Below are 144,179 nucleotides of genomic sequence, written 5' to 3' on the forward strand. Positions count from 1 at the left end.
ATACGTTGGAATTATGGAATTCATAAATGGCTCATTATAACCATATTCACTTTATACTCCCTTTATGCCAGCAAAAAGATGATGGGTAAATTCCCCTACACGCTGAGCTCTTATGTCAAATGTGATATCATTATACTACTAAATGAAAAAAAATGAATCAAGCAAATTTGATAACAACACCAAATAATGTACCAAGTTTGGTGGAAAAAATAAGCATCAAATTTGCATCGGTTACGGAAGAAACCTAAATATAATTTTGATCATCAACAAAATATATGATGTCAATGTGGCAAGGGCGAAATAAAAAGTATGATGTGTGTAACGAAGAAAAAAAGAGAAAATGGGAGTGAGCGAATCAAGCGAGTAAACGCACTTTTCATGATCTTTTATTTACATAATTCTGTGAATGTCATGCATTTTCCGTAATGCTTTTTTTATTCTTCCTCATTTGTTTTATTAGCGAGAAATAATTTATATCAATCAATGCATAATTTCTTCCGATGTTCCGCTTTCTTTTGTTTCTCCCTTTTTGCCAGCAAAACGATGATGGGTAAATTCCCCTACACGCTGAGCTCATATGTCAAATCTGATATCATATACTACTAAATGAAAAAAAAAAATGGATCAAGAAAATTTGATAACAACACCAAATTACGTACCAATTTTGGTGGAAAAAATAAGCATCAAATTTGCATCAGTTACGGTAAGAAACCTAAATATTATTTTGATATTCAACAAAATATATGATGTCAATGTGGCAAGGGCGAAATAAAAAGTATGATGTGTGTAAGGAAGAAAAACAAGAGAAAATGGGAGTGAGCGAATCAAGCGAGTAAACGCACTTTTCATGATCTTTTCACTTTTCATAATTCTGTGAATGTAAATTCTGTGAATTCTGTGAATGTCATGCATTTTCCGTAATGCTTTTTTTATTCTTCCTCATTTGTTTTATTAGCGAGAAATAATTTATATCAATCAATGCATAATTTCTTCCGATGTTCCGCTTTCTTTTGTTTCTCCCTTTTTGCCAGCAAAAAGATAATGGGTATATTCCCCTACACGCTGAGCTCATATGGCAAATCTGGAAGCATAAACTGGATTACTACTAAATGGAAAAAAAATATATATCAAGCAAATTTAATAATTGGAAATGTAAATTGTACTAACATATCGAGTATGTTGATTGTGCATAAGTCCTACTGCATGAATATTGACAATGCACGGTATAAAGAAATTTAGTGGTGTCACTTATATATCATTTGAACAGCAAATAATGTCCATTTAATTTATTATTTCAGGGAAGGGGAAGTAAAAATAATCCTTACTAGATTGATATTTTAATGACGGGGTAATTATAAATATCACAAATAAAGAGGTGTAGAAAATATAATTTCTGATATTGTCGAAAGCAATATCTTACTTTTCTGATAGATGATCAATTACAAACATATTATTTGAATAAACAATCGTAAGGTTCAACAATTTATAAAGATCTAAATTTCTACAAATTGTTAGTAATTTCTACCTTCACACCCCATTGCTTCGTTATTTATGTTCCCTCTTTTATCTTTCAATTTCCTGTATTTTTGATTTGTCAAGGATTATATAGCCTATACATTTCTTCAATCTTAAATCTTATCTTTATCCTTTATTTCTAAATTTGCAAAATAGGCTTCAGCTACAAGTTAATTAAATTATTTTAAACTATTTGTTTTTCTTTATGCTTTTGATAAGTGGAAGTAACAATGCCAGTGTTTGTGCTGGTGGTCGTGGTGGTGAAGGTGTGCTGTTTCCCCGTGATTTCATTCTCGACATTATCCATGCCATCTTTACCATCATCACTATCATCATCATCATCATCATTTAGATTACAGGAAATTTGATGCATATTGTCGATGCTAAATGTCTTAAAGTCGAAACAGTGTTGGGGAAAGAGACAGAGGAATCTTAATCTTGATCTCAACGGAGAGAAAAGCTATTGTGCGTATCGGAACCTTTGAAAGTATTCAATTGTCAAATCAAAAGACGCGCGCGTGGCACGATTTCTATGAACATCCTGTGCTAAATTGCTCTCCTCGATAATAGGTCAGGAGGGAGTGCGGATTAGACATTCCTCATGAAAGAGAGTCTGGGGATCTATTGTTCATGACTTGGTGGAATGAACAATAAAAATGCAGTCGCTATCAGACAGGTGGCTACTTTGCTCGCTTGCGGAATGAATGAAGCCTAAAGTTTGAAAATAATCAATTATTCAAAGACATAATATGCAATGGGGCCCTTTTTTTGTCTAAAATTTCCATTATATTTTCATATTCATATTGCATTATATTATCCACACGAAAAAGAATATCCGGCATGTATTGTCCATTCCTTGGCATGTACGAGATGCATAGTTGGCCCAGATTACAGTCTGTAAATTGTCAGAATACCAGTATTATAATGACTGTAATCACAAAATTCTAATTGCGTAATTATTCATTATGTTTATCTTAATTTTGGTTACCCTGTAAGCCGCGGGGGGGGGGGGGGGGGGTCTCTTACTTCAAAACGGCTCAACATTAACATTTTTTGACAGTTTAAAAATGAGTGTTCACAAATATCAACGTTCATAATATTTTAATACTTTGCCAAAAACGCCCATATTATTTTGTGGGATTTTACACCCCAAACCTGTTAGTATTGAATCTGTCCGATCCCTCTTTATCTATATTTCAATATATCATCTTTAGTTTTCTATATTTTGTCTCCTTCTGACTGGCAATAACTTTGTTACAGTCGAAAGCCCGTATAGTATGTACGACGAATCGACCCTGACAAAATATGGCCAAACTTTTCACTGATTCATGCTTTAGAACGATAGTTGAGTGGGTCGCAAATGTTTGTTGCCGACACTGGATAGAAATCGCCTACATTATCCAAAACAGTATATAGTTGAGTGCATCGCACACCACAACTCGTATCCAGGTTACGATTTTTCTAAAACATGTTTTGCATTACGACAATATTGACAAGAATTGAAATGACATAAAATTTACACTGCGCTAATAATTTTGTTTCCCCAATAGCGGTAGTTTCGGAATACCGCGCATTCTGAAAAATTACAGGGTCTTGTTTTGAAGACTACACGAATGTAAGGGTACGGTTGGCTGCACTGTGAAGATACATGGCTCCAATATATTATTGTGTGTGTTTGCGTGGGGATCGCAGCTGTGCTGTGATTGGTCACTTGATCGACGACAATGCCCTTTTTTGGAAAGGTCGGTTTCAATTTCGTGTGTATAAACCCTCTCACATTTCAGAGGAAATAACTTGAATAGCAAAATAGTATTTCATTAAAAAGAGCATTATTTTTCATATTTCTGTTTGTTCAATTTCATCAATAGATACGTCATTTGAAAGGGTAAACATTGAACTTTCATTTTATCCTCTTAATTTGTTGGTATCTCTATAATTACTGAGGTTATTTACTCTTTGAAATGTTCATGAAATCATAATTTTCTATGTTTTACTTATTGAAAAAAAACGATGTAAAATATTTCATCTTTTCTCAATTTTTCCGATTGCAAATATGAAAGGTCATAACATGATCATAAAGTTCATGAACCATGCATCATTTCATATGTAGAAGGTTTCATTATACAACGTACGGGTAAAGAGATATTACCGTTTTAAAATCGGTCTCTGCTTACGTTTCGGTCAATTTAGGATTCCCTCGAATATCCCTGGCACTAGAGGGGTATTGGGCATGGCATAGTAAGAGTTAATCAAATAAAATTTCTAAATTGTTTTTCCTGTTTGTAGACAAGTGTTTTGATGATATTAAACATTATTATTTATTACAATACCCAGCATTTATCACCAAGGGCTGGTATCCTCCAGCTGCTCCGTTCACTAACAATTTCAGGGATAAACATGGTCAGCACATTACTCACAGGGGCTATAGCATTTACAGACACCAGACTTGTAAATTATGATCATCAACATCGCCATTATCATTACCACTACCATAATCATCATTCACCATTAAACCACCATGACCTTCTTTGCTATTATTACCTAATCTCTTTCACTGTTTTTTTTCAGGCTTATGGTGTGGTTATTACTTTAAGTACAATGATAAGAGGAAATAATTTCAAAATTTAAGGAAAAATTGAATTTACTGCATCACACTAAAAGATTATTTGTACAATCAAAAGCCATAAAAGATAATGACAGATTTCTGAACATAAAAAAGAAAATATAAATACAATAACAATGATCAACAAATAATTCATAATAATCAAATTAAAAGGTTCACAGCATTTTAACTGTTACCCAAAGCCCTGAAGGCTTGGGCTTACATTGTTATTACAATATCATAGGGATCCTAAATACATACACAGACTACATACATAAAGTTTCATTCATATAATGTATTATTGCAAAATACTGCATCTAAACAGAAAAGTGATGCTTAGTTTAACAATTCACTGGGAAGAGGGGGGGGGGCCTGGTGGAGGTAGACCATTTTTGTTGTTTGATATTTTTTGCAAAAAGTCCATTAAGCGAAAAGCAAAAATTCATTACAGATGCATACACAATCAAAGTTACAAGATGATCTACAAAATTGTAAAAGTAAAAATGAGTATTTTTATCTATTTTTTTTTTAATTTTGTGAACTTGACCTCTGACCTCATGACCTTTAAACTGATGAGATCTTCTTCACCGCCATTCCATACAGGATTCAAGTTTCAAGTGAATCCATGAAACTGTTTTTGAGTTGTAGCAAGAACAGAGTATTTATTATGTACTTGCTTGAACTTTCTGACCTTGACCTTGATCTGTTAACCCTAAATAATGAGATCATGTACCAACAGAATATGAATATTAATTTTTTTCTAACGATACATACATGCATACGCATGTGTGAAATCATTTTGAGCACCTAATGCATATATGATCCAAGTTGAAGTTGATCTGTGAAATGGTTTTTGAGTTACTGCGAGAACAAAAATGGAATGAACAGACAGATGAACGGATGGACGAACAGATGGATAATCCAAAACATAATGCCACCGGCAACCACTTTTGATGAGCAGAGGAATAAAAATTCTTTAGCTTGCTTTAGACAATGTCAGTTACTGATGTATAAAGAGAAACTAAAATAATAACTTTCCTTTATGAATAGTGGGATGTTTTACCATTCACGCAGGTCAATTGGTAATGAAGATCTCTTTAAATATAACTGGCTTAATTTTTTGTGGTGTTAAATCAACTGTGAAAACTGACAATGTTGAGAACTCATCAACACAGTGGTTCAACACAATTTACATACAAGCTTTGCATTGTTCCATATCAAATTCATATATGTGGTTCTCAAGTTATGCAATATTATGTAAATGACTGTCAGGCTTTAAAATGCTGTAATGATCAAAACAAATCAAATAAACTTTTCTCCCAAAATTCATAAATGTGTCATTATTTCTACTTTTACTCAGTCAAAACAATCTATGTTTTTTGGTGATTAAAATGATGTTGCCACAATTCTCATTGAAAACTAGATAAATCTCGACTGTGCACGGTCAAAATGTATGCCTCCGCCACTGCCCGACCAGAAAAATATTTCTTACTTTCTATTTCCATGAACAAAAAAACACTATAGACCTTCAATCTTCACACTTTGAAATCTAGTCAGGTAACTGTTTCTCCAAAAGGCAGACATATGAACTGAAATCTAAAATGGATGCAAATTTTCTTTTTTACATTCAATCACCATTTCACAAAAGAATCACAACAGCAAAACTGAATTTCCAATTATCTGAATACATTGGTAATCACAAAACACTCAAGTGCAGTGACAAATAAAACAGTAGTAAATGGATAATATAAAACAATAGAAAAATGTAACATAAGTAACCAATTTAAGACACTTTCCTTAAAGGAGTAGTCCACCCCCAACAAAAATTGATTTGAACCAAAAGAGGACAATCTAGGAAACATTATGTCACACACTTAATACAAATTGCATGGAAAATAAGAAAGTAATGTAATTTTAAAATATTGGTTATCTTATACAAAACAGTTATAACCAAATCGTGGTCATGTCCAAATCAATGAGTTGATGATGTCACATACTCACTACTTCTTTTGCATTTTATTACATAAATCATACAAAATTTCATGTTTTTGAAAATATGATAACACAGATACACTTAATTTCTTCACAACAGGTTTTATCAATGGTTTATGAAGAATGTGAGAAAAGAATCAAACTTGGTTTGTTTCCTAAGGAGGAAAAAATGAAATATTTCATATTTTATCTAATAAAAATACAAAAGAAATAGTGACTTGATGTCATCACTTTCTAAATTGCATACAAAGCATGATGTGTATATAACTGTTTTGCTGAATACAGAAAAACTTTGAACTGACATAACATTCAATTTTGATGAAATTTTCAGCATAAATCATGTTCGTTTGATTTTTCCCTTTTCGTCCAAATCCATTTGTTCTTGGGGTGGACATGGCTTTTATAAGTCTTGAATCATTGATTTACTTTTGATTTCTTTTTGTATTGCACATCTCAGTTGGGGTTTACATATGAAGCAGATTGTGAACTATAATTTAAAAAAACTGTTGAAAATCAAAATAAACAAAAATTCTGCAATGATAAGAAAGCTGAAATTGTTCAGATGATAATAAACAAATTTATACAAAGTGACCCATCACAGAGTCCAGTTACATTTTAGACGAGCCAATGTCCTCTAAGTGGTCTTTTCTTTGACAATTTCAAGGACCTGTAGCATTTGTGGGCAGGCGATTTGTCTGGTAGCCAATGAGACTGACAGATTATGGTTGATAAACGTTTTTCTTTGAAATAAGTGCGCAAGTAGTGAGGAGTTAGTCAATCCTTGTCTTGAAGGTGTGTTCTTCATTAAAGTCTTTTGTTTAGAGTAATGATAAACTGGACGACAAATGATTAACTGGACGACAAACACTAAATATGGGTGAGAGGGGATTACATATCTGTGACACATTTTCAATTATCTAAATTTCATAAGTTATCATCATCAAATCTTGTCAATAAAACAAATTTCTAAATTGTTTTTCCTGTTTGTAGACAATTGTTTTGATGATATTAAACATTATTATTCACCACAATACCCAGCATTTATCACCAAGGGCTGGGATCCTCCAGCTGCTCCGTTCACTAACAATTTCAGGGATAAACCTGGTCAGCACATTACTCACAGGAGCATTTACAGACACCAGGCTTGTATGGCACCGATTGGGATTGGATATAAATTTCATCAATACAAACCAATGGAGTGAAACTGCATAAATGAATGGCTTTGTACACTATGCACACTCCTACATGGTCCCAAATCATTAGATGAAAAGCGGTCTAATAACCGCAAGTCAGGCAGTAATCCCCAAGAGGAGTTATCACATTGTTGGTGTTTGGGTTCTTGTTGGTACCTGTACTTAATAGTAACATTGAGAGAACAACATTATTACACAGTGTATTACAGAAACTGCAAATGGTATGTAAAGAAAATTAAGAACTATTACACAATACACTTATATATCTTTGTCCCATAACCCCCTCCCCCTTGGACTACCTTTTTTCTGAGTCGATGTATACCATGTAGTCATTATAAATTACAAGATTTTTGTATTCATTGAAAATAAAAGCACATTCTTAGTAGAAAGTTTTCATTTCTTTCACTTCCAAACTAGATTCAAATTCTGTTTCATTTCTTTTTGATAATTGCTGTTGCAATAATAAACTGATGCTTCTTATGACACCATGTATTGTAAAATAAAATATCTTTGCAGTAGTAATTGCATTTTGAAACCAGACGAATCTTTGACTGCGCACGGTCGAAATGTACGCCTCCGCCACTGCCAGACGAGAAATATATATCCTAGTTTCTCTTTCCATAAAGTATAAAATAGTAGACCTTTGATCTTGCGACTGGAGAATCTAGTCAGATAACATATAAACTTCACTGAATCCTGTGACCTTGAGACCAAAAATCTGAACAGATCACTGTCACTTGTATATGCACACATGAAAGAAGTTGGAAGTTGATCCTTCAAGGGGTTTAAAAGTTATCATTAGAACAATCTATTTCTTATGCATTTTATTGAATTTTATGACCTTCACCTTTCACCTTGAGACCCAAAATCTACTCAGATCATTGTCAGCTGTATATGCACACATGAGCCAGTTTTGAAGTTGATCTGTTAAAGGGTTTTGGAGTTATCATGAGATCGGTCTATTTTTGATGTATTTTATTGAATTTTATGACCTTGACCTTTGACCTTGACATTCAAAAAATTTAATCAGCTCATCGTCTATTGTATATGTACACATGAGCCAAGTTTAAAGTTGATCTGTCAAAAGGTTTAAGAGTTATTACAAGAATAGTCTATTTTTTATGTATTTTATTGAATGTTATGACCTTGACCTTTGACCTTGAGACCCCAAAACTTATCAGCTCATTGTCACTTGTATATGCACACATGAGCCAAGTTTGAAATTGATCTGTCAAAGGGTTTTTGATTTTTTGTGAGAAAGGTCTATTTCTTATGTATTTTATTGAATTCTATGACCTTTGACCTTTGACCTTTGGACCCAAAAACTACTCAGCTCATCGTCACCCAGATAGGTGTCCTCGAGCCGAGTATGAAGTTGATTAGTTGACTGGTTTTTAAGTTATCGCGAGAACGAAAGTGGGACGGACGGACGGACAACCCGAAAACATAATGTCTCTGGCAGCACCTTTGGTGGGTGGAGGCATTGTCATAATGTCCTTTACATGAAATGTAATGTTTTGAACTTGATTTAAATATACTTGGTTGAATATCCTTTTTTTTTAATTAATGTATTCATAAATGCAGAGCTCTTTTGAAAATTGCCTTTATTCATAATCTATGCAGACTTTCATTTATCAAAATATGTTAAATTTTTCATTTTGCAATCATAACTATTTGATCAATACAAAATTAAATCTACACTTACCCTTTATTCTTTCCTTCTTGCTTTTCTAAGATATCAGATAAACATTCTCCTCCCTTTTGACATCTGTATCGTACGATAAATAACAGTCAATATATTTTAATACATTAACAAACTGCATTCACAATCATATTACACTCAATATGATTTTTTTTTACATGCCTCAAAATTAATGCTTCTTGATTTAGGATGTTACTATAATGTATCTTAAGTAAACACTTCCAAAATTCAATAGAAAACGGGTACATGAGTATTTTTATTTCATTTCACGTCAACTAAAATATTACTTGAATTGCTTCATGATAACTATAATACACAGGAATGACTTCAGCTTCTAATGAGTCTAATCCCTTACTGTAAACATGATCTATTAATGTTCCACTCTCTGTTGTAGGATTCATAACATGCTGTTTGTAACCATTCATAGACATTAACTGATGTATCTTTGATGATCCTTTCATCAAATTTTCATTAAAATCACCTGTTATAATACATCTTGTGCATCTTTTATTCAGTTCATTTATCAAATCAGTCAAATTTTGACAAAAATGATTAATATCATAAGAAGGAGGTCGATATACGACTGAAACAACAAGAGAAGGAGATCTACTAATAAGAACTGCAATAAACTCCAAATTATCCACATTTATGTTTAATCTGCTCGTGTCAATTTTCTTCACATACATTCCAACGCCGCCGTGTGTTAAGTCTTTAAATTTGCCTGAATTTCCAGATTCATTGTATGAAAGACTACGTGGCTGATGGTAGAATTTATGTTCATCCATAAAAATATTTAAAATGTTGTCATCATTAATCCATGTCTCAGTCAAACAAATTATGTTTGCATTCATAAATTGTTGTTGGGAACGAAGATCTAAAAAATGTTGTCTTAATCCTTGTATATTGTGCAAAATTAAAGTGAACTTATCACTATCACTCTTTTCAGCTTCCAAATTTTCAATAAATGGTTTCATGTTATCCAATCTTTCTTTGATTTCAGGATTACAATGTATGCTTTTAGATTCAAAATTTTCTATAGTAAGGCCAGATAATGAAGAAACACGACTAAGCCCAACATATGCTTGACCAGACTCAAATGTCCTTTTCAATGATACCACAGCTTTGTCTAAGGTCAAACCTTGTACTTTATGTATTGTACATCCATAAGCAAGTTTCAATGGAAACTGTCTCCTTGAATACTTCTTACCCAGAAATTCGTTACATTTTTCAATGGAATGCATACCAACATTTTCCTTGTCAAATTTTACTCTGATGCAAACATATTTAGAATTTGTTTGGTCCATAATTATTTCACAAACATTTCCAAAGCATCCATTTGTAAGGCCTTTGCTAACATCAATGTTCTTGACCAACATGACTCTTGCATCGATGGCAATCCATAAATAACTGGGTAATTGGCTTCTACAACGTGTGACAGGTTTTTCGCGAACTGTACTTCCCTTCTTCGAGTCTCTTTCTGTGTCTTCGGCTTTCAAGCATATCACATTGGAACATTTCTTATGCAACAATTTCCTGTTCCATTCATCTACTTCCTTATTACATGAATAAATATGAAGAGCGTCTTCATTTTCTTCACCAGTTTCACAGGATTTTAGCACTGCAAGGTCTTCATCAGAAAGAATATCATCTCGTTTTTTTACTCTTAATCTGTTCAGTAAAAGAGCAAATTTTGCATCGTCTTTTTGTCTCATAATTTCTTGAAGTTCTACTTTTTTAAAATTGTCATTCCATAACACTCCTTCAAGTGTATCTTTATATAAAGGGCTTCCAAAGACAGGAGGTAATTGATACATATCTCCAACAGCAATAACGGAAACACCAGCAAAAGCAGTCTGATCTCGTGATTGTTTTATTTGCCGTAGACGACTATGGACATAAAACATCAATTTTTGATTTACCATGGACACTTCATCAATGATTAGAATTTGCAACTGAATTAGCTTGTTGCAAAGAATGCTTATTTTTTCTTCACTTAATGGCTGGTATTAAGGCATCTGTGCATTAGCTGGAATAGACAAAATACTGTGAATAGTATGACCATCTATATTATAAGCTGCTACTCCAGTGGGAGCCATTTTCAACACTGAGACATCATCAGGATTATGCATCATTCTGGCTAATATACGTGTTGATTCATAGTATATGCATTTGACTAAATGGCTTTTTCCAGTGCCAGCTCCACCTGTGATAAATACATGAAAGGGTTCAACTTGTTTTCCATTTATTTTATCGAGACACCACTGCCGTATCTTATAAAACACAATTTTCTGCTTCTCATTCAATGACCTAATGATACAATGCCTATCTTCTTTAGAAATTTTATGAGTCCTAATTTCCACTGCAAAGTTTTCTTTATTTTTGGATTCTTTAAGATCAGGCATAGCAAGTTCTTCATCCTGGTCTTCGGCATCAACATACACGTTTGGATGTTCAAGTCTCTGTACTTCACTTTCAGGACATAATAGGCCCCATGCATCTTCTGGTACACCAAAACGATCTAAATGCTCTTGTGCCAGTTCGATAGAATCTGCATTGATTTCAAATTTTTTCATGTTATTACTGATAACTGAGCTAACCCTTTGCAAGTCATTTCCAGATAATTTTACACAACCTGTCTCATAGAACTCTTCATAACTTTTGAACCCAGGAGGCTTCAACTGCTCATCGATATAATGTGGCAAAAAAAGTTGCAATATACTCATGAAATACGTTTCAGGTGATCTGGTGGACGAGAATCGTGGATATCTTACGACTGCATCTTTGGAACGAGTTCGTCTTTGAATGTATCCCAAATTATTTCTGAGTTTAAAGATGTTTTTGTGCACTTTGCTTTTCATAAGGCAAGCGGTCAATATCCTATATTGAGAACAAAAAGTTGCAAGACACATCTTTTTGAACATTGCATCTTTAGGTCGAGCTTTGTATCTCTCAATTTTGCTAGGAAACCAAATATTTTCTTCATCATCATCACAATCAGGTCTGTTTCTTATGACATTTAACGGTAAACTCATTCTTATGGGATCAGGACCAACAGATATAAATTCAACTTTCCTAGAACATTCTTTCAGTCTTAGACTGCAAACACGGAATACACTTTCTTGAGCGGATACTTCGCGGTTTTGCAAGTACACTTGCCCGACTGATTTCATACTTTCTTTAGCATCTTTATTTCCATCTTTCATCTCAGAAACTGTTTGCTCTAAAAGCATTCCCATTTCTCTTTCTGCCTTTGACATGTAGGACACAATGTAAATAACACAGGCATAGGCATTTGTCACATATTGTAAGTCCATGTTAGCATTCCAACACCTCAATAAGTTAGGGTTATACTGATTTATCCATACATCGCCAGGCTTTCTTCTGATTACCACACTTTCCTGTGATGCAATCTCGTGATGTGCCTCTTCAAACTGGCTTTGTGTAATTTCAAGTTTATCAAAAAGTTCTTTAGTACTATTATATTCAGTTCCATCCGACAAGGCATTTTTAACAGAATTCAACAATTCTTTTGCATTTTCTGTAGCCTTTTTCTCAGCATCTTCATTATTTTCACCCTTTTTCTTTTTGTTTGTTTTTCTATCATCTTCTCCATTTTCACCCTTTTTCTTTTTGTTTGTTTTTCTATCTTTAACTTTAATGATAAACGTCTTTTCTGAAGGTGGTCTCGGGAAATTAAATCTACAAGTCGTTCCTTTTTTTCTGCACGATTTAGAATGCGTTTTACTGTGTTGCTGTACAGAACGAACAATTTCATGCAATTCTGGATCGTCTTCCTTATCAGGCGTCACACAAGAAATATACTTATTTATAAATTGTACAACATCTTCATCTTTGTCTTTTCCTAATTGTGGGGCGTCAACCCAGAACAAAATATGGCAATGTGGACTTCCTCTTTGTTGAAACTCATATCTGTATGCAAAGTCTTGGATGTTCCCAATAGGAGCAGATGGTGATAAAATGACTTTATAAAGAAAAGTATGAAATCTTTTCTCAAACATCCTTGCTAATGTTACTGGATTTGAGTTCATCAGCTTGCATTTTTGTGCCCAATCTAAGGTACTTGACTTTCTGCTATCTCCTTGCTGTTTTAGTAATGTGTTCATAATCTCTGGCCATCTCATATCAGCACAAGAAAATGAAGCAAACCAGGTTGGTTTTCCAAGCTGTCGAACCATTGCTAGAATATCTTTTTGTGTTTTCTGCCAGTAAGGAGGTGTCCCTCGAATCTGCTTAAGAAATTTATATCCTTTGTCTGATTTTAAAACATTTTTAATTTTTTCAGGACATCTCAAATCTGAGGCAGTAATTGGTGAGGAATCATCTTTTTTGTTGCAACTTTGTCTCAATGCAATAGACACTTGTGACAAAACTTGTTGAATTTCATAGATATACTGAGCATAAAAAATAAAATCTGTATTTTGAGCAAACCTGTTGTCAACATGCATCAATCGGTTCAGCAGATAACGTCCTAATGTTATCCTCTCTTCCCTTCTATCATGGTACGTCGGCTGACCTTTGGGAAACAATATAGGAAAACATTTAGCTTCATTAGTTTCATCTTGCAGAACGGATACAGGATTTTTTCCTTCACAAGGGGCACAGCATATTATTTCATCAAAATATTGATCAAGAATTTCCTGTCCAATATCAACTGGTTGAAGACATGAATCTAGATGCAAACCATGGAAACGGTCTTCCTCGTCAGTGATGTCTTTTTTTTCATCATTGATGTCATTTTTGTTTGATTTTGTATTTGGCACGTTGGCACTCTGTCTGAAGTTTTCATCATTTTTCTTGTCCTTAGACAAAATACTGTCAATATCTTCATTCCATTTTTTCCAATAATTTTTCCAATAATTTCTTAATTGAGTCTCAGCACTCATTTCGCTTTCCTGTTCTTCTTCAGTTTCATCATCATTTTCATTTCGTTCCATTGAATTTTTCCATCCCTCATTCACAGTGATATTTGAATAATATTTGTTATTTAGTTTTAGATAATGCAAAGCACAAAGCAGTTTTTCTTTATTTACAAATTTATACTCGTAATGACCTTTGTAAGACAATTTTCTTTTCAGTTTAACACGAATCAACTGATCTTCTGATTGTGCTCTTGGTAAAATATCTACAGTTTCATAAGAATTTGAAGGGACACACACGACTGGACCATGAACTCCGTTTTGACCACCTTTAGGCAATGCCATCAATTTCATGAAGGGAATATTTAGTGCTATTAAATGCTGTTCCAATGTGTTTAAGTTCGCAAGTTCTTTTGGAATTTCATGTAATTGCAAGTTATTTAGGTTTGCTTCTACAGGTACTCTGTCAGATTTCAACTTTCTATGGCAAGTAAAGCATATCCATAAAGATGATCTAGCTGAGGTTTTTACTGGACAATCTCCTCTACATTCTGAATTACAAACATGCAAATACTTTGTACTAATACAGATCTGAAACTTATAATCATCAATTACACATTTCTTGACTTGATTTTCAAAAAGAAGTTTAAAGCATACAGCACATACATATTCTGGACCATGAGATACAATTTCTCTAAATTCTTTGATTACATTGTTAAATTTACACAATTTTTCCTTTTTAGCAATAGTTCTTTTAGTATTTCGTTTTATTACACTTTCTCTAAACTTTTTGATTTTTCTATATTTCTCTTTTGACATTGCCAATTTCCTTTGTCTATATTGTCTATTTTTATATCTCCTTAAAGACATGAATTTCATGGTATTCCTTTTATTTTGTCTGAACTGCGCATCTTTTGCATACTTTTCTTTAAGCATGTGTTTCATGGTATTCTTTTGTTTTTGTCTGAACTGCTCATCTTTTGCATACTTTTCTTTAAGCATGTGTCTCATGATATTCTTTTGTTTTTGTCTGAACTGCTCATCTTTTGCATACTTTTCTTTAAGCATGTGTCTCATGATATTCTTTTGTTTTTGTCTGAACTGCTCATATTTTGCATACTTTTCTTTAAGCATGTGTCTCATGATATTCTTTTGTTTTTGTTTGTACATTTCTTCATTCTGGTATCTATTTCTCATGATATTCTTTTGTTTATATCTGAACTTCAAATCTTTTGCATACTTTTCTTTAATCATGTGTCTCATGGTATTTTTCTTTTTCTGCTTGTAATTTTCTTCATTCTGATATCTGGTTTTCATAGTCTCTTTCACTTTTTGTTGGAAGTCTTTATCTGTCATATATCTTGTTTTATTTGCATTAAGTCGACGTGTTTTATATTTCAAATTAGATTGATACAGATTTTTCATGGTAGCACATTGTTTTACCTTAAAATCAGAATCAGATGTGTATTTGTAGTTTCCTTTGACCTTGTTAATTTTTTCCATTCTCCAGATAATATCTTCATGATATCTTGATTTTTTGCTCTCTTTTTTTCCTTTCTTAGGTGTATTTGCATCTTTGACACAAGCCTCTACTTTGTTTTCATATACCCTACCACGAATTTTTCTCATAAACTCCTTTTTGTATTTCATTCTTTGTGTACAACTTCTTTTACGTCTTTTCTGCATTTTCGTACTGCTTCTATCACTTTTCATGTCAGTAATATTTCTTTCATTGATATTTTCCGTTCTCTTAGAATTTCCATCTTTAAGGACAGAACTGTCTCTGTTTATGTCCTGCGATCTAAATTTCTTTGTTACTTGGCAAACATCTATGTTAGCTTCTATTTCTTGCTCCAAAGTATCCAGTTTTCGTTTTCTTGTCAGATTACAACTTCCATTTTTTTCTAAATTCTGTGGCTCATTGGCACACCGATTAAAATCATTAGCATCAGTACTTTCCATACTAATGTCTTTGTCTGCAGGGGAGCTTTTCATAGTCCATGTTGTCGATTCTAAAGCTTCTTTTATCATATTGCTTTCATCACAAAAGATTATGTTATCCACTTCATCAACTGGACTTAATAACTCGTCTTCATCAATTAATTTGTCAGAAAAAACACTTTGTTCTATTGTTCCCACATTATCACAGATATCATTCTCTACGTGTATTGCATTGTCACTCGGTAATGGATCTTGGGGCAATGAAATGCCAGGTAACTGAAAGCGACCATTCAATGTCTCATTCTTGCCGGAAATTGTTCTTGCAATAACACCTGTGATTTCATATTGCGTATATTCAGAGCAACCCAACGTCCTTGCCAACCTCATACAATGCTTGTGAACACCTTGCCAGCTTGGACTTTCTAGTACTACACTAAAGCCATCATCTATGAGTAAGCCTCTTGAGTTTCTTGAATGAGAATCAAATACAAAAAAAGATTCAAATGCAGATATGACAACAAAAGTGTTCCCAGAAAATGTTACAAAGCTAGCATTGACATCACTGCATAACTCTTGCTCTAGTGCTTGTTTCAGTGGCAATGAAATTGAGTCCACCAAAGTTGATTCATCTCCTTCTAGCAAACCAGGAATCGATTCACGATATTCAATCTCGAACAATTCATCATAGGCTTCCAAGAGTTTTGGTAGATCAGAAATCAATAAATATTCGTCTTGGCGTGAAACAAACTGCCTTATGTTACGATACAATTCATCCCCGTTGATCAAAATCCTATCCAAATCATCATTATTCCAATCAGCCGCATTTTTCACTTTGCTGTACAACAGAGCTGATAATGAATTAGCAACACATTGCTTTCCAGATGAACAACCAAATCTTTCATGACCTTGATTGAATCTTCCCTGTGCAACTGGTTTGACTCGTGTATCTACTGCTGTACTCACATCTTGTTTTGTTTTTGTGGTCTTTGATGAATCACTACCAAGACTCTTAACAGATTCAACTACATTGAAATGATTATTATCTGTGTATTGTAGAAAAATGCCTCTCTCAGTTGTAATAACATTTATGCTGCCAGGTTTCTTAGCAGAGTACAACTGCCAACACGGTACTTGGTCATTATAAGAATAGATATCAGTATCAATTAAGTTGGCCAATGCACTCATCTCCGTGTCCGTAGCCCAAGTTCCATCTTCCGATATTCTCTTTTCAACAACATATTCTCTGACACTTCTGAACTCACTTCTCAATGTATTCCTGAACATATCGTTAGTTTCTAATAAATGATTAACGGTAAGTCTCCGCAGAATCGCATGATGACGTTCAGTACCGGAAATTCCATACGAAATTGCACGAAAGAAACAGTTGCCATCTCTAATTATAATTTTTATGCACGAAGGAATCCCAATATTCTCGTCTTTATTAAAACTTTCAAGCCAGTTCTTCTGTGCACAATTAATATTCATTTTTTTACAAATCGCTTGTTTCTCATTCATCTCGAGGGGTACAAATTTGAAAGACTTGTCTGGTCTATCACACATTCCAAGATCTGATACAAACTCTACTTCGTCTCCTGATTCATTCGAACAGATTTCAACTTCATTTTCTTCTTCAACAATGTCTGCTTTGATATCAGATTCCAAGGAAATTTGCACATGAGAGTAATCAATACACTCATCTCCCGTATTCAAAATTGCATTGCTTGTATTTTCGTTCAGTCTTGCATCTGGAACAATTTCAATGTGACACGTTTCATCAAGTACATGCTGTGTACCAATACCCTGACATGACTCTTCACTTTTAATTGAACTACAAGGTATAACTGCAACAGTTTCAATGCTGGTGTCTGAATCTGAATCGATGTAATTCCTACGATTACGTTTGATAGGTGTATCAATGTCAATGTCGCTACCGCTTTCCTCATTCTCTTCAATATCATCCTGCAAATCGACTTGCCTTACTCCATTGGTGACATTCATGTTTTCTGCACTACCGATACTTTGTTTTCTAATTTCACCTGTTCCATTCTCATTTAATGGCATGTTTGGAGGATGACCGTCATTACTGCCTCTTGATTCTCCTTTATCTTTGCCTACTGTGATCGATTTATCAGAATTGTTTGATTGATTAGAAACTTTTTCTTTCTCTGAAGAATTTGTCACTTCATTGTGGATCATATCTGTGTTCAACTCTTTTACTTCCTTCTTTGACGATTTTGAAAAAGTGCAATCGACATCATCTACCCTTTTTTTCACTTTGATAAACTGACCTTTCTTGTTCCTTTGTTTGCCTCCTGCATGAACTCTGTACCGTCTCAAATCCTTCATCTTTCCCAGAATATTACACGTTCTTCGGTTGGAGTGCTTAGCAGAATCTGGTTTCGACAATGGAGACAACTTAGTAGTTACATTAGCATAGGATCGATTTTGCATTTTCTCAAATTCCTTACTGGCATCATTACAAAATTTCATGGAAAGCGGAGATTTCACACTGCAAGCATAAATGCTCAATAGAGTTTCTGCATAGGATTGGACACCAACATGTTTTTCTTCATTTTTCATTTTGTGGTTCTCATCATTCTCTTTTTTCTGTACTGTGTTTTTCCTCTTACGACTTCCATAAAATGTCTTGAATGCTGTGCCAATGTACGTTACACCTGGTTCCAACAATACACCATTGACTGATCTTTCCTGCCTTTTGCCCTGATCATTTCTTTGTTCTGAATTTGATTGCAACCTTTCTTCCCTTTTTCTTGCCATTAGTTTTGCTCTCTTGCATTTTACTTTCACCCAGCTATTGTCAAATTCTTCACTGAGCAAGTTTTGAGACAGATTGTCTGTTACACCATTTTCATATCTGCTACATTGATCTGTAAGCACTGTGCTCTTTTTTTCTTTGACATACCTCTTCCTTGCTCCCTTAACTTGCCTTGTCTGCTTGAAGGTTTTGATGTTCTTATTGCTATTGTCATCATCATCATCATCATCATCATCTGCTTCCATTAGAGGCTCATATCTGTTATAATGAGATGGAATACACTCTCTGTCAAATATGCGATCACCAATGTTGCTATAACCACAACATGAACAAATCCATATCAATCTCTGGTCAGCAAATTTGTTATTGTTCACGTATTCCTTACATGTCACATGGAAATCATTGTTGCAAGATTCACACGTTACGTAGGTTTCATATTCATTGATCTTATCCATGCACAGATAACATTCATCAACATCTGTATTGATCATCGATGTATAATTAGAGAGTATGCTCAAAATTTCATGAACAACTGAGCTGAAATGATCGACAGCCATTTTCAATTTCTCTTCTGCAATAGACATAAAATGCTCAATATTATAATTTTACAGTTCAACTAGTTAATTCCAAATGAATGCCTTGATGTGTTTTCAACACGTAAAATACTCGTATCCAATAACTTTTTTTTTTTCAACAAACGTTGGTTTACAACTGGAATATTGGATGAATATACGGGTTTTGGCTATGAAATTATATAAGCCTCCTTGTATTTCACAAAATACTCTTATCCAATATTTTTTTTTTTCTCAACAAACGTTGGTTTCCTATTGGATGAATTTATGGGTTTTGGCTATTAAATTATATAAGCCTTGTTGTATTTCTTGTACCTTGTTCTCTTACTTCAATTTTTCTACTTTTGTTATATATCAAGCTCGCTTTAACAAAAATGGAAAATCTGTGATTTAATTTTTTCCAGCCACTTAAACCAATTTGTTTTACTTAAGCCTTCTTCTTTTACTTCAATTTTTCTTACTCTTTTCGATACTTGATTTATCAAGCTTAGCTCTTTCTCCAAAAATTTGTAAATGATAAAATATCCTCTTTATAACAGTGTATCTTGATCTTATTCTCTTCAATATTTCCTTTTTTTAATGTACAGGTGATTTATCAAGGTCAATTTCCCTTTTCCAAGCTCTGTTAACTTCTGAATTTTATTTTCTTCCTTCAACTTCGCTCACTTTTTATCAATAAACCAAGCTCAATTCTTTTTTAGATAAAAACAAATTCTCTTATCAAATATTCTCTTTCTAATTTGAAAGCCACTAGTACTTCCCAGTCTTGTTATCTCGATTTGAATTTTCTTTTTCTAATTTATCAAGTTCAAGCCTTTTTTGCAATCTAGAAACTTTTTTATGAAATATTTCTTCGAACTACTCAAGCTCACTTGGATATTTAACTTTATCTTATTAATCAATTTTTTAAAACCCTTTTTTGTTTGTTTTTTCTTCAAACCTCTGTATATAACCAAAAACTCTTTTACTTTAATTACTCAAACTATGTTTTTACCCTTTTTTGTTTGTTTTTTCTTCAAACTTCTGTATATAACCAAAAACCCTTTTATTTTAATTACCCAAACAATATTTTCTACCCTTTTTGTTTTTTTCTTCAAACGTCTGTATATAACCAAAAACTCTTTTATTTAATTATTCAAACTATGTTTTTTACCCTTTTTTTTTTTTTTTCAAACCTCTGTATATAACCAAAAACCCTTTTATTTTAATTACTCAAACAATATTTTCTACCTTTTTTGTGTGTTTTTTCTTCAAACGTTTGTATATAACCAAAAACTCTTTTACTTTAATTATTCAAACTATGTTTTTTTACCCTTTTTTGTTTTTGTTATTTCTTCAAACCTCTGTACATAACCAAAAACTCTTTTACTTTAATTACTCAAATAATATTTACCCTTTTTTGTTTCTTTTTTTTCCTTCAAATGTCTGTAAACTCTTTTACTTTAATTATTAAAACTATGTTTTTTACCCTTTGTTTCTTTTTTTTTTCAAACCTCTGTATATAACCAAAAACTCTTTTACTTTGATTACTCAAACTGTTTTTTAACCCTTTTTTGTTTGTTTTTTCTTCAATCCTCTGTATACAACCAAAAACTCTTACTTTAATTACTCAAACTATGTTTTATCTCTCGATTTTATTCTATTCAATTTTCCTTACCTTTTTTCAGTATAGTTCATCAGTCACTTCTTTCTTATGAATCTATGAACTTCTGAGCCTTATTCTTTTATATCAGGTGTGCTTCTTTTCATCAAACTCTGCAAATGATAAAATACCCTCTCTGGAACTACTCGAGCCTACTTGTTTATCTGGATCTCATAAGCTTCAATTATTCTCAATTTACAAACTGTGTTTATAATATATCAAGGCCACTTTTTTTCTTGTTTGCAAAAGTTGTAAACCTCTAGCCTTTTGTCTCTTAGCACAATTTTGATCACTTATTTTCTGATTAACCAGCCTTATTTCTTCCTTAAATAAGAAATATATTTGATCAAATATCCTCTGAAATTATTAAGTCCACTAGTACTTCTCAACCTTGTTTCCTAGACTTCAATTTTATTCACAATACTCTACCTAATCAAGCTCACATCTTTACTTTCAATCTAAACACTTTTTAATCAATATTTTCTTCACAACCACTCAAGCTAACTTGTAATTACAACTTACTCCTATTACTTCAATTCTCCTCACCTTTTTTTCCCTCTAAAAACTCTGTAAATAATCAAATACTCTTTCCTCAACGATTCAAGCCCAGCTGTATCTCTAGACTTAATTGGATATAAATTCTCGTCTCCTTTTTCAGTATATATAATTTATTACTCACTTCTTTCTCTTGATAGTCTCTAAACTTCTGAATGTTATTCTCTTAATTATATATTCCTCACTCTGCTATCCTAAAAGAAAAATAACCTTAGTAAAATAAACTCTTTCAGATTACTCAACACCACTTGTCCTCTTGACTCCAATTTTATTCACTCTCTTTGTAATTTTTCAAACTCATAAGAAAGAAACACTTTACAGTCAAATAATGAAGTACACGTCTTTATTTTCTCTTTTTTCTTCTGTTTTGTTTTTGTTTTTGCTTTGTTTGGGGGGTTTCACCTCATCTCCTTTTCAGGGGTTTCACCTGTTCTCCGCTTTCTTTTTTAATTTTTTTTGTTTTTGTTTTTCTTGTTATTTTATTTGTTTTTATCGTTATTCTTGTTAATCTCGTTATCTCGTTAATCTCGTTATCTCGTTTATCTCGTTAACTAGTTTTTTGCTACCAGTCCTCACAATTCTCTTTGACTCAACCAAGCTTTCGTGCAAGGTGCAAGGTCTACTGTCGTGAATTGTGGGGTAGACTTTCTTGGTTTCAGGGGTTTCACCTGTTCTCCTTTTTTTACTAACTTAACAGGAGTTTCACCTGTGTGCTTGTTGAGGGGTTTCACCTCTTCGCCGGTTTTACAGTGGGTTTCACCTGTGCGCCTGTTCAGGGGTCTCACCTGTTCTCCTTTTTTTTATTTTTTTCGTTTGCTACCCACAATTCTTTTTGACTCAACCAAGCTTTCGTGCAAGGTGCAAGGTCTACTGTCTTGAATTGTGTGATAGACTGATTTGTTTCAGGGGTTTCACCTGATCTCCTGTTCAGGGGTCTCACCTGTTCTCCTTTTTTTATTTTTTTCGTTTGCTACCCACAATTCTTTTTGACTCAACCAAGCTTTCGTGCAAGGTGCAAGGTCTACTGTCTTGAATTGTGTGATAGACTGATTTGTTTCAGGGGTTTCACCTGATCTCCTGTTCAGGGGTTTCACCTGTTCTCCTTTTTTAAATTTTTTAGTTTGCTACCCACAATTCTTTTTTACTCAACCAAGCTTTCGTGCAAGGTGCAAGGTGCAAGGTCTACTGTCTTGAATTGTGTGATAGACTGATTTGTTTCAGGGGTTTCACCTGATCTCCTGTTCAGGGGTCTCACCTGTTCTCCTTTTTTTTATTTTTTCCGTTTGCTACCCACAATTCTTTTTGACTCAACCAAGCTTTCGTGCAAGGTGCAAGGTCTACTGTCTTGAATTGTGTGATAGACTGATTTGTTTCAGGGGTTTCACCTGATCTCCTGTTCAGGGGTTTCACCTGTTCTCCTTTTTAAAATTTTTTAGTTTGCTACCCACAATTCTTTTTTACTCAACCAAGCTTTCGTGCAAGGTGCAAGGTCTACTGTCTTGAATTGTGTGATAGACTGATTTGTTTCAGGGGTTTCACCTGATCTCCTGTTCAGGGGTTTCACCTGTTCTCCTTTTAAAAATTTTTTAGTTTGCTACCCACAATTCTTTTTTACTCAACCAAGCTTTCGTGCAAGGTGCAAGGTCTACTGTCTTGAATTGTGTGATAGACGGATTTGTTTCAGGGGTTTCACCTGATCTCCTGTTCAGGGGTTTCACCTGTTCTCCTTTTTAAAATTTTTTAGTTTGCTACCCACAATTCTTTTTTACTCAACCAAGCTTTCGGGCAAGGTGCAAGGTGCAAGGTCTACTGTCTTGAATTGTGTGATAGACTGATTTGTTTCAGGGGTTTCACTTGATCTCCTGTTCAGGGGTCTCACCCGTTCTCCTTTTCCAGGGGTTTCACCTGATCTCCTGTTCAGGGGTTTCACCTGTTCTCCTTTTTAAAATTTTTTAATTTGCTACCCACAATTCTTTTTGACTCAACCAAGCTTTCGTGCAAGGTGCAAGGTCTACTGTCTTGAATTGTGTGATAGACTGATTTGTTTCAGGGGTTTCACCTGATCTCCTGTTCAGGGGTTTTACCTGTTCTCCCTATCCAGGGGTTTCACCTGCTCTCCTTTTTTTTTTGAACAATTTTTTTTTCTTTTTCACCTGTTTTCTTTTTCCAGGGGTTTCACCTGCTCTCCTTTTTTTAAAATTTTTTTATTATTTTTTTTCAGGGGTTTCACCTGCTCTCCTTTTTTTAAATTTTTTATCTTTTTTTTTTTCCAGGGGTTTCACCTGCTCTCCTTTTTTTTGAACAATTTTTTTTTTTAGGGGTTTCACCTAATCTCCTGTTCAAGGGTTTCACCTGTTCTCCTTTTCCAGGGGTTTCACCTGCTCTCCTTTTCTTAATTTTTTTTTTTTAATTTTTTTTAAATTTTTTTTTTTTAATACCGGGCTTGCACCTGTTCTTCTTTGTTTACGGGAAGCTGTAGAGAGAAGAGAAAGAAACATGAATTTCCCCACCTTCCTGTTTCAAGTGTTGCAACAATGTTTCGCCAGTGCGAGACCAGAAATATATCTCAGCTTCTGTTTCAATTAAAGTAAACAAATACTAAACCTTTGATCTTTTGACTATGAAATCGATAAATAAATAATTATTACTCCAAAAATCAAACATGTATATTGTAAACCTGATCGAATCATGTGACCTTGAGACCAAAAATCTTAATAGATCATTGTCATTTGTATATGCTAAAATGAGCCAAGTTTGAAGTTGATCCATCAAAGGATATTTTAGTTATAACAAGACCGGTCTATTTCTTAGGTATTTTATTGAATTCCATGAGCTTGACTTTTGACCTTGAGACCCCAAATCTAATCAGATCATCGTCACTTGTATATGCATACGTGAGTCAAGTTTAAAGTTAATCTGTCAAAGGGTTTGATACTTATTGCAAGAACAATCTATTTTTTATGTCTTTTATTGAATTGTATGACCTTGATCTTTGACCTTGAAAAAAAAAAAAATCAGTTCATCATTACTTCCATATGCACACATGAGCAAAGTTTGAAGTTGATCGTCAGATTTTTTCGAGTTATAGCGAGAACAGTCTCTTTCTTATGTATTCTATGACCTTGACCCTTTAACCTTGAGATCCCCATAACTAATCAGCTCATCGTCACTTGTATGTGCACACGAGCCAAGTTTGCATATGATCCGGCACAAGAATTCAGACTTATCGCAAAAATGGTCTAGTACTTATGTATTTTAATGAATTTTATGACATTTGACCTTTTACCTTGCAAACCAAAAACTAATCAGTTCAGAGAAGTATCGAGCCAAGTATGAAGTTGATTGGTTGACTGGTTTTTAAGTTAGCGTGAGAACGAAAATGGGAGAGATGGACGGACGGACAACCCGAATACGTAATACTTCCAGCATCCACTTTTAATGGATAGAGGCATTAAAGAGTCCATTCTTATGCATGTCATAGATTTTTTGCTTTGAACCTTTGATCCATCACCCCCATAAGTACAATAGAAACTCGTTAGAAAGAGATCTGATAAAATAATACTCCTGATATAACAAGGTAATATTTTGGACTAAGCTCTTAAATTCTCTTGTTTTTTTAACCCTCATATTATGACATTCCTGCTATAACAAAGAAATTTTGATGTACCCAAGGACCTCGTTATTCTGAATTTCCACTGTAATTACATAATTGTCACTCCCTTATCACATATGATCAAACTTTCAAAAATTGATCAGTAGAATGTTTTTCAAGTAGTGACTTGCCACTCACAATATGAAATGCAAATTCATACCATTTTCAGAAGAGTGTATTGCTTGTTCATTATGAATTAATCTTTTTTATTTAAACTATTATTTCAAAGCTGGTTCGATAGGCTATCTACGTGTATACATTTTAGCCAAGAAAGAAACGAGATACAGAGATAAAGACAAACGGGGAGAAAGAAAAAACATAGCACAAATCTTGTTATATCAGGGTTAAAAAACAAAAGAATATAAAGAGCCGAGACCGAAATATTACCTTGTTTTATCAGGAATATTGTTATATCAGATCTTTTTATGAGTTTCAACTGTACATGCATACTTACTCTAACTTCAAGCAAAATACAGGAACGAACAAGCTATGCTGTAACTTTGGTAATCTACATTGGGAAAAAAAATGAGAGAAAAATAAATTCTTTTATAACACATACATACTCAAACCCACTGCTCTCCTTTTTTTAAAACAATTATTATTTTTCTTTACACAGAGCTAGCACCCGTTCTTGTTTGTTTACGGGTAGCTGTATCGAAAATAAAAAGAAACATAAATTTTTTGTAGTGTTCCAATAATGTTTTATTATTGATGAAGTATTTTTCACAACATGTAACCTTCAGGTCATTGTCACCCTCTAATTAATTTTCAATTAACTTTCAATTAGATGCATGAAAAAGTAAATGTTATTATAAAACCAGTCTATATATAATGTATTATATTGAATTCATGATCATGATCTTTGACCCAATGGCCCTGAAAACTAATTTCATCAATGTCACATCCCAGTGCATATGTAATAAAATTTCCAAATTGATCCTTAAAATTATTTTCAAGTTTTTGCAAAAACAATCTATTTCTTATGTTATCTATTGAATTTGTAAACATAACTTTTTACCCCAAATCAATCAGATCATTGTCATTTTGCAATGAGTATGTGGGCTATTTCAAGAGAAACGAAGACAACGAGTCCAAAATAGGGTCAAAATTCTAACTCATTTTTATTGTATGAAATTATTCTCAATTTAAAGCTTAGATAGTACCTCATTAATTTAGAAAATTTAAAAGTGTGACATTGTCAACAACCTTCATGATTTTCTGATTGAATTAGGAGTGTAAAATCTGCTTTCTGGAGAGGTTCATTTAACACTTAACTACATGTAAGTAAACTTGATACTTTGATATGATAAAAAGAAAAGAGTCATAATACTTCTTATTGAGTTGGGGAGGTCTTACAGTATTGTTTTACACATCAGAAGCCTTAAATACACAGTATCTAATCAACAAAAGACATGTTTGGTGCTTCAAATCCAGATTAATATTGAAAAGGTATATAAAGTACCACATTAAGCTATATTTTTATCATTTAATTGATAAAATATACAGTATTTCATAAGTGATAATTTTTGTGTGCCAGTATTGTACCACACCAGTTGATTGTGCTTATTAAATAATTGAAGCAAATTAAGAAGCCAAGCAATAGTGCTCTAGAAAGGACAATTTTTATAACGAACAGAATAACACATGGTAAGCCTTAAATTTTCGTACTTTTAAAACACTACTATTAGTTATATCAGTGAATGCTAGATATAAGAAAATGTCTAAACATTTCTAATAAACATACACAATATATAATCTACAAAAGACATGTTTGGTACTTCATAGGCAGATAAATGTTGAAAATGTATGTAAACTACCACAATTTAAGCTTTATTTTAATCATTTCAAATGATGAAACATACAGTATTTCATAACCAGTGGCTATTCTTATGTGCAAGAATCGTACCACACCAGTTGCCTGTGCTTATACTTGTAAACATGAATAACTGACACCAATTAAGAAGCCAAGCTCTATTTGCTCTCGATAAGACTTTTTCAAACAAACAGAACACCACTATTAGATTGCACAGTAAATGTAGAATATATAAGAAAATTTGGAAACATCTCTAACATTAAATTTATTTAAATTAAATAAATAAATTGTAATTGAAAAATTGAAATTGAAATTAAAATATCTAATCCACAAAGCACATGTTTGGTGCTTCAAATCCAGTAATATGTTGAAAGTACACATAAAATGCCACACATTATAACCAGTGGCTACTATTATGTGCAAGGATTAAGGTACCACACCAGTTTCTTGTGCTCATTATGGTAAACAAGAATAATTTAAGCCAATTAAGAAGCTAAGCTCTATTTGCTCTAGATAGGACATTTTTTAAGAAACAGAATAACACAAGAGAAACTTTAAATTTTCTACTTTTAAAACACCACTATTAGTTTTAAAAATAAATGTCAAACACATGTATATAAGGAAATATCCAAACATTTTTAACTTCATTAAATTGATAAAAACTGTAAACTATCATAAAATGATGCCCCCTTTGTTAGTTTCCACAAATGATTATGTACAGAGTGTATTCCATTTATTACACAAACTGCTTAAACACAATTATATTTGGCATTGAACGAGTAGACTCTCTCTCTCTCTCTCTCTACCCTCTACACTGCAGTTGCATGCATTAGCTGTGGAGAGGGCAGTGTGAATGGGCAATTCCAAGGTAATGGAATTACAAATCAGCGATTTTTGACCGTTATTTATGCTCACAGCACACAGACATGTTTACATTTTCAAAATTTCTGTACTTCGTATGGCAAACATTACTACATTCTGAAACACACTTTTTTGAAAATCTCTCATCCATTCATATGTAAATGAATAACATGCGCATCTGTTACGGAATTACCAGATAAATTAGTCTTTCAGGAACCTTAAGTTCAGGAACCGTAAGATTTCAGAGAACCTTAAGGTTCTCTGAAATCTAGAACACACCAGCTTAAAGTTAATATTCATTTTGGTTAATTGTCATGTCACCATTATTTTGAAAGCAAATTTTTCACAAGTATCATTAACAATTTTTTATGATTGATCTTTCTTATTCTCAAGTACATGGTAACGGAATTACATGTACATGTAATGGTAACGGAATTACTCTGACATTTATGAATGAAAATAATATTTCAAGAGATTGGTGACTTTAAAAAAACCATTGTTAAGCTACTTGATACATTCTTCTCTTAAACTATACCTAAACTAAGCACCTGAAAGCTGTAAAATGAAATAAAATATAGTATAAAAACATAATAAGTGGCATTACAAACAAATATAATTTTTCAAGAAAAAAAAGGTAAGTGAGAATCAAATCTCAGTTTATTTTTCAACTCCAGGTTTATTTTGACAATTTAACCCATTCACGCCTACTGACCATATTTTGTGGTTCGGCCAAATAACTTTTGATCCAGAGGCTTAAAAATCATGAATTATGCATCAGAAGAAAGACAAAAATATTCTGCACACGTTGAATCCATTTTGAATTCATCTATTCCGTGCATTCGTTGATTAGAATTTTCTTGAAAGAAAAAAATCACTAAAATCTCTAAATTGACAATGCGAGTGAATCTTTAAAATCAGTGTTTTTCACTTACAAATTGACAAAATCTTGACTTGAAAAGATGTTTTCTTTCAATGTCTATTCATAATTAAAACATTAAATCTGAAATTATGAATATAAAAATGAAATAATTGATGTTGCAAATTTGAATAACAAAAGGAGATTTAAAAAAAGGCCAAAAAATACCCTGGTCCTGAATCATTTAACTACTTTTTCTCTCCTCCACTGATGAAAAATAAATGTGCACTTACAAGAATATTTTCAAATACCATGGTAACAGAATAACACTGACTTCAGCTACTCATGCGTGCATCGGTATTAAACAAAAAAGTGAGGGCAGCATATGCATGTTTTGTAAAAACGTATGCAAATGTTAAGCAATTAAAAGCTATTAGAGATACAATTTCACTTATAATTGGCAACAAAATAAAAATACCGAAGCTCAAAACTCTGTTTTAATTAGTGCTGCTATCTAAAACATGTAATGATATTGAGAAACAGTGTTTAAAAAAAACCTTAAGAAATTGTATTAACATTCACATTTTGAAAATAAGGCTCTGGAAAACCCCCAGATGCCTGGTTCTTTGGATTCATTTGATTGCCCTAATTATTATAATCCTCTTGAGCGGTAAGGATTTCCCTTCTAACCATCTGTGGCTCACTGACGACTGAAGACTGTATTTTCCAAATGACACTTTGAGAAACTTTGCAGCGATTTTATCATCTGTTATACATGTACATGTAGTTATGACCTGTTCTTCGATTTTCTTGGCACTTTTTTCCATCGGAATACTTTACTTCAACCCATTTCAAATAAAGTTTAACTTCGAGTTCGTCTTTGATTGCCTTTCAGCGGTTTTGTTGTTGCTCTCTACACAAGACTCGGTACCAGCATCCTCTCCTTCCAGGGCATCTCCCTTCTTTGTACCTTATTCATTTGTAGGGTCATCAAGGTTACTGCACCTATCTCTGAAAGAGTTGTTCATTGATAATGCTGACTTTGCATGTTTCTGGACATTTATTTTGTAGGACAGTAGAACATTAAATCAGTGCATTTGTTTTGTGTTTGGAATTAACATGTATAATGTACCATGATATCTTGAACATCCTTTTCAAAATCCACCGTACTTTTCGAAATGTCATCTGTCTAGCATGTACAGTACATGTAGTATGGTGATATTTGGGCATTTGGCCCAGGCAACATCTACAATTTTTTTTGAGGACCTCACCTCCACTTTTCCATTCATTATTTCTGTGACCACAGATCTCTTTGTTGCTCTGCCTTTGCCATCAATTGGTCCCTTACCTTGGCTTGTTGCAAAGAAGGTACAAATGATATTCCAACCAAGGAGAGACATACTACACAGAAGGGATTGTTGTTTGAATTACGACAATAGAAACAATAGTAACGATAGAAATTTCAAACTAATATCACAGAAAAATAGAATGTCTATTTTTTCATTATATTGTTGCTTTGAAAATATTTATAGCATTTTACTAACATTTACAAAATGTTGACAGGGTAAGAAATATTAGATGAACAAATGTTAAATCAACCTATTTCATCAAGGGTAGAAAAGATTAAATGAAGAATGATGAGTGTTAATAATGCATGACACAGAGACTATTAGAAATTAAATCGAAAATTATTTCTATGGTTCAAACAAAACATTTTCAAATATTGTACATAAAAGGGTAACACAAACGTGTCTTATTTTACATCTCAGGTGAGCGTTTACAACAGGCTTTTCAAGAACTTCTGGTTGATGCTGAACACTGTGCCATTTATATGCTTTGCTCTTTGAACCTTTAAATGAATTGGAATGAACTTAATATTTAGTACATAAAATAAGATACTGTAAAGATTGAAAAAAAAAATAATAATTAGCTTGCCTTAACAATTTATTTAAAAGTCGTATGCAAAAAGATGTCATCTACATGTATCTGGTAGAGATGAGATTTTCTGCAGTGTACAGCAGGTATTGTGAGTCATCAGAATCATAGCCATGCTTAGAGTATTGTATATCCATGGTCTTATCAACTCTCACTCAAAACAATGTTACAAATGATAATCTTTTAGTCCTCCCCAAGGAGTGATTGACCATATAACACCTATACATTTTTACTTGAATAAAGACCAAAATATTAAATTTAAAAAATATTTTTAAATAGCAGGATTTGCAGGAGTGATTCAATTTTCAATATGTTTATCACAAAAGCTAAATTTCAGCTATCCAGTGACCTTTTAACAATAATGTTAAAAATATTTGTCCCATCCAGGAGTACATGTATGTGCTCTATTTGTTTATGACAGTTACATGTATCTGCAATACTGCTGTTAAAATATTATTTTTTTTCCTTTATAAATAATGATCGCAAAGCACTGGAAATCAACTTCAAACACATGCAATATACCAATTGATATGGAGTATTACTGCTGTATAAACTCAACTTCAGCATCCTGCATGAAGGAAACCACTAAAAAACAACAAGTGAGCAGTAATTTATATGAAGTACATCAAAATGCTACATGTAGTTGATGATAAAGTGAATAAAATGATTTACAAATATTACATTTCTTAATGTAATTCAGTTGTTGTTTCCACTTTTAAACATATAGCATACTTTTCTTTTAGAGGACACATGTTAAATAAAATGCATGTTCATGAATACAGAATTGACGCAATGTAATGATTACCGAATGATATACCATTTCAGTAGAAGGAAGGGTGTTTGTGCTGTATCACTGGAACATAAAACGATGACATCCTTATTAGTCCGAAAAATCTCAAGTAATTATTATTCTGGAGAGGACACGATTTTAACACGAAAGTGACATACAACAATTGATTGCACAATTACCTTAAAATGAAGATGTTGTTAAATTAAGTGTTACATGTTATATGTTGGAGATGTCATAAAGATACTATAGGTATAGACAGAGTACACATTCTCCTCTTTTATCAAAACCAAAATAGAGACATATCCTAGAGATGACATAAGAATTTGTTATTAACACAAAATACAGATCTTACAAGAATGTAAGTAACTTTCACAATTTTGCACCGATATTCATCATTCAACTTATGCCATGTTCCACATATTTCTAATTGTTCCTTTGGTAAGAAATTATCAAATTATCTTGCACTATTTTTCTAAAAATTCTTTCAGAATACACACACTAAGAGAAATGAGACTCAAAAAATGTGTTAAACATGATCATTTTGGCAAAATTTTAATATGAAATAAAAACTGAATTCTACAAAAAAGCTTGTGTAGCTTCCACATAATTATGCCCATCACATAAACTCAATTACTTTGTATTACATTGATAATTAAATAAATCAGATATGATAAAAGCTGTATTTTCATATGTCTCATTTATCATGAAATAGCCCACATAATCCAAGTTTCAAATATGAGTAAAATAGTATTCAAGTTATGGTTAAAAAAAAAATAGACGATTCTTCAACCCTGCATGGTCGAAATCCATGCGTCCAGCAGTGAGAGACAAGAAATACATGTATATCCTAGTTCTGTTTCAATAAAAAAAAATAAAAATAAACCTTTGATCTTGTAACTATAAAATTTTTTTCTTCTTTTTTTCATTTATATTTTAATACATGTATATAGAAGTTATTACAAATAATTACATACAACATAAAACAACAATAATAACACACCATTGATACAAACTATACGACAGATGCACATATAAACAATCGCAATATATCTTGGGTCATAAAAAAATGAAAATGAAAACAAACAAACAAATAAAATAACAAAATATTAAAAAACATAAATAAATAAAATAAAAAACAATTAAAAAAATAAAAATAAATAATATATTAAATAAAAAATAATTTTAAAAAAAATTAAAGAAATAAATAATAATTAAAAAAAATATCAACTATGTAACTATGAAATCTAGTCAAATAACTATTGCTCTAAATTCATACATGTAATCTTGATCGCATCGTGTTACCTCGAAACCCAAAATCTTAATAGATCATTGTCATTTGTATATGCTAAAATGAGCCAAGTTTGAAGTTGATCCATCAAAAGATATTGTACTTATTGCAAGTACGGTCTATTTCTTAGGTATTTAATTGAATTCTATGACCTTGACTTATGAACTTGAGACTCCAAAACTAATCAGATCATCATCACTGGTATATGCATACTCGAGTCAAGTATAAAGTTAATCTGTCAAAGGGTTTGAGAGTTACATGTATTTCAAGAACGGTCTATTTTTTAATGTATTTTATTGAATTGTATGACCTCAACCCTTGACCTTGAAAACAAATTATAATCAGTTCATCATCACTTCCATATGCAGACATGAGCCAAATTTGAAGTTGATCGTCAGATTTTTTTGAGTTATCGTGAGAACAGTCTTATGTATTCTATGATCTTGACCATTTAACCTTGAGATCCCTATAACCAATCAGCTCATCATCACTTGTATGTGCACACACAAGCCAAGCTTGCAATTGATCTCTGAAAGGAATTCAGATTTATCGTGAAAATTGTCCATATCTTATGTATTTTAATGAATTCTATGACCTTTGACCTTTTACCTTGCGAACCAAAAACGAATCAGCTCTTTGTCACCAAGATAAATATCGAGCCAAGTATGAAGTTGATCAGTTGACCAATTTTTAAGTTATCGTGAGAGTGAAAATGGGAGAGATGGACGGACGGACAACCCAAATACATAATGCTTCCAGCATCCACTTTTAATGGGTGAAAGCATAAAAAGTCCATTCTTATGCATTTTATAGATTTTTTTACTTTGAACCTTTGACCCATCACTCCCAAAAGTTCAGTAGAAACTTGTTAGAAAGAGATCTGATAAAATAATATTCCTGATATAACAAGGTAATATTTTGGTCTCAACTCTTATTACTCTGTTGTTTTTTTTAATCCTGATATAATGACATTCCCGCTACAACAAGGAAATTTTGATGTACCCAAGGACCTCATTATACCAAATTTCCACTGTAATTACATAATTGACACTCCCTTATCACATATGATCAAACTTTCGAAAATTGATCAGTAGAATGCTTTTCAAGTCGTGACTTGCCACTCACAATATTAAATACAAATTCATACCATTTTCAGAAGAGTGTATTGCTTGTTCATGTATGAATTAATCTCTTTTATTTAAACTATTATTTCAAAGTTGGTTCGATAGGCTATCTACATGTATACATTTTAACCAAGAGAGAAACGAGATAGAGAGATTAAAGAAAAACAGGGGGAGAAAGAGAAATAATAGCACAAGTCTTGTTATATCAGGGTTAAAAAACAAAAGAATATAAAGAGCCAAGACCAAAATATTATCTTCTTTTATCAGGAATATTATTATATCAGATCTTTTTATGAATTTTGACTGTACATGCATACTTACTCTAATGTCCAGCAAAATACAGGAACGAACAGTCTATGCCGTAACTTAGGTAGTCTATAATGGGGAAAAAAAATGAGAGAAAAATAAATGCTTTTATAACACATACATACTCAAACCCACTGCTCTTCTTTTTTTTTTAATTATTTTTTTTTACATAGAGCTTGCACCTGTTCTTGTCTGTTTACGGGTAGCTGTAGAGAAAATAGAAAGAAACATAAATTTCCCAAGCTTCTTGTTTTCGAGTGTTCCAATAATGTTTTATTATTGATAAAGCAATTTTTTCAAACATGTAACCTTCAAGTCATTGTCACCCTCTTATCAATTTTGAATTAACTTTCAATTAGATGCATGAAAAAGTAAATGTAATATTATAAAAACAATCTATTTATTATGTATTATATTGAATTCATAATCATGATCTTTGACCCAATGAACTGAAAACTAATTTTAAAAATGTCATATCCCTGGGCACATGTAATCAAACTTCCAAATTGATCCTTGGAATGATTTTCAGGTTATTGCAAAACAATCTATTTCTCATATTATGTATTGAATTTGTAACCCTAACTTTTTACCCTCAAAATGAATCAGATCATTGTCATTTGGTAACGAGTCCATGATTCAAGTTTCAAATATGAGTAAAATAGTTTCCAAGTTATGGTAAACAAAAAATTGACGAATCTTCAACCGTGTGCGGTCGAAATGCATGCCTCCGCCAGTGCAAGACCAGAAATATATCCTAGTTTCTGTTCAAATAAAGTTTAAAAAAATACTAAACCTTTGATCTTGTGACTATGAAGTCTTGTCAAATAACTATTTCCCCAAAAATCAAACATGTAAAGTTGATCGAACCATGTTACCATGAGACCAAAAATCTTAAGATCATTGTCATTTGTATATGCTAATATGAACCAAGTTTGAAATTAATCTGTCAAAGGGTTTTAAAGTTATTGCAAGAACGGTCTATTTTTGATGTATTCTTTCTAATTGTATGATCTCGACCTTTAACCTTGAAATAAAAAAAATCATCAGCTAATCATCACTTGCATATGTACACATGAGCCAAGTTTGAAGTTGATCAATCAATTTTTTTTAGTTAACGCAAGAGCGGTCTCTTTCTTATGACCTTGACCTTTAACCTTGAGACCCCCAAAACTAATCAGTTCATCACCACTTGTATGTGCCAAATGAGCCAAGTTTGCAATTGATCCATCAAAGAATTATTGATTTATCGCGAAAATGATCTATTTCTTATGTACTTTATTGAATTCTATGACCTTTGACCTTCTACCTTGGGAACAAAAACTAATCAGCTCTTTGTCGCCCAGATAAGTATCATCGAAGGTGTGCAAAATATTTGCTTGGAAAACTCGACATTGGGTTTTTCAGAACAAATATTCTGCACACGCGAAGATCAAGACTAGTACGTGCGATCGTGTGAGATCGGCTTTCTTTGTTGTGCAAAAGGCAGTATTGTGACATCACAAATTAACACATGAAGTCATGGCGATATGTGGGTATCGAAGTGAAAATCACAGCGCTGGGTAAGAATTGTTGCTTTCTTTTCATCTTTTTACCGAATGAATAATGCGATCCACCCTAGCATTTAAAAGCATCGTGATGATGAAATTTTTTATATGATTCTTGAAATGATGATCAAGACCCTTTAACACTTTGGTTAAAATTTCCTGCCCGGGTCATGAATCAAACAACTATTCTTACATTTTGTAAAAAATCTACAAATGTTTTCATGTGTTAATTTGTGCTGTAAAATACTGCAATTTGCACAACAAAGAAAGCCGATCTTACCCGATCACACGCACTAGTCTTGATCTGAAGGTGTGCAAAATATTTGCTTAGAAAACCCCACGTGTAACCATTACGTTTTTCCTAACGAAATATTCTGCACGTGTACGCGAAGATCGAGACTAGTGCATGTGATGGGCGAGATTGGCTTTCTTTGTTGTGCAAATGGCAGTATTGCGACGGCAAGAATTAACACATGAAAACATGGTGACACGTGGATATTGAAGCGAAAACCATAGCACTGAATAAGAATTGTTACTTATTTTTCATCTTTTCACCGAATGAAAAATGTGATCCACCCACGCAAAAAGTGTTCGGAAGTTAAGTAAAATATTTTAACCCCTCTAGTTTTTTGTAAAATGTGTAGATTTTTTATAAAATGTTAGAATAGCCGTTTCTTTACATGAGCCCGCAAGAAATTTTAACCAAGACTTTAAAGTGTCATGAAGACCATATCAAAAATGATATACAAATTTTCTCATCACGACGCTCTTAAAGCTAGATCCACCCACGCAAGAGCTGTTCTGTCATTAGTACAATGTTTTAACCCCTCTATTTTCTTTTGGATAAATGTGTAGAGTACCTCTAGATTTATTACAAAATACTAGTAGAATAGTTGTTTGTTTACATGCCCCAGACAGAAACAGACTAAATAGCATGTAAATAAGACCTGCTGTGAAGTGAAACTTAGCAGTACACAACACAAATTGTAAAAAAAGGTCTTAAAATATTATTATTATAACAAAACTAGTAAAACTAGGCCGATGATGACAGCACACAAGAACAAATAGTAAAAATAATTCTTAAATTAAAATATGATTAGGAGTCTAGACTCTAGTCTAGGCATAGAATCTACTGTACCGTAACAAAAAATATTAAAACAGATGAATGATCCGTCTTCCATTTAGAGACTATCACCAGAGAGAGTAGGGCCCTACTCAAATCTTTAATTTTGAAAATATTTTTTGTGTTTGGCAATGAGTTTTCAATTCTAGGGGGCCTTGCAAATACAGCAAATAACATAGCCTTTTATAGGGCCTAGGCTTGCAAAAATTAGACCGAAAAATCTGTCTATTTTGGTCACGATATGTTCCGCTGAGACTTCGTCTGGCCTCACGGAATCCCTCCCGAGTCCCTACATAGACCGAAGTCTCCAATACGCACCGCTGTAGTGAAGGCCTTAAGCACTGCTATAGGAAAGCGGGTGAGGCGGGGTGAGGTACCTCACCCGACACTGGCATTCAAAATTTAACTCCGCAGAACATAAAAAGAGGATTTGTATATCTAAAATGATATGTAATAATAACAAGGGACTTACCAGATTTTTCATATTTTGAAGATTTCAATGAAATATCGGCCTATAGCCAATGTACTTCTCATCGATGTGCTTCGCAGCGATGTGGGAGCGTCAACCATATACGTGTGCCGAACTTCGAACCCCTGCGCTGCTGCATCAATTTGAAACTTTGAAATGCAGCTTGGATTACAGTACAGGCGCACGCCACAACGCCCAGTTGTGATGATCACGTCTCAAGATGGCGCTATACTACTTATCGCAGGGAAATTGTTCTTCGCTCTTTCAGGAACAAAAATATTATCCCATGTTAATTGTTCTTTGTGAAATGACTGTCTAGCTTTTTTGGAAAAAAAGAGAAAGAAAGGAAAAGGGGGAAAGAGGATTACAATATAATATTAAATAACTGTTATCATCGTCATTAGCATGATCATCATTACAATTTACCAACAGCAATGGGGAACCACCTCGCATGAAATATCAAGTACACTTTAGTGATAAAAAAGAACGAATCCCCAGCCCCCCCCCCAAAAAAAAAAGAAGGAATGAAAGGAAATATAGGAGAGAAACGTTATAAGACAATGCTTTCTCTTTCTTATTTTTGACATCATTTCGACCATCATCGTATTAACTCTCAACTTCCCCTGCCTTTCTTTTCTTTTCTTTTTTGATTTAATAATTTTATCCTTTCATTTTTTCCTTTTATTGAGATAATTATATCTTCGTGATTTTGCTCTCTAAGAGTGCTTACTTTAAATTTATGTGTATTGTTTTTGTGTTTGAAGTCCTACTTTTGGTTTTCATCATTATTATCATTCTTATCATCATCACCATCATCCTCATCACAATCATAATTATCTTCAACATCACCACAACCATCATCGTTATCATCATCTTAATTTTCTTCTAGATCATCATTATAATCATTATCATCTTCATCATCATAATCATCATCACCATCATCATTATCATCACACAATCATCAGTATCATCATTATTATTATCATCTTCATAATTATCTTTATGACCACTATCATCACCCTGTTCATCACCATCACATCATCTTTATAATTATAATTATTATTATCATTATCATCATCACCATCAGCTCTATCATTAAAGGTAGCGTTTAGTTTAGGTAAACTTTCAAAAATTGGATTGTGGGTAATGAACTGAAATAGAGAAAGATACTTTTTCTGACATTTACCAAAACTAAATACTACCTTTAACTTAAACTAGTCTCATCAAAACATCATAATGTCACCATCTCCTATGGTACAGTATTAACAATAAATGCTTTTAAATTTGAGTTAATGTTTCATTTTAATTTATCAATTGTGTGAATCATAAGGAAAAAATAAACTTCCCACAACTTTCTGATAAAATCAAATTCACAGCTAAAAAACATAGTAGATATAGAATGAAGTTTGAAATGCAAAAATTATGCTGATCTATTGCTTTGTGGTATCAGAATTACAATTGTTCTAATAACAAATTATTCTGCAAGAAACAAAAAGATAGGTTGTAAACTTTTTGCTCTAACAAAATCAGTAAATTTCACAATTTTTTATATAAATGCTGCTAATAATTTTAATCAAAGTGTAGTTGTGAAAAGAAATATAAAGAAATATATACAAAATTAATGTCAAATTAAACAAATTTTAGACCAAAAAGTTAAAAGTGCAGAATTAGCAACCTTATTTGTCAAAAATCGTATAATTTTACCATAAAAATCTTATTATATCTATAAAGAAAGTACTTCTCTTTCTCATTGTTAATCAGAAGATATTTTGCTTTTTTTTAAATTGCTGCCAGAAATGAGTAATTGAACGTGTACTACACAATGCTTCCCCACAGAAACACAAATATTGTAGTATGTACATAATCATAATTTCATAATCATGGCCAAATGTCAGGTACCAGCATTCCAAGGACTTCTTTTTATAGAGTTTCCACTGAACAAAGGAACTTAAAACTTTGTATTAGAAAAATAGTTATGACTAAACCTTCTTATATTTGTGCTTTTTACTTTGAGAGTCCACTATAGTACCCTTCTCTCCTCTTTCAGATATTTATTCCCTTCAATATTTAAATAGTAAAGAATTTATTATTCAGTATTGATTTTTAGAGACTATCTCTATCATAGTTTTAGGTTAAAACTTGAATTTATGGGGCTATTATGTTTTTGAGAGGCTACTTTTTCAAATACATCTCAAATTCAAGTGATAAATAATGTAAAAAGAAATTATTGTGAAAATTTGTGAAAACCTTTTGCAGTGTGGCAGAATTTGCAAGCAAATATCTGCCCCAGTGATTAAGCTTTTAAGCCATAACTGTCTGTTGCCCTAGGCTATTTCCTACACATGTATGGAATGTAGGTAAATTATTCAGTATAATGCATACAATGTATATGGCATTCTTTGGTTTTTCAGCCAAGAAACATGATGATATGATACAGTAACAGAGGTTGGCAGAACTGTCATGCAATCTCTTATGTCTTCAGCATTAAAATATGGCATGTCACTATGCTTTAAATAAAAAAATATATATGACCTAGTAAAAATTGTTGAATTATAATTCACATCAACAAGGAAAGTATAGACATAACTTTCTATCAACTATCAGGATGTGCCTATTCATACATGGCCAATTCCATAAAATATGTGAGTCCGATCCCCTATGTTTGCTGCCTTCCTGAAATGATGTCTCCCTATTTTCTAGTTCATATAAAACGTTGCAATGCTCTTGAATAATCATGGCTTGAGCAGTTTATGAAGTAATATTGGAGTTATATGAATTAATATGGGGGTCGGACGTACAAAAAGGTTGAGTATTTTATAGAATAACCCTATAAAAGACTAATTATGCAAGTTGATATCTTGTGTGCAAGTGCAATCTTGTGTGATCATTTAAATATTACAATACTTTTGATGATCATTACTTATGCATTTTTTTTTTCAGAAACTTTATATAGTAACCTTTATTAATTTATGATTCTAAATTTTAAGATTTATTTTCAAAATGAAGAAAAGGACAAAGAGATCATATCAGAATACCCAGTAATAGACCAAACCTTATAGTCTCAGAACTGAATCTTTTATACACCTCGAAAATGCTTTCTAACAGAAAGTCCCAACATACAAATTTTGTAGAAGTAAAACATGTTTTAAAGGAGAACTCAACCCAAAAGAAAAATTGTTTTTAGAAGAAAGAATAATATCAGACATGCAGATAGGTGAAAATTTGAACAAGATTTGACAGAAAATAAAAAACTTTAATATGAATTTTCAAAAGTTGTAAAAAGTTGTTATCACTACACCCATGAGAACTTCAATTTGGCAGCTTTAGTAATTTCACTGTGATGTAGGGTTGGGACTACTCTTCCATATCTTCAAATACACAAAATGGATAAAATTCATTCTTTCCAAAAGTTTTACTTCCAATTATTTGTTTTCTTTTTTTTCTTTTATGAAGAAATAACAAAATATGCCAGCTTTGATCTTGATTACTGTCTCAGGAGAATGGGCACTTGTGAGAAAACCACAAATTCATGATATACAGCTATGACAGCCTATGCAAAAATGGTTGGCCCTATCAATGTCATACATTACTTCCTGAGTTGCCCATTTGAAATTTACATAGTCTCAGTGATCTCATTTTTAAAATAGCCATGAATTTCTTATTTCTGGTCCAAAATTGTTTCTAACTTTCACCTTTCTTTTTTTCTTATTTTTCTTCCTTCTTACAAACCATTCATCGCCATGGTTAGATTCCAATTTAGAAATATAAAAATGCTTTGAACAGCATACATTAAGCTACATGACACATAAAACTATCTTGCTTTGTTACATTCCGAATATTACACAATGTTAAGAGGTTAACTTTCTTTTTACTTTCAGCCTGCAGGGCTTTAGTTTGTTGTAAGTTTGTTTTTTTTTTATAGAAAGAAAAACATCATTTGAAACAAAAACAAATATGGTACATCTAAAACCATCTTCAGGAAATAGCAAAGCATCATTCAACTTACATGTATGCACTATTCAACAATTTTGCACAATTCAACTATTATGTACTTCAAAATGTTGAACAATCAATAGGAAATCACAAAATGTGACATTCGAAACAGTACTTTTAGTTATTACTTAACAGTCCAAAAATATTCTGAAAACATTAATGTTCTGAGGCCTACCAATAATAAAAAGAGCAGTACAGGAAATTGCTTGGTTCATGGTACTGTAGAGGGGAATGAATATTGATCAAAGTATAGAAGACGGATCTCCCTCCCCTCCTCCCTATTACAAATGAAAAATTTCCATGTCACTATCATAGTTTTTTTTAATGTATTACTGCTGTAAATGGCACAGTAAATGATTGATGTAACATATTGGCATTTTCTCATGATTTGATTTCAATATATCCTAAAGAAAGTGTATCTGAACAGATGACAACGATGGAGTACTGAATATTGCCCCCCCCCCCTTCCAAAAAAAAAAAAACGAGAGAAAAGTTGGTGGTAAAACATATCCCCAGTTATTCTTTGACTATTACAATTCGGGAGTTTGCACACTCAGCTAACTTCTTTTCAGTGGAACCTACAAGCGCCCAGTATACTCGCCAGACACACTCGCCAGACATATTTTTGTAACAAATGATCATTGTACTAATAAAATATAATATTCTCCATATGATCATAAAAAACAAAAATGATTTTATAACCTCATTAAAGAATAATATCATACACAAAATATGTCAATTTTCTGATAAAACATCTAATACAGCCAGAGGCGTAAATCCACTTTGGAAAGTACGGGGGGGGGGGATGATCCACTTTTTTTTTTTTTTACTTCTGCCCAAAATACCCGACCAACACAAATTTTCAATATGTGCATTTACATGTATTCAATAATTTTGCAAGCGGCCTTAGCGAACTAGACAAAAAAATGATTTGATTGCTAATAACTTTTGTGAAATAGTGCCTGAAGCTAATAAAAAATCATCAAATTGAAACATGTCAACTCTGAAATAAATCTAGTCCCATATTCAGTCAGTCATACCCATCATTTGTTGATAAATACCTAGCTAGGACTTTAGAACTGTTTCGGACGTTACATAATTTCAACGTTAACATAAACCTGTCAATTTTACCACATTTTTGTCATGTAACTACTCTAAAAGCATTCTATTTGTTAAAAAATGTGAGAATGGAATAGTACATAAAAGCTTTTTGTACGGTACAGAGTTAAGAAAAATCAGAGCCGTAAACAAACAAAAGAAAATACAAACAACTGAATAGACAAAAGAGAGACAAACAAACAAAGCTTTCACTCTTATCTGTCAATAACTTTAAGTATAAAAAAACAAGTCACTAACCTATTGGAAAAGGTAAAACAAAGAAAACTATTGATGAAACATTATCTTTTTTATCTCAAGTATTTTAATACATCTAAAATACTTTTTTTTTCCTTTTTCTCCATCATTTCATTTTTGATATAATTTCTTGACATATTTTCTCATATCTTTTACCGTGACCTCGATTGTCACGTTTTGTGGAAGTTCGGTTGGGTCAACTTCAATTACTGAATCCTCGTCCACACAGATGTCTTCTTCTTTATCATCCACTTCAATGATCAGTTCGTATGGTAACGACAATCTAATAATAAAGAACAACCATTTAAGAGTAATCATCACATAAAGTACTTCAATCTCAATACGATGTGACAATTAATTAAAGCCTTTCAAACAAATTTCACTATGCAATTCAAAAACGACATCATTTGTTATTCATTTAATTCAAACTAAAATAACTTATTCTTAAACATAATCATTTATTGATACATTCTACTCTATTATTTTGAAATGACCATTATTCTACAGTGTTCATTTAAATGTAAATCCAAAATACATGTACTTCAATTTCCAAGGCATTTTAAATTTGGTAACATGATACATCCAAAACTTTATTTCTTCAAAACAAATTATCTTTACCTTTGATCTTTAGACCCCAAATTCTGAAAAGATCATTGTTACTTGTATATGCATACACGAATCAAGTTTGAAATTCATCTATCAAAGGGTTTTTAAATTATCAGAAGAACAATCTATTTTTCAAAATATTTTGTTCAATTTTATGACCATGAACTTTGACCTTCAGATTTCACAACTAATCAACTCATCATCACTTGTACATGCAGACATGTGTCAAGTTTGAACTTGACATATGTGTGTCACATCTGTCGAAACATTTGAAAGTTGTCGCAAGAACGCGTTCAAATAAGCTTATCGTCACCCACATACGCATCCTCGATCATAATATAAGTAGATCTATTGACCACTTTTAAAGTTAAAAGGAGACCGAAAGTGGGACAAACAACATGGAAAAACTAGCTTGGACACAAAGACGGGCAGACAACCGAACGAACAAACATACAACCAAAACATAATGCCTCTAGCAACTATCTATGCTGAGCAGAATCACGTACATATATTGTTTGATTCATAAAATTGAAATTTTTTGATAGAATTACAATTCTACAATTTCTTTTTTCCATTTCTTCCCCACACATAATGAAACAATCTAATTCTATTTCTAAATAGAAATATAAGAAACACTTGAATTAATTGTCACGAAGACCTAATCTTCTTGTTCATTCATAAATTTTGTTTAAAAAAATAGAAGTCTTTGACATATTTAATCAAAATATAGAAAAAAGATGACAATGAGCACACTTCTTTTGTATTAGTTCTACTTCATAAACTGAAATAAAGTAAAAAAAAAAACCTGTATAAAAACAAATATAAGAAAAAAAATGTTTACAATATTTCATTATTGCACTGTTGTAGGTTTCATTATATTCCTCACCTTGTTATAGAGAAGTATGATCATGTCAAACCCATCTATACCACAATGTATTCTGTAAGTTACTGATGCTAGTTTTTATATAAATTTGTATCTTAAAACTGTTTTGATGTTATAGATCACATGTAATATAAAAACTTGATTTCATGATGTATTTCATGATCATACATTTGACAAGTTCCTCCGTCTGACACTCTTACAAAGCTAAAACAATTTACATTTTATCTTGTTGCTTCTATTTCTTGCAAACTTTTAATATTTCAACTTATTGTAGTTAATATGTTCAAGCAATCCTACTGCATTACACTATATAATACTTTTCATTTCATGAATCTTTACACTGTGTCTATGTGAAACGAGAAATGAATTTAAATAAATAAATAAATGAAAACATGAAAAAGGAGTGACAGCTGTACATGTAAATCGACATGAATTCCCAATCATATCCATAATTTATTGTACACACTTGACATATTCTTCATATTTTTAATGTTATGCCTCACAGAATATAGAATACCCCCCCCCCTTATTTTTTGTGCAACTCATTTACTTCTGAAATTAGTTAAATATTCACCCTCTCTACAAAGTGAATTAGCCCAAGTCCCAGAGAGAGGATACTGTGACCATATGACTAGTCCAGTTTGGCCTCTGTGAGAGAGAAGTCACTTTTCTCAAAGCCCAAAATAGAGGGGGCATAATGCATAGTTCAGACATAGTACAAACCCTAGAGCAGCTGAGTGCTCTAGAGTTTGTATTATGTCTGAACTGGACTACCATGACCTGCTCCTTACTTGTTCATGCCACATCACACCTGCAACATCACAACCTGCTTCTTTTTATTATTATTTTTTTTATTCTTTTATTCACTGGGTAAGAAACATTTTTCATACTTTCTTATATTGATATTTCTTGAAATTGTTACAAAAGCCAAATTGCTAATCTCACACTTACATGTCAATAATCACATCATGCCAGTAATGTATAGAAAGTATTGTTAAATTATAATTTCAGGGTAGGCTACTTCTTGAGAGTTTAGAAAGTGAGAGAAAAGTGAATTAATAAATATGTGTTTCTTTCAGTTAAAGGATTTCATTTATAATTGCTCCATCTCACTTAATTCTTTAATGTATATAGCAGAGAGTGAATGGTCTATCAGTGGTTGCCTTAGTAACTGACCTCCACAAGTATTTTGAGCTACATTGCAACAGTACTGGCAGAGTTAAGATAAACCAGATACATGTATAAAGCCAGGTACTGTTCTCCTAAAGGGTAATACTAACGCTGGTAGAGTTGAAGGCTGAAAGTTCACATGTATCTACCATCATTTGCAAAAGTTTAGGACCACCAGCTAATAAAGTCAATGAGGGTGAAGGTTCAAGATGAAATATGTCACTAAATTTATTAAAGAATAAGCTGAATTTTATGTCAGAATGAAGGCACAAAAAAATATTTTTTTTAAAATCAATATACTCCCAATACATGATCACTCATGCATAAAGTCTTATTGTCCATTTATGGATTTTACACCTATCTGTAATCATTTGAGCATAATTTGTGATGGATCAGTGATATGGCTCATTGTTTCATTTGTCTGTTTGTAAAATAGGAGAGAAACTGTATTTCCCATAAGACTGTGCAGTAGAAACCTCAAGAAAAAGAGGGAAACTCTTTTGAAACATTAGCTGAAAATAGTAAAACAAATTCATATCATCCCTCTAAATTCATAATAGTTGGGAGGTCTGAATGGACAATAAGTCTTCATGTATGAATGATCACATTCTGAAAGTATATCTGATTCAAAGAATATCTTTTTCTATTCTAATTAAACATAATTCAGCATGTTTTATCACAAAATAAGTGACATATTGAACATTCACAGTCATCAACATTGTGAGCTATACATGTTTTAGTGGTCCTAAACTTTTGCAAATGACGGTAATTTTAATTATACTTACTCCATTGACGTTACAGCAACAATATCTCCTACCACTGTTTCCTCCTGATTCAGACACTGAAAAATCATAATATAAACAATAAAAGCTTTGAAAATAACATTACTTCCAACTAAAACCTTGAACGATATCATTACAATAATGACTTTATGTAAATCATCATAGTTGAGTTTTCATATGCAATTCCCAATATCATACTTTGACTGTTAAAAATTAATGATACTAACCATTCATTATTTCATATACATTAAATATACCAAAAACTAAGATTCATCTTTTTACATATACCTACTCCACACACCCATTGATTGCATAGAATTTCAAACAGAGTTATTTTCCTTTCTATAGACTTAACTTATTTTCTTTACACTATCTTTAACCCTGTTGTACCACTTCAACATCAATCAAAATTTTGAAAACCACAAGATTTAAACCAATTAAACCAAAATTTAAAAGCACCTGCTTATTCATATACCTTACAAATAAAGCATACAAAAATTGTGTAAAAAGAGACTTAAAATCACAATTCTTAACACTTTATGTTAATAAATAAAAAAAAATATCTCCCAAATATTGTTCTGTACTAATCATTCTGTTTCTATCAAAGTTTCCATAGAATAAAGTGATTTGGTCATGACACATCATACCTGCAAGGCTGCAACATCACAACTTATAACAACCTATTTCTTGTCTATTATCTACTAGACTTGAATCCCTCTTGATGTGCGCACTACAATTAGAAGGCTCCCCTAACTACTTCTTATTGATGTTGCTTGTTTTTTCTCTTCATTTTTATATCTTCAATTTTATTCTTTCTATGAATCTCTATTTCTCTTTTTCATTCTATTTTTTTTCTCTTTTTTCCTCTTCTTATGATTTCTTCATATTCCTTTTTGCAATAATAACATACAAAATGATATCATGCATAATACATTACTAAATACCTTAAGTAGTCTATACTAAATATAATTTCGACCCTTAAAATTATACTATAAATTTTAAACACACACACACACAGATAAACACAATAAAACCAACATTCAAATCTGTCTCCCTACTACATACATGACACATCAACAGAATAACTAACATACTTCATATCTCTTTCTCATAAATACAATATAAAAATTACTTACTATTATTGTCATCGAAGGTGTGCTACACAGAGCTCTTTCTATCCTGCCATAGGTCGATGACACTTCAACATTTTTGAAAAGCATTTTGGCAGATTTTTTCACAGGTAGGTCTGCTGCTTCCTCCCACAGACTGATAGTTGCTGACATGCCCTCATCATTATGGACTTCTATGCTTCTCACTCGTTTATTTCTAATCATATTGACTTCTCCAACCTAATAACACAAAATAACAAACTCTATATTTTATCTTCATATGCAATAATTCGTTTTCTTAATTAAAAATCACAACTTACAATTGTATTAGCTTTTCAACCTACATGTACATTTGCCACTTTGCCACCATGCATCAATGCACTATGAAAAATTTCTTTGCAACCTACATTGTAACTGGCATAAATTAACCAAAAAGAAAAACTTTCATTTCTTTTCATTTACCTCATTATATTGCCAAAATCAAATATTTACATCATATATTTCTACCAATCCAATGTTTACATTACGATTCATAATCTTAACTAATCAGTTGTTCTAGACAGTAGTATTCAATTCTCAATCATTGATGTGCTGATCGAATATGTCGATAGCCAATATTTCAGCCATTACAACAAACATTAACTACATATATACATGCATCTACTTCTTTCACAAAATCCACTGACTCTATTAAATATAACCCCCCCCCCCCAAAAAAAAAAAAAAAAGACAAACAAATCAGAAAACATAAACTCTTATATTGCTGCCTTAAAATAATCCATCGCATATATTAATCTTGTATTAACAAAAATAAAGAAACAACTAAATTAAACAAATTTATCACTTCAAAATGATAAATACATGTAAAGTATATGATTAATGTAAAAATTTCTGTCATACATTTACTTTCAGATAAGTCCTGTTGAAAGATTCTAAGTACATGTACATGTATTTACAATAATACTTCTCATCCTTTATACTTCTCATCCTTTAAATACCTGACCAACATGTCCATGTATTGAAACCCTCTTCTTCTTGGGGCTCTCCTTAATTTCCTCAAATGTAATTTCAGGTGGGTTCTCAAATTTTTCAATTAGTTCTTTTTCGACATCAAATTTCTTTACAACAGCAAAGAGCTGTAAGAAATGAAAATATAGAAAACAAATCCATTTTATACAGTCTTAAAGTTCAAAGTAGAAAATACAATGAACACACATTTCTTTATCATACCTGATACTATAACCATGACACTTCTTCACAAATCTATTCAAAAGGAAAAAATCTTTATGTGATCTTCAAAAACAAGTACATAAATACAAATAATAAGAAATATTAAAATAAATACACAAATTTTCATTCAATTATCAACATCAATAATCCAAAATGAAAATTCTGTCAACTTAAAAAAAGTAATAAATTCTTAACATGGACTTGCCTGCATCATACAATTTTATCATGGCACTATTTTAAATTAAAATCTAGAAATATTCTAAACCTTTTCTTTTATTTTCTTAACAGTACAACACTCATACTGGAAACACACACACAGATTTTTAAAATCAACACTGCTGCATTTATAGACATCAAAACAAACATACATGACCAACACAGAAGCATGTACACTAACTCTAATTCATTTCTCTAGGAGTTAAACTAATGAATGTACTCATTACAATAGAATACAACTCTTATTTTCAATTGTGAATAAATCTCAAAATAGTATAGGGCCCACTATACGTAAGGGTTTTTCTTTTTTGTAATGACAATGTATCAAACATGTGTACTAGAGATTGCTCGTTCTTAACTTCTACATTTATAACATATGCAACCAAATCAATCACACAAAATGTTTCTATATTGCAAATTCTCTTTTAATAATAAAAGTTTATAAACAGTTTAACCAACAAAAGCAAAGTAACCTGTCTATTATTAGCACTAAAAAGACACAAGAAATATTGTCTTTATGAACAGGTGATTTTTATAGAAAGGTCCTTTAATATATCAAATATCTAACAGAAACAAGAAAAAAGGAATCTTTATACTCTGCAGAATATAGACAAGTAGTAATACTATAAACAGATTTGACTAGAAACACCCAAAATTACTGAAAATTTCATCAAAATCAGATTTCAAATAGAGATTTTGATATTTCGCTTCATTCCCAGAACAGTTATCCAGGTCAGCATAAACTGATGACATCATCCCTCATATTTCTTTTGTAATTTATGATATGAAATATAGAATATTTCAAATTTTCCAATTTTATCAATAAGACAGCTCTTTTGGATTCCCCATATGTTCATAGAAAAATCAAACCATTATAAATACTGTAATACAGAAAACATATGACATTTCATATTTCATGTAATTAATTACCAAAAGAAATAGCGAGTAGGTAACCTTGTCAGCTCTCTCATTTAAGTACTGAACAATATGTGCAAATAATTGTTCTGTAAAATTAAGTAAAACTTTAAAATATCATATCTTTCATATTTTACATACCTTTTGGTGAAATTTAAAGCAATATGCCTGTATGATTTTTCTCCATTTATTCAAGATTATTTTTTACTGGGGTAGACAAGACTTTGCCCCAGGGCAGGGAGGGGGGGGGGGCAATCACAGATAAAGGCTGTACACATGTGCGTGGAAGAAAACACTTAAGAAGGTGGGGGTTTTTTCCAGGTGGACACATCACCGGGTTACGCGTTAAGGGTCCCCAAAACAGTGATTTTTTCATGAAAAGGGGTGCTTTTGACTATTGACTTAACACGTTTAAGGGTTAAATTTTCCATCTTGAAATTTTTTATTGAAAAGATGTCCAGAAAACAAACAAAGAAAAAGAAACAAGTCTGTTAAGGTGGTATATTCATATAAAATCTGTTAAGAAGCGTCTACAAAAAAAAATCCTTGTTTATGGGTGTTATTTTATTGAAGTATAAAACCGGTTTAGGGGGTATATTTCAAACCCATAGACACGCATGTGTACAATAGGTATATGTGAGTGCCCCCACCTGGTCTGCAGGCACAGACCCTGATTGAAACTTTACTCAACAATTGGGTCTTGGGACCAGACTAGCTCAAACACAACTTGCTGTTTCAATTTCATGAGCGAGAGAGGCCCTCAATACAGAAGTCTATCCCAGGGCCTTTAGGCTGCATATTCAGACCACTTTCCTCGAGCGAATGGGTTTGCACAGCAAACTAGCCCCCACCCCACTCATCATGATCGAAATTCCGGTCCCTATCATAATTAAATGAGTGGAAAAATATATTTCCCAATATTTCCTACTAAAAAGTGGTAAATACTGGCAAAAAACAGTAAATATCCCTCATTTCCCAACATCCGAAGAAAAAGACTCCAAAATGGGAAATATGCCAACCCTGCACTCCCCACATCAAAAGCAATGCTTATTTTTTTCTTCTGTTACTCTGACAAAACAAAACAAAAACATACCACACTTCCTGCTCCAACAATGATCTTGTTCTTCACAGTATCAATGATAGCTCCTTTGACACCAAAAAACTTTTGGGTCTCTAACTCTGTGTAAGCTTTAACATCCTGTAATAAAGAAAAACAAATAAAAAATGTATCACTCATAATATACATTGTTTTTAATCAGGTAAATATACAATAAATGATAATACTACTAATAATAATAATTATCAAGAAAATACTATGGTGATTATAATAATAAACGATAAACTAATAATTTATAATTTCAATGAATAACAATAAATTCATAAACAGAACATAAACAGATCACAAATGAAATAATGGCAATAATCAATAATCTTCTGAAATTTTAATGATATTTGTCGTTGAAAATTTCATGGTTATTTGGATTTAGATTTATGTAGATTTATTTTATTTTCATTTCATTTTTTCATACAAATAACAATAATGTCCATACAAGCACAGACAAGCCAATGATATAAATGAACATACAATATGAATAATGTATAAATCTAAACATGCAACAATTTTACTCAAAACAATTGATTTTGATAATAAAACTATTTGAATTGATCTACATAATTATTAAACCCATATTATTCAAATTTAAGAAAGAAATGAAAAAAAAAAAATAGACCAGCAAAAAAGTAGAGCATGTTGAAAACACAAGCCCCTTGAATTTTATATGTAAAAAATATTCATACAAAAGAATAAACAACAAAACAGTATTTGTAAACAAAAACACCTCCTCTCCTTTAGACATACCTGATATCTAGATTTCACTTTAATCTAACTTAATAACATCTTAAACATCTTAGCTCTACATTTACCCCCCCCCCCCCCCACCTCCACACCCCTCAAATAAAGTTGTCATAGGGGTAGCACAATTTTGTGACAAACTGCCTTCAACAAACTATTTTCAACTGCAAAATTTTTATGGCATCAAATCAATAAAAGTAACCATCCAAGGTATTGCCTTTATAGCCTTGAGTTAATGATACCAAGCCCACACCCCCCCCCCCTCCGAAGCCAAAACACACTCATTTGTTAACTTTGCTCTTAATTCTGATGAAATCCCCATATTAACAATTTTATTTTAATGTCTTTTGAATTCTTTGCATTTACTCATATATCTTGACAACCCCCCCCCCCAAAAAAAAAAAAAAAAACCTGCACATCTATTAGGAAATAACATATCTTTTTAGAAACTGGTTTCCAACATTCAATAAAATACAAATATTTTGATCATTCTTCCAGTAACCTAAAAACAATTGACAGATAAACTTCAAACTTGACTCAATTATGCATATGACGACGATAATGCGCTCATTTGACTTTTCAATCATGAATTGAAGTTTAAATGTCATTAAAGGCAAACTAATCTGGCGCGTAAATAACTCTAAGTTGATGTATTTACAATAGCGCCACCTAATAACGTATTTATAACAGCCCAGCGGGTGCACATGCAACTCGCCTGAACCATCAAAAGATCTCTTCTTTCGCATTCGAACGTAGTCTGAAAAAATACCTTGTATATATTTCATGAGACACATTGACAAAAATGTTTATATCAGATAGAATACAATGGTAGAAATACATAATTCACGTTTTAAAATATATATTCAGATCGTACTTGTTATTATTCAATCGTTATATACATGCCTCAAAATTTGCAAAAATATCGTTGTAAAAATTGTAATAATTTTTCTTGGTCTACTATTAAGACTAAGTGTTTGCGTTCAGCAGAATGTTGCATGCTGGGAAAAGCACTAGGGACTAGGATTGGAGTTTATGACTGAGATGAAGCTATTTTGAATTGTTACACACGAGAGCCAGATTAGTCTGCCTACTTGTCTTGTGATAACTTAAGAACCATAAAATGATTAACTTTGAACTTGGTTCATGCATACATTATGAAAAGTTAAATGATCTAAATAGATTTTTAGTTATGTGGTTAATATTCAAGGTCACAGAGATAATAAAATCCATATAATAGGCCATTTACTGCTAAGATACCCCACTATATATAGAATACACCCCCCCCCATTATTTTTTTTTTTGTGCAGCTCATTAAATTCTGAAATTTGTTAAATATTCACCCTTTTCTACAAAATTGATTAGCCCAAGCCCATTAGAGAGAAGATCTGAGATGCTGTGACCATGCATACATGTGGCCTGCTCCTAGTAGTTCTTTATACCACATCACAGCTGCAACATCACAACCTATCTTTTATTCACTTCTAAGCATTTCCATGCTCTCTGAAATTTATAGTTGTTGAAATCAAAATGAAAGCCATTGCTAAACTCACATTTACATTGGTCTTTGCCTAGATACATGTCTTAAGCAACTGGCATAGAGTAGTGCATGTCCAATAAATGGTTGCCTTAAAGGTGGTATACAGGCCATGAATAATAACTATTAAATAAAGAGTATAATACAAATAACAAAATGCTCTAAACCTAATCAAAATTAGATAAAAAATAAGAAAGTTATTGAATTTTAAAACTTTGCATTTTTCGACAGAACATTTCTTTTTTGGCTTATCATGAATATGCAATGAAAGGTGTGATGATGTAACACTCATATTTTTCCTTTTCTTATGTTATTACATAAAATCATGATTACCATACTTAATTTTTTTATATATGATACATACCCCACTATGCCAATTATATCTCAGTTATGAAGATCTAAAATTAACATTGGTCATCAGTCTCAAAGGTATTGTCTTAGAAGAGAAAAAGTGAATAATATCCATTTCATATAATAAATAACCAAAGAACAAGAAGAACTAATATCATCAATTTGCTCATTACATATTTATGCAGACAAGTTGTGAACTGTTTTTCCGAAATAATGTACAACATTACATAATCATAACTTTGTTATTTTTTATCGAAATGAAATTTTTATTGTCTTCTTTGTCTAATTTTATTCTTTATTTTGAAATCACCTTAAACTTGGCCTAGATGCCCGCTTTAACAACTGTCCTTCAAAAATATTCTTAGCTGTTGATTATGTAACAGTACTGAAAGAGTGCATCAATCAACGCTGTTCTCTTAAGACAAGATGATAACACCGCTTGAATTCAATACTAAAAATTAATTTTGTTAAATTCAAAGATCTAGAATTCATGAATGATCCTTCGTCTCACAACAAAAATAGTAAGAATAATAAAGCTATCCTTCACATATTCCATGTTTACATTCCGTAAAAAAATTAATTTTAATATAGAATATATTGTTACAATTGTCTGATGGTACAAATCAGACAAATTTTATGTCATTTTAAAAACAAATTCCAATAACAGTTAATGATAAAATTATCTTTGATATTTTGAATACTTGTTATTTGATTTCTCTAAAATTGATTACACGATAATATGTATTAGTCTAATTTGCAAATATTATTTCTCAATAATAGTTATATATATGAGTATCAGATTGTTATGCTTTTGAGTGGTGATGATATATATGAGAATAACACAGTGAAAAGTTTAATTGAATTTATGATACAAAAATGTTAATCGGACTTACAAGAAAGAAATTTCATCTAAATATTTCAGAAATGTGATAAGTTCCTTTTCAGTTTCAGGTTTCCTTCTATCTCTCTCTCTCTCTCTCTCTCTGCCAATCTTTCTTCCTCCCTTTACTTATCTCTGTCTATTTTTCACATCTCTCTTCTCTCTCGTTTCTCCATCTCTCTCTCTCCCTCTCTCTCTTTCTCTATTTTTTTCTTTTTATTTTCTACATTAGGCCTATGATGGGGTGATCATACTTCGCGCACATTTCAAAATTGAATTTGAAGGTGATATTCAATGTGAAAAATCACATATTTTACACAGTATAAACTAAAATAATAACTACCATGTAAACAGGAAGATTCCCAACTTAAAATCGCTCAAAGTAAAAATTAAGTAGGTCAAAAGATTTCGCCGGTATCGCGATTTCAAAATTCGATGCCGATCAACGACTGTGCGCTGTGCTGCAAAAGAGTCATAAAAAAGTGTGATATTACTTCACGCACGACAGTTTTGCAAAGATTCAGAAAGAGATTAAGCACAAAAAGGTGAGATATTTACATCAGATAAAGGTTAAAATGCTGTAGATTTGGTTGGTATCACATTTTACTTACTATTTTGAAAAGATTCGTTTGCAAAACGGAGATTTCCTGATGCTTGTCTAGAAGTTCCGATTTACTCGGAACGGACGCAAGGAATTGAGAAAATTTGCCGATGTTTGGCCAATATTTAAATAAATTCCAATCTTATCAACTAGAAATTTTCACTACAGGAGAATTTTTGGCCGCTTTTTCTGGTAGTGATATCAGATTTTCAAGATATTTTTTACTTTGTGAGATATACGACCGTCCACGAAATATGGTCACGCGCGAAGTAAGATCACACGACCATATAGAGAAAAAGAAAGGCTGAGGCATACTCCTACTAGATCTAGGCCTATTAATGATAATTTAGACCTTACGGTCTATCTTGAAGTGTGTTTATTTTTGTTTTTCTTTGTGCGCCATGAGTGTCTTTTTGACAGAAATGTATACTATATAAATGCATAATTTTTATTATTATTATTATTAATTTTCAGATTACCAAAATAAAAATATTAATTGGCATTGATTAGCCAATTACTACCCAAGATCTACAAGATAAAAAAGAAATGAAACTACTTTCAGAATACACTCTATTTTTTTTCAACTTCAAAAGTTCAATAAAGATCAATGAGCAACAATCAGTAGATGTATGATGGGGTGATCATACTTCGCGCACATTTCGAAATTGAATTTGAAGGTGATATTCAACGTGAAAAATCACATATTTTACACAGTATAGACTAAAATAATAACTACCATGTAAACAGCAAGATCCCCAAATTAAAATCGCTCGAAGTAAAAATTAAGTAGGTCAAAGGATTTCGCCGGTATCGCGATTTCAAAATTCTATGCCGATCGACGACTGTGCGCTGTGCTGCAAAAGAGTCATAAAAAAGTGTGATATTACTTCACGCACGACAGTTTTGCAAAGATTCAGAAAGAAATTAAGCACAAAAAGGTGAGATATTAACATCAGATAAAGGATAAAATGCTATAGATTTGGTTGGTATCACATTTTACTTACTATTTCGAGAAAATTCGTTTGCAAAAAGGAGATTTCCTGATGCTTGTCTAGAAGTTCGGATTTACTCGGAACGGACGCAAGCAATTGAGAAAATTTGCCGATGTTTGGCCAATATTTAAATAAATTCCAATCTTCTCAACTAGAAATTTTCACCACAGGAGAATTTTTGGCCGCTTTTTCTGGTAGTGATATCAGATTTTCAAGATATTAAGTACTTTCTGAGATATACGACCGTCCACGAAATATGGTCACGCGCGAAGTATGGTCACACGGCCATATAGTGATTCTGTATATTGAAACATTCAATAACCGAACAGAATACCAGAAGCTTGAACATTAGAATGGCATAGGGTAACATGCCCAGTATTCGGTCAGTTTCTGTTTCAATGGCTGTTGCAAAAACAGGAATAATTTACAAGCAACCAAACTTTGATGATTCACAGACCTAAACACAACACTTGTCTTGATAAATGTTTAGCCCATTGATTACTTTTGAAAATGGTCAAATTGACCTCTCAAGTGGTCAGAGTCATCACAGTTTCTTCATTTCTTGGTTTTCTTAGCATTTGAGCTAAGAAGTATGGCCATGGTTTGGGCACTTGCATATGTGCATTGTGTCTGCTGGTAGAATGAATTTACTATGTGTGCGAAGAGTACTTCCTAGATATTCACTTAACAACAGCTAAAATGCAAAGGTGCCTTCAGCAAGGAAATACATGGCGTCACAAATAAACCCTTGCCATGAGTTGACACTCGCCCAGTATCTGGTCACCTCAGTATTTTGTGTGCATTATGTATGCATCGAGTGTGTGAATGTGAATGGCACAGATTTTTTGCTCCTTGTCGGGGGACATTCTTTTCAGTGCAAAATTTCTTTAAAAGCAGCGTTTTTCTTTTACTTTTTTTAGTTTAAATATGTAGTATTTACCTTTTTACATATGAATTATGAAATAATTAAAGGATATAAACAAATTTATTGGAAAAAAATACTGAAGAATGTCATATGACCGGATTCTGGGCGGGGTGACCGAATACTAGGCTGAAAAGTCCCCTTCATTCTTTCTGGAGTATTTTTTTCAGCAGCAATTTATATTTTTCATAACTCTGAAATCTGTTAGAGGAACGTTTTTTCTTTCTTTTAATTGGTGGATTAACAAATTGATTGGATATTTTGTCTAGAAACAACTGATTTGCCCTTAAGTGACCGGATACTGGGCGTTTTACCCTACAAGAACATGCTTGCAAGTTGAAGTACAGAGACCACGTAAAATGTGGATTGCTTTGAACGATGATGACATATAAAAACATTTCAGTTTATTTTCATGATTGTTTGCTGCAATATATCGACAAAGATATTGATTGTGAAATTTTAAAGTGTCCGGTAACTGCATTCACCAATATACCCTAAAATCCCACATCTAGATCTACAGTAGATAAGGCTAGGCCTAGTTATAGTGAAATATACAGTTACCACACAGCATGGTAATAGGCCCAGAAACTATCATGCAGAACATGAGCTAACACCATGCTAACACTTATAACAGTTAGGCCTAGACCTTACTAAAAAAAAAATCACTTACTTTATCATCCATGTTATTAACAAAAACCTCAAACACCGAGTCATGGTAATTTTGACAAATTACCATTCCCTGAACAAACATCCGGTCTCCCTGATGCTTCTGCACAAATCTCTCTAGTAGATAGAAATTGCGACGCTTAAAATCTTTGTTTGACGCCATTTTGTTTTATGACCACACATGCACAATTTAATTATTAATGCGCATGCCAATATTATACCTCTCTAAAGGGGAATCCAACCATGGTGATAAAAGGATATATAAGAGAGAAGAAAAATAAGAAAAGCAGAATGGTGAAAGTTTGAAAGAATTTGGACCAGGAATGAGAAACTTACACTCTAAGAAATATTGAGTAAAATTTTACTCAAAATGAAGTCGTATGGGCACATGGTCAGAATTGAGTAAAGGTTTTTAATCAACTAGATGGGTAATATTTTACCCATTATTGAGGTTCGTTTTACTCAGTGAATAGTAAAGTGTGTTTTACTCAAATTTCAGGTAATTTTCTTTTTACTAAAATAAGGCCAGAAAACTCCTTCCACAATGCTCCTTGTGGTTTAATTTATGTTTTACATCAAATTTGACCATGTGTCCTTTTTCATATGTGTCATGTGTAAACGTCATTTTAGTCATAAATTAGCAATTCATTATGTAAATCAATTTTTATTTGGTAATGTCATCATGGACCCCAATGTTCCTTTTTACAGGACATATCTTTAAACTCTGCTGAAAATGAACTCCAAGGCCAAGACGGAATGATGTTATGTTATGAAATTATGCATATAAATAGAGCCTCAAAACCAGTATGCATGAAACTCACAGAAAAGTGGAATATGCCAGTATATAATTGTCCAAATTAAAAAAAAAACATATCTGAAAAAGACTCCATAACGTTACAAAGCAGGCGGTACCTTAATGCCGGTGTGTATTTTACAAAAAGATCTTTTAATTTTTTCATCTTATAACAAGAAAGCAAATATTAAAATGCAAAACACAGAACATTAAAAAATCTAAGGAAATTCAGCCTAAAAAAAAGAAGGGAGAAAAAAAGAAGCCCAACATTTATTATTGTAGAAACAAGAAGTAAAAGGTAGTTGCATAATTAGGAAAATAAGACACTTTTGTATTTAGCAATTAGAGATAATGATCAGATGATTATAGTCTACCCTCTAAAATTTGACCTCAAAAGAACTTCAATAATCTGCAGAGCAAACAAGAAAAAATGGCTCTTGTTCTTTAACACTTAATACGCTTAGGACAGAAAAAATACAATTTTTTTAATCTTCCATTTTTCAAAAATTTCATATTCAAGCTGATTCTAACAAATTTTCACAGCATGAAAGAGTGTGCAATTTTGTGTCAAAATTGAAGAAGGCTGAAGCATCTGTTCCATGTAATTTCTCATTGTTTTTACAAGAAGAAAAACACTCAAAATGTAGCTGATAGAAACCGTGGTCACTATTATTTTGGCATTTTCACTAATGCACTCACACCCAATATCCACTCAGAATTAGTAGAATGGCTTCATACCAGTGCCAGTTTATGGGTTTCGCAAAAACCATGATGTTTGCCCCATTTGTGTGAAGTAGTCCTGGCCACATTTTTGTTTGTATTTTGTTGTATTGGCATATATATAATTAACAAATACAGAAAATGGCATGTACATAAGCCATAAATTTGGTTCACAATAAAAATCTCAATATATGCTGTTAACGTTTTGGCTGCATATAACTACAACAATGAAACATGCCCAGGACAATATGCAACACAAGAGTTGCCCTCATATAAAAACCAATGCTAATTCAAAATGTTACAAATTCGAAGAGTTGTTGATTATTTGAGAGAACAATGGAGAGCGCATTGCAAAGCATCTTTCTGTATGATTGGTTTTTCCAAAGAACATGAATATGATGTTATTAAAATCCTAAGATAACAACAGGAATTGTAAATCTAAAAACTGTGCTGCATTACAAAGTGACTAAAAAAAACTAAACACTTAGAAAATTTTCATTATAAAGAAAACCAATTTATGAACCCCAAATTATACATATTTTGGAAGAGTAACTTTTCCCGCATCTTCGTCACCATTTAATGTGGAATGTGTTTACGCTTGGTTGAACATGGTGCATTGTTTGCGAACATGTATAATTCGACTTGTGCCAAAAAATAAAAACAACAAAAAAGCAACTCCATCCTTATCAAAGTGGCATAACATTTTAACGAAAAGGTTTTTAGCAAAGTAACTTAGCAAGAGTGCTGTTACACCTATCGACTAAATTCTGTGTAAAGATTAGATTGATCTATCAAGTATTCTATGAGTGAGCACACATCAAAGAGAAAATGGTCACTTATAGACATAAAAAGGACTATTGATACTCTTGAAAAGTGATCATTGTTTTCTTTGACGTGTGCTCACTCGTGAATGGCTCCACGGATCTATCTCATTTTTTACACAGAATGTAGTTGTTAGGTGTAAGAACACTTCTTTTAAGTTATTTTGCTCAATACTGTTCCGTTAAAAAGTTACACCAGTTTGATATGTGTGGGGTTGTTTTTTGGGGGGTTATTTTTACTACACCCCTACTTTGACACTTTTTACATCTTTTGATCAATGTGCTATGTTCATCCAAGCGTAAACACATACCACACAAAAATGGTACCGAAGATGTGGGAGGAGTTACTCTTTCAAAATATTATAATAGTTTGGGGTTCATAAATCCGTTTTCTTTTTAATGACAATTTTCTAAGTGATCATTTCAATATCAAAAGGCCTGTTGATAGAACAACACATTCCAAGGCTTCATTTCTGGTTGAAATGGTAATATGCCCTGAAGGCTCTCACTGAACCAGATTCTTGAGCTCCTGGTTTGACATCAAAAGCAATGGTGTCCATTACGACCCACATTGCCCGCGCCTGGCATGGATACTGTAGATCAAAGACCTGAAAGATCTTGTAGCACAAATCTACAGCTGCAATGAGACTCTTCTGCTCAAGAACGTGGTTCTCCAATACAACAAAAGTCTGAGCTGGATTGCCGTAGTGTCCTCCTAGGGCCAGGATGAACGGTTGCTTTCTCCCATGCGTAGATTTATATGCCTCTACATTGGTCCCCTCCTGACATGAAAGAAAAGAAAAAAAAATGCCACCATGAAATGTGCATAAAAATTGCTTGTAACACACTCTCATATGCTGAAGTACAGTTGAAATGTAATGTTAGGTGCATCAGAAATTATCCAGGGGGTATTATTACTTATTTGACTGACCATTAAATCTAATCTTTAAATATACAGTGACATTGTTATCGACCAACTTAGTTATTCCTGGGTATGGAAAGAAACAATAGTGATATTGTGTCTTGGAAAGTTGCAAAAATAAGTAGAAATATCTCCAGCTAAGGTGCCACATATATCCACAGCCCATTGTGAAATATTTGCCATAGAATGTATCATCCCACAAAATTTGAGAGAAGGGCTATTTCATGTAATGCTTCTCACTTTCACCTTCTTACCCTCTAACCACTTCCCCTTCCCAATCTACCAAAAAAAAACAGTTCTTTTTTGGAATGGCCATGAATCTTCTCATTGCTATAATTACCTTTTGAAAGTCAATGAAATTATCCAAGGCTTCTTGGATGGAAGCTCTTCCTCCCTTTGTTGACTTCTTTCCAGGGAACAAATGCGAGAGAAGGCAAAATGCCAGGTTCATCCTCTCATCTGTATCAATAATATTAAAGAAAATTTCTTTAGACTGATGATACATGTTTATCATATTTTCATGCACTATTTGACTCGGCCTTCATTGTATCCATCGACTTAAACAAAAATATTTGTGACGACTTTTAATGCTGAAATCTATAAATGAAAAAAAAAGATGGAATCACAACTGCACAGTCAAAATTAACCCCTCCCCCTTCCAATGTATATATGGGTTTGTTATTTGTTCCTTCTTCAAACATAATGTCACTAAGATTTAATCTGAAAACTTTTTTATTTTGGTACAAACTACTCAATCATAGATTTTCTTCATAACACAATAAGAACTACAGAAAAACTTTGGGTGATGGTGAAGCGAGCAGTACAATTATTTGCCAATTTGCTTACTATATCTGTAAACAATATCATACCTTGACTGAAGTCTGTGTCTTTTCTATGCTGAACGTTAAATCTGGCCTTCCACCCTGGGCTTACTCGGTTTGCATATTCTAGGATGCACGCAGACACCACCGGCCACTTTGTATAGAGGTGCTTTCCTCTCCCCGAAAACAGCATTTCGTAGTCTTGCTCAATCTATGAATCAGAAAGATAAAATCAATAGCATGCATATCTCATTGTCTTTTTTTTATGGGTGTATTTTTTTTCTTCTTTTGGCCATGTATTGGCTGCATCAATTTGACATGAAAATCATAAGAATAGTACAAGTAACACAAGTCGTGCACAGTCTGCAATGTGATCCAGCAAATACTGGGTGGGTGAATGCATATTTACAAGACTAGGACTTCAAATTAAATAGATATTGAATAAACTGTATCAAAATTTATCCCAGTCAAATTTGCTTAAATGTAACATTTTGAATCATGGAATTCCTCTGGGAATGAAATCAACAAAAAAAAAGATAAAAAAGAAAATATAGATAACATGTCTGGACAATTAATAAAGTGGGTGAAATTTAAAAAAAAGACCCTAACCTACTTTTCTAACCACTTCACTGGACGATTCTTGAGGAGTTCTTCATACAATGTCATTTTCAGAATGTGTGCAGGTATTTTTTTTGTTTTTGTTGAATGCTCCATGTAGATATAACAGAAAAAGCAGTTATTTTTATGTGTACATGCGTATATCACATACATAGATCTATAACCGACTGTATTAATATCCTTCATCTTGATTTCGTTAGATAAGGGACCTGCTTATTAAACATTTACTTACCATTCCAGGGGAAAGGAGATGTGGAAACTCATCCAGCACTTCAGCCACAAAAGGCTTTTGTCTGGAACTTCCCGGCAGTGTTGAATGTACAAAGTCCTTTCTGTATGCTGATGTCAGCTGCATTTTGGCCACAACATCTTTTTGGGGGGTGTTATGACTTTTCAACCATTCAGTGATGACTTTCATGTCTGCAAGATCTGATCAATAATAATGGAACTCTTAAGATATCAATCATTATCAAATCAAGCCCAAGTTAAAATGGATGAACCTCCTGTTCATCCTAGTATTTTTCTAACTTTAAGCTGTATGTTTTATCAGGCAGCATTAAAATTTAATTTGGCTGCTAATTAGTATCAAAGTAAACAAGGTTTTACCAGGTAGTATTTGACTTATTTTTTAATACAGTTAAACCTGATTAGTCGACCTTTCATACGTCAAATATTCGCCCAAGTCAAAGCAATCTTTAAGACCAGATTATGCAAACATGTTTTAATGTATACTCTTCTAGGTTAAATTTCTCCCAAGCAAAACAGATTTCTATGGTCCCAAAATATTCAACATAGCCAAATTACCTGTAATTGAAAAGGGTGTCACATTACCAGCATTTACTCCCTTCAAAAAGAGCTGATTTTGCTATAACATGCATTTGCCAGACCCCAACCAAAGAAATTAGTACTTCAATGGGACAAAAAGGAAATACAAAATTACATTCAACTCGAAAAATGCAAAGAAAGTCGGATCCCTTTCTCTAAGTTTTGCTATAAACATGCCCATGGCGGCCAAACTATGAAAATTAACACAATCTACATATAATTATGTTTATTTACTAGCTTGAACCCCGGGAACAAATTTCTTGCTACTGGGCAAGTATTTTTTAAGCCTGCTTGACTATCCAAAAGGAGAACCGGAATCAACTGGACCAGTTACACCAGTAAAAATTCAACTGGTAACTCTGGAAATTGGAACAAAATAATACTGTTCCAGTTGAACTGGACCAGTAAAAATTCTACAGGTTGCATTAGACTGTTATATGCTTTGGAAATTATTGGTAACATCTGTAAGTGCATACCATAATTCATCTGAGGAGATGCTAGATCCTCACTGGAAGATGTTGAAGCTATATCCTCAGGACTGCCAACCCCGACTTGCTTCTTGTCTTTCTCCGCTGTTATTCTTCTTAAATACTTGAGTCTATTCTCTATCCTACCACCTGCAGGACATTTGGAGCTTTTGAAGTACCATTCCTCCTTTAAAAAAAAATCCTCTGCATTAGCATGAATAATGCAACAATTCAAAGAGTAAACTATATAGCCATAACTTCAAATAAATTACTATCTTCAAAGTTCATGAGAAAATATAAAATATTAATCAGGCCATTATCACATTAATAAAGAGCTAGATGAAAGTAACTCACAGACAGAAAATTTGAAACTGAAACTTCCATCATGAAGCACAGGGGAAAATTTAATAATGTGCTTCCTATCACAATATTCTAATGAGTAACAGGAAATTTTTCTTTGGACTAAAAGGACTTTACTGATATGTGCCACAGATGAGTTTTAATTGAAATACTGACACAAAGTCAGTCTCCACAAACTGTCTACTCACATCTCCATTTCCAGCTGGATCTTTCAAGAAGGGGAATTCTGCGACGATTGAGGAGGCCATTGCCCGTTTCATGTCAGGGCCAGGTCTGTTTAGTAAGAGAAATTAACATTACAGTTTAATGTTTATTTATTTATTCAGGATTTAGTTTGGTTTAAATACAGTAAAGAGCAAATTAGGTAGTTTGAATGAAAATCATACATTTGAAAGATTATACATTGCATGTGTTTTAAGGAGATTTCGGTATTTCCACAGGACGTTAAATTTCTAGTCAACTAGTTAATTGAATTTCTTTAAACCAAGTGAAGCTTGTGATTTTCTGAATTCTTAAAGAAAACATAATTTTGCTACTATTGACGTATAAATAAGTCACTCATGACAACTGATTATTCCATGAAGCGATATATGTTTATTAGCAGACAAGAAGATGTAAATCTCTGAGTATTGCACTAAACAATGTGTTTTTATTCTCTCTGTTTTCATATACAGATTGAATGATTTGGAAGGGAGTTCCAGAATAAACTTTCATCCTCCATAGACCATACAATATGCGGTGTTAGCCTTGTTATTTGTTGTCTCACTTTACTCAAGGTTACTAGTAGCAGGTATATTTTAAGCTTGGCAAATATCCTTCAGAGCCCTGTTATACCATACTTTGAAAAATGAGATGCCTGATGAGGGAAAGGAGGATTTTCAAATCAACTGGACATGAGAAAGGGACCTAGTCAGGAAGGTCAAAGTCTAGCTGTAAAGTGAATGTGATTTCTTGCAAAAGAAAGAAGAAGAATGCACAATGCAGACAGAAACAAGGCAATAGCATATGAGCCATTGCAAATACATGTAACATTCATTACCTTAGGCCATGCAAGTTTACAAGGTGCTCTGTACACAAATTACAGACGACACGAGTGTTGTGTGGTGCGCAGACTTTCATTCGAGTTACTTCCGCCAACGTTTTTCTTCCTTCCATGGTTTTCTTTAGAATTTCACCCACATCCTATAAAAAAATCAGAATTGCACGAGTTAAGAAAATGTTGTGTTTGTGTTTTTTAATTTTTTTATCATAATAGTACAGGTGGTATTAAATCTTTTCTGGCACATTTCAACATCTTCCAAAAGCATTTGCTAAAAAGGGATTCTTACAGATACAGTGCATGTATTTTTGATCGATTTTGCATGCATAGTAATAAATGGGATAATCACAGCTCAAAATAACATGCAAAAAATGTGCTACCCAGCAGATAGAGTGTTCTTTGTTTTCAACAGACCTTGGTGATAAAAATAGCAACTGGGAGTCAATTTAATTACATCTCTGTATTCTAAAGGGACTTACAATTTCAATGTTTTTATTATTGTTCTGAACTTAACATCATAGACAGCGTGGCTCTTAAATACTTTGCTCAGGGACACACAGAGTGGTTTTGACTTTTATTTCCACATAAAAAAGAATAGATCTGATTGAAAGCTTTCGTTAACGCCATGTGGTAAGCCTTAGGGAAAAGGCCGTTGATATACATGTATCTTTCTTCAAGGGACCCACTTATAGGGCAATTAGAGGAATAAAAGAAAGGAAGTGAATGCAATGGAATTTGAATTTAAAAACACAAACACAAGACTTGTTTTTCAGGTTTCAATTTGATACGTTTTTAGCTTTTTGTTTTGGTGTTGAAAACACTGAAAAATGAAATGAAATGGAAAGAGGAAAAATAGAAAAAGATCAAGATCAGAAAATGTGTGACCAGTTCACAAATTCGAAGAGTTTAGTTCTGAAAAGAACTGTTGGTATTCCTTGTTGAGTTTATTTCTGTAAAGAACGGTTGGTTTCTTGAAAGGGTTAACTATAATATTTGTAACTATAGTATTATTTCAATAAAAGGAGATATCGACTCGACATGTTTCGAACAGTATGCTCTATTCGTCGTCAGGAGTATAACTCAAAGAATCATTCAGTGCAATTTATGCAGTGGTAACCGCACAAATGGGTCCGGTGCTAGCGGAATTGTGATTGTTTAACGAAAGCTTTCAATTGTGAATACTCACTCACCATGAAAACCTAGAGAACATTTAGAATAGCCATGATATAAATACACGTAAATAATATAATATGGCCTAATTATTTAGACTGAATGAATTACAATTTTTTTTTGAAATGTGAACTTACGTATCTTACTGCTTTCTGGCGCTTGAGTGGTGGCGTGTCACTGCTGCTGTTCAAATCATTGACTACTGATGAGCATGAATCTTCATCTACTGCAATAGTTGAAGCCTGAGAAAGGTCTAAAGCAACTGATTCCACATCTGATATCATGAAATCATCAGACAGCTCGGGTGACTCCCAGCCCATCTGCATGCCTGTCAGTATAGATTCTGCAGAATCGTTTGCTTTATCCTGAAAGGATGAAAATACACAGTCTGTCAAAAGGTTTCTGCAATTCAACATTTAAATTATTATCTCGATTTTTCACATCATTTTACTTGAAATCAAAATTATTGAAATGTACTTGTAATGTATGTCTATTCTCCTTTGAAAAGATGCTTCTGATTGTACTAGTTCAAATAGCTATAAAATTAAACATTATGGAATGTGTAAGACAACTGAATTACGGTACCATGTCAAAAGTGAAAATTAGTGTTCACTGTCGATGTCAAATTTCTTAATTTGTTTTAGGATAGATAGAGTGTAATTGATCTTGTCATATTGAAGTGGTTCTGCATGAGTGCCAACATTGTATCCTAAAGATAATTAAACACTTTTGAACTAATAGTGTTTACATTTAAGGTGTTTTATACCTTCCATTATTTGAGATTCAATACTGATGGTGTATTGTTTGAAATGGAAATGAACTGACATTCCTATTATATGAATGTATAATGATGCATAGAAGTGCTACAGTAAACAGAGATATGGATGATCAAAGTTATATTACAAAAATGTCTTTGAGGGGTTTACTTTGCTCCTTCTAAATATTCAGTTCTATGTAAAGGCTATTATTAAGAAAAAAAATTGTACATACACATTTATTCGTTGAAAGAAAGTACATAAGTTTGAACTGGTATTGAGGAATTGAAACTACAGTGTATTGTACCTGTACATCATTTTTGGCTCTGAGTTAACTTTGATGCACTTATGACAGCATGTATCGGGTAGGAATGTACCACCGATGATCTGCAATACCATGACTCTTCACTGCATGAACAGGTCTGTGTTCAAACAGGTTTTCAGGATCAACCAACTGCAATGTAGCCAACTCATCTTCTGATGCAACATAGGCTTGAAAGTGATCATGAAAGTAATATGTCTTCCATGGTTGGATCATCAAATATAGTCTATCCTGCTTTCTCATAAGACAATCAATTCTTGAGAAAGATGGTAGTTCACCACACCAGTCAGTTAGCAACATTATATTAGGTCTGTATGTGTATCCATAAAATGTTACTTTATCACACAATTCTAGTACAGCATCAGGTTCACAGCTCAACAGCTGACATACTTCTGCCTCACTATCACGGGTCGTGTGGTCCAGTGGTTAGAGCATTGGACTCATAATCGCAAGGTTGTGAGTTCGAATCCCAACTCTGCCATTGTCTCCACTTTGATAAAAAGGCCCAAGAGTGATATCTGTCGTCTATAACGTCAGCCACTATGACTGATAAACTTAGACGTAAAATGTTTCATAGGTAATTGGTTACAAACCAGCTTGGCGTTTACCAGCAAAAATGCTGTCCTGCCGAGTTCCTACGGGAGTTACCACAAACAGAAACAAACAGAAACAGAAGATCACACACTTTAACAAATTCTGAACTGTGGATGCATACACATTCGCTGTTGATGTTTTCTTTCTTGAGCATTCTGAATGCTTGATCTTCCTGGTGTTTACGTGCAATTGTTTTGGCAATGTTCTTGTAGTTATTGCAAGTTTTTGCCCACCTTTTCAAAGGCTTGTGCTTTCCTTCTTGCCTCATACAAGCATACTGTGACAAAGGACCTAGCTCTCTCATTGCTCGGGGATAGTGGAGAAGATTGTGATGCTTGGGGAGGAGATGGTTATCAGGAAATAGTTGCAAATACAACTGATGATGCTCACTAATCCTTGACTGCAAGTAGTAGGTAACAGCAATGCTAATGTTTGGTGCTATGACCAGCTGGAAGATTTCCAGAAGAATTGTGAACAACCTCCAGTATTCACACCCTTCTTCAACTTTATCTCCCACAATCAGAGGTATGAATTCAACAAGACAGCTCATCTGTGATGCCTTTTGACCACTTGCTCCTAATGGGTTGTTAAGGTGACTTTGAAGAATGAGGCTGGGCTTGTTTGCGTGTTCTGTTACGCCGTAGCTGAATGACCGAATACGACTGTTTAGTTCATCAAGGCTAAATCTGCCCTGTTGTATGAGCTCAGACAGGACAAGTTTCATCTCAAATGGAAGTAACCCTTCTAGGAAATCGTGCATCAGGTCAGGAGCATAGTTTTGTGATACGTGGTAATAGCTCAGTGAATTGAGAGCACATGATCTCCGGAGTCCTGTTTGGGATACATCTTTTAAACTGATATCATAATCAACGTTTTCTTTAGTACGAAGTAACCTTTCATCAACAACTACCTGTTTTCTGCATATTGCCTTAAGTGCCTTGCAGAACCTGCAATAGTAGTTTGCACTAAAACTTCCAGCAAAGCCAAGTATGGTATTGAGAGCCAAGTTATCACCGACTGCCTGGAGAAGTCTCAGACGAATGGTGCCGTTGAATCCATCTGGACTATCTATATGTAGACCTTCCGTAAAGAGAAGTTCAAGATCATCAGAAATACGCTGCAGAACAGCATTAACACCATATTTGGACACAAGAGAAGATTTTGCTAAAGCGACCAAAAGTACATTTTCAAGCTTAGCTTGATATTTCTTGGGCAAAGAAGCAACAGTTAAATAGACTCCAAGAAGTTTGTGTTTCCCTTTCTTTGAACCGAGGGGATTTACTGTCTCGAAGTCATCATTATAGAGTAACAATTCAATATTTAAACAGTTTTGTTTCCCTTCAAAAGTCCTATAATATGATCCATCTCTATAAGTCTGAAGAACTTCTTTCTCACCAGCACTGTCTTTTTCTTGACTGATGACCGACATATAGCCTGGTTGTTCCAAGAACACTTTAAGACTGTCTCCTATTGGCACATACTGAAAAGTTTCATCAACTTGTTTTTGCTCAGTCCTTCCAGTACGCACATTCAAACATTCTCTGTATGCTTTGCCCAAAACAATTTCTTCTGGCTCAATAAGAACTTTACATTCGTGGGCATATTGGTTTTGCTTGTGGACAGTAGATAAACTGAAATAATCAAATGGATCTTTCACCATGTGGAGGACTGACTGTAGACTGTCAATTTTATCATCTGACGGTTTGATATCATGAGCTATGTCCTCAATGACGGGGGCTGACACTTGTAGAACTGCTTCATTTACATTCCTGAGCAGCTCCTGTGTGTCACAAATGATGCTTTGCACAGTAGATGATGGCAGGGAAGAGCTTTTAAGTTTTGCTACATATTCAGAAACAGAATGTTTGATATTTGCTGATATTTCCTCGTTGGGTTTTTCATTTGGCAGCACTTCTGACTGATCTGATACACTTTCATCATCAGAAACAGCATTTCCATCACTGACATTTTGTGCAATGGAATCATGATATTGTAAGTGCCGCTTGTAGCTATAACCATGATAAAATGTTTTAAAACATTCTTGCACATGACACACAAGTTTTGTTCTGGTCTTCGTATTGATGTTATGGATCTTTAAATGGTTCCATAGATCCCCACTTTTTTCAAATGATTTCACACATTTGCAACACGAAAACATTTTCTTTCCAGGAATATCTTATGGCTGCTTACTAACCTTTCTCTTCCAGTCATCAAAACGGTTAATGAATTTAAGTCTTGGACCCAACTGCGGGATCACGTCCTTCACGAGATTTGCATCAAGCAGCTTGAATGCTGATGAGTCAATGCCACAATCTAAATGGAAAGAAAAAGATATGGTAAATTCCACTTTTTGTAAAGAAATATCAATTATCAATACAACGATGATTAACTAGGTGTGATTCAATCCATACAGAATACATGACAATCGCATTTTTACTTCAGTCATTTCTATCTATATCTAAGTTAGATGTAGACCCCTCGGCTCTATACATTGTAGGATCTAGCTTTGTTCTTATAATGATTTGAGTCAAATAAAAAACAAAAACAAAAAACACCTGTAGGAAAAAAAAAATAAAGAGGATTTATCTTTGTTATAATTTTGTTTGGTATAAACAATTTTCCCTATCTCATATCATTTCGGGCAAACTCAGAATTCGGAAGTCTTTCGATTTCGGCAGTCTTTTAACGTTAGTCAGTAGCCTAGAATCTAGATCAGATGGAGTAAATATATAAATGCTATACAATGTTGATTCAAGATCAAAGAAAAATCTGTACTGCTGTAGACCTAGTTTTAACTTAGACACAGCATACACAGACCAAAATCAGGTACCAGCTAGGAGGCAGGACCGCACGCGACCACGGCCGGCTCAGCCCGGGGCTGCGCCACCCAGTACAATGGCTGTGCGTTCGAGCTCATGTTGAAGAATTAGAAAGAAATATATACTCTGGTCTACTGGTAATGCATACTTACTTCTAAAATTGACGATTTGGTCGGTCAGCTCCCATTTCATCAACAACGAAGCAACTTTGTCGTCCGCCATTTCACCGCTGTGTACTCAGGTTGGGTACTAATAGATCTATATGGCCTTTAGTATTATGCACACATGGTTTTTTTCATATGCGGCCGCGTGCATGCTGCGCAGGGCTTTTCGTGGAGGCAGTGTAAATCTGGGAGTGCAATTTACACAGAAAAAGTAAAATTTAATGCCACTGGAGCAAACTTTACTCATCAAGAATGAGCAAAACTAAAAATAGACAAAAATTGGAGCAAACTTTACTCAACAAGAATGATCAAAACTTAAAAAGGAAAAAAAAGAGTAAATAGTCAGAGTTTGCTCAATATAGGAGACTTGTACGTTGTAAAAAGTACATTATTGCTCAATATTGAGCACTCTTGTGTTTACCTCGGCGATATTTTACCCCATGGATTTAGAGTGTATGGCTGTTTTAAGAATGATATCGCTAAGACTATGTAAATTTCAAATTGGCAACTCAGGAAGTAAACTATGACAAGTGGTAGGGACAACTTTCCCATTGGCTGTGTACTTAATTATCAGGAATTTGTGGTTTTCTCATAAGTACCTATTCCCCTGGGGCAGTAATCAAAATATAGCATAATTGGCATATTGTGTTATGTCCTCATAAAAAGAAAAAATTAATTTGAAGTAAAACTTTCGAGAAAAAATGAATTTTAGCCATTTTGTGTAATGGAGCATATGGAAGAGTAGTCCCGACCTTACATCACAGTGACATCATTAAAGCGGCCAATTTGAAGTTTCCATGGGTATAATGATTACAACTTTTTACAACTTTTGAAAATTCATAACTTCCTTATATTTTGTCCGATTTTGTTCAAATTTTCAGTTATCTGCTTGTCTGATTTTACATTTTCCTCTAAAAACAACTTTACTTTTGCATTGGATTCCCCTTTAATTTCACATAAGTCATTGATGTCATTTATAAATTTAAATATTATTTGAACGTTTGAAAATAATATGAATTCTAGAATTGTACAATATTATTTTCCAACATCGAAATTATGTATAACTTGAAAATCTCTCCTTTTTTTAAAAATAAAAATATGACATCATCATACATTTCCAAATTTACGTATTTCATTCTATACATGCAAACTGACTTCTTTCTCAAAACTAAATTCTCAATTCTTATCTTTCTCAAGTAGGCCTAGTATCTCCATTCACAATTGGTGTTTTTTAAAGAGGTGATTAAAATCATGATTTAAATGAAAAAAATCTATTTAATTGTCTTTAATCAATTTTAATCGCTGAAAAAAAATCATGATTTAAATAAAAATTTAAAACACCATTGACCCTGTCTCCATTGTTAGGCCTTTATAGCTTCGTTTTCACTCAGCTTTAATTATAGGTGGTAGCTGACATACAGGGGCAGATCTGGGGGGGGGGGGGCAGATCCAAGGTTTGTGAAAAGGGGTGGGAGACGGGGGACGTAGACCTCATCAAAGAGTAATTGGCCGCCTTTGGCGGCCCTGAAAAATGCGAGGGCGGAACGCACGAAGTTCAGGTGGGAGTTGCGAATAAATACCCACAACAATTTCAACAGAAACGATTCCACTTGCATTCAAATAAGAATTTTGATTAATCCAACATATCTTATTAAATTAATGAAATGGAACCAATTGAATATTGTATTGATATAAAAGTGAATTTAATAGAATTTCTACTTAATTTTGATAGTAAATTTCTATAGTTGAAATGTTACATCATTCCTTCAATTTTCGTTACTGGTTTTCATTGTATCATTTGACAAACAAATTTCCTTTCATTTCTGTTTTTCACGATTTCATTTCATTATTTCATTTAACACATCATTATTTTATCATGATTATCATTATCACTATCATATCACCATCATATTAATCATTATAACCAAGCAATTTATTTCACTGTAGTGACATCATTACTCCTTCCAATGTTGCTTTAAGATGATCATGGTCATAAGAATTCATGCTCCTTTTTAATGAAATATGTTATGAAAGTGATCATGATGATCTTGTTGATGACGCTGATGGTGATAATGACGATTGTTATGTTGCTAATCTCTGGTACATATTTAATGATCTTTTCTAATTCTTTTTTATCTGTTATCTATGCTAAATCTTCATCTTAAGGATCATGATGAAGATCATGATCAATTCTATTGCTAATTTTGTCTACACTGCTTCATTTGATCACTTCATTTCTCGCACATTTCATCTGTTCATCAACATCACCATAGTCGTGATGCAAATCTCTGATTGTATTGACGATGTTCATAGTGTTAATTTTTCAGTACTGCAGTGCATTAGGTAATTTTTATTGCTACATGTATTTTATTACATCATTTCTTCAATTCGTATTACTTTTGCATTGCATCTTCTCATTTAACTGATAGATTTCCTTTCATTTCTGTCATTAAACACTTCATTATTATTATCCTGTGTTATTATCAGTATCATATCTTTATCACAATAATCATCATGATTGAGCAATTAATAATAATCATTATGATCAAGCAATTCATTTTAGTAGTGACATCATTACTCCTTCCAATGTTCCTTCAAGATGATCATGATCAGAATCATAAGAATTTCGATTTCATATGTATTCTTGGTCAACAAATGACTGACAGACCACCTAATTCGTCCTTACGACGAATTAAATTTCTAGTTTTATATTTATCTTGCTATACATGCAGAAACATGTATCTAAAAGAGTCTTCTCGTTTTACACCATCAAAAGTGAGAAGCAATTTGAAGAAAGTTCGACAAGCACCATACGTTTTAAAATACTTTCAATACTCCAATCGAAACATGTCCTTTAATAGATGAAACTCCAAGCGTAGAACTAGATAGTTTTACAGGGATTGAAATTTTTTTTTTCACTTGCTGTTGTCAAACATGTATTTCAATAGGTTTTTTAATGACAATCATTATTTCTTCATCATGTACTTTTGTGTTATTGCCTTGAATAAAAAAAATGGTGCTCTGTTGCAATGATTATGGATTATTTTGCTTGATAAATGATGTAATTGTGTGGGAAGGGGGGGGGGGTGCTTGATGAATAGTGTTCAATCATATATTCTTTTGACAGTTATTTAATCTGAAATTGAGAAGAAAGAAAAACATGTTTATTTGATAAAGGCTGATTCTAACAATAGATTTGGCAATGGATATTTCTAAACATGTCATCGCATCATGTGTCTCAATAAATGTAACCCTTATCCTGCACAAACAACTTTAAAATATATATTCCAGTCTCATTGTGCATCATAATGTATATTGAAATGGATATGACAACAATGTCAAAGAATGACACATTTTCGGTATCAATGTACATGTATCCATTTAGAATGCAATAAGATATTGAAAAAAACAAATTCCTGAGATAAATTTATTTTCATTTTTTGGTGCCCTTTATCAAACGAGAAAAAAAATGTTTCTGTGCTTATCCTTTGTAGCCTTATGGATGATTACGAGATGGTTGTTTGAATAATATGGAATTTTTAATTTACTGTATTTCATGCAATTTTGAGATGTGAGCTATAAAACTCAATATTTGATTTGATTATTTTTGTTATACCTTGTATTTATTACTGTAGTAATAATAAAATGATACATTAATTGGATTTACATTGTAAGATGCATTTTTGTTACTGGATAGAGTGGATAAAGGGGGGGGGGGGTGGCGCACTTGTGTGAGTGTGTGTTTGTGGAATTGTGTATACTGGGATGGGTCTGTTTGGGTTGTGAGTGTTTGCGGTTGAGTGTTTAATTCATTTTGTAAGTTGGTGTGTGTGTGAGAGAGAGAGAAGGTGGGAGGAGGAGACAGGGTTGGAAGATGGGATTTTGTAGTTTTACATGATTAAACAATATGCCCAGAACCCCCCTCCCCCCCACAAAAAAAAAGTTTTACCTTATTGTCAATCACTCTTGTTTTATTTGAATATATTTGTGACTTGTGATGTGCCCTTTTCAGTTACTTTTAACTGTCTAGATCACTCTTGACCCCCCCCCCCCCCCCCCCGGTTGGAGTGGATTCTCGTTTTGAAATGATAATATCTACTTTTACATTTAAAATGTTAATAACATGACAGGAAGTAATATGAAGAGGTATTTAAACCTATGAATTATTCATCATACAGATTGTTTGATATGAGGTGGCGCCAGACAATTCTAATTCAGAGGCAACATAACCCATAAGGAGAGTTTGATTTTTGAAAAAAAATCTGTTTAGCCAAAGGATAATATCATCATTTACTATTTCCTCATTATTTTCTTCTTTTTCCTCTGCCCTTTTCATTACTTGTAAAATACCCCCCCCCCCTTCAGTGACGCCGCCCTTCTGTTTAACATAGAAGAGCAGAAATAAATATTCGAATCATGCTGGCATAAACACTTGGGGAAAAAATAATCAGGTACTGAAGGGTACCGAATTACAATGGTTTCGACTGCCCTCTACGGTAAGAATATTATATAACATTCTCCACTCCTGAACGGGGGGGGGGGGGGGGGGGGTTGAGCTTGGGTTCCTTTTGCCCTTTGTTTGTCCAAATCTTGTTCAAGTTCTTTTCAGCAGGAAAATGATTTACTCGAAAAAGTAAAAGGTCCTATAGATGGAATTGCTTAAGGAAAAAAAAAGTTAAATATAATACCAAAACGGAGGGAGGGGGGGGGGGTGCATCAGTTTTTGTCCAGTGAAAAGTCGAGCTGAGTTTGAAGAAAGGTGCATACGCCTCCTCTCTCACGTCCAAAAAGACAAATATTGACTTAATGTAATATTTGTCATGTTTGTAATTTATGAAATAATTATAATGATAGTTGAAATGTCTGCGGAACATTTTCCACATGAGATCCAATATATAGTAATCCCGTCTCAGCATACACTATATATTTTGGCATCGTGCAATCACTCAGGAACTCCAGAAGGTTGATTAATATAAGCCCTATAATGAATAGGTTTATGCAATATAAATTGCATATATTCTTTGTAAGTAATGGACCCACAATATTTCTCATTTTCGGTCAACGTTTCTCTTTATTTCACATCGGTCTCATTGACCCATGAAATGGATCCTTCAGATGGACCACTTCAAAAGAGATGAGAAAACTTCATTTCCTTGACCATTTATCGATGAGTTGGCGCCAAAATTGGTTTCGACATGTCGTCTGCTGACCTATGACTCTGTCTACAGGAAGCAAGTCCTTTTTTATCATTCCACTGCACTGGAGAGTAGCATCGCTGTTTGATCACTTCATTTAATTTTGGTTTACGTTCATCGAAGAAAGAAAGATGGTGTGGGCCTGCCCCCATCAAAATTAACATAAAAAAACGATTGACCCCAACGAGGGGGGGGGGGGGGGCACAAAAGCAAGCAAGACATGAAGTATAACTGAAATAAAAAAAGAATAAGTAAACGCCAAATAGTAATCAATTACTTCAAAACCGACACTGAAATACCTCTGTTTTGAAAAGGGAAAAGTCCTGTTGCATTTAGGACCATGATGCAAAACAGCTATGCTTATCATGTTTTATCCTGTATATATGAATTCGAATTAAATAGGTATCAGGTGGTTCTTTATGAGTTAAGTAAGGATATGCAAGACTTCAGAGACTTGGTTACAATGCAGACTATATAAACTGTCAACCTTTTTTTACATCGATTTGGGAGGGGGATGTATTTCGTTCTATCCCCATACATGCTATGCATGTCTGCTTCCCTCTGTTTTTTATTTTATTTATTGACTACGTATTCCATTATAAATTATTGATATACTTATAAATGAATATTCTTCATTTACCATGTTTGTATTGTACCCATTCCGTTATTGTAATATGAAATAAAAGTCAAATTTGATCTATCTCATCATTACTTCGAGATCGAATAGAGTTCAACTTCTATGATTTTATTTCTTAGCATGCTGGTAGCAGTATACCAGCATAAAAAAATTAAAAGAAGTGAAAGAGTGGAGAGCTCAAGGTAAATATAACAAAAGAAGAAGGAATGAGGGAGAAAACAAAGAGAGGTACACGATAAAATGTTGTTTAAAACTTTATGCAACGCTTTTTTTTCCTCTATGAACTTTACAGTAGTTGTTTAACAGTTAGACAGCCAGGCTCAATGAATACTAAAGATTGAGTATTAAAAATTAAACATCGTTGCTTACATTAAAAACAAATTCGTTTTTACTATTAACCAACCGCTGTAACATTTTTGTTGTGTTGAAATAGGGAGAGGAGAGCAAGAAGGGGGTAGGGTGAAAATTGGGATATGATCATATCTGAGGTTTCCTTGCGGCCTTATTCTAGAAGCCTGACTGTTATGATTAAAACTAGGGAAGTACAAACGGCATAGGGTTTAGTTCTAAACCAAACTTATCAAAACTACATAAGAATTGTATGTATCTCTTTTTACATGTTAATATACTAATCCGTTATTCTTTTAAAACGTGCACTCCTGATTCGCTGACCGATGTGCATGCAGACGATCATTCTGGCGCGAACGCGGAGCATCACAAAATCAACGTTTCCCAAGCGTGTCGTTCATTCTCGAGTGTACAAACTGGAAACTTACTCGCGGCTTTTGCATCTCAATGATGTCATGGATGTTGGCAAGATTGAATCGGAAGAGCTACATAAGTGCACCAGACACCAGCACCGAGATTTGTTGGAAAGTTTTGAGCAGCTTTTCTTCTGTTGGATCCAAGGGATCCATAGCCTTTTATCGTCGTCATTCGAAACAGACTGATTGCTGAGCGCTTATATGAATAGAATAAGCTTCTGAGAATTATTTCTTAACGCCATCCTGAGGTTTCTTCATCGGTTTCTCACCAGGAAAAACTATTTATTTTATTGTTTCCATGGTTCTTCAAAAAAGTTTGAAGATTAGATTTGTTTTCTTTTGAAGGATTCAGGATAATTATTATAAATTTCCCGCGCATGAGGTAAGACACTGATTATTCTATTATCTTTTGAAATTGGGTAATTTTCATTTAGTCTTGGTCATGAACAAAATACAAATTTCGGGGTCAATTGAAAATTATTGTGTACTAGATATTAAAACTGAATGTTTTTATCAATTTGCCTGAAATGCAATTTTTTAACGTGAAAACTGGAATTTATTAAAAGCCAATTCTCTTAAAATGTTAATGCAAATTCACCTATTAAGCTTTATTGTTTGACTGTTTTTTGTTTGCAATCAATTATGTTTTGTAATTCTTCTTTTTATGTACATTTCAACCTGCCTTGAACCGTATAGGTTCACGGACCTGGTTTTGCTTGTTATTTTTCATTGTTTCACTTTGTACATCTGTATACCGCTTTTCTTTGAAATAAAGAAATTATTACAATCAAATGCTTGCTAAGTTCGCTCTTCTGATAATATATGATGATTGTGGCTTGTTCTATCCCCACCAAATTTCAGCACTTTCTAATAGTGGCGTAATTAGCCAAAAAAATTGAGGAGGTCAGATATGGCGTATCTTGAAAAATTTATAAAAGTTCCGAGGCAAAAATTTCGACATTTTTATTACAAAATCCAATTTTGTGAAAGATTTTGCCATAATGTTCACAAAATATTATCACATTTCACCCTTTTCTCTTTCCTGTCCTTTCCTTTTGCTTTAGGTCCTAAAAATCGGCAATTTAATGTTAAATTTACGGTCTATAAAATTTATGGGGCGATTCGTGGATTTTGGTCAGATAGAACTTTTCAGCGCTGTTATTAAGGTATTTTACGCATTGTATTCGATAGGTCCATACTAGCGCAATTGAAATTATTTTAATCGACTTGAATTGATAACAGTATATCATACGCGCTGATTCTTTTGAAGGCAACCACTATCTTACATCCATGCAAGCTTTCACATTAACTTTCGGGTAAACCCCCAACAAGATTAAATATCTTGGAATTCGTGAAAATAATGCAGTATACTATTCCACAGTTCTAGTAACTTATCCGATCGGTTATATTTTGTATGTAATCTTCATGATTCGCATGGAATCTCTGTTAAGCGGCGTGTGTATTGAATTCAGGAATATGAGCGAGCCAATTCTGGTTACTTGACGATCGTGATGAAGTCGGTAGAAGTTATAAAACCAGAGATATTTTGTGCAAGAATCCCTTTCTTGTGTGTCTCCTCTCAATCGATTGAAATCCAACTTTCACTGCAAAAGTCGCAGAGAGAAATTGTGATATTTATTTCGTATCGTAAGAAATGATTATAAGAGATAAGAGGATAATATGTTTCTATTTAAACATGTAAAATGAGAAGCGAATATACTCTGTCGTTCATATTGTGAATTTTTTTTGGCATCAGATATGCTCTTTCTTTTGAAACGACGTATGGAAATCCTGAAAAAACTCTAGGTTTTATTATTGTGTTTATGATTCTTCGTCTCATCCGCTTGCGGAGATTAAGAAAGGGGTGGGGATCGACCCCCGAAAATGATGACGAATACTGATGAAGAGATGCTGGGGGGCTCGGAGGCTGTTAGCCCCCCAAAAGGCCCACGAACAAGAAAAGAAAAAGGAAGGAAAGGGGGAAAGAAAGGGAAAAGGTGAAATGCGATATTATATCAAAATCTATCACACAAAAAATGATTTTCATTTTGAAAATGGTCAAAACTTTCGCTCGCTCATTTTCTACTAGAAATTTTGCCTCATATGCCATTATGCTCACTTAAAATGTGTGTATCATTATGCCAGTGATAGTGACTGACAGTAGTTTTGTTCAACTATTTGAAGGCGGCAAGGCCAAACATTTAATGTTTTTCACATAATGACATCTTAAAATTCACGTCGAGTTTTCCTTGAATATCAGGCAGATTGGACCTCCCTCTATTCGCGTATTTTTTCCCCGCCTATCAAATATTATATTAAAAAAAAAAAAATCTAAATCATCTTGGCTACTTAAAGCATAATTTCATCTACTTCAGCATAATTTAGTATTTTTCCTTTTTCATGTTTAAAAAAATATAATTACATAAGTACCTCCCTCGTTTGCATTTTTTAGAAATCGTGCACCATGATGTGAGGCGTTTTCCCCCCACAGTAATATATATGACTACGTATTGGTATTGTTAAGTGTTATCTTTAGAGCCTTAAAATCGTGAAGAATGACGCATGCACATTTCTCTCTCAGACAATGTCAGATGCATGGTGGTTATGGTGGTTGCAAAACCTCGCACTCTCAACACGCTCAATTTCTCTTAGTGTTTATCTAACAGTCTTGTGGTTGGTGTTTCGTTCAAGCCAATTTTAGCAAATTTGATCATGCATGTTGAACATGTTGAATAGTTTTTGTCAAAATACAGAAGGGTGGGGGTATCCCTTGTGCCCCTGTCATGATCCTCCTCTGGGGTTGACGTACCCTGGAGCTACGCCCCGTCGATTCGACGATAAGGAGTCGATCATTCAGGATTGAAATTGAAACCAGAAAGCGCGTCACATGAAGGTCATTCTCCCCAGCCGTGATCAAAAAGTATTAAACTACAATCTGCGTCACGAAGGCATGATTTATTGTTTAAACGAAACCTCGATCAGGTGTTTCTATTGTTTGTTGGTTGCTTTTCCCTGAAATTCATACGCGTATTGAAAAACCATATGCCTTTGTTAATGTCACAAGTTCCCCTCTACCCATCGATTCCCTTGTTGAGATGATAGGGCGTTGAACTTGCCATGCTGCTGTAAATCCCCTGTTGAGATAAAGGGTTGAACTTGCTCTGCTGAGGTAAAACCGCGACATGCTCATCTCTGAAAAAAATAATCATCCTGGGACCCGTTGCAGAAGAGGGTGCAATCAAACGCAACCTAAAAAATCAATCATAAGTTGAATTTCAACGAATCCAGAAGAGTGGGTTTCGGGCCTACGTCTGATTTTGGTTTTAGACAAATCTTTCTGCCACGGCCCCTGAACGCATAATCCTTTATTGTTTTTAAATGTACGCTGTTCGTAACATCAGTGGGTGTCGAATTATCGACTTGCGTCACTGGCGTATAGATGGGGGGAAGGTTGGGGGACATGGACCACAAACCTAACTGCCGTAACCACTAGACCACAGAGACGGTTTAGTAGGACGAATACTATTCTGTTGAATTGGTTAATGCAGACGAGACCGTCATGGGTAATCCACTCATTTCATATCTACTCTGGATAAGCAACCCTACACGCAAACAGATCATCCACACTAAATCATTAATTTTCGGTTCCTTTATAAACTAATTCTTACTAAAATCTCTATTGAGCTGCCCATTTTCGTGCGTCTGCGGTGACAATGATAATGCAACATATTTAAGAGCATTCGTATCCAATCTGCAACGTGCTGTGGACGCCAATAATATTGCAATCTTTTACTCCGGCTTTCGACCAGCCGTAATTCCGATGCACAAGCTGATCAATGAATGAATATTCAGTTAACCATTTCCTTCAACTGAGTTGAATGAAGCACGACGCATATTAATTTCTTGCTGAAGAAAATTAAGGCTATGGTTTTAAAGACAATGAATTTAAAGGTCAAGTCCACCCCAGGAAAATGCTGACATGAATAAATAGAGAAAAATCAAACTAGCATAGTGCTAAAAATTTCATAAAAATCGGATGTAAAATGAGAAAGTTATGACATAAAAAAGTTTCGCTTATTTTTCACAAAACAGTGATATACACAACTAGGTGAGTCATTCGATGATGTCCATCACTCACTATTTCTTTTGTTTTTGATTGTTTGAATTATACAATATTTCATTTTTTTATAGATTTGACAATAAGGACCAACGTGACTGAACCATATAGTACTAAACAATGCTAATTCCACATGTTCAGGGATGAAATAATTATTGTATTACTTGACAATGAGGAGAAAATTAGAATATTTCATAAAATAAAATTCAAAAGAAATAGTGAGTGGATGACGTCATAGTCTCCTCATTTGCATACCAGCCTGTGCATATAACTGTTTTGTGAAATTAAGCGAAACTTTAAAATGTCATAACTTTCTTATTTTACATCCGATTTTGATGAAATTTTCAGTGTTATGCTTGTCGGATTTTTCTCTTTTTATTAAAATCAACTTTTTGTTGGGGTGGACTTGTCCTTTAATCGTCTTCGTCTCTTGACTTTCCAGCCTCCCCTTCCCATGTCAGTCATCCCAGTTTATATTCACTAAGAAAACAAGCAGTTGATTTACTTCTCGAATAGACTAATAAACTTTAAATTTTGGTCCTAATGCCGTTTGGTCTTTACTAGGGTATAGTAATACCCACTTAATCCTGTTCTCATTTAGAATAATACCCGTTGTGCCTAATTAACAATTCGTCTAATTATTCTCCGATTTGTCATATTGAAATTTGATTCATAAACAGTTCCTCTGTAAATATTAATTGGATGTTAAACAACATGAGTATAGTCAAGAAAATAAGACAATTCGTTAATTGAAGGAATGACAAATAGACCTCGTGATTGGTAGACTAACTGGTTATAAGACGAAGTAGGATTAGGCCTAGACCATGTCAGGTTAGACGAAATGGAACGTAGGCGAAATGGTTGCCCTTGTAAAAAAAAAACATGGTTTGATGTTAAGGTAAAACCATGGTTTTGCATTGGATCCATCGTACAGTAATTTCATAGTTTAACCATAGTAAGATATGGTTTAATTATGGTGAAATCATGGTGTACTAGTGTTTAACCATAGTTAAACTATAGCTTTAGCATGGGTAAACCATGGTAACCATGGTTAAATGGTGTTAAATTGGAACGCACTTACCATGACATTACTATGGCATAACCATGGTCACAACTGTGTTTTTACCATATTTTAACAATGGTTAAGAAAGTATAAAACCATGGTAAAGAGAAGGTGAAACCATGGTTAGAAAAAGGTGAAACCATTGTTTTACAGCTGCCAAACCACATAATTACAACACGAATCACGGTAAAACCATAATCAATTGTATGGTAGACCCACCTTTTGACCATAGTGCAATATTGTATGATGATGGTTAAACCATGTCAAAGTACTGTCTAGCCATGGTTTAACCATGGTTTACCACGGTTAAACTATAGGTTTAGCATGGGTAAACCATGGTAACCATGGTTAAAAGGTGTTAAATTGGAACGCACTTACCATGACATTACTATGGCATAACCATGGTCACAATTATGTTTTTACCATATTTTAACAATGGTTAAGAAAGTATAAAACCATGGTAAAGAGAAGGTGAAACCATGGTTAGAAAAAGGTGAAACCATTGTTTTACAGCTGCCAAACCACATAATTACAACCCGAATCACGGTAAAACCATAATCAATTGTATGGTAGACCCACCTTTTGACCATAGTGCAATATTGTATGATGATGGTTAAACCATGTCAAAGTACTGTCTAGCCATGGTTTAACCATGGTTTACCACGGTTAAACTATAGGTTTAGCATGGGTAAACCATGGTAACCATGGTTAAAAGGTGTTAAATTGGAACGCACTTACCATGACATTACTATGGCATAACCATGGTCACAATTATGTTTTTACCATAGTTTAACCATGGTTAAGAAAGTATAAAACCATGGTAAAGAGAAGGTGAAACCATGGTTAGAAAAAGGTGAAACCATTGTTTTACAACTGCCAAACCACATAATTACAACCAAAATCACGGTAAAACCATAATCAATTGTATGGTAAACCCACCTTTTAACCATAGTGCAATATTGTATGATGATGGTTGAACCATGTCAAAGTACTGTCTAGCCATGGTTTTACTATGGTGTCCAACGGTTAAACTATAGGTTTAGCATGGGTAAACCATGGTAACCATGGTTAAAAGGTGTTAAATTGGAACGCACTTACCATGACATTACCATGGCATAACCATGGTCACAACTGTGTTTTTACCGTACTATAACCACGGTTAAGAAAAGGTGAAACTATGGTTAAGAAAGTATAAAACCATGGTAAAGGGTAGGTAAAACCATGGTAAAGCGAAGGTGAAACCATGGTTAGAAAACGGTGAAACCATTGTTTTACAGCAGCCAAACCACATAATTACAACCCAAATCACGGTAAAACCATGATCAATCATATGGTAAAACCACCTTTTAACCATTAGTGCAATATTGTATGATGATGGTTAAACCATGTCAAAGTACTGTCTAACCATGGTTTAACCATTGTATACCACGGTTTAACCATAATGTGCCACAGTTAATCGATGGTTTCATTGTAGATAAACCATGGCTACCATGGTTTAACCGTGGTTAAAACCTTGTTTTTATTGTGGTAAATCCATCGTTTCAAAGTGTCTTTACTATGGTTAAGAAAAGGTGAAACAATGATTTTAAAACAGAAACAGCGATAATAACATGGTTATGCAATGAAATCCAAAGTATAACCATGGTTTCACTACAAACCAATCATAGAATTACCATGGTCTTGCATCCTCAAAATCATGGTAAAAGCATGGTTAATATTGGATCCATTGTGCGACATACCCATGGTTTAACCATGGTGCATGATGGTTAAACCATGGTGCACCTTGGTCTGCCCATGGTTTGGACATCCTTCAACCGCGATCGTACTACAGTTACTGTGATTTAACTATGGTAAATTTGAAAGGATTTACAACAGTATTATCATTTCCATTCATGAATTCATCGTGCATAAATTATCTCGGCACGAGCAGACGACTTAGACTCGAACTATGATCGAAATAAACTTCGAATTAGTGGTGAATAGGCATCATAATTACACAATAGGTGTTATTTTGGGGGCAATGTAGATCAAGTAAGTAGTAGTCAAGTTGGACATTACTGTTTATTTTGATGATTGTGTTAACCAGGCGAATCGGCCGGTCGACGTATTTTTTTTTTCTTTTCGATGCACCGATTTCGCAAAATCTGCACCGGCGCTCGATGACATCGATCAAACACCGATTTTAAAAACGATCAAAGTTATGATATTTCAAAATCTTTGAGTTTTTTATATTGACACCTAAACATGGCCTAAGTTCAGTAACCCCAGATGACCTTTGACCTTGATCATGTGACCTGAAATGTATAGCAGATCGATCAGTGATACTTGGTTACCCTTATACCCAAGTTTCATGAAATAGGACCAAATTCTTCCAAAGTTATTATACCATTTCGAAAACTTAACCAAGGTTAAGATTTGGTGTTGACGCCGCCGCCGGAAAAGCGGCGCCTATGTCTCACTTCTGCTATGCAAGTGAGACAATAAAACCGTGGTTCTCAAGCTCAAACCAAAGTTTAACTGTAGTTTCACAGCCAGAAATGATGATAAATCACTGGTTCTACAAACCAAACCACAGTAGAGCCATGGTTTTACAACCGACCTCTGGTATAACCATCAACTGCTATACCACCCAAACCAGAGTATAACCATGGTCGTATGGTCATACACAGCATACACGTCATCCAACCTGTCTGCTTTTTACCTCTATCATATTATCTGCTGAAATGAGATAAAGTGGAAACTCAGTATAAGGAGGACCTTGGGATCATGAACCTTGTTATTATACCTGGAATCTAACTTCACCAGGGCACAAAAACAAAAGGACCTTGGACCAGCAAATTTGACTGTTATATTGGGAATCTCTGTATATTGAGTTTCTAGTGTATCAGCGAAAGAAAAGAGTCAATTAAAATACAGTTACAATGTACACATTCGGCTACATCATCAAGGAGCCACATTGGTGATGGTATAATAAGAAATTACATTTAAAATTGTAGGTCAGTCAGACAGATAATATGACAGAGGTCATATTCCACACTACACATCGCCAGTTATTGTATCAATCAGTGAGTGATCACACAATGACCTAAAAAGGGACAAAATGCAAATCAGTGTTAAGAACAACGCAATGAAAACTTTTAATAAAAATAAAGTCAAACACATCTAATACAGTACTACATGTACAGCTCTGGAAACATTACCCAAGTTAGCTGACAAAAGAGGCAAGTCTTTATACATGGCAGGTTTGAATACATATCTATAAAAGAACCCACATAAATTGTAATACATTCTTTATAAATTTTGTACTTTTCACACAAACAGTTAGCACAGATATGGCAAGCTAAACTAAGTAAGGAATGTATACATGTACTCCTGAAAACTGTTTTATTACTGCTGATTTCATATAACTGATTTGGCCAAGAAGACATGTTAGAAAGACTTTATACAAAAAACAAAAGAAAATAACTAGATGGATTCTCGACTGCACACAGTTGAAATTTATGCCTCCGCCATTGCCACTAGATCAGAAATATGTTGCACAGGTAATTTCCCATAAATCTTCAAATTTGTTCTATTCTTTTTATATTAAATAATTTATGCCTTATCCCAACATAAATAAACACTGAATGTTCAGTGCATGTTTGAGCTGCTAAGAAAATTTTTTACAGGCCGGCTCGGGTAGGAATCGAACCCACGAGCTTCTGGTTATCAGATAGGCGTCATACCACTTGACCACCGAGACGCCCGATGGCTGGTAGCTGGTTTGATTCACATAATAGCAGCAGGTACAGTACTGTGTTGATATATCACATAATAGCAGCCAATAGCCATCGGGCTTAATTCCCGGTGGTCTAGTTGTATGACGCCTGTCTAGTAACCAGGAGATCGTGAGTTCGATTCCTACCATAGCTGGCCTGAACATTTGGTGTTCACTTATATTTGGATAAGGCAAAAATTATTCAATAAAATTAAATCTACCCAACGGAAAACCTTGATTGATATTTTCTATTATCATATTGATCACTCTCATATATGCATCCAAGAACCATTAATATTGAATCTACAAGCAATTGTGACAAGAGACATGAACTCTTAAACCTTTGAACTTCTCAAGTCAATGTCATAATGTATGCATTGTCCATATTTGAAATTGATCTATCGAAGTCTTTGGTTTATCACAAGAACAATTTCATGCATACACTGACCTACAATCAAACTTGATATATGAAAATAATTTTTAGTATTCATAAAACACAAGAAAATTACTAAATGGATAAAAAAGTTGTAAGTATATGACCTTTATGACCTTTGAACTTGGCCCTGCAACCCCCCCCAAATTACCCCCCCCCCCCTATATCAAGCATATATGTACCAAGTTTGGAGTTACTTCCTCTGACATTCCTTTAGTTACACAAGAACAAGATATTTTAAGGCATACTGACCTCTGTGACCTTTGACCATGTGACCCCAAAATCCAATCAGATCATTCTCCCTCTATTATGTATATAAAGAATGTACCAAGTTTGAAGTTATTAGCTCCAATGGTTAAGTTATCACAAGAACAGGACATTTTAAGGTATATAACGACCTCTGTGACCTTTCACCCGTGACCATAAAATCAAAACAAAGTATTATCCCCCCAGGATATACCCTCATACCAAGTTTGATGTAAAACCACTCCACGGTTCTTGAGATTTCGACAAAACAAAACGGGACGGACGTACGGACGACCCGAAAACGTAATGCCTCTGGCCACTTCGTTGGCGGAGGCATAAAAAATCATAAATATTCTAAATAAATTAAGAGTTAGCACAGATATGTCAAGCTTAATTAAGTATGGAATGCAGAATGATGTCATATACTCCTGAAAACTGTTTTTTTTTTTTGCTGTTGATCTTATAAGATTTGGTTTGACTGAGAAGACAAGGTAGAAAGACTATATGTATATACAAAAAAAAATCCTTGAATAAACTAAATAAATTAATGTACTTTTCACACACAGAGGTAGCACAGATATGGCAAGATTAAAGGACAAGTCCACCCCCCCCCCAAATAAAAAAAAAAAAAACCTTGATTTGAATAAAAAGAGAAAAATTCAACAAGCATAACACTGAAAATTTCATCAAAATCAGATGTAAAATAAGAAAGTTATGACATTTTAAAGTTTTGCTTCATTTCACAAAACGCTTATATGCACACCTCAGTCGGTATGCAAATGAGGGAACTGATGACATCACTCACCCACTATTTCTTTTGTATTTTATTATATGAAGTATGAAATATTTTGATTTTCTCGTCATTGTCATGTGAAATGAAGTTTCATTCGTCCCTGAACACGTGGAATTCAATTATTTTAACATTTTGTGCTTCAGGCAAGGAGGTCCTAATCATCAAATTCGTAAAAATTGAAATATTGTATAATTCAAACAATAAAAAACAAAAGAAATAGTGAGTGACATCATTGGCTCACCTAGTTGTGCATATCACTGTTTTGTTGAAAATAAGCGAAACTTTAAAATTTCATGCTAGTTTGATTTTTCTCTATTTATTCAAATCAGCATTTTCCTGGGGTGGACTAGACCTTTAATTTGAAGATTAGAGACATTGAGTCAAATTTTCAAAAACAGTCAATGAAACATACACTACTCAATGCATCCTCTTCCCAGTGATACATGCTAGCAGGTTTTACATCCATATTTCATACTGTTAAGGTGACATTGCATTAACAAAGATATTACCTGAATTTCACAAATTTACTTTCGAGCTACATATTCCAAAATATATCCAGATCATCTCCTATAGTGGTACATGTTAGCACCAAGTTTCACATTTATATTTCAAATTGTTAAGGTGACAATGGCCCGTATTCTGATAGCGTGGTTTAACTTAACCCTAGTCTAAGTGTGGTAATAAACTGCCATATTTAATCCTAGGTTTAAATTTCGTATTCCGATAGCAAGGTTTAAGTTAACCCTGGTCTAAGTGTGGTAATAAATCCTCAAAAAGTTAAACTCGCGCAGGGGGTAGTTTAAGCCTGGTTTAAATCCAACAAATCATGGCCAACAATTTTTTAGAATTTATGCCTATATTGCATTTCGAGCTACTTCCTCAGTTTTTAACAGATTCTCATGAAATTTGGAACACACTTTGGTCTCAAGGTAAGGAGGTGTAAGAATTTTTTTTCCCTTTTTCGGAAATTGTGTTGCCATGGTAACAGTATATTATGGTTCAAAATTTTGCCGTTTAAAATACTTAATCAGTTTTCTACCAATTCTCAAGAAAGTTGGCTAACACATTGATTTTGAGGTAAAGATGTGCAAGACTCATTTTTGCATGTGTCGGAAATTGTGTTGCCATGGTAACGGTATAGTATGACAAAAACTAAGCATAAATCTTGCTGTTCCAACTACTTCCTCAGTTTTTAACCAATTCTCGTGAAATTTGGCACATACATTAGTCTTAATGTTAAGATGTGCAAAACATATTCTATGCCTAAAGTATATAAAAAAATCGCGTTGCCATGGTAACATATCAAATATCGAAAATTAGGTGAAAAACTTGTGGTTTTAATTACTTTATAATTTTCAAACCATTTCTCATGATATTTGGCACAGACATAAGTCTTGAGGTGAAGATTTGCAAGACACATTTTTGCATGTGTTGGAAATTGTGTTGCCATGGAAACGGTATATTATGGCAAAAACTATGTAAAAATCTTGCAATTCCAACTACTTCCTAAGTTTTAACCAATTCTCATGAAATGTGGTACAAACATTAGTCTTGACGTGAAGATGTGCAAAAAATATTTTATGTCTTTATAAAAAAAAATCATGTTGCCATGGTAACAAATCAAATATAAAAAATTAGATGAAAATCTTGTGATTTGAACTACTTTATCAGTTTCCAACTGGTCAATTCTCTTAAAAATTTGGCACATACATTAATGTTGAGGTGAAGATGTCTGACATATTTTTGCCTGTATCAGACTCGTGTTGCCATGGTAACAACATATTATATAACGAAAATAAGGTGAAAATTTTGTAGTTCGAACTCCTTCATTAGTTTTCATTTTTCAACCAATTCTTATAAAAGTTGGCTCACACATTGGTTTTGAGGTATAGATCTGCAAGACATATATTTGGGTGTATCAGAAATCGTGTTGCCATGGTAACAACATATTACATAATGAAATTAGGTGAAAATCTTGCGGTTTGAACTCCTTCATTAGTTTTCATTTTTCAACCAATTCTTATAAAAGTCGGCTCACACATTGGTTTTGAGGTATAGATCTGCAAGACATATATTTGTGTGTGTTGGAAACTTGTTGCCATGGTAACATCATATTAAATCAATAAATGTGTAAACACATCTCGTGGATTGAACTTCTTCATTTTATGACATAGGCCTATGCTCATGAAATTTAGAACACATAGGTTTTGAGGTAAAATAATCTGCAAGACACATTTTCTCATTCATCAAAATATGTGTTTGTATGGTAACTACACACACCAAAATAAGATTAAGACAATAGTCAATGCTAACTGTTGTTTGGCTACATAGAGAACTACATGTAGCTGTAGGCTTAGTTCTAGTTTTAAGGGGGTGCTAGACATCTAGATCTCGAACTACAGTCCCTAGCTTTAGATCTAGGCCTAGATCTAGATTCTTTAGATCTAGTAATAATCCGTTAGATCTCTAGCCTACTTCTTTTGTCATGCCTAAGGTTAGATGAGTAGATCTACTGTAGACTAGCCTACATTTACTATTTTTCGATTTAGAATCTAAATTGAGAGTCTACAAATCTCTAGATCTAGACCTATTACATGTAGACCTAGATTGATACAGATCTAGTTCTAGATCTAGATAGGGTCTAAGTTATTTAGTCTAGAACTAGGCCAGCGTTAGAGATTCTAGATCATACTTAAGTCAGTAGACTAGATAGCACAGACTAACGTAAGGCCTAGATCTAAATTCTTACATAAATCTAGGCCTGGCCTAGTCTAGTCAAGACTAAGCTGTTGTTGGTCTAGGTTTAGGCCTGTTTTTTAGTCCTGGACCTGGAAACCTAAACAAGTCCCCCAAAATATTTAAATAAAATAAAAACTCTTCAAAGAAACAGATATGGACCTAAAACAGGAGTAGAGAGATGTCATTTAGCCAGGCCTAGTTACTTGGCAAGCAATGGCAATGCATAGCGATAGTCAGATCTAACAGTGTAGACAGGAATAACCGTCGTTTCTGGGGATTTATTGAAAAAATTCTGACATTTTATTGTCATATCACATTGCCTTGGTGAGAGAGGCCAACGGCAACGTAGACTGTCATACTCATCATAGACTCAGCGGAACAATACAGAGACTGAAGCTTTTTGTCTAAGACAAATCAGATCTATTCTACTAGATTCTAACTAAGAATAAGGTTAGAATATAGATCTATATCTATCCCTGTCCCAAGGCTAAGCCAGCCTAATTCCTGAATGATGTTCTAGGCCTAGACCAATACTATAAATATGTATAATGTAGCTTCAGTCTCGGTTGCTCCACTAGACTACGGTTTGCTTCAGGAAAGTAAAAAAAGTCAAAACAATGTTCAATTCTCCTCCAAACAATTGGGCCTAAGCTAGATCTAACTATACTAGCCTAGGCCTAATGTTAGACCCAAGACTACTCTCAAAAGTTACAAAAATTTCCCCTTACATAAAGTTAGAATAAAGATGTCGACCTCTTAACTTATTGTTTTAGATCTATAGGACTAGAGTCTAGACTCTAGTCTAGAGTGGGTGAGGTGAATCTATTCAATTTAGATTTTGACAAACATGAAAAGCAATCAATGGGACTGATACACACAAAACTATGCAGGTCACTCGGTTTGGGATTGAAATGTTTTAGTAATTAAAAATATAAAGATAATCTGAATGAAAATTTCTTACCATATATGGGTGATGAATGCTTTTCTTTCACTACAATAGTTGTAATTAGTTTCCATAAAATCCAAATTTTTAAGAAAAAACAACTTTAGTGACATTTTTTCAACTTTGTTGCAGTCATCCCTGCAGCACTAATTTACCAAAAAGGTGCTAGTCTTGGTTAAAAGAGGATTATTATTTCCAAAAAGAATTTAAACCCGGGTTTAACCCAGGTTTAGTTAAACCTGGCTATCAGAATACCAAAATAATTAAACTACACTTAGACCAGAGGTGAGGTTTAGAGGAGGTTTAGTTAAACCAGGGTTAACTTTAGACTAGGGTTAAGTTAAACCTGCTATCAGAATACGGGCCATTGTTTAAACAAATACATTTCACAAATTGACCTTTGACCTACATATTCCAAAATCCATTCAAATCGTCTTCCTAATGATGGTACATGTTAAACACCAAGTTTTTACATCCATACCTCAAGCTGTTTAGGTGATATTGCTTTGACAAGAAAATAACCTGAATTTTACATACAAGGACCACATATGAAGTTCACACCTTACGCAGTCTTGAATAAATTAAGTTTATGAGCAAGTTTGGATAATCCATGTGGAGTTAGAAGTTTCCAATACATTCTGTAAATCACTGTAATAGGGAAACATTGAGTAAGCAACTCTATCAACGTCCGTCAGCATTCAATCAATCTCGGGATATTCAGTATATTTCAAAATCTGGTGAGAAAACTCTGCATAGATTACCTGATCCTCATCAAAGAGCCAAGGATACTTCAGTCGGTCATCAGTGATCCTTGGCCGAGGGACAGAATTTATGATCCATGCCCTTCTGTCTGCCAGTGTCTTCTGCATGCAGAACTCAACTCTCTTGAAGTCTGGCTGCCTTTTTTTCAGTGCTCATCCACTCTATGTGCCTTGCAACAGTGTCAGATTTGGAAAGAATAAAAAATTATACTTAAAAAAAAGAAAAAACAAAGAATAAAAAATTATACATAAAAAAGAAAAAACAAATAGATTTAGAATCCTCATTCATTTAGTTTCTGTCAAATCACTTTTCATCCGAGTCCTTAATAGATATTTACAGCAAATTTTACTATAATAGCAAGTTTTATGCAACGACACGCCAGTCTTGTTGCCAAAGACAAGAACAGAAAAGCTCCACTTGGTCACACTTTGCGACTATCTGTCACAAACACACTGTACCAGTTAACATTTGGTGAAAGACCATAGCAGAACCATATACATGCGAATTAGACTAAAAAATTAACTTTAGGTAAAATCTAACAGAGAAATGCATTACAAAATGTCACAACAATGTAGCCACTGTAAGATTCCTGCATCAATAGTGATACTCAAACATTAGTAAGTTATAATGCAAGAAATATTCTCATATTTTATGCATTTACTCACATTTACTTAATTCATCAACTCTTAAGGTGCCCCATACACGTTTAAAGCATTTTTACTGGCCAAGTTCTAATCCTCTTTAATAATCCTTCTGGTTGAGTCTCATATATAACTATGTCATGTGAAAAAGAGAAATGCCTTTAAGTTTGGCCATTTTCAAGTAATATATTTATCTAGAAGGATGAATCAATTGCCAAAGAAATTAAATGGCATGCACTTGGGCAAGACTATGGCACATTGAGAGTTAATTAGGGTTTCTGTTTGGTACCAGATACTTACTCTCCACCATTCACCAGTTGCTGTGCACCGAGGACCACAGGTAGTTTGTAATTTTTACTCTCAATGGCCCTGTCACAAGTTCGTCCTCTTCCATGTCTGCAAAATCGTAGAATTTGTTTTGCCATGTCTGCAGGAAAAATATCTTCTTCTTTCACTCCAAATGTTGTGCACACCACCCTAAGCAGCTCCTGTTTTGAGGTCTCCTCTGACTTGTTGGTTACCAACACCCTTCTTTGATTTTGGCCATATATCAATAAAAATTTGTACCTGGAATGAAAAGTAATTGATTTTCTTACTAAACCTGAATTTTGAATAAATAATGTATGCAAAGAGCTTTCAGGATAAATGTGTGTAATCAAAAGATATTGCATGTACATGGACACAAATATTCAGTTTTTGCCTCGATGCAAGAGGCAAACAAGACATATTCCAATGTTTGTCTGGGTTTGGTGATACATATTCCATTCATTTATCTTTTTTTCTAGTATTAGTTTCCTGTCTTCGAATATTAGTAAAATTGAAGGGATGGTCCAGGCTGGAAATATTTATATCTCAATAAATAGAAGAAAATTTACAGAGCAAAATGCTAAAAATTTAATCAAAATCGAATAACAAATAAAGTTTTTGAATTTCAAATGATATTATTCCGGTGAAACAGTTCTAGGCATGTCTTTATGAATATTCATTAGGTTGGCTGGTGATGTCATATCCCCACTTGTTCTTTTGTGTTTTATTATGTGAAATTTGGTTTAATAAAAAAAATTGCTACCAAGAACTAAAACAATTGGATTGACAACTGATTAAGTGGACTAGTTATTTATTGCCTCAACTTATTTCATCATAATGGAGACACATCATTTACACATGTATGAAAAAATGAAACATTTACGATGTCATGTAATGACATAAGAAAAAATTGAGATGTGACATCATCAGCCCACCTATTGAATATTCATGATGATGTGCATATTCCAAAAAATATTGATAAACTTTGAAAATCAATAACTTTGTTATTTGATATCCAAGTTTGATGAAATTTTCAGCATTTTACTCTGTGAATTTTACTCCATTTATATACTTTTAGATATAAATATTTTCAGCCTGGACCATCCCTTTAACTTCCCGCTACCAGGAAAGAAAATTGTATTGTAGTCTATTAAAAATTTTGATTTGAAATTAAGATACAGTACTATTACGACACAACGGTCCAGCGATGGTATTTCCATTTTTCATCACATGAAATTTCATTCATTTCATAATAACCAACCATAATAAAATTCATACAAATTTCAGACAATTCCACTATTAGTGACACATATGGAACAACACTTCCTAAATTAATAACTTAACCCATTTGTGACGAAATTCCACATTACGTGGTTTGGCCTCGGATTTTTCATGAATAGTTGTAGGGCCTATATATGAAAATACCAAGGAGACTCGAAAGTAAATGCTAGAACTATTGGCATTACTTTTCTTTTGGTAACAATCATCGCCGCTATGGCTAGGGAAATGCGCATATCTTTCAGTTGTGTACAACTGTGTAGATCTACTATCGTAATGTGCATGCATGCTGTAGAAATCGTCGAAACAAGGAGCCAGCCACGTTCCCACAACCACACTCTGAACTTACCAAAAAAAAAAACAGATTTTCACATGGAAAAACATATACAGACATATGAATTGTACTCCCGCTTAAAAATAAAGGATTTATTAAAACATACTACTTTGCAGCTAGCTGATCCATTGATCAAGTATTACTAATTAAATGAGGACTAATTAACCCGCAGTAGCAGAGTCTGTAGCCTAGGCCTAGAGACTAGACCCATAAAAAAAAAAGAATACAGATCAGTGGACTGAATGCTGTTGCCGTTCAAAAGTATAACATTAATTAGGACCACCGACACCGTACTCTAACCGTTAACGTAAACTTTAAAAAGATAAAGTATAGATCTAGATCTAGACCCTAGTCTATAGTCTAACGTTAATTAAGCCAGTAGGAGATCTAGTACAAAATTTTTCTTCATACTCGATGGCAGCCAACAAGTTTTTTTTTCAGGTAGGCCAAGCGCTAGCCTAAGTTAGGCCTAGGCTAGGGCCGGGACTAGGCTACGAGTACGACGTGTTCCACCATAATAATAGATCTAGGACTAGTCCAAAGGCAAAGTCCAAGGCAAGCTCAAGCCTATAATATATACCTAGCCATAAATAACTTTTAGGCCCTACATGTAGCCAGCCCCAACGCCTGGTTTCAACTTCAAGTTGAAGTCAGAATACATTTCTATAGACCCATGCAACACTCCTAATCAAAATAAATGCAGCAACATTACAGACTAAGGCAAACTCTTCAAATAATCCACTGCACTGACAGTGACACTGCCTGCTGCAGAGTGCAGTACCGTACGGTACTACTCGGGCTTGGTACGGTACGCGCACAATCCGCCGAGTGTTCAATTTCCGAGTCATGCAAGGCCAAGGAGGTGCCAGGCTGGCCAGGAGTGGACTAATTCACGAGAATGCCCAACAGATTACTGATTAGATAAGCTTACTTACCGTTAACTATCTCCTGACAGTTCCATAATTTGTCTGTTCTCCTATAGTTTCAGTTAAAAAATTAGTTGAATGCAGTTAATTGCCTGAATTTCATGAACTTGAAGCTTATAGCTAGCCCTTGGCCTTCGAAGCATTAAGCTGATTGTATCTGCACGGCGTACGTGTGTACGTGTACGTACGTGTGTGCATTTGTCTATGGTGTGTATAGCATACATGTGCGGGTTGTGCGTTACACACGGTACTCGGTGGTACTACATCGACGCGCATAAAAAAAAAGGCGCGAAAATGAGCGGGAGGGGTGGGGGGGGGGGCAGGCGGGGAATGCGCGAAATTCGTGTTGAACACAATTATAAAGTAGACAGGTTCAAAATGACAAATGATATATATGTACGTATAGACAGACAATGTTTAGTGACTGGGCAGACATATTTTGAAATTATACAAAAAGATAATATAGTCCTATTAAGAAAAAAAAAACACCAGCGGCCACCCCCGGCCGCCCGACTACCTTCAAGATCAACAACAACGGCCCTGCTTAGTTAGTAATTCAGGTCGCAGGCCTTTATAATTTTAGTTATGCCTTTGGATGGCAGAAAGTTAGTCGTACAACATTATGAGGTGCACGTACGCCTCATTTAGTCAGAAACCACAAATGGTGTTAGTCAAGCCTGTCTTTTTACGAAATACGAGTAATGAAAAACCTTCGTTAGTCCACAGCTGAGTTAGTTGTGACAAGCTTTATAGGCCCAGACTAACAAAGTTAGTACCTTGGTAAAATGGGAATTTAATCATGGTTTTGTAACCAATGTTTTTACACTTTCATTAAACCACGGTTAAAACCATGGTTATATAACAATCATTTTCAAACTATCATAAAACCATGGTTAAAATCATGGTGTATAACCGTCGTTTTCAACCTTGGTAAAACGCAAATTTAACCATGGTTTTGTAACCACTGTTTTTACACTTTCATTAAACCACGGTTAAAACCATGGTTATATAACCATCATCATTTTCAAACTATCTTAAAACCATGGTTAAAATCATGGTTTATAACCGTCGTTTTCAACCTTGCTAAGACGAATGTTTAACCATGGTTTTGTAACCACTGTTTTGACACTTTCATTAAACCACGGTTAAAACCATGGTTATATAACCATAATTTTCAAACTATCATAAAACCATGGTTAAAATCATGGTGTATAACCGTCGTTTTCAACAATGGTAAAACGGAAATTTAACCATGGTATTGTAACCACTGTTTTTACACTTTCATAAAACCACGGTTAAAACCATGGTTATATATAACCATAATTTTCAAACTATTATAAAACCATGGTTAAAATCATGGTGTATAACCATCGTTTTCAACCATGGTAAAACGGAAATTTAACCATGGTATTGTAACCACTGTTTTTACACTTTCATTGAACCACGGATAAAACCATGGTTATATAACAATCATTTTCAAACTATCATAAAACCATGGTTAAAATCATGGTGTATAACCATCGTTTTCAACCATGGTAAAACGGAAATTTAACCATGGTATTGTAACCACTGTTTTTACACTTTCATTAAACCACGGTTAAAACCATGGCTATATAACAATCATTTTCAAACTATCATAAAACCATGGTTAAAATCATGGTGTATAACCGTCGTTTTCAACCTTGGTAAAACGGAAATTTAACCATGGTTTTGTAACCACTGTTTTTACACTTTCATTAAACCACGGTTAAAACCATGGTTATATAACCATCGTTTTCAAACTATCTTAAAACCATGGTTAAAATCTTGGTTTATAACCGTTGTTTTCAACCTTGCTAAGACGAATGTTTAACCATGGTCTTGTAACCAATGTTTTTACACTTTCATTAAACCACGGTTAAAACCATGGTTATATAACAATCATTTTCAAACTATCATAAAACCATGGTTAAAATCATGGTGTATAACCGTCGTTTTCAACCTTGGTAAAACGGAAATTTAACCATGATTTTGTAACCACTGTTTTTACACTTTCATTAAACCACGGTTAAAACCATGGTTATATAACCATCATTTTCAAACTATCATAAAACCATCGTTAAAATCATGGTGTATAACCGTCGTTTTCAACCATGGTAAAACGGAAATTTAACCATGGTATTGTAACCACTGTTTTTACACTTTCATTAAACCACGGTTAAAACCATGGTTATATAACCATCATTTTCAAACTATCATAAAACCATGGTTAAAATCATGGTGTATAATCGTCGTTTTCAACCTTGGTAAAACGGAAATTTAACCATGGTTTTGTAACCACTGTTTTTACACTTTCATTAAACCACGGTTAAAACCATGGTTATATAACCATCGTTTTCAAACTATCTTAAAACCATGGTTAAAATCTTGGTTTATAACCGTTGTTTTCAACCTTGCTAAGACGAATGTTTAACCATGGTCTTGTAACCAATGTTTTTACACTTTCATTAAACCACGGTTAAAACCATGGTTATATAACAATCATTTTCAAACTATCATAAAACCATGGTTAAAATCATGGTGTATAACCGTCGTTTTCAACCTTGGTAAAACGGAAATTTAACCATGATTTTGTAACCACTGTTTTTACACTTTCATTAAACCACGGTTAAAACCATGGTTATATAACCATCATTTTCAAACTATCATAAAACCATCGTTAAAATCATGGTGTATAACCGTTGTTTTCAACCATGGTAAAACGGAAATTTAACCATGGTATTGTAACCACTGTTTTTACACTTTCATTAAACCACGGTTAAAACCATGGTTATATAACCATCATTTTCAAACTATCATAAAACCATGGTTAAAATCATGGTGTATAATCGTCGTTTTCAACCATGGTAAAACAGAAATTTAACCATGGTATTGTAACCACTGTTTTTACACTTTCATTAAACCACAGTTAAAACCATGGTTATATAACCATCATTTTCAAACTATCTTAAAACCATGGTTAAAATCATGGTGTATAACCGTTGTTTTCAACCTTGGTGAAACGGAAATTTAACCATGGTTTTGTAACCACTGTTTTTACACTCTCATTAAACCACGGTTAAAACCATGGTTATATAACCATCATTTTCAAACTATCTTAAAACCATGGTTAAAATCATGGTGTATAACCGTCGTTTTCTACCTTGGTAAAACGGAATTTTAACCATGGTATTATAAATACTGTTTTTATGCTATCATAAAACCATGGTTTAAATCATGGTTTTATAACATTGATTTCCAACCTTAGTAGAACGGGAGTTAAACCAAGGTTTCCTAACCATTGTTTTTATACTACTGTGAAACCATGGTTACAACCATGGTTAAATTACTATGGTTTTTTCACCAAAGCAGAACGATGATTTTGTCATGGTTTTATAACTATTGTTTTTAACTTTCTTAAAACTGTGGTATAATGATGGTTTTTATAACCATGGTTTTAAAATCGTCATAAAATGACATTTTTATCATGTTATTATAACTATGGTATTTTAACAATGGTATTACCACACTTTCGCCACACATTTACCTTGGTTATGAATTTAAAACCATGGACTACCATCGATCCATTGTAAAACCGCCCCTAACCATGGTTATACCATGATTACGGTTGTAAAACCATGGTTTTTTTTTATAAGGGTGGAGCCCAATCGGCAATCACTTTCAGCTGCATGAGCTAGAAAACTGATTATCCGCAGACAAAGAAAACAGATTACAGTCTTTCTATGCTTGTCTACAGGCTAACATGTTCTTATACTCGTAATCTTCGTCCAACGATCATCAGGGGTTTCATTCAATATCGTCCTTTACATCATGCATGGAGGGCATACTGGAAAAGGTTTTTTGCCGATATAATAAGAGGGACCGTTATGATGGGTAGAAATACATGGAATAATGATTTTGATCTTTAACATGAAGTAGGCCAAGACAGAGGATTTTTTCAATCTAATTTGAATTTCATTTTTAAGTGCGCATGGTGTACATGTACACTCTAAATTTCAAGGCTCTGAAATAAATCCAGGTCGGCTGGAAATAGTGAACCGCCGAATTTTAGATATCTCAACTTAAGGATTTAAATCAAAATAATTTGACTTTATATTTAATTTTAAACCGACATTGTTTGAATCAAAATTCGATTTGTTACTGACCTGCATTTATTCTATATAAATCCTTGGAATTTAGTGTAATATTTTTAATACAGATATTGACTGATGTGGTGTGTAACATAAATATTCTTGGACCGCCGGATTTATATTTTCCCGAAGCGCGTAGCGCTGAGGGAAAATATGATCACGAGGGAAAATATAAATCTTTTAGGCGGTCCAAAGAATGTGTTTTTACACACCCCATCAGTCAATATCTGTAATATTAGATAGCCTTGAATGATAAAGTTAGATCTACAATCATAAAGTTAGGTCTACGATGCATGCAGTAGATCACGACTTGTTAATGATATTTACAGTGAATGATGGAACTGGTATGAGTAACGTTAGTCTAACGTAAGGTATGCCTACAGTGAATGACCCTTTTCTTATAAAAATCAAGTTTGTTTAGGCTTAGATCTAAGTTAGATTCCGGTCCAGGACCCAAGGCAGACCGAGATGGCGAAAATGCCATGTTGAGCCATGATCAGAGATTCTGATCTTACTTTATGATGAGATAAAAACATGACTTAGAGTCCCTCTAGATCTAGATCTGCATGTTAGTCCATGTCAGACTAGGTTGCGGCTGTACTGTTGGTAGGCCAAGTGCTAGTGGTCCTGATCTTTCTGTTGTCGAACCATGTCCAGGACCAAATCTATAAACTAACTTAGGCCTAGATCTAGGCTAATCATATTAATGTTTCGTTAGCACTAACTTACGTTGTCGTTAGCATGATTTAACGTAAGATTTCTCTAACTTTTATAAATTTAGACTCTAGCCTATAGGCCTAGATCTAGATGATACATGTAAATTTAACGTTAGGCCTAACTTAGATCTAACGTTAGATCTAGACTCGATCTACTTAGCTTAGGCCTAACCAATTTTATCTCCCAAAAGCTGATCTTATTCCTCATTTCTCATCAGACATCACCACAAATGTTTGACGTTATACCAAATCCAAAACTAAAAGTTTTAAAACTAGGGGCCTAATAAAGGATTTAACTAACGTTAAGACTTAATGTTAGAATTAGAGTTCTATTAATTAAGTCTAACGTACGCTAACGACAAAAAATGTCAACGGTTAGGCTTCATTCAGTCTCTAACTTTTTTATCTGCTAAACTACGTTTGGCTCCACTCACCAATGCATATCCAGAAATTGTTAAAAGAAACCCCCAGAACCACAAAAACGACAATTATTCTTGTTTGCACAAATCTATAGGCTCCATTTTAGTAACTGAAGAAGGCCTAACGTTTGATCTAACGTTAAACCTAACTCGGAGCAATAGGCTCCTACATGTAGTCCTATATTACATTGTCGTCTTACTCACGTAAATTCGAGTGTTGATCGATTGCAAACGATCGCTACTTTCGTCCCATATATTTATTTATTTTTTTTTATTTTTATTTTTTTTATTATTATTATTATTATTTTTTTTTTTTGCTCCCCCCTCGGTTGAAGGTCTGTGAGGTTGATTTATTTTAGGATGGTGGATAATGTATTAAATGTATTTTCATGCCATTTCCTCACACTTAATGTAAAAGGAATACGAGATAAAACAAAACGAGGGAAAATCTTTAGTTGGTGTATATAAGACGAAATCTGTTGACATAGCATGCTTACAAGAAACATATAGTAGTTCGCCAGATATTGAGGAAAAATGGCAATCAGAGTGGGGTGGGAAATGTATCTTTAGTCATGGTACGCACCATGGAAGAGGAATTCTTGTGTTAATAGACAGTAGGATAGACATTGATATTTGTAATTCCTGGGTAGACGAAAATGGTAGATATGTTTTAATTAAATGTAAGATACAAGGTCAGAAGTTGCTACTTGGAAGTGTTTATTTTCCCACGGGAAATAACGAAAATGACCAAATACAATTTTTAAGTGATTTAGGTCAATTATTATTAAGGAATAATTTAGAGGGAAGTTCAGTTGTACTTGGCGGTGACTTTAATGTTATAAGAGACACCAATTTAGATTATTTTGGACATGTATCAAAAAAAGATTCAAAATTCAGTAAAAAATTGCAAGAGTTTATGGACAGTTTTTTATTAATTGATATATGGAGAAACAAAAATAAAGACAAAAAACAATATACGTATAAACAGCTAAATCCATTTATGCAGAGTCGCTTAGATTATTGGATCATATCAGAGAACTTAGAACAGATAACATCCAACTGTGATATCGTTCCCTCCATAGCCCCAGACCATGCTGCAGTTAATCTAGTTTTCCATAAAAGATCCCAGTCAAAAAATAACAATAAAAGATCTTATTGGAAATTCAATAATAGTCTTTTAAGCGATAATGATTACGTTCAGAAAATGAGAGAAAAAATAAAGACTTTAAAGAAGAAATTGTCAGTTGAAATTAAAGATAAAAGAGTATTGTGGGATTTTATGAAAATGGAAATAAGGAAGTTTACTATTAAAATATCGAGAGAAAGGGCGAAGGAAAGAAAAGAAAAAATTGAAAAACTGGAGGAAGAGATAAAGAACTTAGAGAGTCTTTTGTCGATTGATAGTGGACATCAGAAAGATATTTTTGAAAATATAAGAACTAAGAAACAACAACTAAGTTTACTTTACGATTATGTTAATGAAGGTTTGAAAGTCCGGTCAAGGTCCTCATGGTATGAATGTGGAGAAAAGAATACAGCATTTTTCAAACAGTTAATACAATCAAATAGGAAAAACAATATAATACAGAAATTAATTATAGATGGAAATATCACTACTAACGAAAAGGAAATTATTGAAGGAATAAAATCATTCTACATGCAACTATATAAGGAAACAGATACTATATAGAAGACGACACTTTAAATTTCTTTTCTAGTAACCTACCAAAATTAAATGATACATCACAAAATTTATGTGAAGGAACAATCGTTGAAAGAGAATGTGTAGAGATATTGAAAGGTATGACACTCAACAAATCTCCTGGAAATGATGGTTTATGTGTAGAATTTTATCAGAAATTTTGGTCAGTAATTGGAGATTTAGTACTTACATCTTTTAATGAGGCTCTGCGATTGGGAGAATTATCAGCCTCTCAAAGACAAGCAGTTATTAACTTGATACACAAAGACGGCAAAGATCCAGAACTTATTAAAAACTACAGACCGATTTCGTTACTAAACGTAGATTACAAAATTTTATCTAAGGTACTTTCAAAGAGAATACAAGAAGTTTTACCGGAAATTGTAGGTTTTGATCAGCTGGGCTATGTTGGGGAACGAAACATTGGAGAAGCAATCCGAATAATAGATGATATGATCTTTCATACTTCTTTCTATAGAGAAAGGGCTTTTTTGGTAGCCATTGACTTCGAAAAAGCGTTTGACTCTGTGTCACATTTATTTTTACACAAGGTACTAAAATCATTTAATTTTGGACCAAGGTTTCGTAAATGGGTAAATATTTTTTATACTAATACTGAAAGTTGTGTTATAAATGGATGCGCATCGACAGGTTACTTTAAGATTGAAAGAGGAGTAAGACAAGGAGATCCTCTTTCTCCATATCTATTTGTTTTGTGTATCGAAATTTTAGCTCACATGATTAGGAATAATCATCAGATAAAAGGGATCAGTTTTGGAAATACAGAAGTAAAACAGGTTTTGTACGCAGATGATATAACGCTTTTTATTAGAGACTTACCTTCATTTAAGGAGACTGAACGCATTTTTGAAGCATTTTATAGAATATCAGGATTGAAAATAAACAATGACAAGACGTTTATATTACTTTTAGGCCCACAGTTTTCCACTCATAACTTTCCTTTTGGGAAGCAAGTCGATATTGTTAAGATATTAGGAATTTATTTTTCGATACACGAAGATATCAAGGAAAAAATGAACTACAAAGAAATATTAAGTAAAATAAAAAAATTATTTAATTGGTGGAAGCAACGTGATTTAACATTAATGGGAAAAATTCAATTAATGAAAGTATATGGTTATTCCAAATTGATATATTTATCATCATTGATGCCAGTTCCAGAGTGGGTACATTGTGAGATTGAAGAAATAAGTTTTGATTTTTTGTGGAAAGGTAGAAACAAAATTAAAAATACCATAATAACTTTAGACTATTCGCAAGGGGGGCTCAAAATGATGAATTTCAGACTGTTTGTGAAAGCACAGAGAATAATGTGGATAAAGAGGCTTGTTACAGGAAAGCAAGGTATTAATTGGAAAAAATACTTCAAATATTTGATGAGACCAATGGGAGGTAATTTAATTTTTTATTGTAACTATTGGGATAAGTTTGTGAATATCAAGCTACCTACCTTCTATCAAAGTTTAATAGAAACATGGACGGATATGAAAAATTATGTTAAAGCAGAATAGAATTACAAGGGAAATGAAATTTTGTATAACAATAAATATATTCAGCTCGATGGCAGAACATTATTTGATGAAAATTTGTTTTTGAAAGATATATATCGACTACACCATATTTGTGATGAAAAAGGGCTATTGAAAAATGACGCTTATTTTATTTTAAAGGGTTTAAGTAAAGAAGAAATTACAAAAATTTGAAAAATATATTCAATAATTCCTCATGAATGGAAAAGAAACGTTCAGCCGGAAAGGAAGTCTATCCACTGTGGCCTCAGCCTAGAAATAGTATTTACAAAGAAAGTTTATAAATTTGAAGAAATAAATGCAAAAATGGTGTATAGAAGTCAAATAAGCAATAACGTGGAAATTAGCTCTGCTTTTTATAACTTAATGGAAGTTTATAATATAACAGTTAAGGAAGTGGAAAAGATTTTTGTTCAGCCAAGGTTGTGCACATTAGTTAGCAAATTGAGAGAGTTTCAGTTTAAATTATTGTATAGAATAGTCTATACGAACCATCATCTACACAGATTCAAACTTCGGATAAATGGGTTGTGTTCATATTGTAATATTTTAGAAGAAACATATCAACATGTATTTTTTTAGTGTAATATAATTAAAAGACTGTGGGAGAAATGTGCTGATAAATTAAACTTACCGTTTCTTAAGAGAATAACTTGGAAACAAATTCATATTGGAATAAATGGAACTAATGTAAAAACATAACAATTATTAAACCACATTATAATTTTGATAAAATTCATGATCTTCCATGGTAGAGAAAAGGGGTTACCTCCAAATGTAAAGGAAATTAGAGATAGATTAATTGAAAATAGAAAAGAAGAGAAACGGCTTGCAACCGAAAGGGGAACTTTGGCATTTCATTTAAGAAAATGGGAGCACTTTGACGAATCAGCCTCACAGTCTTCAACCACTTAGTAGGTTTTTTTTTAATTTATTATTATTTTTTTTTTTATTACCTTTATTTTTCTTATTCTTTATTCGTCGTTTATGGGGGTTGGGGGGTTTTAAGCGTAGCTAAGGTTTTTTTTTTAAGTTGTGTGTATGTTTGTTTGTTTGTTTGTTCTTTTTTTTTTTTAAATATAACTTCCTCATTAATCAGTTTGATTGAAGAGTATAACGAGGGAGAAAAAAGAATGTTGCATAACTTGAGTTTTATATACAGATTATAAGTGTATTTCCGTAATTCAGCTATGTTGTACCCGGATTCTGTTCTGTATTAATCCCTTTCGTTATTATAAGTTTAAATTTGAAATTCATATATATTCCTTTTCTCACTATGTTAAAAGGTTCATGCGTAAACTTGAAACAATTATGTTAATGATGTCATGTTTATATTTATTTTTTACATGTGATATGAGGAAGAAATAAAATATGATTTAAAAAAAAAATATATATGCCATTTCCGTGTAATTGGTAACAGCTAATCCACAAGAGGGCGCCATACACGTATAAAAATATATTCATGGACTGGCTGGTCAATGTGTGACTTAGTGATCGAAGGTGGACCGCCTGGGAAAATACACCGATTTCGATCATATCACGTGACGCGCTATGAACCAATCGCACTTGGCTATGATCTGTCTTGGCTATCCAATATATTGTTTTCTACAGTAGATATGAATACACTGGTCAACCTTCCATGCTTTTTTATGGGTCTACCATAAAAAAAAGGTAGACCTACGATTTGAGGACCTTTAGGCCAATTGATTGTAACATTTGACTGTAGCTTTTCCACATTGCTTGCCAGTGTTATGTTATGTTATGTTGTGGTATGGTATAGGAACTCGGCAGGACAGCTTTTTGCTGGTTTAACGCCAAGCTGGTAGGCCTATATAACAAATTACATAGGACACATTTTACGTTTAAGTCAATCAGGCATGGTGGTTGACCTTATATTGTACTATGATTACCTGTACTGTTACATCGTCCATATATATCCCTACTAGAATGGTCACAGTGTCCCACAGTGTGTTCCACACTGTGTTCACAGTGTGGAACACAATGTGAAATAACGTTCACACTGTTAGATAATGAGCATTTTAACAATGTAAATCACATATTCACATTGTCGACTACACACTGTGAACAGTCACACTGTAGAGGTGTCCACAGTGTGAAATACCTTCACTCTGTTAGTTTTGAGCACTTAAACAGCGAGAGTAATATCTTCACATAGTCCACACTGTGAACATACTGTGCACACATTGTGTGACACTGTTCTTCCCAACAGAATTTCCCCCCAAAACTGTAAATATCGCGATTATACAGATAATCTGCTCTAATTGATTCTTCATCTTACATGTAGGTCCATGATATAATTGATATATTATGATAATAAATGACGTATTTCTGCTAATCCTTACCAGGAGGTAACTTTTACCATTTCATTATAGAGTTTTTAACATACTTTTAAAGTTTGCAGCTCAAAAGAGGTCAATTTTTGCCCCATTCCATCTTAGTTTTTCCCTGCCATGAAATTAATATTGCATCCTTAGCGCGCAGGCGGATTTACTTTTTCCCAACTGGCGGTATAGAAACATAAATTTCCGAGGCGTTTGGGTATATGCGAAACCCGTCGGGTGTGAAACTTTTATTCTAAAATTTCTCCTGATAATACCTATCATCTCCGCTGAGATAATATTGCTTCGAGACATAACACGCATAACTGGATTATACAGTGCGTCCCAGAAAAAAAACGAAACCGAGATTAAGCGATGATTTATCATAACTAAATCACAAAGACAATAGACAAATGACCTACCAATGTAAAGCTTAGAATCTCCTCTTTCATCTGATATTACTTAGATTATTCCTCATTCACGCATGAGTGAGCAAAAACAATTTGAAGAAAGGATACCAAAACTCATTTGGCGGGGGGTATCTGAATTTCAAAAAGAAAATCACATGCCTAAAAAGTTCAATATCTGCTCTTTTATTTGATACCTTAATCACAAAAAATGGTCAAGGAGTAAAAAGGTTATGTTCCTCAAACAATGCTTGTATTTCCATAATTTCATTAAATAAACGTGTTTTCACCGGTTTCCCACAGAAGCTATCGCATGGTTAACAAAAGACTTAATGCATGGCTGATCGTCAACAAAACTGAGTGTCGAGTGAGTTTGAACGCTAGCCTGGAGAACCTCTTAATTTTATGAAATTATTGAAATTCAAGCCCTATTTCAAATAACCAGAACTGTGTTATTTCTTGACCATTTTCTGTAATGGAGGTATCAAATTAAAGAGCAGATATAGAACTTTTTAAAAATGTGGTTTTCTTTATGAAACTCAGATACAGCCCGCCAAGTGAATTTTTGGTATCCCCTCTTCAAATTGTTTTTGCTCACTCATGCGTGAATAAAAAATAATCTAAGTAATATATGAAAGAGGAGATTCTAAGCTTTACAATAGTAGGTCATTTGTCTATTGAATTTGTGATTAAGTTATGATAAATCATCGATAAATCTCGGTTTCGTTTTTTGTGGGACGCACTGCATGAGAAACATGAAGGCACCAAACTAGTTGGTGCATATAAGTTGTCATGTTGGGGTATCTCACTAATACCTCAGTCACATTTCCCCTACGGCGGCCGTATACGGCGAATCGAAAACAGTCATTTTAACATTTTTTGTACCAGCTACATAGGCCTAAATAGTAGGTTGTTTGAATAAAAAATGAATAAAACGGCTTATTTTTGACTCACCGAACGCCGCCTTAGGGAATTGTGACTGAGGTATGAGTGACAAATGCTCGCAAACGTAGCGAATTTTTATTTCAAATCTTTGAAATTTAGTGTGTACATGTACACCATACGCACTTAAGAATGAAATTTAAATTAAAATGAACATAATACTCTCTGTCTAAGCTTAAGAAGACCAAAATTTCATTAGTCATTGAATTTCTTTCTACCCCCATCATAATGGTCCCTCTTTCTATATCGGCAAAAAACCCTTTCCAGTATGCCCTCCATGCATGATGAAAAGGACGATATTGAATGAAACCCCTGATGATCGTTGCAGGAAGATTAACGGTATATGTCAGAACATGTTAGCCTCTGGGCAAGCATAGAAAGACCTTGATCTGTTTTCTTTGTCTGCGGATATTTAGTTTTCTAGTTCACGCAGCTGAAAGAGATGACGGTAAATTGCCGATTCGGCTTCAACCATTTCGTCTACGTTCCGTTTCGTCTAACCTGACATGGTCTAATCCTACTTGGTCTGTGACCATTTTAGTCTACTAACTAGGGCCTATGTGGTCTATTTGTCATTGGGCCAATTGACCATGTATATCATCAGGCTATACCCATTTCGTCTATAAGGTCCACTATTGTTTTCACCACCACCATCGTCGTCATCATATCATCATCATCATCATCATCTTCATCACCATCATCATTATCATCATCACCATCATTATCATTATCATCATCATCATCATCATCACCATCATCACCATCATCATCATCATCATCATCACCACCGTCATCATCATCATATCATCACCACCATCATCATCATCACTATCAGCAGTATCATCGTCATCATCATCTATTGAAAAGAGAATCGGTGTGTGGTGGTGTCGATCAATACACAATATGTTTTACACTAGCTTTTCAGATAATAGTTCAATGTTTGGTTTTAGGGATCGCTTTCAATAAATTTCAGTCGTCATCAATTACAAGGGTCATAGCCTATAGGTAAGTGTAATATAATCCGACGGGATGGTGTGAGCGTCCTTTGTGCTATTTTGTCTCCTGATACATTCTTAAGGCTAAACAGGGTTAAGGGAATAAGAAAACTTAAATAAAAAATATAAAGGACGAGAATGACTATGATCCTCAATTAAGAGATTCTCTTTCCATATCCCTACGGTGTACGACGGAAATTCGAAGTTGAATTACCGCGAATTGATATGTAAGCTCTTCAGAAGAGTTTTAAAACAAGATTCCCGTTTTTGTATCCCGTAAAAACGATTTATCATAGCTTTCTGCTGTGGAAACCAAATTCTATTCACCTTTTCTCTATTCCATTCCTTTGGAAATTGCTTCCAATCGAGCTCTACAGCAGGCGCACACCCGCTATGAATCACATATTTTTCAGATTTAGCCATATAACTAATTAGGTGACATCCTATCCTATCCGGTATTGACCTTTGGTGTTATTGTTAGTTATTTTTTATACCCTACAACACATCACCAAACTTCAATTGTAGCTGGGCGAGGGTCGGATCTCACAAGATAGCAAGTTGTCATTGATTTAAAGGTTTTTGATTGATTTTATTAGAAATAAGTATACAAGATTACGTATATAAAGAGGTTATAACAAATCAATAATACAGAAGTAGTAACATAGACAATGAAAATAAATATCAACAGAATTAACGTATTATTCATTATTCATTAAACAGAATTATAATTTGCGTTTGATGTTTGGTAAATTTTCAAGCAACATTGCGTAAAATCTACACAACATTCTGACATTATTGTATGCCTCAGTCTTGCGTGTTCCCTCTGTACACAACATTGGGTAAACCTGTTTAATTTGTAGTTCCCCTTTAAAACGACTTGAATGTTGATGTAAGTGTAGGGTGGGAGGATGAAGACGTGCCCCCATCTTGCCCACTGAGAGGCACTGTCATTCTATCTAGGGTGTTTGACAGATGCGATTATCGCCATTTTAGATATGCAAGACTGACATTGGGTAAACCTTGCTTAAGAGAGATTTAGATTTAGATTTATTCATTTTCCGTTCACAAAGCACAATAAAATCAAAGAAACAATACATAGTCAAATTTAAAGTACAATATCAATCGGAATAATGCATTAGAATTAGAAGATATAAACAATGAGAACTAATGCGAACTTAAGTAACTTTGACTAATAACTATATAAAACAAAACGGAGGGCTTGCCAAAAAGCAAAGCTTGTATGGGAGGCAAGCCCCTGTAACTTAGTTTCAATACGTAACTTAGAGACAACATTACAAAACTATAGTATAAAGGAGAGACGGAAGACAGTTTAAAAGGAGGCTATACAAAATATCGAAGGTAACAACGAAAGAGTGACACAAATTAGAATAAATGATAATAGTAATAATAAGAAAAAAAAAGAGAGTTCGTTAGGTCTGGAAGACATTTTTTTCTCCATCCTAAGAAGCGCTAATAATACATGCTTTAAGATTGAAACATCAATATCTTACGTTTTTTTAAATAATAATATTGAAAGCTTGTTGTGGTTTAGGTTAAATAAAAAACTGTACGATCTTTCAAATACTTGGTGGGGACATAAAACTGTACGATTTTTTTTTTTTTCTACATGTTATACGTTGCGATTAATTACAAAATTACTATTAATTGAAATATATATTTTTTCCGGAAATAGAAATAGAGGTATAATATAAGATGGAAACAACAAAAAAAGAAAATAAAATATTTATGATACCAAATGACCTCTGGGTTGTGTGTGTTTGTTTTTATGAGTGTCTATGAGGGAAGGTGGTAATTACTTTTTAAAATTTAAGTTTTTTTGTTGTTGAAAAATCACAGAGGGGCGGTCGCTCCATGCCACCCTGTTGGGCCGCCCCTCAGAAATATAATATGAAATGTCTTTGTCTAAAACGGAGAAAGCGGTTTTAGTAACCAATGGATGAAATTCGGATTAAAATGCCTGACATGGATTCGTACTGAGAAAACAGGCATTTGAAGCCACTTGAAGGAGTTAAAAATTTCCATAAAACTAGAATTTGAATCCACTCGAAAAAAATGAAGTGGTCCCCATCTTAAACGCATAAAGCGACTTCATTTTTACCTGCATGAAGTCACGATCTCATTCACTTGTTGGTCATTCATCAGGTCAGGGAGGAATGACATGGAAATCTTCATCAGATGATATCTCGTTAAGTCCTCAAGACATTTAAAACACCTTGAACATTTTCGAGGAGATCTCAAGCTCGAAAGCAATTCACAGTTTTAGTTTCAGTGGGTGTATTATGTCCAAGAATGCGTAACTTGCTTCTTATGGGGAAAAAGGCATCGTATCAATGAAATAGACTATGCAGTCATTATCAGTGAAATGCCGTTGTCATATTCTATTTTTTTTTATACTAACACAATATAGCGTGAGCCCCCCCCCCCCCCATGAATTTGCACAATCGAAATGAAATTCTTAGAAAATGCAGACAAACGGATTTTGGAGGACAATATCTGTCTTGAGATTATGTTGAGTTTGAAAAAAAGACAAACAAGGAAATCGGATGAGAAAGAAAGTTTTTTAGGGAAAGTAGTATGAATACAGAATAGATCCTTCTAAAAGTATTGTCATATTACTATTCATGCACAAGAAAACACGTGCGTGAATTTGTGTGACTTTATTTTTTATGAATTAAGTGTTTTGGTCGGAAAGAAATGCAACATAGGTCAAAATCATGCAAATAGGATCATAATTATGTTTTCACGCATACAAGCTCAGCGTAAAATGACACAACGCTTCAGTTAGTTTTGCAGGCAAATTAATTCATATTGCGGTTATACGCAGGTTATTAGATAAGGATTCAGCTTAAACAATTAGTATTTCCTTATAAGCGACTTTGTTTGTAAAGACTTTTTAAACCAATAAAGATGCAAATCAGCTGAGAGGTCTTTGTCGAAAGTTGGTGAACTGGAATAGCAGGGCCCCGTCTTACAGAGAGTTGCAATTGATCCGATCAATCACAACTATGGACGGCCAGCAACGTCAACATCTATCATACATGTTTGTTCAAAATATTTTCTAACTATGATGTATATTCATGCATTCAATGTTTTCTTGAAAATTCGCTGTGCTTCTCTTTGTTTACAAAAGACATTGTGCAAATATTCTGTAGAAAAAATATGACACTGATGGATTTCCATAGGGTTACGATTGATTGGATCAATCTAACTTGTTGTAAGACGGGGCCCAGATCGTCCAAAGCTTTCAAGCTGACGAAAGTGCCCTTTTGATTCACCGACTTTCGACAAAGACCTCATCGTCATGAAGGGCACTTAATAATGCATTCTCTGTATGTTTCGGAACCCGTCTTGAGTCGTGAGAGCGAAAACTCGCTATTCGCCCTCTAGCAAGGTTCATGGTAACTCAGCATCAGCGTCTTAAGCATGTTGCTGGGTCGGAAAGATAATTGATGAGGGGGCTCCTCAGGCCCCCGTCAGATCTCCTCATGTTTTATTCATTCCCCAAACATGTGACATTGTCATTCAAGGATTTATCTTTGCTTTTCTTTGTTCTGGCATCCATGTCTGCAGATGCAGCGAAACGCGACCCTTCTTTTGACTCAAGGGAACGGGAAATGAAGGTATTTGCTTTTCCCAGAGATTATTTCCTTCCAAAAATGTAGAAATAACAGATCGAATTTTAATCTCGAAAATGCAATTCTTCCTGCTGGGTTTTTTGCTAACTTTTCATTAATACCAGCTTTAACCGTCAAACTAGGATCGGAGGTATCAATTACAATTTGATATGAATAAAATGACATTTCTGTATACTATTCTCTTTTTTTGCAATTTCATTTGAGACTTCCCCACAGTCGCGTACAGAGGAGGGGGGGGGGGGGGGCTTTCACGACCAAGAAAAAAGAGAAAAGGAAAGATATGAGGGTGAAATATGATATTTTTCTGAATATTATGTAAAAATAAATCAATCACAAAATTGGATTTTTGTAATAGAAATTTCGAAGTTTTTGCCCGATACACCATATCTGACAGACCCCCTCAAATATTTTGGCTCATGACCCCACTGCTTCCCCGTATTAGCTCATTCAAAATACGAATTTCGAGAATAAAATTGGCAGACTTTCATCAAGATTGTTTGGATCTCGTTAGGAAGAGGGAGCCGAAGTTTGAGGGGAGGTGTAAAATGTTAAATGGGTTAGATGGGTGTTTTATAAAACTGTTCGTAAAGGTACGCACGGCTTTACGAACGACTGGAGCACGTTCTTAGGTGCTAAGTCAATAATAGGAATTACATTTAAAAAAAGAAAGGGTCACCAGTCATAAGTAAATTCGTAACTTACAAACAGCTTTATGAAACACCTTCCTGGTCTGACTTGAGACCGCCCGAACTTTGTTGTAGCGTTCCTTGAACGGTAGGGAAGGGGGCCAAATTTCGACAACGCTCGTCACCGCGCACAAAATACCACGGGCGCAGCTTTAGCGGTGCACCGCTGAAGCTGGTGTTGCTTTGGCGTTGGTTTAATGGTAGCGAGCGTTGGTTTAGAGGTGACGCGAGCGTTGATAGAGCGGCGATCTGAGCATGCGGGCGTTGGATCAAAGGGGGTTTAAAGTTGGTTTAGCGGCATACCGCTTTTGACTACGGAGCTGAACGGGTCTCTTTAATAGGAGTTCTGATAGATTCCAAATGGGCTCCTGGTCGATTTCTCCCCGTATTTATAGCCAAATGCTGGTCCCGCTCCGACACCTCCTAACCAAAGTTCATCGTCGCAATGGATCGCTGCTTCAAAGCCCAACACCTTTCCAGCAATCCCGTATCCGCACGTAAAATGCTTACAACCGATCCACCAAAGTTTGTGCAACGTTTTATCAACGCCCGGGCAAAGCTGGCGAAGCAGCAGTGGTCCAGCGTTCAAGATTTCTTCGTTGGCCTAGCCGACCCAAGCGTCCACGAACTTGCGTCTAGTGGTGCAGCTCAAAACTTTTGGAGCGGTAAGAGGGACCATCAGCGGTGGTGGAGCGTATACGGCGTTACCTTAACGGTAGCCAACTTCCGTTAAACGGCGGTGAACGGTAACGAGCGGTGAGGCAATTTTTTCACTGCTCCATGAACGCTCCAGCAAAGTTCTGGCGGTGTGACCAGGCCTATAAGATAATTTAAAGTACTTCATAGAACAGTTAAACATATTTTAATGAATGACCCATCACAGCCTGCATACATGGAGTTGACGATCCTTTCTTTCATCAATATAATCCAAATTCTGTTGCAAGAATATGTTAAGAATTGGTTAAGCTAAGATTTCTTCAAAAGTGCCCAGTCGATGTTTTGTTCAAACTCTCCTTCTACTTTGTGTGGGCGGGATGGGGCGGGGGTGGGAGCCGGTGAACTATTTAAAAAAAATTATTAACAATATTTCCCTTTTCTTTCCTGTGGGAAGAATAACCTTCCTACGAAATTTCATAGCGAGAAGGAAGGGATAAATTTTCTTGAACGTCCAACAAAGTCCGAGGTGATGAGATGCCATACTCACTTCGAGTAACGCGGTCTTCTATAACATCAATAATCGGTGTGCTCTAATGATCATCTCTGTTGAAAACGTTAAGGACCAAAGAGGAGAAATAAGTAGGACACTTAGAGATCGTTGTCATTAATGAGCACTTGATCTAGAAACCTCTCCCGTTGTTTTCTCTTTGACTTGCCCCCGTATAATGATCATTTTAAAAGCCTCCTCTCCATCTATATAAGAGAAATTTATAGGTCGTTGGGTGCCTTCTCTGCGATAAGGTTTCAGAGTATCCTAGAGGCACTTCTGTGTCGGTTTGGTCAGTTTGGCGGACGTTAGGGACCAGCCATCGCATAATTTCAGTCGGTATGAATAATGTTTCGACTCTCCATTTTCATTTAATGTCACTTAACTCAACTTGTCACTAATATCATATTGAGTATCATGATATTATTCAGTGATGCTCCGGTCACACGGACGAAAAGGACTCTAGACCGATTATAGTTGTTTATTACATTATCATCAACGATCATTGGTCGGTTTCGTTGGTGGAAATGTAGCATTTTCTGGTAAAGACATAATAATAAAAATAAAAAAAGTAATGTATAAACAACACCCCAAAATATGACGATTAAAACAGCAAAGAAGTATACTCAAAACTGTTTTAGATTTTGCTATTCATATTAAGATAATTATGCTAAGTGATTAGAAACTGTAAGTCAGGTGAAAAAACTGATAATACGAACCCTTTTTTTTTGGAAGAATTCAAATTCAACATTTTCGCTTTCTGGTTTTCTGTGTGGATGTGCGTAAGTGGGGTAGATTTGAATGTGTGTGGGGGCGGAAGGGGATACCAATTTGAGGGAGAAGAAGGTGAGAGGGGCGGATAACAGAATCGGAGGCTGCTATTTTTTCTTTCATTTACCACTTTTTTCATTCTTCACCCCAAATATACGTGTGTTCTCATCATTAAATAGCGTCGGATGCGTTTCAGTGATGTTTTGCAGGGGGAGGAAGAACATGTTAAGAGGGGGGGGGGGTCTTTCCCTAAGATGTAAAACATTCTCTGAGCATTTATATGCTATTGTGTACACTTCCTTTTTCATTTAATTTACATTCACATGATTCGGTGTTAGATATCCCATTTAAAGCCTTTGATTATCAACGGTTCACTGTAAAAAAATATTGGGTAAAATTTTTACCACCACGTGGGTAATTATGTGTCCAACCAATTTTGGGCAGTATTTTACCCAATGCGGGAAGCATATTGTCCAGAAAGGTTAAAAAATAAGCAGCAAAGGGCAAAATTTCCATCACACTGGATAAATAAAAATGCCCAATGTTGGTTGGACACATAATTACCCTCATGGAGAACTTTTACCCAATATTTTTTATAGTGTAAGGATTAATCCGTATTATTTAATCTTAGCAGTATCCATCGGTATTCCCGTTCGTGCCAAAAAGCATTTTCCCCATTTTCAGACAAGACATCATCATAAAAAGCACTGAAAACTGGTGACCTTTTTTTCTTTCTTTCTTGTTGAAGAGCTCTTCGAGATTATTGTCTTTGGGAATTGTGGTCGCCTCCACAGTAACTTTCCGAAGTCTTCTTTTTTAATTTAAACCAAAGATTGAATGTTGAAAGCTCTACCGCCTGTGGTTTACATGTTGCTAGTCCGTAAACTTGAATAAAAGCTGTCTGATGGTCTTGTCATCACGATTGTCCCTCACCACATGGAACAAAACAGTTTACAAATTATGGGATGATGTTTCTCCTGTTGTCCCAAACATCTTTCAGTTTAGAATTACAGCATAGGTAAGAATGAGGAGAATGAAGAAATACCGGTAAGCTAAATAATAATGAAACGAATCTAACAAGCGTCCAAAATAATCAAATCAACACTCTAAATTTTAGAACCTTTCTTCGTCCCGTATTTGAACATTTGAAAGGTGTTCAAAGAAGCAAGAAAGGGTTCTAAACAGTCCTAACTCCTTTAGAGCGACACTATAGGCCGTTGACGGCTTTTCCAACAGCGTCTGTGGCGACGGCTGCGTTGACAACATTGAAATCTCATCAAAGATTAAGTTTTTGAAATGTCGTCATAACTTAGAAAGTACACTCTCAAAATATTTGGTAAAAATGCTCCATGAGGGTAATTATATGTGTCCATCCAACATTGGGTATTTCTTTTGGGCATTTTTATGTATCCAGTGTGATAAAAGTTTTGCCAATTCTAAAGTAATTGCAACTTATTTTTAACCATACTGGACAATATGCTTCCCACATTTGGTAAAATACTGCCCCAAATTGGTCTGACCCATAATTACCTTCGCGCTGGTTAAAACTTTACCAAATTTTTTTTATAGTGTATAAGGGCCTAGTACATGAAACTTAGCGAGTCCGACACTAAGTATTTTGTTTGCTGGCGGACGTGTTTTCCTGCTCCCACAACCATGATCGATACATTGATTTCATCTTTATACTAGTGCATGTAGGCCTACATTAATTTTACATTGAATTGAGTAATATTTAACAGAGGGGGGGGGGGGGGCATTGTAAATAAGTTTATCTAATTCATTTCATTATGTTTAATAATAATACATGTTTTGTTATCTATATCAAATTGTTTCATTCTCCCTTTTTTTGTATCTCATTGATGTACGTGTATTTTCTTATGCAATTAAACCATTTGATATGATTTGTTATCAAAGTTGGCAGGGTTGTTACATGAACGAGGTTAAGCATTTTTGTAACCACCCGTTTTCTGCTATCGAGGCATAATAATGTCACGTGACTTGAAGTTGATCCCGTCGATGCTTAAGGCATCTCCGACTGACACCTTACTCAAAGTCAACACGATTCAAGTGTTTACAATGTGACGATTATGGTATCCTTCAATCAATCAGAGTACAAAGTAAAATGTTGGGGATAGGGAAGAGAGTTGATGCAGTCATTGTTTCCTTCCTTTTTTTCTTCGCACTTAAAGGTTTTTGCCAATGCTGACGTAATTTCATTAAGTGATGAATTTTGTTGAAAATGAAATGCGAAATTAATTTTTATTATTACTACATTCACTTTTCTTTTCCACTTACTGATGCTTTTTATTTTTACTTTAAGCGTTATGTTATATCTACTTTGCAGACGGTAACATCGTAGGTCTGGTGCGAAATGCGAGTGTTTTGTAATTTCTCAGTTCATCAACTCATCTTACGGTTATTGCAATGCGGTTGCAGACCGTAATTGATCGTTGGTCAACATAAGGCTGGCGGGAATTTGGATTTAGACGCCAAATTGACAGATAATGTCCGTAATTCAAGATCGTAATGTTGTTGTCTTTCAAAGTTCGATTAGACCAGTTTATTCATGAAAACTTGAACCCATGAGGTATTACCTTCGAAAGGAAGGGCGGGTGGGGTCATTCGCGTAAAACACTGTACGCATGCGCGCCCAAAATTGGCGTCGAAATCTGTCTGTTTTCAGCCTTCCATATAGTCGACGTTATAGAGATGTAAATTTCATGGGCAGGGATTACAAACTTTAGGGTATATATTTTTCGATACTATCGTGCAAGTTTTGCATCGAGTATCCAGTAACACGCCATAGTTGACTCCGGATTAATTTGTTAAGGGTGTGAACGCGTATGGGAAGTATGATATCCACTTATTTCTTTTGCAAAACAAAACACGATTGTATATTTCCATTCGCTGTCACATACACACACCTACACGCACACCCTTTTACACACACACACCCACACACACACTGCACATTCTACCCCTTAACATTATAATGCCCCTATTACAAAATATTTAGATCAATGCAAAACCTGACCGAATGAATAAGATCATACATACACCTTTCCTTTAGTTTGCCTTTTTCTTACCCCACCCCGCCCCTACCCAACCACATTTTGTTTCTCATTGATTGCATTATCACACTCTAGATGTGAAATATGCTCACCACGGCCTAGTTCTTAACCATGGCATACGAGTAGAAACCATTAAAACCAACTCAATTTTACGGGGGGGGGGGGGTTCCTGGTTGCGCGCGTATACATGTGTACGTTGATAATGTTGAGTGCCCCCTCGTCTAAGACATTTTTTTTTTCTTTTTATAACTAGAAGTCTCGTCGGTCTTATATTCTAAGACATTTTTTATTTTATATAACTAGAAGTCTCGTCGGTCTAATATCTTCTAAGACATTTTTTATTTTATATAACTAGAAGTCTCGTCGGTCTTATATATTCTAAGACATTTATAACTAGAAGTCTCCTCGGTCTTGTATATTTAGTACCCTCTTCTTTATGCCTCTTTGCATGTTATACTACGCGAACTTAAGGCAAATTCGACACAAATTGATCGACGCACGCAAATATAGCCAGTTAAATCACGTATCGAACATTGAGATAATTCACACATATTTTTATAGAATAATAACAACATTTTACGATGACATGTCTTCTAATGTATGTTCACGAGATACGTCGCCAGTGAAATACGACTGAATTGTCTCCAGTTCAAAATGTTTACTGTGACCGAGTTCAGTCCCATTCTATGGTCTAAACAATCAAGCGAGATGAATTGCAGCGGATAAATCAAATCCGATTAATTTGCCACATTTAATGATATGGCTGTCGTTGCACTGGGGTGGGAGATGGCACAGAAAGCATTTTTGTCATACGAAAAGGGTTGATGCAATATGACACATTTTACACTCCCTTCAAAGCAATCCCCCATTTCCAACATTCTTGCGGTCTAAAAATATTGATGTTGAATTGACTCAAGTTTTCATTCAATCTATGCTTGGACGGATCAAAGATGGATCATAAAAAAAAATCTTCTCCCCGGAAGCTGGTCACTCGGAAAGGTATATTGATTTCTTATAAGTATTCTGCCCCACTCCTCGGAATCTGTTTTCCTATTTCAACAAGGATATTTTTTATATGAAAAGGCTATTAATTTCGAAATTCGGGCACCTCGCAAAAAGGGGAACCACATTGAGTTAAAGAGCAGAAATATTTTTTTTCTAAATTTCAAACACTATTCATTAGATTAGATTTTTAATTTCCTTTCAAAAGCTTTCATTAAATTTAATTACCTTATTTGTATTTATAAATCATACCAAAAGATCATTTGAATTGTGTGTTTCTTACGATACACTGCCATTCCTATGTCAATTGAAGCATTTCGAATCCTGATACTCTCAAATGTAGTAGATTCTTTATTCATTAAGGGGCCTTTTGCTTTCATCGGAATGTGACAGACGGTGGACGCCAATATAAAAATCAATACATTTCCATATTTTTAGATACAAACATGCTCAATATTAACAGTTCGATGACTGATCTTTCGTGAGGCATCCTTTATTCGATTCTATTTGGCAGATGTTTAAAAATTACAATTTTTTGTCCGTTGTTGAAGAATATTTTATATCATTACGGAGTTTGATAAATTGATATTACTTTGGCTCATGTTTGCAATGCATTCCATTGTACGATTGATTCTACAACAGTTACTGATTGCACAAATTAAAGCAGATGTATCTCGCGCTTTCAAGTTGATGTTATATAATGAAACCATTATTGATAAAAAAGAGCAACTTTTACCACAAAATTTAAATTAAAAAAAAACAATCATTGTATAGCTACAGCAGCTAGACATGGTTTCCCATTTTTTATGTTTGCATATTTGAATACATAATAAGCAGGTGGTTGTATCTAGAAAGGGTTGCTCATTTTCACGCCCCTGCTGATGTAACAACAACTAGGGCGTTGAGTTCACATTATTAGCTCTAGCAATATCGATTTCTTTTCCTTGTGTTCTAAATTCCCATTTGTAGGTTATCTGTAGAGTGCTCGTCTTTCTACTTATTAGTATGTATTTAGACCAAGCATGTGCTTTAATGAATGATCGGCGTAACATCAATGACTTGGTAGATATTTCAATTCATTTTAATTTAAACATAAATTTAAAGTAAAGATTACATAAAACCATATTCGTAGCGTTTATTTCACAATCCACTGTTGTGTAGTCTTTTCAGAAAGCAATTCCCTGCCAAATTGAATATAACATTTATGTTTATATTGTATAGAAAGGCGTAATGAGACACAGCTTCTTTCAGGGGGCTAAACATGGCGAATATGTTTAAACGGCTAAAACGCTACGAGAGAGCGAAACGCGCGAGTACAAACTATGACGTTTTAGTACAAAAGCCTAATTTGCGATACATTTCAACATACTGTATTGTATATGATTTAGTAGATAATTCTATGTTCCACTCTTTTCCAGTTCCTTTTCTTTTTTTTCTCTTTCGTGAAAATTTGTTAGTTGTCCATGACCCTAAACTGTATGCCATTGAGAACATATCACAGAGTGATCAGGGGCCCGGTTCATAAATGACTAATAACTATTGTAACTTTGCCGTTATGTCAACTACCATGGTAACAAGACTGAGCAGCTAATCAAAATTCATGGTATTTTCCATAATGGCAAAGTTAACATAGTTTCAAATCATTATGGAACGGGCCCCAGATAAAAAGAACTCACTATTTCGAAAAGAGCTTTATTATAAGGATTCGCGCCTTTTAATGTCAATGCTGGCGGGTCATACTCTTGTTGCACCGTGGGTTGGGTTTAACAAAGAAATATGTATGTGCTTTTCGGAGAATCTTGAATGCCTTCTCATGAGATTTGGTTTTGGTTCCCAAACCTCACACCGTAATTATAGATTTTTGTCGACTTTTCGAATTGATAGTCATCGATATTCGCTCGATCATCGAGTTATCGAGAATGAAACAGGATTCTGTCTCCCCATGTGGGGCAAACCGCGATTGATAACGTCACAAGGGATTTTTATCATGTTCATGTCGATCACTTGTTAGCGGAAAGATGTGGAGTTGAAGTAGAGATTAAAGTCAAGGTGCAAAGTGTCATTACTTATGTCTCTACTTGGGCGACGCTACAGGAGAGAGAGAGAGAGAGAGGGGGGGGGCGACCGGGCCAATTAGAGGATGTAAAGGGGAAAAGAATGAAAAAAAAAATGGACAAAGAAGAAAATCAAAAGAGATGTCTCGTAGTGTAATTTTCTGATACCCCTTTTTTCAGCTGATAAAAAATGACGTCACAATAAGGATGTCTTGATCTCACCCCAAACCCCGGCGCCACCCCTGTATAATTTCTTTCCATGGCATCTGAACGAATCTTTAGTTTTCTACGATTTCATGATATCGGTGTCATAATGCGCTCATAACTCGACGCCATGGCAAACTGTAACGTGTGACATTTGGAAGAAAGGCGCTCGCGAAACGTCATGAGTTGAGGGTAGTTTTATGAGCAGTGTCTAATTTCAATAATTCGAAATAAGAAAAGAATTTGTAAGGAAATAAATCAATGGTGTCGTTTGGGGTGTTAGGAAAGTTTTATCAAAACAAGGTGACAAATGTGGTTTCATATAATACTCCATTCATTCGTGTGCGTAAGGGTGTGTGTGCGGGTGTGTGTGTGTGTGTGTGTGTTTGCGTGTGACTCGGGATGCCTTGGGTCGTGGCGGTTAAAGAATGAAATTATTTTCTATCCAAATCAAATTCCGACAAGTAAACTTACTTTACAACAGTCTCAGCATCTGATTTTTTCTCTGAGATTCCTTACTTATTGTCTTTTCTTCTACATCTTTATTGAAAAAAAAAAAACAATATCCCGGATAATTTCTCTTTTAGTTTGCCGCTTTCTTATGTCATTCTGCTAAATGTATTTATGCATGTGATTATGTAAGATGTAATGTTTTATTACACATGTTTATAATGTGAGCAAAACGAATTTCCATGTGCACAATAAAATGAAATTGAGTTGAATTGAATTAGCTCCCCCTTTTAGAAGTAGGCCTATGTATATATTCCTGACTATATCTGTTCTAGTTAAAAGAAAAGACACGAATCGTGTCGTTGATGTGAAAGAAAATAGCTATTCCTGTTCAACCTGACTTTAATTCTTTTACGTATTTCAGGCTTTTATCATAGACAACAACTGAATCGACTATGCATGATCGATAAAAAGTTAAATCGCTAAAACGTGAATTGTTATTGTTAAGTAAATTAAATATTGTCTACTTTTGATTTGACTGACGATATAAATTCAGAAAAATAAAAATAGCGTAGTTTTAAGACCATGAGTCGAATATTACCAGGCATCGGGTTACATAGATGAAGTTCAAACAACCCTCAGTTTGCCCAAACAGACAGATGACGACCTTCACAACATGTAATAATAACCTCTGCACGTGGGTGAACAGATGACTATCAAATTAAGATAACAGCTTACAATTTAGGCGCCAAAACAATTATCTATCAATCGTCCCTTCTCTATTCTCTTTTACTACCCTAAACGCCATGAGAGGTATATTGGTTTAGTTTTCCTGACAAATTCTTTTGATAATGAGTATTCAGCTTTCAAGAAACTTATTAAGATTGAAGCGTTTTTACAGGCGATAAAATGTAGACTAATTTATAATTTGATAAACAGGATGGTGACCTTCGGAGGGGTTAGTGGAAGAGTATACTCCTTTTGGTCTTATAAAATAAACTAAACACGGACGAGGGATATTATCTTCAAAGCAAGGGAATGTATTGAGATTGAATTAATGTGCATGTCTTTCATAGAAATTTGTAATTCAATTTTGGTTCCACTCGAAGATAACAAAATACGAACAATTTTGAAATTGATATTTTAGTTCAATTTGATTTGATTTCAAATTGTAAGGAAACTAAATACTGTATCAAAGCTTTAATGCAGTAATTTCCGTATGATTGATCGTCCATCTCGAGAATTATGCTTTTTCCTCTTTATGTTTTTCCTAATTATATTACCTGAGTATGATGGATCAATGGCAGTACCGGGGGAGGAGGCATACACTTCTACCGCCCCCCTTAACTCCAGAAATTTTGAAAAGTGAATAAAAATTTAAAGTCTTGTCCTCCTCTGCCCCCATATTTTGTTTTGTCCCAATTGCTCCCCCCCCCCCTCTATTTAAGAATCCTGGTGCCGCCACTGTGTCTGATGTTCTACGAACCGTCAGCTAACGGCATGTTTATTTGAAATCGATTGGATGTTTCTTCCTCTGCCAATAAAGCTTATTGTACATTAATCCCATTGGGTTGTAATTTATCTGATATCCTAGGGGTTAACCCAATGCACACGATGAAGTTTAGTAGGTGGGGACGACAAATTAAATACCTCTCCGTCTGCTGTTTGAAGCACACCTTTGCTTTTATCATCAACGTGTTAGATGATTGTTTTCTTTTACTAGCTCTTTTGAGGCACTCTAAATCCAATCACCTAACAGGGATTGTGACGAAGTGAACTGCAAAATGAGAACAGTGTCTCGACACCTTCACTACTTCTGTGGTTGTGGTTATACTATAAGGGGGCATTTTTACAGCCACACTTATGGAACCGACTCCAAACCGAATGATGTTCTGTCATTGATAATAACGTAATTGCTTTTGTCGGTCTGGAGTCGATGCTGCCGTAGAGACTGTACCGTAAGTAGCCTCTTGTCGAGGCCCTGTCGGCTGCTTCCCGAGCGAAGCGAGGGAGAGGGATATAGCGAAACAGAGCGCAGCGAGCCAGGGCCTCTTGACATCTGAACCGAATTTCACCGACTCTTTTTGTTTTTTATTGTTTTTACCAATATTCCGACCAAAACTGGTCGGTGAAATCATCCAATGAGCGCGCGGGCTGCTATGACGTCATATTGAATATTCATGAGGTCATCTTGAATGGCGACCCGTGGATTCTTTGCGAAGAGTGACGACGAAATATCAAAGAGCATTGAATATTGCCTCTAAAATGCTGAATATTGATTTGCACTGAAAGGACGAGATGTTTTTGTCAATCTACCCACAGGATATGGAAAAAATGTAATCTTTCATGCGATTCCACTATGCGTCGATTATCGATCTCCGCGGTGCAGTGAGGGAATGCTGGAGTCGAGTTGTTCAGTTGGTGCTTCCCCTTGACTCGAGTCTGACCAGGCCAATCTCCCGGGAAGTTTCGGGGCGGTGATGGGTCTGTTACGGCTAGTACTACTACTACTACTAGTAGAAGTAGTAGTAGTAGTAGTAGTACCACTACTTGTAGCATTTTGCTAGTTATATCCCCTTTAGTGTCCCGCAATTAAATAAATCCCCTGCAGAATAGTGGACTACTAGTATTCCAAACCCCGGACGAAACAGCTTTGACATTTCATTGGTTTACTAGGTGACCGGTAATATTCATGACTCATATTCATTAGGAAGATGTTCCTCATGAATATATAATTCAGCTCAGATGTCAAGAGGCCCTGGCTCGCTGCATTCGCCAGGTCTAATTCGCTTCGCGAATTAGGAAATCCCTCGCTTCGCTCGGGAAACAGTCGCCAGGGCCTTGAAAAGAGGCTATACCATAAAGAGAGTCGGAGGGGGGGGGGGAGCGAAATCATTTTTCCCACCGCAGTTCCGGACCCCAATATGAATATTCATGACTTTCGTCTTCGAAATAAGAGTACAATTCAGATCTATATCTAGACCAAATTCTTAAACACTTATCAAATTGCCATTAATGACAAGACAAAATGCTAGTCTCGGCTAGGGCATTAAATTTATCTCATATCTGGACCTATCTAATGCCGACTGGGTCTGTATATAGATCTAGTTACACAATTGCCGATTTCGAGCACGGGAAATCACAAACTACAAAAAAAATATGTGATGGGTAAGATAGATTTAAGGGTGTTTATGGGTAATAAAATAAAAAAAGAAACGGAAATACAAGACAAAACTGTTCGTCTGTCTTCTACTCAACTCCAACTTGTCACCATACAAGTGTATTGGTGAATTTCTTGATGCATTTTATGAACAAGTGGAATGCCTCTGGCGGTCTCACCTGCATCATGTGATTCAATAAAGCAGCAGTGCTGACTTTGAAAACAACTATAAAATAATTATTCACAAAAAACGCCATTCATATAATGATACAATACTATGTTCATTGACCTTTGACCTTGATCATGTGACCTAAAACTTGTCAGTGAAACTTGATTACCCCTATATCCACATTTTATACACTATATCTATAAACTTTGAAAGTTATGACAGCAATCTTATAATTACCCCTAAAATGGCCAAAGTTCAGTGACCTTAAATGACCTTTGACTTTGGTCAAGTGACCTGAAACTCGGAGGAAATGTTCAAAGATACTTGATTACTCTTATGTCTAAGTTTCATGAATTAGATTCATAAACTTTCAAAGTTATGGTGGTAATTCAACAGATACCCCCCCCCCACATGGCCAAAGTTCATTGGCCTTTGGCCTTGGTCATGTGACCTGAAATTCGCACAGGATATTCAGTGATACTTGATTACTCTTATGTCCAAGTTTCATGAATCAGATCCATAAACTTTCAAAGTTATGATGGTAATTCAACAGATATCCCCATTATGGCCAAAGTTCATTGACCTTTGACCTTGGTCATGTGACCTGAAATGCGCGCAGGATGTTCATTGATACTTGATTACTCTTATGTCCAAGTTTTATGAACTAGACCAATAAACTTTCAAAGTTATGATGGTAATTCAACAAATACCCCCAACTTGGCCAAAGTTCATTGACCTTAAAGGTAAATGCTAGTTTTGGTAACGATATCAAAATGAGTTCGTACAGAATCCAATGAAATGACCACCAAAGTGTCTGTTTGTATAAATAAAACGCATGTGGCAAAGGATTCTGGAAGAAATTGTGTAATTGCTGAGAAATCAGCAAATAAGCACAGGATTCGGGTAGAGCGTCGGGCCCGACGCTCAAAGCAATAATTATACACTGTCCCACGTGCGCTTATCTGTGTTGGGGAAGTTCAGTCTGAACATTATTCAGCGTAGATTTCAAGATTTCACAAAGTTCAGTTTATGTAACTGTACCATGCAGATCTAGATCCTCGATGATATACTGACAATTAAGCCTGGTTTTACAGACTTTCTCATGAAATCAGTGTTTACTGCAACTACTGGAATTTCTCTTTAAATGACTTTTGACCGTAATCATGTGACCTGAAACTTGCACAGGATGATCAGTGATACTTGATTATTCTTTTGTCCAAGTTTCATGAATCAGACCCATAAACTTTCAAAGTTATGGTAATTCAACAGATACCCCCAATTTGGCCAAAGTTCATTGACCCTAAATGACCTGTGACCTTGGTCATGCGACGTGAAACTCAAGCAGGATGTTCAGTAATACTTGATTAAATTTATGTTCAAGTTTCATGAACTAGGTTCATATACTTTCTAAGTTATGCTGTCATTTCAAAAACTTAAACTTCGGTTAAGATTTGGTGTTGACGCCGCCGCCGTCGGAAAAGCGGCGCCTATAGTCTCACTCTGCTATGCAGGTGAGACAAAAATGAAATACCATGCTTGCTCCTTGGGTTTATATTAAAATGTTCTGATTGTGTTAGACCATGATGTTCTATAGCCTATAAATGCAACAATGTGGTATTAAAATGCTATACGATTTTCAGGTCTCCAAATAGTACAAATAAGGTTGTATTTCCATGCAAAATAACTGCTGATGGGTGTACCTCAAGGAACGGTACTTGCACCATCTTGTTTTTGTGTGTTTATTAAAGTTATATCACAATCACTTAAATGTTTAGCAATACAAATATTATATAGTGATTAATTTTTTGTAATTGGGAGTAAGGAAGAGAAAATAACACGATAAAGTCAATTCAATTTGATTTTGCGAATCATTTCACCAACATTGCTCCGTTCCTTTGGACTGCCACACTATGAAGGTACACCCCAGAAAACGTGATCTGAATACGCCACTACCCCGTGTCATGTTCAAAAGGGTGTCGATTACTATATAAGTTAAACGATTCCTGTGTGTATTTGACGCTGGTACAATGCCCTCGTCCATTTACACTTCAACTCAAGTGGATGCGTAAATGATGTTGCCTATGATACCAGATATGTCGTGATATTTAACCATCCATGAGATTTGAATAGATAAGTTAAGTGCATCTGGAAAAAATTAAGTGTCAGTAAGGGGGGAGGGGGGTAGTCGTGACATTCAACCAACTATTATTTGCATAGGAGAGTTAAGAATCTTTTTTGAAATGGCTTCAGGGATGAGGGGGAGGTGAGATGTACAACCGCTGCCACATAGAGTGCATAGAAAATGTAGGCAAGGCTTTTTCCATTTTAAATGGAAGGGGGAGGGCAAGACGAATAAAATGTGATGTTTTGTTCTTAATATAATAATAGGGGTGAACTGCGAAGTGCTTCGGACTTTCTGCTGTAGCTAAAAAGACCAAAAAAGTTGACCAATCTTGCCTTTTCCCCAGCCATGGAGTAATTTCCTTCTGCAAGAAATTTATCCACATTGTGCTGCACTCAACCCAGGTGAGGTGAATGGGTACCCGGCAGGATTAATTCCTTGAATGCATGAGCGCTGAATGGCAGCTCGAGCTAAAGCCGGGGTAATAACAATAACAACGCGCCTCGGAATATAATATTTCTAAATAGATGGCGCTATATAAATGCCTATTATTATTATCATTATTATTAAAGGTGCAATGGATTCCTCTATCACTTTCGAGAGGAAAACGTAAGTTCGGAAAAAGAGAGGACATAAACATAACAATAACAGAACATTAAGTCTACCCGACGGAACTAAAAGTTGTGCTCGTGAACCCTTTCAATATTTAGTTGGACAAAGAATGTCTGAAAATGTCTTTAAGAAAGTGAAATCCTGAACATTAAATCCCTTGTGATATTATGTGAAATGTAAGAGGCAACAAGAATTGAATGTCAGTTTTTACAAATTTCAGTTGATTGGTATGAAATATCTTCTGATGGGTAAGTAATCGATACCATAAAAAGAAGACGAAGAAGAAAAAAAAAACATTAAGCGTCTTTCATTTCTCGGAAGACATACGATATATACCCATATTTTATTTATTTTAATAGAAAGCAATGCCCAAGACATATATTTATTTATTCATTAGAAAAAAATTGTCTCATTCAACGTTGGAAATCGATTTTTAACAAGTATAAAATAGAATCAAAGAAATTCATAATTATATTTCCGTAAAGTAATGGTACGGATGCCTTATTAGATAAAAATAAGTTTCTCGATTAGGTAGTGAATTGTTTGACAGATCTACCTCCTGGGCAAATAGAAGCAAATAGTAAAATAGGAACAAACATTTCCTGTCCTTCACACCGTCATAACCATGCCCATATTATGCTTGCCCGACATACCGCCTAGCCACAAAAGTGACGTGTAATGAAACTTACCCTTGGTAGGCACTATTATATCAACACTTTAAGAACTTGGGCCGATTTCATCAAACCTTTTATAAAAACAAATTTGCAGTATCGGTTTTAAGCTACTGAAATAATTCAATTTGATTGGCTGATAGTGAATTTGTTATAGAAATTGTGCATTTGCGATTGTAACAAGCCTTTATGAAACTGGACCCTGGTTACAATGAACTACTTTATGCATGATATGAATGTAGTGGAGCTAACATGAATGATTGACCTGAAAACTGTGAACCTAAGAAAGATCATTCACTTGATATTGTTTGTTTTTATCATGTTTGAAACATGATTCCGTCGAACGCGAGGAGACCTTTGTATCCAGCGTGAAAAAGACAATGCTAGTGCCATCATATTGGGTTATCGCGTAGGGTTGTTCAATCGCGTATACCCGATCATTCGAGATAAGGGCCCCCGAAAATCCCGAAACGTTGGGTCCAGTTTACCCGACCATTCGAGAATTTTGCTATAAAATTTTCACATCGGGTAAACTATACCAGACCTTTCGGGAATTTAACGTGCCCTTTTTTTCGAATGGTCGGGTAAAATGGAACCGACGTTTCGGGTCCTTTTCTCGAATGGTTCGGGTTTCGCAATTACCCGACCCGACGCGATACCCCGATGTGATGGCACAGGTCATGGTATCTACGGTAGATATGAAGTAATTTGTTTACCATTATGTATATGTGAAGACAGCTTTCATGTGTATTGGGGCCTGTGGGTATACGGTATTAATGTCGATATTTAATTCATGAACAGTATATTCATACATTATTTTTCAAACGCAAGCACTATAGGGTATTGTAACTCGTAATAAAGAGAACATTTGCCCCCGGACATCAAGGTTTTATTTCGAGAAAAGGAAGAAAATGTTAGGAAATATGTTTCTTTGTGAAATCAAACGCGAGAAAAGTTTGCCAAATCCCCAACAAATAATGGCTATGTTACGATTATTTTTAATAACATTTTGTTACGTCACATGAGAGGGGTTCTATCTAATCAAATACCATATTCCCAAAAAGGATTTGTTTTTGTCGGGTTTTTTTTTGCTTGTTAGAGTCCTTTTCCATGCTGAAGAAACTGCGAACAGGCTTGATTTTCGGTGAAGCATACAGTATCATGAAATTTGCCTAAAGTTTGAGGTAACATCTATCGTCTTTCACTACCATGCATCATTTTTCTTTTCATTTAATACGGATTTTCGTTTGCATTAGATATTGATTTCTTACATTAATTGATGTACATCTGACAGATTGATTTATTGTTTTATGTTTTTTTCCTTTATAGCTCTTCATAATGTCTTGATACCAAGCCAGAGAAGGTCATCTCACTCACCATGGCTACTATCGATAAAAACACCTCCATCGCTCCGATGAGCACAGCATTCACTTCCGGGAACCAAATATCCGTCGAAAACTGGCTCGTTCCAACCATCTTCTTCTTAATCACCCTCATTGGGGTCGTGGGCAACTTCCTCGTCATCTACGTCATCATACGTCATGGTCAGATGAAGACGGTGACGAATTACTACATCGTCAATCTCGCGATCACCGATGTATCTTTTTTGCTCTGCTGTGCACCGTTCACGGCCATTGTGTACGCTATCCCGACGTGGGTTTTCGGGAGGTTTATGTGCAAATTCGTATTCTTTATGATGCAGGTAAGGCTGGGTTAAAATGTCCACTTACAAATCCAACACTGCTAAAATATTGTTTAAGCCCGTTACTCTAACACATATTTTTCAAGAAACTGTTTAAACTTTTAAACAAGTTATTTAAGAGGATTGTTCAATAAACAGGTTGTTTATAAAAACTTTCAAAGTTTACAGTGTACAGTTGTTTATACTTTTAACAAGCTATCTAAAGTTTCAGCAATAATTGTTATAGTGACAGGCTTGAACAACGTGTTTGAAGTTTAACAAGTAAAACACTTTTAATGTTTACAGTGTACTGTTGTTTGAAATTTTAAACAAGTTATTCAAAAGTTTTAAGAACATTTGTTCGAGTGACAGGTTTGAACAGCATGGATTGCTTAAATGTTAAACAGCGTTCTTACAGCGCGCAGTCACAACGGCGAAACCAATTGTTTTCTGCCCACAAGAACTGTAAAAATATTACCAATGCTATCTATACCATTGGTCGCTTTGGAACCGATTTTGTTGATGTGGCTGTAGCTAGCGTAAAGCGGAATGCCAACCTAGATGGTAAGTTGTTTTAAACGGAAAGATTATCAAAGAAGGAGAATGGTAAAAGTTTGGGTAAAATCAGACTATCGATAAGAAGGTCATGGAATATCAAAAGTTGAAAAAGTTCTGATCTCCATAAATGGGAAGAGGCCAAAGTAACCAACTTGTCAATGTTAAGTCAATATTAGCCAGAATTCTGGTACATTTTAACTAATAAATTGCTTGATCCTGTCTATGTTCTTCGGTCGGAAACATGTTCGGCAACACGTTGGATGTTTTAAGTTCACCAGTCCCTTTTCAGAGTGAATGTGGAAAAGGTCTATAAATAATTTCACCCCCGCTCCAGCCAGTCATGTTTGTGATCCGGGCTTCATCGAATAAGCCACTTAACGTATTCATTTCATGTAATAGAACTCCCGTCTAGGCGTGATTTTATACAACAAAAATACCCATGGCATGCAAGGTATGGCATTGACATTTAAGTTTGATTAAGGGCGACAGCTACTCCAAGATATCTCAGTTTGGGTGCAATGTTGGAGCAAAAATTTGGTACTGAATCAAATAAGATGGAAAAGATAATTTTAAAATCCAGGTTCAAGTTCAGTTTTCTTCCAACATAACACGGGGTATTTTTGTTTCCTTTTGTAGATGAATATCGTCATAAGCATGTGAAACCCTTCACTTTCGTCAAAACATGGTGAATGTCTGCTTGACAGGATGCGATATTGGAGAGCAGAACGCAATTTTGTGAGATTTTATAGAGGAGGGTGGGGTGAAACTGCCCTTTCCCGTAGACTGAAGTTCAAATTTGAAAATCAATGGGGATGTCCCCCGCCCAGAACAAACGTCAACACAACAAGTACAAAAACTGTTCCTTCCCTTTGTTTTCTAAAAATCTCTGTAACTATTTTTACTGAAAGCTTCAGCCATTTTCAGCCCTGAACAGTCTATGCTGTTTAGCAATTTGACCATTGTGTGGTCTTCCACATACCTTACAATTATGATGCCAATATAATAAAATCGCCTAAGAGGCTGAACAGTCTCATTCCATCGAGGAATTATTTTGCTACTGTTAACATCATCTAAACATTTCAATTTGAATAACTGGCTGGAAAATAAGCGATGTTCTTAAAGAAGAACATCATTTTGCCGCATAGGCTTCTGTATAAATTCAAATTTGGGTCCAATGTATTTAAAATGTTAGCAGTTAAAACTGGCAATTTTAAACTGTCTTTTAGTGTCCATGAAATTGAGTTCAGTGTTTATTTGCTTATTTGTTTGTTGTTGTTTTTCCGATCAACTTTCAATGCCTTCTTAAGGCTTTCTTTCCTGTCTCATACTCCACCTTCTAATGTTAATCCCACTTGGCCAGAAGCTAGGATACGTCACAGTTCCCGCGTTGTCTTTACATATTACGATGTGGAAGGAATTGACCTTCGCATCCTCATGACTTATTTTTTCAGGTTTTACTTCATCAATGTTCTTCTCAGTTAAATAGTCATGAAGTTGTTTCTCACTATCTCCTTTACATGCACAAAAAATCGCGATTGGGTCTGGGAGTAGATCTCAGTCCTTTAACGTCTTCCGCGTTACCTGAAATATGAGACCTTTTCTTGTCGTCTGTTCCTTTCTATTTTTTATGCTGCTCAGTTGTGAATCTGGAACCATCCTCAATGGCATTCAACCGATTGTCCCCTCTCCTCTGATTTAAAGTATGACTGCTTTGGTTACTCGGTACATGCTGGGATGTCCTGGCAACACCTGCAGACCTTGATGCTGGCTTCTGACCCATAGGCGTAGTTGTAGAACTTCCTCGCGCCACAATTTCTGACAGAAGTGGTTTATTTTCAGTGACTTCTTGGCTATTACTCGTACTCATGTGACCTTGATCTACATGTATATTACCATGTCATCCATTTCGACTTGATGTGCTTTAATCTCAGAGAGTGAATTTTCAAAAACTTTGAACTTTGCTTAAATTTGTGCAAGCCTTTCTGCAACGCTCAAATCAGACATGCTCTCAGGATCTATCCTAGGAATCTTAGCCCGTTTGACAGCGGCACAAAGAAGATCAAATTCTCCATTCTCATCGATATCTGATAATGCATCAATGATATATCGCAAACCTTTTTCTGAGCGATTTTGAGATTCTTTTACGATTTTCTTTGTTTCTGAGGAAATGAGTTCACCAAATTCCTGAATCAACCTATTCTTAGTATCAACAATCTCAGCATGAGCAAGATTACATGTCATCACTTTCACCTCTTGCTACCTTCCATCATTGTAATGTCGCTTTAAAAATCGAGAGAGTGTTATTCTGATTTTATTAGCCTACATCTAAAACAGAAGGCATCATTATTTATGATCACCCGAATGCATGCATTGTGTTAAATATGTGCATATCGAAATGCCAAACAGCACATAAAGCCCGGGGCGTAGGTTCCTTCTTTTAAACAGAAGGCTCAATTTTTGTTTGTACCACTCATCTTTACGTCAAATGGTCGAGGCAGATCAGAAAAAAAGATTGATGACTTTTTATAGCAGTCAGACATTGATATCCCAGATGGCACTTCGCGTCTCTCCTTCGCGGAAGCTTTACACCCCGGCCACTTTACTCAGTTTTCATTTCATAACGGTCTGTAGCTCCGAACAGGTCGACTGGGACCTGGCTATAACATGGCTTTCGTCATATGGGGAGTCCATGACCTGATGAAATTCATGTAAGCTCAAATATTATGATCACTTTAACTTGAACAACCACATTTTCTTAAATCAGAGTGGTTAAGAGTTTTCAAGAGTTTCCATGTCTTAGGCAATTGCTAAGCACTCGACATGATCGACCAGGTTGGTTTGTATGTGGTTATGAGCCACGCTGAATATTGCCCTGAGGGAGCCCCTTCTATCATGCATTAATTGAATAAATGGCAATTTTCATTTAATCTGCACCGGTATGGAACCCCCTCTCAGAAAGAAAACAAAAGGTGGAATAATATTGAATTAATAATATAGGCCTAATCTGTCAAATTGATTTATTTTCATTATCCTGCTGACAAGAAAAAAAGAGCCCATCTTATCGAAACTACAATGTCATATCAGTAGAATAAAGCTCCATCAATCATTCAATCATTTAATCAATCAAATCACAATTAATTGTACATTAAAAACACATAATTTGTTACATCACTCGCTCGCACGCTTACAGTTTTTATGTTAAAATCAAGTTGTGCGAGATGATTGGGACCCCAATGGTCGATGTATATTTCATTTATTAAGAAAACAAAGAAGGATATAAGGAGATGGGTGGTATTTCGATTTCGACATTATCTTCATAACTGAACAGAACTAAACCCAATGGCCCGTATTCTGAAGTCAGGTTCAACTTAAACTCAGGTTTAAAGTTGTGGTTTAAGTATGGGAAGCCAAAAGTATCAATTTTTTTATTAAGTTGTACGTTTTTTATGTTTACTGTGCTCTTTCCTGATTCACTTTAAACCTGAGTGTAAGTTAAACCCGACTTCAGAATACGGGCCAATAAGATCAGACTCAATAATAACAATTCGTAGTTATAGGATCATGTATCATTATCAATATAATTAGTTTTATTTCATCATTGTTATTAGTTATGTACTGCGCTTTTGAAACAAGTCAACCATTAATCCATCGGTTAATGCCTCACTGACATTCCTATTGTGAAATGTCATTAATATTCAAAACGCCACGACCGCAAGTTGTTTTCGAACAAAAACTAACTTTATAGACCTATGGGTCCCTGTTTAGGGTGGTTAATGTCAAGGAAAGTCTTAAAAGGCCATCTGCTTGATAATGTTGTCGAAGAGGCAAGACACGTTATTTTCAGAGTCCAAAATGTTATAATGTCGTCATCGCGTAATAAATAATGATAAAGTAAATCAAAATGACGAAATATCAATACAATAAGGGTGTTATATCGACTTGATATATTACCATCTCGTTAAGTTAATTGCGCTTTAAAGCTTCAGTTGCTTACCTATTATACAATTTTAATTCTAATCTATTCCCCCTATCATTATTCTTAATTCACCGCACGCGCCACGATAAATTGATTCGGTCACGTCGACGCTGAAATGCCTCAGTGAATTATTTTCACTTGTCACGGTTGAACACGTATTCATATTTGAGCTTTTAATATGCGGCATGGTGGAAATGCAGAAAACCTTCTTTAAATTACATAGTTGTTACCAAACAAAGATATATTTTCGCAAAATCTGCATCAAACAATAAATATAATGTCTGCTTCTTCCCTGAAAAATGTCCGTATTTTGTTAGCCCTTCCCCTTATTCTTTTTTTTTGTTCTTCCTTTTCATTTTCTGATATTTCTTCTTTTTCTTTATACATGTATTCCACTTTTTCTTTTATTCCCATAGCATCGCCCTTTTCTTCATATTTTCTCTCTGTCATTTTAACCTTTTGAACTATATTTCTTTGTCCCCCCCCCCTCTCCTCCATCTTCTTCTTATTCTTCTTCTTCTTCATCATCATCTTCTTCTTCTTTTTCTTTTTATCCTCCTCCTCCTACATCTTCTCTTCTCCTTTTTCTTCATCTAGATGTGGTACTTTTCCACCTGCTCTCGACTTCCTAGTTGTCTATTCATTGGAACCATGTTCACAGGAAATGCAGTAGGTGATTGTCTATCGAAGTAATGAGAAGCATTTTCTTGTCCAAATCCCCAATCAAGGGTAATTCTTTTCTTGGAAGGCGAAGCCTGGATTGAACGATCGTTACCTTAACCTGAATCGACAATAATGCTCATCAGTGGCTGGTGATAGAGGGTCGTCTGCAGTCCTCTTCACAGACGCATACGAGTCCCCTCAAAAGTAATATGAATAAATAAATAAATGAATAATGAATACATGAATAACTAAATAAATGAACAAAAACTTGTAAAAACAATGAATAAAGTTGAATTTAAAAAAGGGGGAAGAAAAAGAAAATATAAAAATAGTAAATATAACTAATAATAAATGAAAAACAATTTGAGAATATAAAAAGTGAAATGAATTAATGAATGAAATATATCAAACAGATTAGAATTAAATAAATTTGAACATATTACAATAAACTTGTGTTAAATATGAGGCGAAATGATATCAAAACACACACATACATATTTATTAATTTCCTAGTTCAATGTACGTATAATAGGAGCACTGTAGAATGTACATTTCAGGTTTCATGCTCCACATTGCTAGTGTGATTCAAACCCATGATTTATGACACAAAATTAGCATCTTTACACTCTTAAAAACGTTGGGCAACATACGGTCCACACAACAATTGGTTAAAACTTTATCAAATTCTGAGTAGCTTTAAACCAATAATGTGTGCTTTTGGTGAAAACTACACAGTATTGGTTGAAAACTACCCAGAGTTGGATAATGTTTTAACCAATTGTTGTGTGGACCGTATGTTGCCCAACGTTTTTAAGAGTGTATGACACAAACACATACCTCACGCATACCCATGCACACTAGAGCACAAACGCAAAATAAGTTCAAAGTTCTTATTTTTGCTGTCATTTGATTTCTAAAGACGACTTAAATCATGCCAAGAAGATTTAATGGTCGTATTTACCCGTTTAGTCTTTATTCACTAGAGTTGACTATTCCTGTAATTCTGCGATTCGTAATTTTATGTTTTTGATGATTTCTGGCGCCGTTGAAGGATACGTCATACCCCCTGAATTTCACCTACTGCAGGAACGATAAGGACACTTTAGATGCCATGTCAGATGTCTTCTTTCAATCGATCTGTCATGTAAACCCCATTATTCAGAAATCTAACCACTTAAGATGTGTTGAGATCAACAAAGAAAACACAGATACTTTGGGCAATGCAGGTGCAACACAATGATTCTTTTTTTTAAATGCATACCTCGTAATCACTTTAAAAAATTCGATAATAAACCACGAGAATCTTTCTATTTTAGTACTGGTTAGATTTTATAATAAATGACCTTAACGGAATTTGGATACAGGTACTGAAACCGCTATTATCGTCAATATTATACACATCATCGTGAAATAAACATTGAATGACTTGGGCCCGTCTTACAAAGACTTACGATTGACCCGATCAAACACATCTATATGGATAGCCAGCAATGCCAACATCTAAAATGAAAGTTTGCTAAAAGAAAATTCTAGATATATGATGTATACTCATACATTCATCGTTATCTTAAAATTCGGTGTGATTTTCTTTGTTTACAAAGGATATTTTCATGTAGGAAAATTATGACATTGATGGATTTCCATATAGTTGAGGTTGATCAGGTCAATCGCAGCTCTTTGTAAAACGGGACCCTGGTGATGCAAACGACATCTCCACCTTTCCTTTTATTTTTTATGAGATCAAATTTTGATCAATCTCTTGTCACAGCATAGGCTACATTGTACATCAAAGATAACCCCATCCCCCCAAAAAACGGAACGGTTAAAAAAGGGCTTCCTTTTAAAAACTATCGAGAAAAAAAATGAAAGAGGAAGACTTCTGCCCATTTACCCTCATGACTTATCGATGTATAATGATACAAATCCCTGTGGGGAAAAAATCACACAATTCATCCACAATTCTTCTCCTTCAACCATAAACATTCTAGCTTATTTGCTGGCGGCTGTCGCGGTGTTTTCTGCCACATGCATGAATGATTGCCGTATATTTATCATTAACGGAAGCGATGCATTCTACCTGGAAGTCATTTTCATTCATCATTTTAAGATTAAATGCGAAGCAGAGTAAGAAAAGGGCACGACTGTACCATTAATAAGGCTGACGAGGTACTTAAGCTTGAGAACGATGCCAAATGCGTGGCGACTTAATAAATTAGCACATGAGCCTTAGGCTGAGTCGAAATGTTTAAAACTAAATCTGAGTAATCGCAGTGAGAAAGAATTTCGAGAGAAAGCCTTTAATTTAAAATCATGGTTACTTGTAAATACATCAATTAATGCTTCGTAAAATGTGGCATATAGTTTACGTCGTAAACTTTTTCGTCGAGTACGCCGCGTATCGCCAACATGCAGTCATATATATCTACGTGCTCATTTTCTACAATAATTTTGTTCGCACAAATTTCTTAATCGTTTGAATACCAACGCTTGGATGCTCGTTTTGTTAGATTCGTTGCGAACTTACTTTATGACCACTCTCACAATTAGAAGTTACATTTACGTCATCTTATGATTTATATCTTTGGATAAAAAAATGTTATATCGGGGATAGACCAAAGAACTAATAGAATACGATTTACCGTAACTGCATATGTGGTAGGGATATGACAAATAAACTCTTTTAAACTTTTAAAACTGTTAAAAACAGTAGTGAAGAGTAGTCGAAGCCCAAGTTATGAATATGTGTTAATCTAGTAATAAACTTGGGTAATTTACATGTAATACAGGCTTTGTATTTAGTTCTTTTGAACGTTTTTTTCTTAATTAGAGTGCTGTTTATCGCGGTGAATTGATGCCTTAGATAATGAATTCACTGAGATTTTAAAAACTTACCTTTCGTTTATTTTTCTTTTGCAGGTCACTGCCCAAGCAACTTGCCTAACATTGACTGCAATGAGTGTTGATCGATACCGAGCGATAGTGCGTCCCTTGCAATCGTTGAAGACCAGAACAACTCGAGCTGCTGTAATCATCAACGTCTGTATATGGGCAGGTGAGATCAGATATTCTCGGCCCAGCACGATTTCCTATTTGTGGGGGAAACACATTTGTATAGCAAAAAAATGGAAATTATGTATTTACCACAAATGTGCAACTGGGGTAGCAGGGGGGCAACCGGTTTCTGTGTTTTTTAGTCGTGAAGACAAGAAGGTGAATAAGGGAATAAAAACAACAAATAGGGATCAGCTAAAAAGAAGAAAATTTAACCAAAATCACCTTCATTTTGTAGTGAAACTTTTTTTTCTTGGGGGGGGGGGAGGGTTGTCAAATGTTTCTTCCAAACCAGCACCACCTATTGAAGAAATCGTTCCCAGGGCCCCCCTCCCCATTAAAATACCCTGGACTCCTGGAGTCACACATAGCTGTGTCCACCCCCTCCCAACTCTCTCTAAATATCCGCTCTCTTTGATAGTCCTTTGAACAGGGCCCCCGTTTCATAAAACTTGCCATGATAACATATCCAAAAAATACTTTAAAGTTAATGAAATCATTCTATTTGCAGGGGCAGAAATCTCTCCCAAACGGTAGGGGGACAAGGGACTGGAAAATTTGACAAGCAAAAAAAAAAGGTTTTCACCCCAAATTTAAGGTCATTTCGACGAAAATAAATTTTGACAAGCAAAACAAAAAGGGTATCATCCCAAAAGAAAGGTCATCTCGTCCTAAAATACATGCATGTTTTATTTCGATTTTGAATGATGTATTTATCACCATCACAAAAGAACAAAAATAGTAGGGGGCACATTTGATATTGTGTCCCCCCTACAATGTTGAGTAGGGGGACACGTCCCCCTGGGATTTCCGCCTATGTCTATTTGATTGGCTGATATAAATAGCTTGAAATGATATGGAAAGCATGCATTTTTTTATCATAACAAGTCTTTAAGAAACGGGACCCTGATATTAAAGAAGAAAGAAGGAACAAACCAATCCAATTACAGACTAATTTAGTACATAGTATTTTTTTTTTTACCGAAATCTGCAATTTGGCTGAAGTTCGATGACTGCAGCTTACGTCATCGTAAGTTGAATTTTCACCCAAGTTCAACATTTCACAATCAATATCGTAAAGTGTCGGTTTCGCTCCAGGCTCGTGTTTCTAAATCCAGATTGGATTTAAGAGACTAACCAACATTCTTTAGATATCCCTCGTCCTCGAGAAATTAGTAAGGTGTGCATTCTAGAGTTTCATTTCAAAGAAACAGAGATAATGATAGAGAGAGAAAGAGACAGAGACAAGAAGAGAGAGGGGGAGGGGGAGAGAGAGGCACACACACACATAAATTAAGAGAATGAAATGGAAAAAGAAAAGGGAAAATACAATAAAAGGAGAGAGTTGATGGAGAGAAATATAGATGGAGAAAGAGAGGGAGGGAGACAGACAGACAGTGAGAGAGAGATGGGCAGTGGATGGGGGGGGGGTCTTGAAAATAATCAAAGAAACATGGATGCAATTCAGTTTTACAGCAGTACAAACCTAACCATTCATCACGTTGTTACCAATACGCCAAAGAGGTTAATTTGAAGATTTAAAGAGCATAGATTATAGTCGCCATCACACCGTCCCAACCTGATAAACCATAGAAGCAAAGCGACTGTAAAGTCAGCTCTGATCAACAATCTAATGTTTGGTATGAAATGTGATCTACATGTATGCTGGCCGGTGGCAACAAGGATATGCCTACACCGAGGATCCAAAACAAATCTAGAAAATGAAAGAGCGAAGTTGTCGAAAACAAATATTTACAAGAATTTCAAAAAGAGAAATAGATATTAGTGTATGCGTTTTTTAATCAATCGATATTATTATCTCTGCAAGTACAGCTACTTGAGACAACTTTCAACAACAGAAAATCGCTTTAATATACCATAAGTCTAATGGTATTCTTAGTCATGTAATACATAAGCTTGGGATCTTTCGGAATTGGCCTTTAAAGCATCAATATAAATATGGATAAGTGTGGTTTCTTTGAAACAGAATGTTATCCCACGGATTTGCATGCTTCGCTCCTGTTCTCTCCTGTTCTGTGGTATTGTTCATACCCCCTTTTCCTTTTTTTTTGGTTCTATTTCTTCTTATTTTCATTTATTCATGTTATTGATCGATTGTCCCGAATCCCTGGATCCTACACTTCGAGGTCGAAGCGTAACCGATGCATGCAACTCCTTCTCGCCACAATCATGTTATGTGTAATGCCCAAGTCACACAGGTTATATTGACTCCAGGCCGACCAGAGCTATTACGTTACAATTATCATACATTCGGTCAGTCTGGAGTCGATCCCGTACGTGTGGCTGCACCGTACTGTTCACCATTTTAAATCAAAAGACCATAATTTAAAAGGGAGATGCAAATAACAATAATCCCTATAATTGGACGATTGTGACTATCATGACGAGTAACGTGGATAAGATTGATATGTTTTGTGGTTATTTATTAATTGGTTTAATATATGTATTACTTTTTTGCATTTGTTTGTATTTTTGTCTATATTTTGTTGGGTTTTGGGGTGAAGGGGGGGGGGGTGCCCTTGTGTGAATTACGCTTTGAGGATAAAATATTATAGTTCAATGACCTAGTCACTTATGCATGTTTATTTTATTCTTTCATCCTATTCCGTGTGCCCATCACATAAAATCGTGGTCGCCTCCACCAAATGGAAGAGAATATGGTCTTCGTCTTCTCTCCCACTCTTTTTTTGGGTGGGGGCAATCAATCCATGCCCGATCTGCTATCTAGTTTCCTCCCCATATTCACCATCAATATTTATCATTCTAAGTAGCCTTTAATCATAATAGAATAACTTCTTTTTCGGGGAATCATGCCCTTGTCCAGACCATTGTATTGTTCCTGCTATTTTATTTTCTCGTTTAGATCCTTGTTTTCCTTAGGGAAAATAAAATATAGAACATAGTCGAGGATAGAGAGTGATACTCTGATGAAATGGGAGGTGGTGGGGAAGAACATGGAACCGTACATTGTTTAAAAAAACCGTGATTTTACAGAATAAAAGAGAAGATTTTGCAAAAAGCAATAACATAATCATTCTGTAAATTCATAAAACAGGATTTTTTCTGCAATTTAACTGAACAGGTATGTTTAAAAAGGGGAAAAGGGTGTTTTATTTAAGGAAATTTGTAAGATTCCATACACCAAATACCAATTTCCTGTAAGATTACGCAATCTGGTAAGATTACAGGTGTTTTCGAGACTCTGCTGCAGGAACTTCTTTTATTTTAAGGATAAATTTTCTAACAGTGTATGAGAAATATTAATCAAACATGGTCAACCACTCAGTTTATTTGACTCTCATATCTCCGTAGAAGGCGATGTAATTGAGTATCGAAGTTTCGACTGTCGATGCTGATCCGAATTCCATATCCTCACCCAAAATCACTGATACGACCAATACCGGTTAGTTTATTGGCAGAAGTAAAAGTGGCTGCACTTTACAAAATGGCTAGATCTGACATGTCTGATATGATTTCAGTATAATTTTTCATTCTTCATATCTGCGTGTTTTACTTTTATTTCTGTTTTTTTAACACAAAAGATTTATTGATTGGTCCTTATTTTCCAATGCATTGGCATGCGTGACTGCAAGTGAAAGCAAATTTGATGCCATAAAGGTTGAAATGTTCACCATGAAAATATAGTTTCTACCTTCTTTGTTAGAAGGCGTTTGGTTTGGCCATGATGATGGATGTGATTTAACAAATAATATAAATATGACTACAAATACGTAAATCAAATAGAAAAGAAAGAGAGTTTCTTTTATGATTACAGGAAACAGGTTAGTCAAGACCTAAGAATATATTTCATATAAATTTCATTCAAATACTGCAAATTCTATTCATAATCACCTTCAGGACTCCCCCCCCCCCTCCCGAAAACGTCATGCTGGTTAAAATTTGACACTTAGCATATTGTTGGATTATCGAGTCTACATTTTGATCTGATCACCCTGCCTTTGAGCGTACGGATTCTTACGATATTTCTACGTTCACCTTCAGAGTCGTTCAACAATCTCCAGTATGCCTTCAGGGGGCGTTTCAATCATACCTCGTCAGATCTGCCCTCAATAATTGCGCTCTTTCAAAGTATTTTCGTGGTGAATTTGGAATCACCTCCTTTCTCGCTTTCGCCATGAACCGTCATTTCAAGTGCCCTATTGTAAACATACCCTCGTTTTCTTTCCCTAATCTAGGCCAGTGTGTATTCAGATACGTAAGGCGTGGGGCCAGTAAAGGCCGCGACCAGATATTGGATTTTGACTGGACCCATACGAATAGCGATGTTGCCTCGGTCGAGCTCCAGTAATGGTGGAATGATCTCGTGGTCATATAGCGGGGCAATGGTTGTATAGGATATTTCATATAGGGCATATGGAGGAGAACAAAGCTGTTAAAAAGGGCGATTAAAGGGAATTCCTATGTTATGTGCATATGCACAGACTGGTCGACAAGGTAGTACATGAAATGTGTCTCATACCTTAATTTGATGATTTATAACAAGGGATTTAAATATTGTATAAGCTGTTTGAATTTTGTTTTTGTTTTCACCTATTTCCGTAGAGATCCGAAATCCTCATGAGACAGAAAAAAAACTCATTTTCAACGATACATAATCATACACTTTCAACATTGTTACCTACCTGTATGTATGACAACTTAAATCAGAAGAAAGAAAATCGTCTCCAAATATTCTCATATCTAGCATTCTCATTTTATTTGAACGCCATATAATAAATGTCATTATATATATATAAATAGCGTCCATTACTTAAGAGCTATACAGGTATCGAGACTTTTTCGGAGCACATCTTGCAGGGAGCTGCGGAACGATTTTGAAAGGGGGATGACCATGCAAAAAAAAATCACAATAACATGGTCATTTCTACGTTTTCTGATGTTTTGGGGGGTAAAAGTGTTGGGGTTGAAACCAAACCAGCCCCCCCCCTCCGTTTCCGCGGCCCCTGTCTAATTTGAGCGTCACCTACTTATCTTAAGGTGAATTGAAACCGCCAATAACTTCACATCTTCAGTAGATAGTAGATAGCTCGTCATACAAATCCGTATACATTCGAGCACATGCACACATTCGAGCACATCCTGACGCTTATACACAAACATACATCTGCATGCACCCATGCATGCACAAACAAACTTTTTTTCAACTTACGATGACACCATATAGTTAAATACGTACTAACTCTATGGATGACACCCACACATGCGCGCCCTCACTATCGGATACTTGAAACACGCACACTTTCGAAAACACACACATTATCCAACATTCACGAACCCGCACACCACCTTACGCCGGACCTTACGTTATCTATCCCATTTCATGAGACACATTCCCCTCCTATTTTCTCTTTCTTATTCCTTTATTATTTAACTAATGTTGACTATCTTTCAAGAACCGACCGTTATATATCGATTTTTTCTCTTTGTCTTTTGTGTAAAGGTTCCGTGTGTGCAGCCGTGCCTACCGCTATCTATTTTGACGTGACAAAGTTTGGTGACACCCTTGTTTGTATCGACATGTGGCCCCGCCCGGAGATCTTCTACCCCGGATACGCCATCTACGGCATGGTCGCTCTCTACGTCGTGCCTCTCATCATCATATGCGTCTGCTACAGCATCATGCTGAGGAAACTATGGCAACGCGTCTCGCCTGGCGAGCAGACTAACAACGCTCAGGCGGTGATGGCGCTGCAGCAGAAACGCAAGATAACCCGGATGATCATGGTGGTCGTGTTACTCTTCGCGCTCTGCTGGCTACCCCTGTACATCTTCACCACGTGGTTTCGATTAGACCGGACTTTCCCGAAGAA

At 34.5% G+C, this 144,179-nt stretch overlaps 4 protein-coding genes and 1 long non-coding RNA gene across 9 annotated transcripts in view; 1 reads left to right on the forward strand and 4 right to left on the reverse strand.

Moving 5' to 3' along the window:
* Nucleotides 1-6,452: 6,452 nt before the first annotated feature.
* LOC135156324 (uncharacterized) lies at nucleotides 6,453-37,333 on the reverse strand. 5 transcript variants are annotated; one of them, XM_064108328.1, is made up of 9 exons: nucleotides 37,132-37,308; nucleotides 34,008-34,061; nucleotides 25,474-25,527; nucleotides 23,806-23,840; nucleotides 18,746-18,856; nucleotides 18,111-18,215; nucleotides 13,454-13,538; nucleotides 9,008-9,070; nucleotides 6,453-7,458 (listed from the first exon to the last, which is right to left on the reverse strand). In XM_064108328.1, exons 5-9 carry the CDS (start codon nucleotides 18,831-18,833, stop codon nucleotides 7,290-7,292), a joined length of 510 nt encoding a protein of 169 aa, XP_063964398.1. In that variant the 5' UTR covers nucleotides 18,834-18,856; nucleotides 23,806-23,840; nucleotides 25,474-25,527; nucleotides 34,008-34,061; nucleotides 37,132-37,308; the 3' UTR covers nucleotides 6,453-7,289. The 5 variants fall into 5 exon arrangements, 3 of the variants coding, with proteins under 3 accessions (XP_063964398.1, XP_063964399.1, XP_063964397.1); XM_064108329.1 differs by lacking the exon at nucleotides 23,806-23,840 and having other exon boundaries at nucleotides 18,770-18,856; nucleotides 37,132-37,311; XM_064108327.1 differs by lacking the exon at nucleotides 23,806-23,840.
* Nucleotides 37,334-58,116: 20,783 nt separating this feature from the next.
* Nucleotides 58,117-70,451, reverse strand: LOC129277699 (uncharacterized). Its single transcript, XM_054913847.2, has 10 exons — nucleotides 70,382-70,451; nucleotides 69,605-69,723; nucleotides 65,877-66,104; nucleotides 64,570-64,712; nucleotides 63,719-63,803; nucleotides 63,180-63,357; nucleotides 62,111-62,307; nucleotides 61,309-61,471; nucleotides 60,780-60,898; nucleotides 58,117-60,299 (listed from the first exon to the last, which is right to left on the reverse strand). Exons 1-10 carry the CDS (start codon nucleotides 70,449-70,451, stop codon nucleotides 59,985-59,987), a joined length of 1,617 nt encoding a protein of 538 aa, XP_054769822.2. The 3' UTR covers nucleotides 58,117-59,984.
* Nucleotides 66,185-69,627, reverse strand: LOC135156455 (uncharacterized). The gene has a single exon (XM_064108984.1). The coding sequence runs from the start codon at nucleotides 69,566-69,568 to the stop codon at nucleotides 67,421-67,423; it is 2,148 nt and encodes a 715-aa protein (XP_063965054.1). The 5' UTR covers nucleotides 69,569-69,627; the 3' UTR covers nucleotides 66,185-67,420.
* Nucleotides 70,452-91,473: 21,022 nt separating the features above from the next.
* Nucleotides 91,474-95,459, reverse strand: LOC129280644 (uncharacterized). Its single transcript, XR_008586438.2, has 3 exons — nucleotides 95,337-95,459; nucleotides 92,784-93,050; nucleotides 91,474-92,011 (listed from the first exon to the last, which is right to left on the reverse strand). It is a non-coding gene; the product is annotated as an uncharacterized LOC129280644 (long non-coding RNA).
* A 33,528-nt stretch (nucleotides 95,460-128,987) lies between these two features.
* LOC129274619 (G-protein coupled receptor 54-like) overlaps nucleotides 128,988-144,179 on the forward strand; it is a 15,657-nt gene continuing 465 nt past the window's right edge. Inside the window, exons 1-4 of the mRNA XM_064108257.1 lie at nucleotides 128,988-129,101; nucleotides 129,753-130,100; nucleotides 138,193-138,328; nucleotides 143,810-144,179. The exon at nucleotides 143,810-144,179 is cut by the window's right edge and continues 465 nt beyond it. Coding sequence (XP_063964327.1) covers nucleotides 128,988-129,101; nucleotides 129,753-130,100; nucleotides 138,193-138,328; nucleotides 143,810-144,179 — 968 coding nt within the window. The remainder of the gene's footprint in view (nucleotides 129,102-129,752; nucleotides 130,101-138,192; nucleotides 138,329-143,809) is intronic.

The sequence above is a fragment of the Lytechinus pictus genome, chromosome 13, assembly GCF_037042905.1.
Source record: "Lytechinus pictus isolate F3 Inbred chromosome 13, Lp3.0, whole genome shotgun sequence".
Lineage (NCBI taxonomy): Eukaryota > Metazoa > Echinodermata > Echinoidea > Temnopleuroida > Toxopneustidae > Lytechinus > Lytechinus pictus.

Excerpts from the sequence above, each read along its gene's own strand:
- LOC135156455 (XM_064108984.1), bottom strand. The coding sequence starts at position 69,568 with ATGTTTTCGTGTTGCAAATGTGTGAAATCATTTGAAAAAAGTGGGGAT.
- LOC135156324 (XM_064108327.1), bottom strand. The coding sequence starts at position 18,833 with ATGATGATGATGATGATGATGATGACAATAGCAATAAGAACATCAAAA. Across the intron at positions 9,071-13,453 it reads TTGATGCATGTTGACAACAG|ATGTCAAAAGGGAGGAGAAT; the intron begins GTTTGCTCAAAA and ends CGTACGATACAG. Across the intron at positions 7,459-9,007 it reads CAAGAAGGAAAGAATAAAGG|GTACCAACAAGAACCCAAAC; the intron begins GTAAGTGTAGAT and ends TATTAAGTACAG.
- LOC129277699 (XM_054913847.2), bottom strand. The coding sequence starts at position 70,451 with ATGGCGGACGACAAAGTTGCTTCGTTGTTGATGAAATGGGAGCTGACC. Across the intron at positions 63,804-64,569 it reads GTAAACTTGCATGGCCTAAG|ACCTGGCCCTGACATGAAAC; the intron begins GTAATGAATGTT and ends CTTACTAAACAG. Across the intron at positions 61,472-62,110 it reads ATCTCCTTTCCCCTGGAATG|ATTGAGCAAGACTACGAAAT; the intron begins GTAAGTAAATGT and ends TCTGATTCATAG.